This window comes from Uloborus diversus, unplaced genomic scaffold, assembly GCF_026930045.1.
Source record: "Uloborus diversus isolate 005 unplaced genomic scaffold, Udiv.v.3.1 scaffold_355, whole genome shotgun sequence".
Classification (NCBI taxonomy): domain Eukaryota; kingdom Metazoa; phylum Arthropoda; class Arachnida; order Araneae; family Uloboridae; genus Uloborus; species Uloborus diversus.
Window position 1 is genome coordinate 17,834 of NW_026558522.1, and position 144,179 is coordinate 162,012.

At 35.6% G+C, this 144,179-nt stretch overlaps 3 protein-coding genes across 3 annotated transcripts; 1 reads left to right on the forward strand and 2 right to left on the reverse strand.

The window, feature by feature from the left end:
• Window positions 1–5,381: 5,381 nt before the first annotated feature.
• On the reverse strand, window positions 5,382–42,927 carry LOC129233354 (serine palmitoyltransferase 2-like). The gene is made up of 12 exons (XM_054867394.1): window positions 42,907–42,927; window positions 39,052–39,111; window positions 36,958–37,128; window positions 29,152–29,306; window positions 27,408–27,553; window positions 23,889–24,107; window positions 21,907–22,012; window positions 18,629–18,848; window positions 16,575–16,701; window positions 15,590–15,725; window positions 7,588–7,717; window positions 5,382–5,468 (listed from the first exon to the last, which is right to left on the reverse strand). Exons 1-12 carry the CDS (start codon window positions 42,925–42,927, stop codon window positions 5,382–5,384), a joined length of 1,578 nt encoding a protein of 525 aa, XP_054723369.1.
• A 26,511-nt stretch (window positions 42,928–69,438) lies between these two features.
• LOC129233355 (CD151 antigen-like) lies at window positions 69,439–117,980 on the forward strand. The gene is made up of 8 exons (XM_054867395.1): window positions 69,439–69,458; window positions 97,505–97,576; window positions 104,478–104,669; window positions 105,685–105,759; window positions 108,827–108,922; window positions 112,011–112,181; window positions 115,239–115,322; window positions 117,829–117,980. Exons 2-8 carry the CDS (start codon window positions 97,514–97,516, stop codon window positions 117,874–117,876), a joined length of 729 nt encoding a protein of 242 aa, XP_054723370.1. The 5' UTR covers window positions 69,439–69,458; window positions 97,505–97,513; the 3' UTR covers window positions 117,877–117,980.
• Window positions 117,981–130,455: 12,475 nt separating this feature from the next.
• On the reverse strand, window positions 130,456–133,728 carry LOC129233357 (uncharacterized). The gene is made up of 2 exons (XM_054867396.1): window positions 133,628–133,728; window positions 130,456–130,765 (listed from the first exon to the last, which is right to left on the reverse strand). The coding sequence occupies exons 1-2, from the start codon at window positions 133,726–133,728 to the stop codon at window positions 130,456–130,458; spliced, it is 411 nt and encodes a 136-aa protein (XP_054723371.1).
• Between the last annotated feature and the right edge of the window lie 10,451 nt (window positions 133,729–144,179).

The following is a 144,179-nucleotide window of genomic DNA, read 5'->3' on the forward strand; positions in this document are numbered from 1 at the left end:
AATAGAAAAATTATATCCAATGAATACATATATAGATGGCAATGACATTTATTAATTGTTTATAAAAAAGATACAATAGAAAAATTTTATCCAATGAATGCTTATATAGATGGCAATGATATCTATCAATAGTTTATAAATAAGATACAATCGAAAAATTATATCCAATGAATACATACATAGATGGCAATGATATTTATCAATTGTTCATAAATAAGATACAATAGAAAAATTATATCCGATGAATACATATATAGATTGCAATGCTGTTTATCAATTGTTTATAAATAAGATACAATAGAAAAATTTTATCCAATGAATGCTTATATAGATGGCAATGATATTTATCAATTGTTTATAAATAAGATACAATAGAAAAATTATATCCAATGAATACATATATAGATGGCAATGACATTTATTAATTGTTTATAAAAAAGATACAATAGAAAAAGTATATCCAATGAATACATATATAGATGGCAATGATATTTATCAATTGTTTATGAATAAGATACAATAGAAAAATTATATCCAATGAATACATATATAGATGGCAATGACATTTATTAATTGTTTATAAAAAAGATACAATAGAAAAATTTTATCCAATGAATGCTTATATAGATGGCAATGATATCTATCAATTGTTTATAAATAAGATACAATAGAAAAATTATATCCAATGAATACATACATAGATGGCAATGATATTTATCAATTGTTCATAAATAAGATACAATAGAAAAATTATATCCGATGAATACATATATAGATGGCAATGCTGTTTATCAATTGTTTATAAATAAGATACAATAGAAAAATTTTATCCAATGAATGCTTATATAGCTGGCAATGCTGTTTATCAATTGTTTATAAATAAGATGCAATAGAAAAATTATATCCAATGAATGCATATATAGATGGCAATGATATTTATCAATTGTTTATAAATAAGATACAATAGAAAAATTATATCCAATGAATGCATGCATAGATGGCAATGATATCTATCAATTGTTCATAAATAAGATACAATAGAAAAATTATATCCAATGAATACATATATAGAAGGCAATGCTATTTATTAATTGCTTATAAGCCAAAAACGATTGAAAATTATATCCAGTGAGTACACGCACGATATTTACTCTTTGGCAATGATAATTCAATGACAATTTTAAATGGTTGGTAGTGATATTTATGAACTGGGGGGGGGACGGCAGTGATATTTTTCAGTTGTTTAGAAATAAGATATGATATCAAACTATACACAATAAATACGTAGATAAATGAGAATGATATTTATAAATTGATCACCCTCATAACAATCTGACTTGGGTTATACTAGGCAATTTAGGCACCAGTTTGATGAGAAAGTCCATTTGATGATGAAAGTTCATAATGGGTTCGATTTGTGTCTTGATACAAATAAAATACACAAGTAAATTCTATCCGAAGAATGCATATATAGATGACAACGATATTTTTGTCATCTGTTTCTAAATAAGATATAAATAAGATGCAGTATTTAAGTCTTACTAGTAAAGTCCTAAAGTATTACTTTTCCATTGGATACATATACAGGTAAGATAACACGTGTCTGCAAAAATCTGCTATTTGTGTTTTTTGAAGTTGTCATTCTCACTTGTTCCATTTTAATCTGCAAGACCTCTAATTTCGACCAAAACTCAAGGAAATATTCGAGTTAAAAGTTTTAAGGGACCATTCAGGAGATGAGATTGGAACTTATCGAACTTTCAGAGGAATGTCAGGCTGTCGAATTAAAAAAAAACTTAAGTATTTATATTTTTCATTGCTATTCCAAAATGAATGCAAATGTTATGCCATTATACACTACATTACCCCGACCAATTTGAAAAATCACACTCTATGCACACATATAATTTAAAACCATTTTTAACCGCTATATTTTCCCCCCAAAAGGTGTTACTGATGGCGAGTGTAAAGTGGTGTAAGTTACAATACACTGCGTTTCATAGCTCGATGAATATTGGTCGTACTAATGTCAAACGTGTTGTGTTGGAATGATTTTGCAATGGAGAAAATTTCTCTAAATATAAGTTAGGGGACCTAGGGTCTGTATGAAAAGTTAAATTTTGTATTTTTTGACTCATTTTTATTTTTGCTTCAAACTTTCAACATCTTAACTCTGCATCTGATTTTGAACATTTTTGCACTTGGAAGTATACATTGAAGACTAACGGTTGCGAAAATGAAGGTCTTGCAGGTAAAAACGGAACTCCCTGTATACATGGCAATGATATTTATTAGTTGTTTATAAATAAGATGCAACAGTAAATTATATCCAATGAATATATATATATATATATATATATATATATATATATATATATATATATATATATATATATATATATATATATATATATATATATATATATATATATATATATATATATATATATATATAGTAATTATATTAACCAATTGCTATATATATATATATATATATATATATAGTAATTATATTAACCAATTGCTCATCAGCAAAAATGCTAGCAAATTCTATCAGTGAATGCACACATATATTTATCAATTAACGGCAATTATATTTATGAGTTGTTTATAAATAAGATGAATACGCACATAAATGGCAACGGGGTCGTTTCCAAAATTTTAAAAGTATTTTTTTTTTCTGAAAGAGCAAGCTTAAAAACATAGGATCTGACCATTTTTTAAATAATTTATTTAAGTTTAGTATTTAAAAAAAATTTGCTTAAATCGATGCGCTTTCATTGTTTACGCTTCTCTCCGATGACGTGACAAATGATGAAACGCCGTTCAGTGTTGCCATTCACAGAGCAAAATATTTAATTCGCTTCTTTACTCACGTGTATTGGCAACGATAGGGTTGATAGCAAGCGTAGAGCGCAATATTTGATTCGTTTCTTGATTATCATAACGTGGCAAACGTGGTAGAAAGATGCGCCAAAGAGCATCATTTGTGATGTCATCAAGAACACGCCTTGTTTGAAAAATCGGACATTTTAAAAAATTAAACAATAACTGTTGGAGAATAAAAGTATTTTCTGGGTCCTTTTTTTTGCTTATTCTAACAATTTTAGTGACAAAAAGTAGTACTTTTGACTGAAGGAAGCAACCCTCTTATGTTTGTCAATTAATGATCCTCAATGTGAGGCAGTTTAGGCACCAGTTAGAAGAGAAGTCTCATAGGAGGATGAAAGTTCCACGGTGGTTTGAACTTGTTTCTTAAAACGAATAAGATACACTAGTAAGTTCTATCCCAAAGATGCATAGAGGGTGACTCAAAAGGAATAGTGGGGTTCCAAATGTGTTCATTTTTAAGGATAAAAAAACGAATTGTTTTTTATTATTCTCAAATCTGTTCGTTTTTGTCTTCGTCTTGACCCAAACGATAACTCACCAAAACTCAAACTCCCTATTTACTCTCTCTAGCGTGTACGCAGCTACAGTAGCATTTGCTGCAGTCATCCAATGTTTCATTTCTTCAAAATTAACAGGTGAGGGGCATAAACACAGTATCATTTACCTATCCTCACAGGAAAATATCACATAGTGTTAGGTCTGGTGACCTAGGAGGCCAATTGTAAAGCACTAAATCACTTCTCTCTTGAACGTCATTTTGACTAACTGAATAATAAACAACAAGACACATATAATAATACGCAGAGATGTTTAGTGGTAGTCAATTTGAACTTTACAGTAGCTTCTTTCATTTAAGCTCTACAGAGATCTTTAGGTCCAATTGGATGACCTTATAAAACATATCCACTCTTTTTGAATCACCCTGGTAAAGATATGGTATAAACCCAGTATCCTTTACATATCCTTACAGGAAAAACTCGTGTGGTATTAAATCTGGTGACCTAGGGGGGGCCCTAGAGGTAGCCAGTTGAGACTTGCTTTTATATTTAAGCTCCACCAAAGATCTTTTGGTCCAATATTCCCCAACTGATGACCTAATGAAATCTCTATATTCTTTTTGAATCACCCTGGTATAGACATGGCATAAACCCCTGTATTCTTTACGTGTCTTCTCAGGAAAAAATGCCGTGGTGTTAGGTCTGGTGACCTAGGTGACCAATCATCAAGCACTAAATCGCCTCTCCCATGATCGCCATTCCGTCAAACTGAATAATGAATATCGAGTGGGATACATACGATAATACGCAGAGATGTCTAGTGGTAGCCAATTGAAATTTACAGTAATTTCTTTCATTTAAGCTCCACAGAGAGCTTTACATCCAATATTCATCAATTGGTGGCCTAATGAAACTTATCTATTCTTTTGGAGTCACCCTGGCATAGAGATGGTATAAATCCAGTATCCTTTACATATCCTCACAGGAAAAACTCATATGGTGTTAGATCTGGTGACCTAGGAGGCCCTAGCGGAAGCAAAATGAGACTTTACAACATGCCTTTTCATTTAAGCTCCACCAGAGATCTTTATGTCCAATATTCCCCAAAATCACCTTGGTATAGACATGATATAAACCTAGTATCCTTTACATATCTTCTCAGGAAAAAATCCCATGGTGTTAGGTCTGGTAATCTAGGGGACCAATCATCAAGAACTAAATGTCCTCTACCTTCTTGATCACCATTTTGACTAACTGATTAATAAATGCTAAGTAGGATGCGTCCGATAATATGCAGAGACGTCTAGCGGTAGCGAGTCGAAACTTGACAGCTCGTTCTTTTTATTGAGCTCCTCTAAAGAGGACTAATATATCATAATTGGTGGTTTCATAAAACCCCGTCACACTTTTTGAATCACCCAGGTTATGGCAAAAATATGTTTCAAACCATCGTCCTCAAAATGAAACTGATTTGGGTATAGCTAGACTAGAGCCCCTATAGCTGGGGAGGCTACCTTTATTGGCAATCATTCGCCAAACAGGGAACGGGAGAGTCGGAGAGCGAAGGTGAACATTGGCGACATTTTGGAAACATTTGGCGTCGTTTCCAGGCTGCCAGTCACTTCGCGGGCTATTATTTATCCATTTTTTTTTCTTTCTGCATCTGCTGGAAATCTGAAGAGCTGAAATCCTTTTTTGGAGCTGTTTACACAATTAACAACCGAACAACCACATATTTGACTCCATTTAACACATGCTAATGAAATGTAAACATCAGCAGCAACGCTAACGCTACGAAGCACTGGATCAAGTTTGCTCCAAAATGGCAGATGCGTCAGCTCCTCCACTATGGGGGGCTTAAGCTAGACCATTGAGGCAGCAGTTTGATGAGAAGGATGAAATTGAAGATGAAAGTTTTTATGATTTTTTTCCAATGTCAGTGAGGAGAGAATTTCTTCCAGGAACCAGAAGCGAAGAGATTGAATTTTGTACTCAGTAGATTATTTCTTCCTGCGACTTGCGTTTCTTAGAGTAATCCACCATCATAAGGCGTCCAGCGCTTTCTACTGCACCAATGACCTGAAAAAAAAAAACGAGCTGATTGATGTGTGGCATCACCTGACTTCATTTTACCCCAATTTAATGTCATTTCCCTATTACTGGCAATTTTAGATTCAGTAGTTTACTCTATAAATATCACAAACAGTGGCCAAATTGAAATCAGATTTGAAAAAATCGCCAAATTTTTCGCCAAATTGGTGGCAAAACTTGGCGATCAAAATACCCCAAAAAGGTGCAAAAGACCCCTTTAGAAACACCCGAATGCAACCAAAAGGGGAGGTGCACAACTAAGACTCCACAAAGAGCCTACGCACCCAATTTAAACTTTCTAGGACATACCGTTTTTGAGTCATACATAACGCACATATGCACACACGTACATACAGACGTCACGAGAAAACGCGTTGTTATTAACTCAGGAAACGTCCAAATGGATATTTCACGTGTCTATACCTTCTTAGGCACTTATCCACGTGTGGTCGGGTCGAAAAAAAACTCAACATTCATTCGGGGTGAGTAAAATGGAAATTAAGGTCTATGTTTGAGTGAAAATTTTTTCGCGAATACAATACTTCCTTTTTTGTAAAAGGAAGTAAAAAACAAAGATACAGCTGAACTAGCTTAGTACAAAACCACCGCTAAAACGAACATTTTGTTCGTTAAATTTGGTTTTTCTATCTAAATACATTAAAAAATTTACGTATTATATACGTACATTAAAATGAAAGTCTCGACTAAAACGAACAATAATTTACTTGAAATGTTCGTGGTTGAATACTATAATTTTTTTAAAGAAATTATTCAAGAAGAAAATATTAAACTTTTTGCATAGAAAATAAAGCCCGAACATTCGTTTACCTGTGGAATTTCAATTTACTCGGAGATAGAAGCATTTCGTCGTTTTTTTATAGTATCACTCCTTCAAGGTTATTACGAATAATGGTTAATACGAACAAATTCGTGGATGTTTCATATTTCGTATTAACCGAGTTCAACTGTAGGGTAGACCAGGGCACGTTTACCCAGTGCCCTTTTTTCAAAACGAATTGTAACTGGAAGCCAACAGTCATAACAGGTTGATGCTTTTCCCTAGCAAATATTTTAACAAGTTTTTGAGCATCAGTCAAGCTTCGGTCTAGCATCCAGAAGGAATAATCGGCTTTCTACCAAGTTGAGAGAATTTTGTGTTGAAAGTTTTGAAACTTATTCTGATTAAGTAATACTTAGTTAGAAAAGAACTAATATATTTAAAAAAAAGCAGGATTTTATCCTTTTTTTGCGAATTGTATTTGTATGAACTGAAATGTTATTATTATTATTATTATTATTTTTTTTTTAACGTTAAAAATAAATCTAAACTTGATGAAAACCAACGATGCAAGTTTACTCGTTTACGTCGGAGCACCCTTACGCACGTTCTCTCACTTAAACGTGAGAGAACTTTATCTCACTTAAACGTGCCCCTGATACTGGTGTGCTAATTTTATTAATCCTAGAGGAGCTCCCTAATGGAGCATTTATATGATAAAATAAGGTGAAGTTTCGTGATGATTTCATTATTGTACTTCTGAAGTACATTTACACTAAAAAGAATAAAATAAAAGATTTTTAAACAAAATACTAAGCACTTTTCTTAATGCACTCAAAAGGACAAAACTTTTCTGGGTCAGAAGGGACAGTTAAAGATGCCTGTAGTTTTTAATTATTCCGAGAAAACGATACCACAAACGAAGAAAAAATGCGCCTCAGGTCATTTCTAACCAAACTTTCCCATTATGAAAAAAATGCATGTTTCCGCATTCAAATTTCTGATTTAAAGCATGATAATGATAAGAGTAATTCTCCCCACGACTTGAGCCTCACTTTTCTTCGTTTGTGGTGTCATTTTACTGGAATTTTTGAAAATTACAGGAATACTTAAACTGTCTTTTCTGACCCAGAAAAGTTCTTTGATCCTTTTGAGCGCATTGGAAAAAAGTGCTCTTTTTTTTTTTTTTTTTTTTTTTTTTTTTTTGGCAACAGTTAAAAATTGGAATTTCTCGGAGAATATGACAGAGTTACTCTAGAAGCAGTCATTGAAAAGAGATAGAAAGAACAGATTCGTCATCCTAGTTCGTATTATTTTCAGGGATCTCACCTTGTCCAACATATCCTTTGTGTGAGCCGCAGAGATGCAGAATCGCGCCCTGGCCGTGAGCAGAGGGGTCGCTGGAAACCCGACGCCTACGGCTGCCACATTCGCCTTCCAAAGCTGAGTCACGAACTCCCTTAAAACAGAGAAGCACAAGATAAAATAGACCCACTTAATTCATTTTGGCCGTGACAATCGCTGAAACTCATGGCAACAAAGGGGGCGCTACAGGGAACCCATGTTTCTATTTCGTTGCCATTGATTGGTTAATGCAGGGGTAGAGATCCTAAATTTCTTTTACTACAATTTAATATCATTTCCCCATTATTGTCAATTTTATTGTGATTCAATTGTTAACTCTCTAAAAATCACCAAGTGGCCAAATTGAAACCAAATTTAAAATTTAAAAAAAAAAAATCGCCAAATTTGTTTGTTGCAACAAAACATGGCGGCCAAAAGATTGGCGAAATATCGTCAAGTGTCTGACTAATAACACCACTTGAGTTTACATCGAAATGAACAATGATTTCCCCCCAAAAAAGTGCAAAGGACCCCCTCAGAAACATCCGAATGCAACCAAAAAAGAAGGTGCACAACGAGACCCCACTAAGAGTCCACGTACCAAATTTCAAATTTCTAGGACATTCCGTTCTTGAGTTATGCGACATACACATACGCACATACATGCGTACATACGGACGTCACGAGAAAACGCGTTGTAATTAACTCGGGGACCGTCAAAATGGATATTTCGGGTGTCTGTAGGCTCCTAGGCATATATCTACGTGTGGTCAGGTCGAAAAAAAAAACTCAACATTCATTCGGGGGTGAGCAAAATGGAAATGAAGGCCGACTTTTGGGTGAGAAATTTTTTGCGAATACAATACTTCCTTTTTTGTAAAAGGAAGTAAAAAAAAAAAATCAGTCTGTTCTTGAAATATTTCATGTCCTATATTCCGTGAGAAAGCTAAAAATTCACACTGCGCATCATTTCGAGGTGACAACATTTGGACTAAACATGGCGGACATCGCCGCACCATTGTCCAATCTCTCCGTATATAGAATCTCAATGCAGGGGTTCTCTTCAGCGCCTCTTGCGGTCAAAATAGGCGACATCCAACCAAAAAAAAATAAATAAACAAACTTTGAAACGTTGATATTGACTGGCAGATGCATGAGCAGCATTGTTTTAAAACTAAAATGTCGTAAATTGTCAAGGCCCGTTAAGTGTCAGCGCCATCTAGTGGGACCATGACTTTTCATGGTGTTTCGTACTGAGTGGGCAGAAAAGAAAATCACTTCTGTTATCTCAGCAATGGGTTGTTTCCGAAATTTTAAAAGTATTTTTTTTTTCTGAAAGAGCATGCTTAAAAACATAAAATATAGCATTAGCGCAAAGCTCATGTATATATATGTCACATATCACATATGTCACATATCATGTCCTGGCAAGCAAAGCGTAAACATTTAGGTCGCCAATGGAGTAGCACGCCAAAGTGCATCCTTTGGGACTCATGAAGACCACGCCTTATTTCGATAATCATATATTCGATAAGACCACGCCAAACTCGGACATTTTAAAAAAATAAATAAAAAATAACTGCTGGAAAAATAAAACCTTTTTTTTTTTTTTGGCTGTATGTTGCGTTTTTTTTTTTTTTTTTTCATTCTGTATATTTTATTTCGTTTAATTTCTATCTAATTTCAGTGACTGAAAGTAGTACTTTTGACTGAAGGAAATAACTCTATTTAATTAATTTTAATAAACCGTATTTTCGATTTAATTGTAGTATTCAAAGTTTCTATGCATAGATGGCTAATTTCTCTAATTCCAAGGTGACGTTTTCAAGCTCTAGACCTAACACTAGAGCCGCAATATCAGCTTAAGTTTAGCCATTTTGGATCAGATTTTTCATTGTTGCGCTGCTAGGGTTACCATATCAAAGTTTCAGATTTCGCCAAATTTAACGAAAATAATATTTTATTTAATAACAATTCACGTGCCGCTAATAATTGCTCACTGTGAACAATCGTCAAACGCGATAACTCGCCAGCAAAGACAGCCACTCAAACACGCGCTCCGATCCAAGAAGGCTAATCTTAAGCTGATGCGTCGGCTCGTATATATAGGGGCCTTACCCAATACTACACCTGCAAATTCTGTTCTTCTCTGCGTATCGTCCCTTCGTGAAAATGGGCCTTTCTGAAATAAGGCGGCGTCAAATTACTGCTACGTCCAGTGCCTGACTGTCAGGAGATGGTACTTGACCACGCCTGGTTTCAGAAGAGTCCATTTTCATGAAGGGGTGATATGCAGAAGAAAATTAAGGAGCGAAATTTGCAGGTGTGGTATTGAGTCTAGAGCTTGAACTTCAACTTGGAATGTAAAGTATTAGCCAACAAGCAACGAAAAAATTAAAAATTTAAAAACCCCCAGACTGAGTCGTAACTGTATAAGCAAGAGGGAAAATTAAAAATCCTTTTAAAAGCCTTATATTATTCAAAATCAATGTCATCAAGTATTTTATTTGCTATTAAATAGAAACTGGCAACAGATAAAAATTTTAAATCATTGCTTTTAATTGCCTTGTCGGCCAACAATGAATTCGGTTATCAATCGCGTGAATAAAGGCTCAGCCGTTATGAAAATCTGCTTTAAAAAACGTTATAATGCGAATTCTATGAAGCATGGAAGCTCCAAACACATTCTATCCGACGCGGAAATGTTTTTTTCTTTATTTTGGTATTAAGTTTAAAAATTTTTAACTATGTTTTCACGGCAAAAATCGCGAAAAACCTTTTAGAGGTTTTTTAATTAATATCTTCGTTAATGAATGTCATCCAAAGACGCAACCTAGCTAAGAACACTCTCGATCAACTCTCCTTTCGAACATTTTTCTTTTTTTTTCAAAATCGGTCCTCCGTTTAGGCGCTAAAGTGCCACAGACAGACACACAGATACACACAAACTTATAACCCCCTTCCTTTTGTGTGTCGGGGGTTAAAAACGTAAAACTTTTCAATTTTGCGCGGTTCAAGGTCTCATTGAACAGGACATAGGTAAAATCAAGTCCTTTACTTAGACTTTTTCAGCAAAAACTGATCAGAAACTGCAACGCCTCTTAAACTTAATTTCGAATTTTTTAATTATTTTTTCTTTTAATTAAAAACCTTTCAACTTCCCGCCTGCAAGAATAGATGCTTAATCCCTGCGGGCGTGTGGTTTTAGATTTTTGCCAATCTGTCTGTGTAACTAAAAATAAAAGTAATACTTGAGCCGATACTAACACTAATGCCAATAATACCCTAAATACTGAGTCTCTGCACAGTGCTAAGTTTTCTAATGAACATTTTGAAAGTATTTGAAAGTATAAGTATATTTCTTAAAAGATGTAATATTTCTTCTAATTTTACGTTAGCAGAAAAAAAACTAAACCAAACATTGTCCTTCTGCTTGGTTTATATGTAATAGCCAATGATCGAGTAACGCTCCTGACGTCACTAACAATGAAACTCTCGTCACGGCATGATTATTTGATAATATGTTCTGGTAATGTTTGATATGAAGGGACAATCTTTATTGTGACAAAGCCAAACTGGATCCGGTCACTTAGCTGCTTTATTGGTAACACTAGGGCCGTGGTAGCCTGAAAGGTAAGGCATCGGACTTGTGAGCGGAGGGTCTCGGGTTCGATCCTCGCTGATCGAAGATCCACCGTCTTCATTAATGGTGACTGGGCGACGTTAAATATGCTCATGGTCACAATGTCCTCCAAGTGAAACGATACCTCTGGGGGTGCTAGACCAGAAAGTTATTCGGCTCCTGGGCTGGTTCTAAATCATCGAACTGTCCGTAGATGATGCTGCCATCTATCGTGTTGTCTGAGCCAAATCGGACTTCCCACCTAGAAATAGGCGCTCAATTTAAACGGAAGGTGTAAACCCTCTACCTTAAAATCGAGTAGGCTCGGGTTCCCGAGTGGCATAAGTAACAACAACAACAACTGGTAAGACTTTGTCATTTCGGGGGAATGAAGAAACGGGCAACCATGAACGCTATCCCCTGGAATTGGGGTTAAAGTGTCAACTATCAAAATACAGTCGGACCTCCATACATCGAAGTAGCAAATTGTCGGAAAAAAATTCGATCTGTAGAAATTTTGAGTTTGACCTCGGATTGTATGTAATATGGCAGTCTGCCAAGTAAAGGCTATTCCATGTGAATGAATCTAGCGGGGAAGAAGGGAAAATAACGATGGGATTTTGGTGCACGCGTTTTATAATGTCACTAGTGCCTTTTTCATTTATTGCATTCTCTAAAATAAAATAAGGGGAAACAAAAATAGTCACCATGGAAACAAAAAGAAAAGAAAATATTTTCATTTTGTTCAGGAACGTAAAAGCAAAATGGTAAGCTCAAAACTTTGTTGTTCAATTCATTTTTGCCGTGAGAATATAGATCAAATATACTTAAGATTAAAAAAATGTTGCTGAGAGCAAATTTTCATTTTTATAAAACAAAGGCTAAATAATAGAGAGGCAAAAGTGAAAATATGTAACGAACCAACTAACACATCTATAAAATAATAGATAGGTTCATTTCCGCCTATAAACCGGATATTAGCCTTTCCATGTAATGGATGGTCAAACAGTATACAGAAACGATCTTATTATACCGTACAAATCTCCTAAAATACTAAAATTAAAGCTAATTTTCGTGTATGAAATCCAATTTCTAATTTATACGAGCATCGGATTAAATGAAAGTTGATAATTAAAAAATTAACAGAAATTACATTTTTGCGCCTTTACACATCTTCATTCTTCTTCAACTCAACTTGATCAGCAACATTTGGGGAGTTTCGTTTTGACAATGTAATCGAGAAAAAAGTTTTAAAAAAATTAAAAATTAATTTGAATTTTAACATTTTGCATTTAAATTATGTTTTTCGCAATCACGAATGTGTGTATGTAGGCGTGTGTGTTTGTGTGTGGGTGGTGTGTGTAGGTATGTGTGTTTGTGTTTGTGTGCTGGTATAAGGGTGTGGGTAGTTGTGTGTATGAATGTGTGTAGGGGGTATGTGTATGTGTGTGTAGGCATATGTGTTTGTGATAGTGTGCAGGCATGAATGTCTGGGTAGTTGTATGTGTGTGTGTATTTCTGTGTGTGTGTGTGTATGTGCAGGTGTCTGTATGTATTTGTGTGTGTATGTGGTTGTGTGTATGTGTGTGTGTATGTAGTTGTGTATGTGCGTGTGTGTAGGACATGGATGCAACCCGGAGACGGCTTTCGTTATAAGTGCAGCATTGTGAGGAACCGGTCGACGGTGATGGTGCGGAGGGTGGCGGTGGGAAAATAAAATGATAGCACGCCAAAAACAGTCAAGTGAGAACAATAAGCAATCGTGATTGCTCAAAAATCAATCTACTTAACTTGAATGATTTTTACTGAAGCTGAAAAGACTAGGAATGACAACCAACAGACAAAAGGGAGAAATTGAAAACGGATTTTACAGTGGTACTGGTTACAACTTAGATTTGAAATAAACTTGAGGGAAGTTAAGAACTCCGGAACGGAACAACGACCTATATACACACCTTTCAACCCCAGATTCCTTCTGAATTTCGCAGCAACTTTTAGTGAACATAATATTCTCCCTTAACCTTCATTTTTCAAGAAGCAAACAGTCTGAAGTGAAACAAAAAATTTACGGATGTCTCGAAAAAAATTTCGATATATAGAGATTTTTTCGATATATGGAAACAATTATTCTTTGTAATGAACATTTGTGATTTGTTGGGATTTCGATATATAGAAAATTTCGATGTGTGGAAGTTCGATATATTGAAGTTTGACTGTATCACCAAACGGGCAAATGCTTCGTTCAAATGGAGAAGCAATTTTCACCCGTCATGCCTTGACGGTGGACTTTCTAGTATCTTATGACTTATCATTAAATTCATTTCGTTTATTGCAAATGTCTCTTTGGTTGACCAAATTTGCTTATTTCTCAATGTAATATTTTTTATGGCTCACTTTAGTGGAATGGATACTGTTTCAGTAATTAACAACTAACCAATTAATAGAATTAAGATATTTTGAATTAAAAACCAAGGCTGATTAAATTTTCCTGAACAGTTTCATATTCAGTAAGTTACCGTCCATTAGTCAGGGCTAAGGCAGAAATATATGAAATACACTGCCAGCTCAGTCAATTCTAGCCGAAGACTGCAGTTTCGTGCTTTTTAGCACTCATCAGCCCGGCATAGGAAGTGATTGAGCTGGAGGTGGAAAACCTCTTAGGGAAGCCAAGAGTGCCAAACAAACTGGTAGCAGCTAATATGGAATTAGCACTGACCAGACGAGTGACCGAATCAATGGTTCGGTTCAACTCGAAGATTGAAGGCAAGACATGGTACTTTCAGTAAGTTAAAGTCCTATAATAGGGCGGTAACATATAACGAATTTCATATTATATTTTTCATTTTCATCAAATTGTGTTTTTATTGCCCTAAAAACTTTGCATTGATTACTTTAAGTGCTCATTTCTCAAAAGCGCTTGCGAAGGGGGAGGGGGATCATGGTGCAGACTGCGCGATTGAAAATTGTAGGGGGGCGGTGTTTTTACTTGGACTTTGGTCTCGTTTTGAGGGTATCCTTCTTGGGAGGGGGGGAGGGAGTGCTCCATAGCGTTTCAGGGTGCTCGCCATCCGCTCTGGGGGGCTGCGCACCTCCGTATTTCGCATTCGGAGATAATGGGATCGTTTCCGAAATTTTAAAAGTATTTGTTTCTGAAAGAGCATGCTTAAAAACATAGGATCTGACCATATTTTTAAATAATTTTTTTTTAGTTTAATATTTTTAAAAAATTACTTTAATCGGTGCGCTTTCGTTGTTTACGCTTCTGCTGATGACATCACAAATGAGGAAATGCCATTCACTGTTGCCATTCACAGAGCAAAATATTTAATTAGCATCTTTACTCACGTGTATTGGCAACGATAGGGTTGATAGCAAGCGTAGAGCTCAGTATTTGATTCGTTTCTTGATTATCATAACTTGGAAACGCGGTAGAAAGGTGCATCATTTGTGACGTCATATAGACCACGCCTTGTTTGAAAAATCGGACATTTTAAAAAATTAATTAAAAAATAGCTGTTGGGAAAATGAAAGTATTTTCTGGGTCCATGTATTTGTTTTTTCTTTTGTGCTTATTCTATCAGTTTCAGTAACTAAAAGTAGTACTTTTGACTGAAGGAAACAACCCCATTGAGATAGCTTTATGAAACTGCAAGATTTTAATGCGCAGTAGTTGCAGTGTTAGGTAAAACCATAAAATCACTCGCGAAGGTACAAATTAGCTTCTTCATATGAACGAAGCAACGGGGTCGTTTCCGAAATTTTATAAAAGAATTATTTTCTGAAACAATATACTTAAAAACATGGGATCATTCACTGATGCTATTTACAAAGATCTCAATATTTAATTCGCTTCTTGATTATTATAACGTGGAAACGCGGTAGACAGATGCGCCAAAGTACATCCTTTGTGACGCAATTATTAAGACCACGCTTTATTTGAAAAATCGCACCTTTTAAAAAATGAATTAAAAATGAAGCATTGGGAAAATGAAAGTAGCAGTACTTTGACAGAAGGAAACAACCCCATTGCCAGTTTGGTGATATTTTGAGAGTTGAAATTTTGACCCTAACTCAAGTAGATTACCCCCCCCCCACCAAAAAAAAAAAAAAAGTAGCGTTCATTATTGACCACTTTTTCGTTTCTTCGTTCTCCTAAAATTAGTCTAACTAGTAAAGCAGTCAAGTTACCGGATCCAGTTCAGCCATGTCAAAAAATAAAGCATTTCCCTGGATGTCAGACATTACTAAAAAATACTATCAAACTATCATGCCATGGCACGAGTTTTATTGCTGATGAATTCAAGAGTGTTACTCTATCAGTGAATTGGCCGTTATATGTATGAGGATGGTACATTAGATACCTACGGCACTTTGGACATGAAGTACAGCATGAGGGGAACGACCGGAGCGTCTTCGTTGCCGTAAATGAGGAACCCCTTCTGCTTCAGCTTCTTGCGGAAGTAATGCGTGTTCCGCCTAAGTTGCCGGATCCTCTTGGAACCTAAAGTGAAAGGAAAACAGAAAATGGAGCGAACTGAAAAAAAAAATTTGAATTTTGACATCTTGAATTCAAACTATGTTTTTCGCAATCATGTGTTTTTCTGCGTGTGTGCAGGCATGTGTGTGTGTGTGGGTATGTGCGTACGTGAGTGTGTGTGTGTGTAGGTGTGTTTGTGTCTGTGTGCAGACATGAGTGTTTGGGTGTATGTAAATGTGTGTGTAGGTGTGTAGGCATGCGTGTGTGTATGTGTGTGTGTGTGTGTGTGTAATATATGGACGCAACCTGGAGACGGTGTTCGCTAGAGAAGCAGTATCGTAAGGCCAATCGACGGTGGTGCTGGCAGAGGGAGGTGGGGGGGGGAGGAAACCGTCTCTAGGTTACATCCATGTCTTACACACACCCGCATACACACATGCGCCTACACACTCATGCCTGCGTACAGACACAAACACACACTCCTACACATACACACACTCATGCCTGCACACATACAAGCACACACACACACACACACGAACGCCTACACACACGCGCGTTCACACACAGCACTGCATACACAACACGCACACACATACACACGCACCCACACACACGTGCCTACACAAACGCACACACATGCGCCTACACAAACACTCACACATGCGCCTGCACAAACACACATGCGCATTCATACACACACACGCTCGTGGTTGCGAAAAACATAATTTGAATTCACGATGCCAAAAGTTCAAATTAATATAATTTTTTTCGTACAATATACCGTCATTATTTTCTGTTCTGTAAACACTCCATTTTGCAGTCATATTTTCCGTAAGATTTTCCTGAATTTTAACAGTGCAGTTGACCTACCTTCAGCAGTCCCGTCCTTCCCCATGAGTATTTTCATGGACGTAAGGATCTGTTGAGCCACGGGGGCCGACATGCCGTTCGCATACATGAAGCTGTGGCTGTTTCTGCGCAGGTGCTGAATCACTTTCTGAAAAAATTTTCAAAAAAAAAAAAAAAAAGTTTTCAGAAATTGGTGGAATTTTGAGAAAAAATGTATGAAATCATTATGATTTAGATCACATTTTCAAAACAGAAAATGTTATACAATGTAAGGTTTTCAATGAATCCTTTTCTTAATTCACGGCCTTACTGTACCTCAGAGAGAGCTCCTGGCCTCTGTTTGCATCCCTATTGGTTCCTTACTGGTTTATAATTTTCTCATTGGTGTTTGGCTAATCCGCTATTTTTATCTTTTAAGCTGCATGCTTATCTGCTCTTAGCTTCTGTCGGATGTCTCTTCATCCAAAAGCTCATGACTTTTGGCATAGAAAAAGGCGTTTCCTGTAACGCCGAAACACGTGTCTGCAGTAATCTGCGAATTTGTGCCTTTCTGACGTTTTTTATTTCTTACTCTTACTCTAAACTGGCAGCTTTTTGAAGGCAACACAGTACCTAGTTACAGTATTACGCAGCAACCAGGTTAGGTTTGCCTAAGGCCCCTATATAGGCGAGCCCACGCACCAGCTTAAGATCAGCCAATTTGGATCGGAGCGCTTTTTTGAATGGTTGTCTTTTCTGGCAAATTATCGCGTTTGGTGATTTCTCACTGCGAGCAATATCAACGGCAAGTGAACTGTTTAATAAATAAAGTATTATTTTTGGCAATTTGGCAAAACCCGAAACTTTGCTGCGGTAACCCGAGCTTCGGAACAATGAAAAATCCGATCCAAAATGGCTAAATTTAGGCTGATGCGTCGGCCTGTGTATATATAGCGGCTTTAGGTTTGCTCAACTATAGTCACGTTTCTATTTAATTTTCGTGAGAACGACAACAGTTGCTGCATAAAATTCGTTTTCTGAGAAAACTTTTGGAAAAAAAAAATACATCAATTTCATCAAGACCGCTTTCTTAAACCCTATCAGATGTAGGTAACTGCAAAAGAATTTAGGGGAAATGAAACTTGGATGCGACAACGAAGCCTCAGTTCTATTGCATTATCAAAGAAAATCTAAGTCTCTTTGATAATAAAAAAATAAATAAATAGAAACGAATATACATACAGATCAGGCACGTATCTTATGAGAGACTCTTGAAAATATTTTATGTGACATGCATCAAACGTTACCAAATTTGTTTGAAATGGCGAAAAATTTTAAATTTCCATCATTAAGGGGGTCGGGGACACAAAAATCGTCAAATTTTGCATTTTTTTTTAAAATCATATGAAGCAATTTTTGGGTTTTTCTGCTTAAAAGGAAGTTTGAATCTTGTCTCTACCTTAATTAGAACGAAAGATGTAATTATTTTTGTTGCATACATTTAACCAACATTATAACTTTAAAACTTTAAATGCGTTTTTCTCCATGATGCAATTTTTCTCGATTTTTTCAGATTTAAACTCTTGTAAGTCAAGAACTAATAAAGTAATGAAATTTGGAGCATATCTTTGTCAAGCAGTTTACTTTCATTTTTATTCGGCAAATTAAAAAAAAAAAAAAAAACGTTTACTTCAGAAAATATGATTTTTTTAAATAAAAGTATCTTCGAATTTTTCGAAATTTTTCTTCAAATAGTTTCTATTTTTTATTGACTCAATATTTTTTAAATCGCCGAATAAAAATTGAAACTTTAATACTTGGGCATAATTTTTTTGAAAAAATTTGAAAATTGACCAAGAATACTTTGAGTTTTAGTCATTTAAAGCAACTCCATTTAAAAAAAATGTAATTTGAATTTTGTTTTCATATTTATGTTATGATTTTGCTTATTAAATAGATGATGAATCATTGCAAAAAATTTAAAAACTCTAAACTGTTTAATAATTTTTATCAAATGTATCCTTATCTATATTTAATATCCCTACATAATTATTTATATTAAATTCCCTTAAAAAGTATGAGTTTTTACTCCCAACCTTGCAACCGGCGATGTAGCCCCCGTATCCTGCAAAGCTCTTGCTGAAGGTCCCCATGAGGAGGTCCACGTCTTTCGGGTCGCATCCGTAGTAGTCCGTCACGCCGCGCCCCCTAGGGCCGATGGCGCCTATGCAGTGCGCCTCGTCTATGTACAGGTAGCACTTGTATTTCTTCTTCAGGGCCAGCAACCCAGGGAGGTTCACTATGGTGCCTTCCATGCTGGAAAAGGAATCGGACCTTTAATACAACCACCTGTACGCAGGCGGGTCTGAATTTGAGTGTATTCCTTTCGATTTTGCCACTAGTGGTGCCCGCACGGCTTTGCCCGTAGCTGAAAATTAGAAGGTCATTTGGTTCGTTTGTATATTTACAAACTAGTGGTACCCGCACGGCTTTGATCGTAATAGAAAAATTAAAAGGTCTTTTGGTTCGCCTGTATATTTACAAATAATGTATGGTGAATTTTCTCGCCAGTTGACTTGTACCCATCTTACGGTTCCACGTTATGATAATTTCGTATCTCGCCAATTGGCTTGTGCCCATGTCACGGTTCCACGTTATGATAATTTCGTAATATACTCGTCCATCTTATGATAGTTTTGTTCTTAAAATTGGAATAGAAAAGGAACCACATCGAATTTTCGAAAAATCGCTTCGAGGTGCACACCCCCATGCTACGAACTAACTTTGTGCCCAGTTTCATGAAAATCGGCCGAACGGTCTAGGCACTATGCGCTCACAGAGGTTCAAACATCCAGACAGAAAGACTTTCAGCTTTATTATTAGTAAAGAAGATAATGGATAATGAATTTCTCGCCAATTCGCTATATTCATTTGCTTGCCCATGTTATGATAATTTTCTCGTCCGCGCTGTGATAATTTGCTAGTCCACGTCATGATAATTTATTTGTCCACGTTTTGATGATTTCATCGGTAAAATATTCTTAAAATTGGAATAGAAAACGAACACAATCAAATTTTCAAAAAATCGCTTCGATGTTCTTACCCCTATGTTACGAACTAATTCTGCGCCAAATTTCATGAAATTTGGCAGAGCGGTCTAGGCGCTAAGCGTCCAAGAGATATCCTGACAGATATCCAGAGAGACTTTCAGCTTTTTTATTAGGAAAGATTATCTCAGTTTTGATTGAATGTTTGTCATACACAGTTGCCTCGAAGTCTTAAGAGTCATAAGTATCGGCAGAAACACCATGCATGTCGTAACACAGCCGAATTCTGCGCCTCGTTCTGGCAGATGTCTAGAGAAGTTTCGAGGATTTGGGGATGCTTTTCAGAAAATATCTCCGAGAACTTGGCGCAGAATTCAGCTGTGTTACGACATGGATGGTGTTCTGCTGATGCTTATGACTCTTAACCCAAAAAAGTACCTTTTGTGCAATTATGCAGAGTTACCTAGAAGTTATATAATTATTGAAAAAATAATAAGATTATTTCTTTTTATCCATTTATACATGTATTAGGAATTATTTATATATTATTATATATAGTTGTCTTTAAGTCTTAACATTCATGAGCATCGGCAGAAGCACCATGCATGTCGTAACACAGCTGAATTCTGCTCCATGTTCTCGCAGATGTTTGGCGAAGTTTCGAGGATTTGGGGATGCTTTACAGAAAAACATCTGCTTGACCTTGGCGCAGAGTTAAGCTGAGTTACGACACGGATTGTGTTTATGCCGATGCTTATGATTCCTAAAACTTCAAGGGAACTGTGTATGAGGGGGTGGGGGTGGTACAACCAATTTCAGGCCTAAAATCTATCAAAATAAAGAAGAAAAAAAAATCGACTTTGGCAACCTCAGTACATATTAAAATAAACCCGAGTGCAAGCACGCAAGTAAAATTGAAAAGTATTTAATTTTTTTCTAGAAAACAAGGAACAACACGCAAAAAGAAACACAATCGCAAACTACTGAGGTTTGCTAGAATTAAAAGCAGAATCTAGAAAGAAAATTGTGCATTGTTTGAAAAGTCTGTATTATTAAATACAATTATAAGAATCTTATTTGTTAACAGACAGAAATTTGCATCAAATAAATATTTTAAATCATTGATCTTTTGTTCCTATTTGATCATGTGGTAACCATGAAATAGTTACCGATTGCGCAAAATTGAAGCTTAGAAATTCAAAATTTACAAAAAAAGGTTATAAATTCTAACTTGATACAACTTTCAATTTCTAAACCGATTTCATCGAACGCCAAGAAAATTGTTCTTTCTGTTGGTATCAATATTTTGAGTGTGTGTGCAAGTTATCACTACCAAAATTGCGAATGAACGCTTATTCGATTTTTAATCTATCCGCCAGTAGAAGCTCTAGAAACATTAGACTTACCTCTTGATCAAGTCCCATTTAGAACACGAAATGAATATCAAAATGGGTTCATAAATCGAGGAGCTACGATATCACGAACGCGCAACACGTGTACACACACACAGACCTGAAAAACGTATAACCCCTTCTTTTTAGTGTCGGGGGTTAAAAATACAGATCGATAAAATAAATATATCTTTAATGTGGAAGCTAAAACGGAAATAATATCAGTAATTATTTTTGCATCTCCATTCTTCCAAGTCGGATTATTTACTTGTTTTATTTTATTTTAATTATTTATTTTTGAGCAATCACGATTGCTTATTGTTCTCACTTGATGTCCTTTGATTTTATTTTCTCACCGCCACCCTATGCAGCATCACCGCCGACCGGCTCCTCACGATGCTGCTCCTCTAGCGAAAGTCGTCTCCAGGTTGCATCCATGTCCTACACCCACGCGCATACATACACAACTACACACGCACACATACACATACACCTACACATATACACCTACACACACATACGCATACATACAGACACCTACACACATACATACACACAACTACTCACACATTCATGCATACATTCAAACACCTACACACATACACACAACTACCCACACATTCATGCCTGCACACACATACCCCCCCCCCACACACATTCATACACACAACTATCCACACACTTATGCCAGACCACAGACACACATGGCCACACACAAACACACACGCCTACATACACACACTCGTGATTTCGAAAAACATAATTTGAATTCAAGATGTCAAAATTCAAATTATTTTTTTTTTATTTTTAATTTAAGTTTTAATTTTTTATTAAAATTATTTTTATTTATTAATTTATAGAGATTTATTAAAATTGCACCATGTACTTAAATAAATAAATCCATCCTCTTGAAAACGTACTGAATTGACTCCTTACCTGTATAATCCTTCTACTAAAAGAATAATCTTCTTCCATGGTCTATGTGTTTTCGGTTGCCCGTATACAATTGATGCTCTAATTTTTTTCTCCAAATCTTTCATGTCTGGGAAAAAGCCATAAAGTTATTAACAAATGTATCTAATACATTCCAATAATAGCCAGCTTTAATTGTATAACAATAGTCAACTGTACAGCCTTTAAAATAGGCGTATCAAGGATACGTTTTCTGCATCGTCTGCACGAAGACCGACCGAGAAAAAATAGCGCGACCGACTCTTGTTTCTATGCACTGCAGTTGAGGAGCCTCATGGAAATTTATATAGTTTTAGGACTTGAAATTTCAAAATGTACATGTTTTAAATCGTTTTATTAGTTATTTGAAGTTACAGTTTTGGATAAAATTTACCGCTAAAATTATAATAGAAGTTGTTTGCGTAATGCGGTCCTACGTGCCCCACAAGACTGACCAGCGTACCCCTCGCATGGGGCAGGTTGGTCCACTTTGCAAGGTTCCGTTGAAAAATCAATATAAAAAAAAGTTAATCTATGCGACATTTTCAAAAAAATCTGAGATGATGAGCAATGTTTAGTGAAACTTATTGAAGAAAATCAGACAGCTAACTAAATGTTTTGATGAGATAAAAAATGAAAAGTCAGGAAGTGGAACAGAGCCCAATCTCCACCTGTATCTTTCTCATATGAATAAACCCAAAATCTAAGGATTTCAAACACAATCCGACGAAACCAATGTCTGTATCGCTTAATTTCTACCTATACCTTTCTCATGAATAAACCCAAAAACCAAGGATTTCGAAAAAATCTGAAAAAACAGATGTCTGTATTGCCTAATCTCCACCTATACCCTTCTCATGAATAAACCGAAAACCAAAGGATTTCTCACAAAATCCGAAGAAACCAAGGTCTGTATTCCGCAATTTCCACCTATACCTTTGTCACGAATTAACCCAAAACCAGTGGTGTTCCAGTAGGGTTATACTACATACATGTCGTATACTCTCAAACATCCTTTAGACATATAGCGTGTACCCTGAAGCTTCAAAAAATTTCATATTATGACATATTATATATATGATCGCATACGCATATTGTGCATAACTGATTAGTGAGAGTATACCTTCAGAAAAATTGATGGGAACATCACTGCCCAAAACCTAAGGATATCGAAAAATATCCGAAGAAACAGATGTCTGTATTGCCCAATCTCAACCTATACCTTTCTCATGAATAAACCCAAAACCTAAGGATTTCGAAAAAAATCCGAAGAAACAAATGTCTGTATTGCCCAATCTCCACCTATACCTTTCTCATGAATTAATCGAAAACCCAAGGATTTCTCACAAAATCCGAAGAAACCAAGGTCTGTATTGCGCAATCTCCACCTATAACTTTTTCATGAATAAACTCAAACCCAAGGATTTCAAACAAAATCTGAAGAAACCAAGTTCTGTGTTGCAAACCAAAGACATTGGAGAAAACTCTAACCCTAGTAACGGACCAACGTGCTCCATCTCCAACTATACCTTTCTCATGAATAAACCCAAGACCTAAGATTTCAAACAAAATCCGAAGAAAGTCTGTATTGCCCAATCTCCATCTATACTTTTCTCATATATAAACCCAAAACCTAAGGATTTCAAACAAAATCCGAAGAAACCAATGTCTGTATTGTCCAAACTTCACCTATACCTTTCTTATGAATAAACCCAAAAACTAAGGATTTGACACAAAATTCGAAGAAAGTCTGTATTGCCCAATCTCCATCTATACTTTTCTCATATATAAACCCAAAATCTAAGGATTTCAAATGCAATCCAAAGAAACAGAGTTCTGTATTACAAACCAAAACTCTTGCGAGATAACTCTAACCCTGGTAACTACAACAGCTTATGATGTAAATTATTATGTAGTAAAAGAATATTTTTTGTTAAATTTCTCAAAATCGGAAGTTCTGAGCTCACCATTATGTTTGAAAACCGTGACTTTTGCTCCGGACAGCCGACAACCAAAGGCGATCGAGGCGTGGTTGAGTTTGTCGCTTAAGATCAGGCTTCCCTTGGAGATGATGGAGGGAATAGACGTTGTGTTGGTCGCGAAACCCATGCCCACGATGATGCTGTCTTCCACGCCCAGGAACTCGGCTGTGAGCTTCTCTAGCTCTTGGTGGATCTTCAGGGTACCTAGAGTCATGTGTGTTATGGAAACTTTTCTCTGTGCCAGGCAAAGATTGTACACACACACACACACATATATATATATATATATATATATATATATATATATATATATATACTGTCTGACCATCGATTAATTGGAAAGGCTAATATACGGTTTATAGGCGGAAATGGACGTGTCTATTAGTTTATAGGGGTGTTAGTTGGTTTGTTTCAGATGTGCACTTTTGCCTCTCTATTATTTGGCCTTAGTTTTGTAAAAATGAAAACTTGCTCACAGCAACATTTTTTTAATCTAAAGTACATTCAATCTAATTCTCACGGCAAAAATAGATTTATTTATTCACAACACAGTTTTGAGCTAACCATTTTGCTTTTACGTTCCTGAACGAAATGAAAATATTTTTTCTTGGTAACCATTTTTGTTTCCCCTTATTTTACTTTTGAGAATGATATAAATGAATAAGGCAGTAGTGACATTATGAAACGCGTGCATCAAAATCTCATCGTTATTTTCTCTTCTCCCCTGCTAGATTCCTTCAGATGGAATCGTCTTTACTTGCCAGATTACCGAATTACATACAATCCGTGGTCAAACAGTATATATCGGCGAAAAAAAAAAAAAAAACGAATGGGCGTATGAGTTATGACCAACACAGAAATCTCTTAAGTCGATTTTATAATATGACCAATGGGCGTATCTCTACAATAAATAGTAAAAAAGTTAGTCCCTTACACTGGTGTCGCTTCTCAAGCGATAAAATAAACTGGAAATCTTTAAATCGGTTTCCTGCAAAATGCTTAAAATTGTAGATACGTCCATTCGTCTTTTTAGCGACGATGTAACAGACTGTGTACAAAGTGTTCCAAAAAGGTGTCGGTTTTCAAAATGTAATTACGAGGGAACAGTGATAGACATTATATTCATTCTTGCGGTGTGAACTTGCGAAATCAGAATATTTTTTAAGATTCGATTTGAAAGTTTTATGCGGTAGAAAATTTTCACAATGGAGTGGTTTCCTTCAGTCAAAAGTACTACTTTTAGTCATTGAAATGGATAGAATGCGCAAAAAAAATTACATGGACCCAGAAAATACTTTTATTTTCCCAACAGTTTTTTTTAAATTAATTTTTTAAAATGTCCGATTTTTCAAACAAGGCGTGGCCTTGATGACGTCACAAATGATGCAATTTGTGGCGCATCTTTCTACTACGTTTTCACGTTATGATAATCAAGCAGCGAATTAAAATTGCGCTCTACGCTTGCTATCAACCTTATCGTTGCCAATACACGTGAGTAATGTTGCGAATTAAATATTTTGCTCTGTGAATGACAACATTGAATGGCATTTCATCATTTGTGATGTCACGACAAAAGTGTAGACAATGAAAGCGCAACGATTTAAGTATTTTTTTTTTTTTTAATATTAAACTTAAACAAATTATTTAAAAAATGGTCTGATCCTATGTTTTTAAGCATTCTTTTTCAGAAAAAAATACTTTTAAAAATTTGGAAACGACCCCATTGTTGGCTCTATGCATTTTCTGGCCGTCAAAGGATATTTAATAATTATGTGCACCGTCCGCTGCAGTCGCGTATCACAACTGAAGCACAAAATTAAGTGACATTCCAAAACATTTTTTTTTAAATATTTTTATTCATCATGGTAGATTTTCACCACGTCGTTCATCGGTGTAGAGTTTTTAGATACACAACATCCTTCAAACCCCATTTCTACGGAAATAAGAGCAAGCTTTTTACTTCCTTTTACAAAAGAGGAAGTATTGTATTCGCGAAAAAAATTTCACTCAAAAATCGACCTTAATTTCCATTTTGCTCACACCCGAATGAATGTTGAATTTTTTTTCCCACTCGACCACAAGTGGATAGAAAGTGCCTAAGAACGTATCGACACGCGGAATATCCATTTTGAAAATCCCCAAGTTAATTACAACGAGATTTCTCGTGACATCCGTGCGTATGTATCTCGCATAACTCAAAAACGGTATGTCCTAGAAAGTTGAAATTTGGTACGTTGACTCCTAGTGGGGTCTAGTTTTGCACCTTCCCTTTTGGTTGCATTCGTATTATCATAAGGGGGTCTTTTACGCCTTTTTGGGGGGAAATCATTGTTAATTTCAATGCTAACTCAAGTGGTGTTATAATTTGTCAAACACGGCGATATATCGCCAAGCTTTTGGCAGCCAAGTTTTGTCGCCAACTTGGCGAAAGATTTGGCGATTTTTTTTTTTTTCAATTTTTAAACCTGGTTTTAATTCGGCCAATGTTGGTGACATTTAAAGAGTGAACCACTGAATCACATTAAAATTGCCAATAATGGGGAAAGAAATCTGTGTAAAACGCTTTTTTGCTTCTGTTTGCAAGAAACCAGGGGTGAAAATATTTAGTGCTTCCTTCCTTACTCCAAGGCGCTATTATCATTTAATTGGCGTAAAAAGAAGTCATGTGATGCGCACATCAGCTGTTTTTTTTTTATCAATCACGATTGCTTATTGCTTTCATTTGACTGTTTTTGGCGTTCCTATGATTTTATTTTCCCGCCAGCACCCTCTGCAGCATCAGCGTCGACCGGCTCCTCACGATGCTGCTCCTCTAGCGAAAGCAGTCTCGAGGTTGCGTCCATATCCTATACATACACGCATACATACACATACACATATATACGTACACCTACACACACACGCATACATACATACAGACATTTATACACACGCATACATACAGACACTTACACATACACACGCATACATACACACACACATATATACATACATACACCTACACACACGCATACATACACACCTACACACACACACAAACACACACACATGCATACAGAAACACAAACACATACACACACCCACAGATCCCCCCACACACACAAACACACACGCATGCATACAGAAACACAAACACATACACACACCCACAGATACACCCCCCCCCCACACACACATACACACAACTACCCATACACTCATGCCTGGACACAAACACACATGCCTACATACACACACACACACACACACTCGTGATTGCGAAAAACATAATTTGAATTCAAGATGTCAAAATTCAATTTTTTTTTTTTAATTTTGAACCTGCATGTTAATCTAATTCTTCTTAGCAGGCGCTTTAAACCAAATAAGATTGCGAGGTAATTTTCGGGGGTTACTAAGCAGCAGTGAGTAGATGACAGAGCCCTTGAGTAAATAAAAAATAATAATTGGACAGTATTAGGTATTCTCAATTATGGACAAAAAATTATTGTAATTTAGAAAACTCACCGAGTTCGTGCCGCGTGCTGCATATTCCAACGCCATTTTCATTCAAGCATTTTGCAACGGCGTCGGCGCATTTTCCGTTGTTCTCTGCCATTCCCAGGTAGTTGAAAGACGCCAAATTAATGCATTCGCTTTCATTTCCTGTAAATCTGAAAATTGAGAAACGATTATACTCCGGGGAAAAGGTGTTTGATGAAAAAATAACAATTAGCCTTCTCTCAAATATTTGTTGCTCAAGAGTTACTTTTTGAAAGGGTGAAAAAGTAACTCTTAAGCCTTCGATGTGTAGTGGCTTCCTCCGAGGTCACATAGGTTTTTATTGCTTTATTTGCTAGCTGCGTTGCCCGGCTTTGCCCGGTCTACCGTGAAAATAAATGAGAGAGATGGAAAGAAACAATGTATTCAAGAAGCGTAAGCAGTAGAACAATGAAGGAAACAATGTATTCAAGAAGCGGAAACCCGAAAATAAAATGGTTAACATCTTGAATGGAGATGAAATTTTTCGAACTTGATATAAAAAGGTTCGTAACTTTTTTTTCCCCCTTTCGAGATAGAGGCTTAGCTTTTCGAACATAGGTCGAAAGAGATCTGCAGTAAAAAATGTCGCTTTTTCCAATGGTGTCGAAAACAAAACTGTGGAACACTTCCTTCACTTTTTATTGATAAATGTAATGAAGAAAGTAGTGTCTAAATTTCAGCTAAGCCGAAAAACATTCGAGCTAAACAAAAAAAAGCAAATATCTCCCACCGTAAGTAGGTTAGAGCATTGAAACAAATTGCGTAGCACGCGGAAAACTCTACTTTCCAAAGATGTACTCCAAAGATACATTCTAACTAACTTTAAAAGTGTGTCTGTCTGAAAATTTACTGTTGTCCCAAGCATAATGCAACAAACGGTATATTTCTATCTTTGCCCGTTTAGTTTTTACTGATCTTTCAAATGTATCAGTCATTTTTGGAACACCGTGTACATACGCTTAGTTTTTAATTACATAAGCTTTTCCTTTATTACAGGATTAAGTAATTTTGTTGAGGATTTACATGTGACAAGCGTTGCGAAAAAAACTAGCTGCCAAGACAAAGATTTAAAAAAAAAAAAAAGCAATGGGTCGTTTCCAAAATTTTAAAAGTATTCTTTTCTGAAAGAGCATGCTTAAAATCGTAGGATCTAACCATTTTTTAAATAATTTGTTTCAGTTTAATATTTAAAAAAAAATACTGAAATCTGTGCGCTTTCATTGTTTACGCTTCTGTCGTGTGACATCACACATGATGAAATGCCATTCGGTGTTGCTAATCATAGAGCAAAATATTTAATTCACATCTTTACTAACGTGTATTGGCAACGATAGGGTTGATAGCAAGCGTAGAGAGCAATTTTGATTCGCTTCTTGATTATCATACCGTGGAACCGTGGTAGAAAGATGCGCCAAAATGCATCATTTGTGACGTCATAAAGTCCACGCCTTGTTTTTAAAATCGAATATTTTAAAAAATCATTTAAAAAAACTGTTGGGAAAATGAAAGTATTTTCTAAGTTCACGTTATTTTTTTTACTCATTCTATCAATTTCAGTGACTAAAATTAGTATTTCTGACTGAAGGAAACCACCCCATGGGATGCAATATAAGTTTCTGAAATGTATTAGAACCGAGATAGTCCTTTGATTCCAGAACAGAATCCTTCAGTGAATCACGGGGAGAGAAAAAGATAAAACATAAAAACTGAGATGTAAAAGACGTCTTACTCAAAGGTATAGTTGAAGTCGTGGGATACTCTCTCTTTCACCACCACAGTAGCCCCGGGCGTGCTGCAGATGGTATTGTTGATCACGTGACATAACCTTCTGTATATATTGCGGGTGAAAAAGCTCTCGAAGCTCTGGTACAGCGGGACGTAACCCTGAAAAAATTAGAAAGTATTTGGTAAACGCTGCGGTCGAACTTTACTCCAGTTAAAAAACACTCCAGAGTCGACCAAACGAGAAAATAGTTGATTTTTTTTCTGTGAGTGGCAACAGCTTAGTAATACTTTTAGCATTGCTAGTTAGAATGATTGCTGGATTAATGTAAGTTGTACGAATGAAGTAAAACATAAATGTTCCCCTGTAAAGAGTTTAGAGTTGTTTTACATGTTAAACATGGTATTTTTTTTAAATGAATATCATATCTTATATAATTAAAAACTGAGCATATGTATCTATCTATGTCCAAGTTACTTCTCCCGAGCGCCAATGAACTGATCATCGAGCCAGGTATGAGTGGATTCGTCAATTTTCCTATCTTTATGTTTGGCTATTTAACATAATCCTCCGATAATGATTAGCGGAGATATGAATTAAAAAGTACATAAATTCATTGTGACACCTAGATTTCGACATGAAATCCCTATTTTTCGAAGGCTTTCCTCAATGAAAAAAAATGATTATTCAGTGCTTCATCTCAACTTTCCGTAACAATGCTTTTATTAAAATTTGTAGCGTGAAGAAAATCGTTGAGAAAGAAAATCTGTTGCCATTTTGTTTCCTCGAATTTGAACAAATAAAATTCTGTATTTTTGTTTTGAGATTTTTCTTGTAATCGGGGATTTAAAATGTTTCCTTGGTTATTTTTCCGCAATCTGCCGCAAAAGTTTACTGATTTTTTTTTCCAAGTCTAGTTGTTGAACACGCGTCACATGATATAACTTTCATTTGCGAGATAGACCGTGCAACGCAGGGTGACGCAAATAGTTTGATAATATTTTTTGGTAATGCTTAACCTGCTGGGAAATGCTTTACTGTAACGAGGCGGAACTGAATCCAGTGTCTTAACCGTTTTACTGGTAATAAAACTACAGTTTCAGGAGAATGAAGAAACGAAAAAAGGGTCAACAATTGAACGCTATTAACTGGTGATTAGGGTTAATCCACTGGAGTTAAGGATTAACATTTCAACTCTCAAACTATCACTAAACAGGCAATGACTTCGTTCTAATGTAGAAGCAATTTTTATCCGTCATATCTTGACGGGCGATTTTCTCGTCAACATAATAATTGCTATTATTCATTAGCTACAATTAAAAAGCGGAATCTTCCTACAACACTGTTGCTTATTGTACTTCCTAAGGGACCTCCTACGCATGTGTCTAACCCACTGCCCTGAACTTTCTAAATCGGACCCTCCACCAGGTTAATTCTTTTCTGAATCATAGGCTCTTACATCATCTCTCGACATATTCATCGAGGATTTTGAAAAACCACGCATACATAGAAAGGTATTTGAACAATTTAATAAATCATTTCCCAACACACCCCTGCCGCAGAAACCTAGAAAACGCGCGTATCAGTTTACGGAAGTTAAAAACTTATCTTAGTGGGTTATACAGAAGAAAAACTTATCATTGTAGGTTATCGTTTCGACTTCCGACTGGAAATCGAAATCTCATGGCAGCAAAGAGGGCTCTACAGGAAATCTCTGTTTTGATTGCTTTGCCTGTGATTGGTGGATGCAGGGGTTCCGCTCAGCACCTCTTGCGGTCAAAATGGGCGACGTCCAATCAAAAATAAACAATTTTTGAAACGTTATCATTGATTGGTGGATGCATGAGCTGCATGGGTTTAACCCAGAAAAGTCAGAAACTGACAAGACCCGTTAATCGCCAGCGCCATCTAGTGGGGCTATGCATAGAGTAAAGAAATTTACATAAAAAGATGGTAAAAAGATGAAGCCGGAATTATGGGATACAGCGGTGCAATTATGGGCGGGATAATGATAACAACCAAATGAAGTAGCTGACGGATTGGTTTACATTTTAATTCAAGTTGCAATGCAATTTCAAAAACATGCTTGATAAGCTTGCAACAATATATAAGTTCAAATTAACTACCAATTGAGATTCAGTAATGGAATGCTTTGAATCAAAATGTATCTCAAGATATTTGGAAAGAAGCTAAGGATCTTGGGATACAGCGGTGCAACTTCCGGATTCAATTTCTTAGTACAGCTGGGCCTCTCTATGTAATTACGTTACTCTATGGTGCATATGCACCTTGATGTTAGGTTAAAAGTGTGGCTGCGTTCATAGAGTAAAGAAATTACATAGAGATGCCCCGTTATACTAAGAAAGTGAAGCCGGAAGTTTCACCTCTGCATCCCAAGATCCTTTGCTTCTTGCTAAATATTTTGAGATATATTTTGATTCAAAACATCCCATTACTGAATCTTAATTGGTTGTTAATTCAAACTTATATATATTGTTGCAAGTTTATGAAGCACGTTTTCGAAATTGCGTTAAAACATGAATTGAAATGCAAACCAGTCCGCCAGCTACTTTATACGGTCGCTTTGCGAGATTGGTAAAAACAATTCTCGCGAAGCGATCATGTTATCATAACCTCGCTCATCATTGCACCGCTGTATCCCATAATTCCGGCTTCAATTTCATCTCCTTTTTACCATAGATGGGACCTCTCTAGGTATATTTCTTTACTCTATAGGCTGTATTGTCCAAACAAGTGTAGTGCAAGTTTTTAATTCAAATCTCACCAGATTCCGGTCGACGCCGCTGAATCGAGAGAAATGATATGGTCAGTTTTGATAAACGTCCAATAATTTTTTGAAACCAGAAAAATCGCCTAAGAACTTTTTTTTCATTCATATTTTAATTTTTAACGCATTGTAATGATAAATGAAGAAAAAAATATTCCCATAAATATTCCCACGGAGAACTTCAATTTTGTAAATTTTCAGAAAGGAAACCCCAGCCTTATAGCTTCGTCTTGTACATCAAAAGATCACGAACAGCTTCCCTAGGATGAAAAAGTGATAAACGCTTCCACAGTTTAACCACATTAACTATGATTGGAGCAAAGCTAACCTGGTAGCTTTGTGAAGACTATGCAGATCGTGATCACAGCATTACAACGCGGTTTGTCCCAGCTAAAGACATAATTATCTCTCGTTGGTCAATTTTGTTACACAACGAGCTGATTTGTGCATCACATGACTTCCTTTTACACCAATTTAATATTATTTCCCCATTATTGGAAAATTTAATGTGATTCAATAGTTAACTCTCTAAATATCACCAAAAGTGGCCAATTTGAAACCAGATTGAAAAAAAAAATTGCCAAATTTGTCGCCACGTTGGCGACAAAACGGCGACCTAAAGACTGGCGATGTATCGCCAAGCGTCCGCCATATTATAACACCACTTGAGTTAGCATCGAAATGAACAATGATTTCCACCCAAAAAGGTGTGAAACACCCCCTTTGGAACATCCGAATGCAACCAAAAAAAGAGGTGCACAACTAGACCCCACTAGGAGTCTACGTACCAAATATCAACTTTCTAGGACATACCGTTCTTGAGTTATGCGACATACATACGCACATACATACATAAGTACATACGAACGTCACGAGAAAACTCGTTGTAATTAACTCGGTGAATATCAAAATGGATATTTCGGGTGTCTATACGTTTATAGGCACTTATCCACTTGTGATCGGGTCGAAAAAAATCAACATTCATTCGGGAGTGAGCAAAATGAAAATTAAGGCCGAATTTGAGTGAAAATTTTTCGCGAATACAATACTTCCTTTTTGTAAAAGGAAGTAATAATGGGAATATCTTTCTTTCTAGATTAGATTACATCCTTTCTTATGATTACATCATCTAATAAACAACAGCCGCTACATTTGTAAATCGATGGCTATTCTACTCAGAAAGAATAATTTTTGACTTTGGAGAGATATAAATCGTTAGTTTGAAATCCGCTTTGTTTTTCTAATCTGATTACAGCTGTACATTCTGAAGAGGAACTTGAAGTTTTTTTCGACCTCGAATCGCAAGATTTTAATGTCTTCGTTCAAATCTTGTGGTGGCATTTAGTTGTGCCAAGTGGTATTCACTTCAGTTCCTACTCTGAAAAACGTTGATCAAAATTCTGGTTGTTCCAAAACGATTCACAACATGTCTCTAATTTTAATGTCTCTCCCAGCACTAAACTAGCTACGATAAACACACTTCTCAGTTAGGGGGACTTCGCGCAAAAATCCTCAATTTTTGCTTTTTTTTTTAATCATTCAAAAAAACTTCCTCATTTTTTTCTGCTTACAACGACGTTTGAATCTTGTTTCTATCTTTTAGTAAACTTTAACTGCGTTTTTCTCCATGATGCAATTTTTCCCGATTTTTAACTTCAAACTCTTATCAGTCGAAAACTGATAAAGTCATGAAATTTGGAGCAGATATTTTTCAAACAGTTTACTTTCATTTTTATTCGGAAAAATTGAAAAAAAAAATTACTGCAAAAAATGTGATTTTTTTTTTTGAAATTTTTTTTCAAATATTTTCTATTTTTAATTCAATTAACATTTTTTTAATCGCCGAATAAAAATTAAAGCTCAGATATCTGTGATATTGTTTTGAAAAAAAATTGAAAATTAACCATGAATATTTTGAGTTTTAACGATTTGAAGCAACCCTATTTTTTTAAGAAAATTAACTAAATTTAAACTGAAAAAATCTTTTTTTAATATTTATGTTATGATTTGTCTTATTAAATAGATTGTGAGATAGTGCAAACGATTTCAAAACTCTAAAGTGTTTAATAAAGCTTTTTTCAAAATGTTCCCCGCCTCCTCCTCCCTTATCGCAACAGTCAGTTAGCAATTGGGCTTTAGACCTGAACTCCAACCGGCTTGGAAACCAACAGACTTCATATCTTGTGCTAAAATCTTTTGGACTTCTTTTCTAGAAATAATGAAGATTTTTCACAAAAATTCACCAAGCTGCCCACTTAATCGAATTAAACCAATTTTGTCGCCAAGCATTTCGCATGGTTCATCTTGGTGAAAGAAATTCCGCATACAGTAGACCCTCGTATTTTACACGGTTTCGATTATACGCGGTATAAGATTTGACACCTTTATTTAATTTTACGCTGATGAGTTTCAGTTTTACGTGGATGCGGCCATGCAAACAGATAAAATTTTCCCCTCTTTAAAAATCCAAACTCCTAAAGATTGCTGATTACGATTAATCAACTGCATTTTGGCGTGCTGATCATCGAGCTTGAGCCACTGGAGACATTTTATGCGATTGGTTCCAGAGCTCTTTCCAGAAGTAGAGTTATTAAACTCACACAGTTCAGAACTCACTGGAAGAAGAGCTTTTAGGAGTGACAAAGGAGACCAGAACCAACGAGGATACCGACATCGGTGACGAACAACCACAAACGTTCACATTGAAAATGTTGAGCCATTCCCAGACAATAGAAATGATCTTTCTGATTTGTTAGTGAAGGAAGATTCTATCACGGAAATGACGCGAGTGATCATGGATGCGTTAATGCTCTGCAAAGAATTACAGAGAAAAATTCTTAATGACTGCCAAAAACTATCATAGCCAACTCTTCTTAATAAACAGAACACGAAAATAGTTTATGCTTTCTTTATACATGTTATGCATAGAAGTCGATATAAGTACACATTAAACTTATACAATTAGTCATCACTAGAATAAAGTATTTTGTTATCTACGGAACCTAACCCCTAGTTTAACACTGTTATTAGGTTTCCATTTACGCGGTTTCAATTTACTCGTTATTTCCGTGGAACGTAACCCCCGCGTAAAACGATGGTCTACTGTATGTTGTTTCTTTCCCAGCGCAGTGTTAAGGTAAGGAAAACAACCTGCCCTTGCTAGATTCGAAAATGACTCTAATGTTTTTGTAAAAATAGTTCACACGTTGGAAATTGAATATACTCCGCAAAAAATGTAGTGATTCTTTTCAAAAATATTTTCAAGCTTTGCGTTTGTGATAAAGATATAGGAGTGTGAAATTGGGGAAAACGAAAGACAATTAAATGTTTTAAAATACAGTAGAACGTAAGAAATACGGAACGCCAAATAACCAAAACGTCAAAAATCCTATGCGTTAGAAATCCGATGCGTCAGAAATCCGATACGTTAGAAATCAGATACGTCAGAAGTTCGATGAGTCAGAAATCCGTTACGTCAAAAATCCGAAAAGTCAAAAATCCGAAAAATCAAAAATCCAAAGATTCAAAAATCTAAAACGTCAAAAATACAAAACGTCAAATATCCGAAACATCAAAAACCCGAAGAGTCAAAAATCCGAAGAGTCAAAAATCTAAAACGTCAGAAATCTGAAACATCAAAAATCAGAAGCATCAAAAATCCAAAACTTCAAAAATCCGAAACATCAAAAATCTGAAGCGTCAAAAAATCCGAAACTTCAAAAGTCTGATAATCCAAATAAATCAAACCACAAAAAGATATTGGAATAAAAAATAACTGACCAAATATTTTTTGAAAAGGCATTAAACAACGTTGAAAGTTTCATTAGAGTGTAAACTCCGTTGTTTACTGCAAGTTTCATTAAATCCTCATATAAATAATAGCGGATGATCAAAAAACTCACGAGTTTCAACAACGAAACTCGTGCCACGGCATGATCATTTGATAATATGCTTTGGTAACGTTTAACGTGCAGGGAAAGGCTTTATTGTGACAAGGCTGAACTCGATCCGGTCACTTCACTGTTTTACTCGTAAGAGAGTCATTTCAGGGGGACGAAGAAACAAAAAAGTGGTCAATAATGGACGTTATCCCCTGGAATTTAGGGTTAATCCACTGGGGTCAGGGTTAAAATTTCAAATATTAAAATATCACCAAACAGGATATTGCTTCGTTCGAATCTAGAAGAGGAGAGTGCAATTTTCACCCGTCATACTTTGACGGGCGACTTTCTAGTTAAAAATAATTGGCCAAATATTTTTAGAAAAGGCATTAAACAACTTTAAAAGTTTCATTAAATTGTAAAGCGGTCCTCCAACTCCAGTGTTTACTGCAATCCCGCCAAGCAGACCACGTTACCGTTACCCCACCGGAAATTCGCCAAGCTTCTGAAACCGAGCGAAATATTTGTCTTTTCTGCTACAAGATATTTATATTTTTTTTTAACTCCTAAGGGAAAAAACTAAAAAGCATATAATCTACACGTGTTTCAGTAGTGTTATAGTGGGGTTGTTTCTTTCAGTCAAAAGTACTACTTTTAGACACTGAAATTGATAGAATAAGCAAAAAAAAACATGGAGCAAGAAAAAAAACTTTCATTTTCCCAACGCTTAGTTTTAATTCATGTTTTAATCTGCTCGATTTTGGAAATAAGGCGTGGTCTTTATGACGTCACAAATGATGTCCTTTGCTGCATCTGTCTACCGAGCTTCCACGTTTGATAATCAAGAAGCGAATTAAATAGTGCGCTCTACGCTTGCTATCAACCCTATCGTTGCCAACACACGTGAGTAAAGAAGCGAATGAAATGTTACGCTCTCTGAATGGCAACAGTGAATGGCATTTCATCATTTGTGATGTCATGTAGAGAAGCGTAAACAATGAAATTGTACCGTTTAAAATAATTGATAACTAATATTAAACTTAGTCAAATTATTTAAAAAGTGGTTAAATTCTAAATTATCAAACATGCTCTTTCAAGAAAAAACACTTTTGAAATTTCGTAAGCGACCACATTAGTTCTTACCTCTCTATTTCTCTCCCGAACAATGCAATTTTTTTCCAGTCCCAGTCTCCGCAAAAAGTCTCGCAAATGGCCAAATACCAGGAGGACAAAATACGAAAAGTAAACGGTCACCTTTATTAGGAAAGAGGAAGCTTCGTATTCTTCCCCTATTTCCTTTTGTGGTAGTGATTTCTGAAATAAATAAATAGGAATGAAATAAAGTCCTTTCATTATGGCTTCTATTTAGAAAATGGAGAAAGACAGAGTGTTTGTAAAGTCTTGTATTGATAAAAAAAAAAAAAAAACATTTACGACATACGATAAATAAACGGTCACCTTTATTAGGAAAGAGGAAGCATCGTATTCTTTCCTTATTTCTTTCTGTGGTTGTGTTTTCTGAAATAAATAAACGATTAAGAAATAAAGTCCTTTCATTATGGCTTCTATTAAGAACATCAAGAAAGACAGAGTGTTTGTCAAGTCTTGTACTGATAAAAAAAAAACATTTACGACATACAATAAATAAACGGTCACCTTTATTAGGAAAGAGGAAGCTTCGTATTCTTTCCTTATTTCATTTTGTGATTGTAGTTTCTAAAAAATAAAAAATAAATAAATTGCTATGAAATAAATGTCCTTTCATTATGGTTTCTATTTGAAAATCAAGCAATACAGAGTGTTTACAAAGTCTTGTACAGATAGAAAGACATTTATTACATACGATAAATAAACAGTCACCTTTATTGAGAAAGAAGAAGCTTCGTATTCTCCTCTTATTTCATTTTGTAGTTCTGGTTTCTAAAAAAAAAAACAATAAATAAACTTTCAGTTCTTTCATTATAGTTTCTATTTAGAAAATCAAGCAATGCAGGGAGTTAATAAAGCCCTACTGATAAAATGACAGAATTTTGTTTGAATACTAAGCGCAAAATAATTTTTCTGGGTCCAAAAAGGACGATTTTAGTATTCCAGTGGTTTCAATTCTAAGGAAAATGATACCACAAACGAAGTAAAGGGCGGATCAAATCATGTAGAGAATTTTTTACCATTATCTAGCTTTCAGTCTTAAATTTGAGTGTTGAAACATGCATTTTTCTTAATGGGAACTTTTGGTTTCAAATGACATGAACCGCACTTTTCTTCGTTTGTAGTGTCAATTTATTGGAACAATTGAAAACTAAATCCAAACTTAAACTGTTCTTTCTGACCCAGAAAAGTTATTTTGACCTTTTGGGTGCATTATGAAAAGTGCTTAGTACTTTTTGAAAATGTATGTTATTTTGTTCTTTTTAGTGTAAAGGTATTTTAGTCAGCAATAGAATAATGTTACCATCACAAAACTTCACCTTATTATTTCACTCTTATAGAAATAAAAACTATATACGTGTCTAAAACTTTAAGTACTTGGCACTAAATTAATTCTTGTTCCTCTCTAGAATTTATTTTTGTGCTAATTTAATTAGAACCATATAAACATTAAAGGTTTTTTCAAACTAATTTGTGGTTCACAACATGCAAGTTACTCGTGATAAAGATCCTAACATGTCTCTTTACTTAACCCCGTTATAGATAATTGGCATAGATGAGGATTTAAATCCTAAGAACGCAATGATATTGAATAAACTTCATGCTTGCTCGAGAGAAGCCTTGATTCAAAATTATCATTATGATGGTTATCAATATTACTGTTGAAAGGCAACGAATTTTCGTAACAATGGGTATTATATTCAAGCATTTAATGGGGAAATGACATCAAATTTAGTTTTCCATTCTAGCCGAAATCATAATTTCATTTTAGAATTTTAATTTTTGAGCGCTAGGTTGTACTTTAAGATTAAACAAATCATTTAGTGAAATCCTAAAGTCTCTAAGTGGTCTGGTGCAGAGATATAAGCAAAACCAGGCCTCAGATTTCTCCGTGACAATCAGGCCAAGTATAAAAAAAGTGCCTAAAAAGGAAAGATTTTAGCTGTTACTGATAAAGTACATCATTACCACATTAAGTGGTTCTATTCCTGAGATATAAGCAAAAGCAGGCCTCAGAATTTCCGTGTCAAACATGCCAAGTATAATAAAAGGGCTTAAAAAATAAAAACTACGAAATATACTCTGTACCTTTATTAGGAAAGAGGAAGCTTGGCATTCCTCTCTTACTTCATTTTGTGGATGTAGTTTCTACAAAATAAATAAGTTACAATAAAATAAAACTCCTTTCATTATGGTTTCATTTTTGAAAATACAGGGTGTTTATAGAGACTAAGAAAATTTATTTTTTACTAGTTTTACCCGCACGGCTTTGCCCGTAATAGAAAAATTAAAAGGTCTTTTGGTTCGCCTGTATATTTACAAATAATGTGTGGTGAATTTTCTCGCCAATTGGCGTGTACCCATGTTACGGCTCCACGTTATGATAATTTCGCATCTCGCCAATTGGCTTGTGCCCATGTTACGGTTCCACGTTATGATAATTTCGTAATTAACTCGTGCATCTTATGATATTTTTGTTCTTAAAATTGGAATAGGAAAAGAACCACATCGAATTTTCGAAAAATCGCTTCGAGGTGCACACCTCCATGCTACAAACTAACTTTGTGCCAAATTTCATGAAAATCGGTCGAACGGTCTAGGCGCTATGCGCGTCACAGACATCCTACAGACATCCTCCGGACAGAGAGATTTTCAGCTTTATTATTAGTAAAGAAAATAACTATTTAAGAGCTAACCTGTGCCTTGTCTAGTGGTCAGAGAAGTCTGACTGCGACAGGAAGGTCCGGGTTCGAATCCCGGCTCGGGCATGGACGTACTTTCTCTCTCCTGTCCTTGTCCTTTCTTTGTGTGAATGTGCTGTGAATGGTTGCCTGCCCTATAAACGGGTCCTTATGGCATGCTTGCACTGTGGAAGTGGGATTTCACACCAAATGACGGTACAGTTGGAAAAATGGAGCAGTGCACCCCGAATTGAATGCCTAGCTGGCTCACAACAACAACAACTACTTAAGATATAATCTCTTTTTACTTACTTTTACGAAGTAAAGGAAGTATTGTATTCTCGAAAAAAAATTTCACCTGAAAATCGGCCTTCATTTCCATTTTGCTCGCCCCCCGAATGAATGTTGAGTTTTTTTTTCAACTCAGCCACACGTGGATAATGCCTAGGAACTACAGACACCCGAAATATCCATTTTGACGATCCTCGAGTTAATTACAACGAGTTTTCTCGTGACGTCCGTATGTACGTATGTATGTGCGTATGTGTGTATGTGCGTATTTGCGTATGTATCTAGCATAACTCAAAAACGGTAGGTATATACGCACATATATATATAAGTACATAGGGCTGTCACGAGAAAACTCGTTGTAATTAACTCAGGAATCGCCAAGATGGACATTTCGGGCGTCTATACGTTCTTGGGTATATATGCACGTGTGGTCGGGTCGGAAAAAAAAACTCAAAATTCATTCGCGGGGAGCAAAATGGAAATTAAGACCAATTTTTGAGTGATTTTTTCTTCTTTTTTTTTTTTTTTTTTTTTGCGAATACGAAGTAAAAAGGAAAAGACGTTACATGGACATACTCGAGCGTGTCAGATGTTGATAGTTTTGGTATTCCAACTTCTCTGTGAGCCGAAAGCATGATAATCTGCCGATTTGCGTGGTGGCAATCTGGAGGGGAGGAAAATAGAAAAAAAAATTTTTTTCGAGCGCACCAGATATTCAAATAGGGTGATAAGTGAACCTTAAAAAGGTCACCATTCAAAAGACGTTTTGGAAATGACGCAAGCTCGTAGCGAATTTTTGAAAATGCTAAAACAAATTTATAAAACAAAGAGAAAAAAAGAAAATTAATTTGAATTGTGTCATCTTGAATTCAAATAATGTTTTTCGCAATCACGAGTGTGTGTATGTAGGCGTGTGTGTTTGTGTGGGGGGGGGTTGTGTTTGTGTGTAGGGGTTATGTGTATGTGTGTGTAGACATGTGTGTTTGTGTCTGTGTGCAGGCATGAATGTGTGGGTAGTTGTGTGTATGTTTTTGTGTGTGTATGTGTGGATGTCTGTTGTGTATGCGTGTGTGTATGTACCCTTGTATGTGTATGTGCATGTGTGTATGTGTTTGTGTGTTTGTGTTTGTGTGTTTGTGTTTGTGTGTTTGTGTTTGTGTGCGTGTAGTTGTGTATGTATGCGTGTGTGTGTAAGACATGGACGCAACCTGAAGACGGCTTTCGCAAGAGGAGCAGCATCGTGAGGAGTCGGTCGACGGTGATGGTGCGGAGGGTGGCGGGGGGGGGAAGTCAGAAGACGTCAAAAACATTCAAATGAGAACAATAAGCAATCGTGATTGCTCAAAAAAAAAGAAAAAAAAAACAACCGCGTTCGAGAATGTCAAGACAACTTTTTTTTGCAACTTTGTAACCTTCTCACATCCTTACGCCACGCTCAAACCGTCAGATTTTCCAATGGTGCACTTTTTAGTTTGTATTTCACCCACTTTATCGTAATCTGACGCGCTTCAACAAATCTAATGATCTTTTTTTTTTACTAATCTCACAGGCTGTCCTAGATACCTTCACCAACAAAAAAAAGGGGGTTGCATTTGGTGTAGGTACTCGACAGGATGTGACAGGTGTACGTTTATCTGACGCTTATTTCTAAAAAAATTGTATTTCTTAACTTGACTAATTGCAACATAATTTTGACATTTTAAGTTCTATATATATATATATATATATATATATATATATATATATATATATATATATATATATATATTACTAGCAGTACCCACACAGCGATACCTGTGCTAAAAATTTAAAGAAAATTCGTTGAATTAAAGAAAAACAAATTACATCAAAAGTACATTTCCAGTAGCTTTCAAATGTAAAAAACTCCATAATTCATCGCCAAGCGACTTTCTAATTAAAAAGAAAATCAATTCGCAACTCCAGAGCTCGAATACGCTACCTTGCGGTGGTTACCAATACTAAAGAAAAAGGTAAAACATTCCATTCCACGTGTTTTCTTTGGGGTAAATGACAGGCTTCAGACATTTTGTGGTCTAATGTAATTTCAGAAGAACAGGAAAGAAAGCTCCCCACAAACACGATGAAAAATGACTGTCATTCACTAAGCGTCAAAGCAAGTTATGAGTTACGGCATTTGTTTGTTTTACCTTTTTCATCCGCCATTGGACAGTGGCTGCTGCGCCCCCTATAGTTTATTGGAGTTGCGAATTAACATACGCACAATGAATTTAAAATAAAGTAACAACAGTAAAACATTCATAAGCAACAAAGGCAACTTCCTCCAAAATGTTTAAAAGGAAAGTAATTGAAAAATTGTCTGGAAAATGGACCTAGTGTTATAGTTGATAATTGGCTGGAAAGTGGACCTAGTGTTATAGCAATTTCTCGAAAGAGAAGCCTTGAAAATTGACTTAATTAGAACCGCTTATATCTCCTGTTCTAATCAATTGAGAAAAATGGAACAAACATCATCTTGTGTGGGAAGGAAAACCCTTTCCAACGATATATAATGTTTGGGGGTGGAGGGGTTTTTTACTCCTAATTAGCCGAAATTTAGCTTAGTTAGTTAATTAGTAAAAAACTACTTCGAAATTTAGAATTTCGGCTTCGAAGTGCACGGGTCCGGCGTACGTTCGAATTTCTGTGCCAAGTTTCAGGGCTGTAATTACTATAGGGTCTTCTGGCCATCGAGTACAAAAAAAAAAAAAAAACAACAAATGAACACCGTCACCTTTATATATATATATATATATATATATATATATATATATATATATATATATATATATATATATATATATATATATATATATATATATATATATATATACGCTAGTATAATATATATATATATATATTATACTAGTGTATTTGGGAAATACGCACGACCTTTGATGTAAAAACGCTGCACCCGCCGAAAGGTTAATCAGACAATTCAACAAAATCTTACCTTAATACCGTTCCTTAACATCGCGTGATATCCGCGTCCACTGATCTCTACCTTCCACCGATTTCTAAAATCACCATTAGAATACCCCAAAATGAATTTTTTCGGCAAAAATATGCTCCTCAAACAATTGCGAGTCCTTCTCCCCCCCCAGGAAGCAGTTGTTGCAAAACACGTTACATAACTGGTAAGAATCCATGTTTATCAGTCTTTCACAGTCTGAGAAGGAGAAAGTGCAAGGAACATGCCATATCTTATCGCTGCATTGTCTTCTTCCCCCCCCCCTCCTATCCACTTGTGATCTCTTTGGTGAACAATGAACCTTGTTTATGTGGAGGCAGTTTCCAATGTTTTGAAAAAAGTGGTTAAAAAACAAACTTGTCAAACGTAATCTGATGTGGACTTCTCTTTTTTTTTAAGTAAAGAGATAAGTAAATGAAAAAATGAATTCGTTTCCGACAAGAATCACAACCACGTTACGAAACGTGTATGCGGGGTGTTCCGTTTTCACCGCAACCGTTTTTCCTAGATGTATACTTCCAATTCTAAAAATGTTCAGAATCAGAAGAGTTAAGATATTGAAAGTTTGAAGCAAAAATAAAAATGAGTCAAAAAATACAAAATTCAACTTTTTATACGGGCCCTAGGTCCCCTAAATTATATTTAAGGAAATAATTTCCATTGAAAATTAATTCCAACACAAAAAGTTTGAAATGAGTACGACCCATATTCACAGAGATATGAAACACAGCATTTTGTGACATACACCACTTTTCACTCGCCGTCAATAACACCTTTTGGGGAAAAATATAGTGGTTAACAAGTGTTTCAAACTACATGTGTGCATAGGGTGTGATTTTTCAAATTATTCTAGGTTTTGTCGTGTGTTTTTGCGTATATCACGGCATAACATTTGCGTTTATTTTTGAATAGCAATGAAAAATATAAATACCTTGTTTTTCTTACTTTGATGACCTGTCATTCTTATGAAAGAGCGATAAGTTCCAATCTCATCTTCTGGTCCCTTAAAACTTTAAACTGGAATATCTCCTTGAGTTTTGGTCGCACAAATGTCAAGATTTTTGTGTTAGTAATAGTTTTCAATGGAGATTATTTCTCTAAATATTAGTTAGGGACCTAAGGCTCGTATAAAAAGGTTAATTTTTCTATTTTTTGACTCATTTTTATTTTAGCTTCAAACTTTCAAACTTTCAATATTTCAATTCTGCATCGGATTTTGAACATTTTTGCAATTGCAAGTATACTTCTAGTGCTAACGATTGCGAAAATAAAGGTCTTGCAGATTAAAACGGAACAACCTGTATATATATATATATATATATATATATATATATATATATATATATATATATATATATTACTGCTAGTATATATATATATATACTAGCAGTACCCGCAGAGCGATGCCCGTGCTAAAAATTAAATGGAATTCCTCTGAATAAAAAAAATTGACGCCCCCTCCCCCTCTGATGTGAAATGATCATTTTTCTTTGTATAAAATGCGTACAAACCTTTAAAAAAAAAAAAAAAAAACTATGAAAGATTTTTTGGATTTTAAAACTTTTCGCCAAATTATTAAATTAGATTTAGTTGCTTTAAAACTATATCTAGCCAATGAAGCAGTTTTAACTGCAATTTTAAATATTTCGCCAAATAAACAAAAAAAATGCATCAAATAGTATCTTTCAAATGGAAAAATTATTCCGCAACTTTATTGTTTATTGCCAAAATCGCCCAGCAACCACGCTATCATAATCCATTTGTCTAACGGGGAAAAATTATATACATCCTGTGAAACATTTAAAAATCATCGTCAGAAAAAAAAAGAAGAAAATGTCGTACATTTCACTCGGATGAAAACAAATTAAAAGTTTCTTTTCTTTCAAAATAAAGCGCCAAAACAATGAATTACATTTACGGTTGCTTTTATCTTCGGCGGTATTTTTGTCCTGACTAGAATCGACTACATATGGTAATACGTAGTCAAAATAATACTAGATAGGTGGCGCTAAAGGCAGAGTAAATATTTCCCCATTTCACTTTGCACCACGATCCCTTTCTATTTTTATGCTTTTATGTGCTTAATTTGTTTTAATCTTGCGAAATGTGACTTTTATATCATTAATTTTCACACAAAATTTGTTTAGTTTTCGATGCTCTACCTGTATGTTAATTTTCCCTGCTTAGTAATATTTAGCTTAATGGCTGCGTGCTTGGAACGAAATTCTTTTTTTAATTAATAAATTATTTTTCGTGCAGAATTCAGGAACAATTAACATAAACGAAATAAAAACATTCTCCCTAAAGATTAAAATTAGAATCAAACTTAAACTTCAGTTTGCAATTAATGACAAAAAACACGAAAACTGCTCAGAAGTAATTAATAAAACACTGAAAACTAAATTTTTACTAACTAATATTAACTAATTTCACTAAGTTTGACGAGAAGAACGTTTTCTTAACGAGTCTTATTAAACTTTCAGTTAAGGGCATCTAATAAACTGACAAAGTATTTGCCAAAATATTTAAAAAATGTAAGATTTTTTCAAAAGTCGAATGAGAATTCGATAACACTGATAACTGAAAATCGATATCGAAGATTTTAATTTAATAATATATATTCGAAACTTGAAGATAAGGAGATTTAAGTATTGGAAATTCTCGAGCGTTATATTATGCGAGTTTTAATTACATGGAAGTCGAAAAGCAAGCGACGAATATTTCAATAAGAAAGAACTTGAATAAAATTATTCTTAGCTTCCAAACACTTTCCACTGATTGACTCCGTAACTCTCCCAATGCGATTTCGTAAAAGTTTTTGAATTTTTATTTATTTATTTTTTAACACTTTCGTTAACCAATAATTTTGGATTTAAATACGAGAACATAAAAATTAAGAGTATGTATTTCTGTTTTTTAATTGTATTTATTTATGTATATATTGTGTATTTATTTATTTATGTATATAGTGTGTTTATTTATTTGTTTGTCTCTGTTTGTCTGTCTGTGTGATTGTCCGTCTGTTTGTTTGTGTGTCTGTTTGTATGTTCGTCTGTGTGTCTGCGAACGGAAGATAAACAAACCGGAGAGCAATGTAAGATGCGAACGAAGGTTTGTACACCAAACTCACTTGTACACCAAAAACCCTAGACATCAAACTGTATTTTTTTTTTTTTTTTTGTATTTGTGATGTGTGTTTGTGTTTATGTTCGTTTTTGTACTGTTTGTAAAATTAAATGTGTTTCGTCCACGATTCTTCCTTTTAATTGGGATAAATTCCCACACATATATGTACTTTTTTTTTAAATCCAAAGAAATATTACTCTTAAATGCAGTTAAGAAAAAAAAAATAAATATTTTTCTAATCGTAATAAAGGGGGCGAATCAAAGAATTTCTCTCCGTAAAAGCGTTTAAATAGCAATTTTTTTCTGTCTCTATATAAAAAAACAAAAAGGTTAAAAAAACTGCGAAAACGAAGACGTTTCTTCAATTCAAAGAGGTATTTCGTGCATCCATTAAATAGAGAACTTCTCCATTTCTTCTCCCAGATATCGAGGATTTGTTTATTGTTCGTTTTCCATTAAATTTAAAAACCAACGTAAATAAAGCACAAATTGACACAAAAATACATCATATGGTATCTCAAGGCTACAATGGAACCTCTTCGTCAGTGGAAAAAGATCAGCACATAACCAGAAAGTAGTGGGAGAACTGTTTTTCGCTGATTGGTTGGTTGCAAAGAGTTCTATAATAGGGCAGAGGAACGACTCGTACACTGCTTCCATTGGCCGCCATGACCAAGCACGGAGCCCGGTTTGAGAGAGATTAGAGTGGCAAGAACGGTAGTTTCGTTATGAAACGTAATGAAATTCAAGCGGCGATAAATGCTTTTTACTGCGTCAAATTGCTGATATTTTTCCTCAAATGCAATTTCAAATGGAAATAACGATGGAATCTGCTGGGAATTTTTGTCAAATAATTTGAGGTTAAACTGTATAAAAAATTTTAATGAATGATGTATGAAAACATAATGCACTGACAGAATGCAGTGATTTTCAACAGATAAATCGGGGAAATTTTTAATCAGTACTCAAGAACAACAAACAACTCTACATATTTTATTAAACGGATTACAAAATAGTGTTTAAATTGTAGGATCTTACTTCATAACAGGGTTAATAAAAATCAGGATTTTTAAATAAATATAAACTCGGATTTTTTTTTATTTAAATAGAATTTTTGAAATTTAAATTTATTTAAACATAGTATTTGATATTAACAAGTAAAAATGCCTAAGTTAGATGTTAAATTAGATAATTCTTTTCCTATATATGGTTAAAAATTCATAAAATATAAGTTTGAGTTGTTCAGAAATCAGTAAAAAATAATTACACATCAGAGCTTGATAAAAATCTTGCTACAATATAAAGTCCCATATCCATATGGGTGTATTTCCCAGAAATTTTTTAACAATCAAAATAAATAACACCTTTCTTTTTTCTAAGAAAAAAAGAAAGGAAATAATATGGAATTACATAAACTGAGAAAGAATAAAAATAACGTAGAACATTGAATTCTTTTCCTTTTTTTTTTTTTTTGGAAAAATAACACTTGAAATAAAATGCACGAAGAAAAAAAGGAAACCATATATGCTTCTTGTATTTTAAATATTTTAATAATATTAAAATCTGTTCGCGTCCGTCTGTCTGTCTGTCTGTCTGTCTGAAGATCGATCTTCTCGAGAACCACTGCGAATCGGGAGTCAAACGAGATACCGATCAATTCGAAATTTTCCAAAGAAAACAATAGGACCAATCTCATAATTGTACGACTTTAATTAGCGGAGATATTAATTAAAACGTTAATTAACATAGCGCTATTCAGGAATTTTTATTTCTTTCCTGTTGCCATTTTGCATATGGGTGAGCAAATAAAATTCTAATAATTGTGTCAAAAGAGATTTTTTTGGCTGCTGTCCAAATCTTAAAACAACGTTTCCATCTAGAATTTCATTTTTAATTAGTTTAAAATTGGTTGCTCTATTCGGACATTTATCGTCTGTCCTTTCTTATTTTTTCACATTCAACGTTCTTAACTCTTTTCAGCATATGAAAAATGTTTCTTTAGTAATGTTTATTGATTGAAGTGTAAGTTTATCATTCACCGGCCTCATATTTGGGTCCATTTAGGATGTGCGACTAATTATGTTTATTTTGTTGGACTTTTTCCCGTCACATGGGTGAGTTTTCGAATTGTAATAAATCCTTCCTGTTTCGATTTTTGCAATACAGTTTGTATCGTTAAAAGCACACGTTAAATTAAGATTATTTGGATTGCTTTAAGTGAAACAGAGTTGAACAAAAAAGATTGTTTTTAAGGATTTTAACTAAAGCTTAATTGGAATCTGATGGCTTGATATTAAATTAATGTTTATTGGTATTTAATAAGTCTTGGTGCTTTAGTTTCACGTAATCAACAAAAAAGTGTGTGTCATTTTATGTAAAAAGCTGATTGTAATTGTACATAAATATTTCAGATATATTCTATCAGATTTAATTCAGTTTAAAGTGAGCACATATTATAGTTGAGAATGCATATATTTTCATCTTTTGTGCTAATTGAAAATACTCATAACTTTTATTATTGATAAATATGATTAACGTTAAAGAGGTTTTTGCCAAAAATATGCTCTACTGGTGTTTTGCAAACCTTGCATTACGCGTAATTATTTACTCCTTAGCGCTTTAGAAACTGATGTCAGAATAATACAAAAACATCAATTGAACAGCTCTTTCATTTTTTAAGTAGCCCGTGCAACGCCGGGCACGCAGGCTAGTATTTTAATAAAACTCATCAAGGACTGAAAAGAAGACTGTTTTTTAAAATTCTTATCTTATAAAACTCATGCATATTTTTTTTTCAGTTTTGACTTACTGTAAGTTGAGGAGGATTGTATGTTTATTTTTTAGTGAATAAGTAAATAGTTTAACTAGGGTGGTTCAAAAATATTTGTAAAAAAAAGTTTCTCCTAGATAACAGTACACCCTACCGGTATATTACTAGGCTTGTGGATAGTAATATACCGGAAGAATTTTGACTTCTTATTTCAACTGAGAGAGGGTGCTCAATTCCCTCCCCCAAACATCGTAAATATGGGGAGAGGCGTTAAAAATTACATTGAACTGAAAAAACAATGCTCAATATTATAATATAGACAAGTAATATGCATATACATTGCAAAAAAAAATATTTACAAAAACACAGCTGGGGAAATTAAATGTTTCCAAATTTGTGACATTTTCCATGCTACGACTAATGTTAAATTGAGCACCCTCTTAAAATTTGAGTAAGAAACTAAAACTCTTACAGCATAAAACTATTAGTAAGTCTTAAAAAAATAAATAAATAAATGAATTAAAAAAAAAATAGAGTTGTCCTGGACTCTAGCTAAAAAAAGGATTTTTTTGAACCACTCTAATCTTAACTCTTAATAGGTACATATCCAATTTAATTTATTGTTTTTAATTTCATTGAAAGGTAATCTCGTTTCATATATATACATATATACTTTGCAAGTTCTTTCTCTTTTAATGTTAATTGCTACTATGATTTTTTTATATTTTTCATCGGTTTCAATTAAGTTTATTTAATAACAATATGAATTTTTTTTTTGTTTCTTTTAGTAAGATTGCTTATAATTAATACTTGTTTGTTCATTGTTTTTCTAATAAAAATGCTCTGAACTTCATGTCCATCAAACTCAGCCTTTTGTACTTTTAAAAATGTTATCTTTAAAAATCATGATTTTTGTGAATCAATGAATTATTTTTAAATCAGTTGATTTAAATCACTCAACCCTGCTTCATAAGAAAAAATAACATTTTATGCATCATTTTTTATTTACAATGTCACTTTTATTTTTAACAAAACAAAGTCTGTAAGATGATCCTCTAATTTTAATAACATGAAACAAATTTATTTGCACTATTTATTGCTTCTGTATGTTGTATCCAATAAGAACACTGTGTTGCTTTTGAATCAACTTCGGACATATTTATTAAATCACATCACCAATAAAAAGTTAATTGTACATATTTCACAAGCCATCATAGAGTTCGATAATAGTTTGAAATATATTTTTATCAAATGCAAAATTAGTCATTTTTGTAAACACTAACACAAGCATGAATAAAGTTTTTGTTTTTGTTTTAATTACTCATCTAAAAAATTTTAAACTTTGATTGAATGCGGCTGCTCTGTTTGTGCAACCATATGATGAAAAAGATTTCACCATTTTAAAAACATAAACAAAGGCGAAAAGCAGAATTAAAATCTTTTATTCGACTCGAACTCAATACAATGTTCTGTATTCTGCCACTCTAATTTATCCCCTTACTGGAACATGGAACTGTTGCCAGATTCAGTCTCTACCCTATTATAGAACTCTTTGGTTGGTTGTCGTCACTTGTCGTGAATTCCTCTTGGTTGACGTATTTGGTATAAATACTGGTGTCCACGTGGTGACGTTCAGTTCTCCCACGACGTTCTGGTTGTGTGCTGATTTGTTTTGTACTGATGAAGAAGCTCCATCGTAGCTTTGAAATAACTATATGCTGTATTTTTGTGTGAATTTGTGCCTTATTTACGTTGGTTTTTCAATTTAATCATAATTGTAATCAAGTTTATTTCTTTTCAATTCTATCATGTATCAAGGAAGCTAGGAAGAAGAGTAACTAAGCTAAGGGATCGTCCACAAATTATGTAACGCTTTAAGGTGGGAGGGGAGATGTAGAATTGCGACAGCTTGTGACACACACATTTTGGTTGAAACAAAAGCATTTTTGAAGTGAAACTTTTTATGCTAGGGCTTTGAAATTGTAATCAGCGAACTTTTATGTGTGACGTAGCTGTATTCAAATTGTTGCTAAAAAACGATGAAAAATAATAATTATTATGAAGTTAGTTTTGTTAATGAATTTAACAAATTAATTTCATGACTGAACCTACACAAGCATATATTTGTGAATTCTGTTCATTTTGAACTTTTCAAACAATGCATGTTTTTGAAGATTTCTTTGATTCAATTCAAGTCATCCGTTAAAAAGCGTAACCCACATTGCTTAAGTTCAGCCTTTAACTAGTTTGTCTGCTTTTGTTAGCAAAATGAACTTTGTAATTGCCAATAATTTTTATAGTAAATATTTGAAATCCATGATAAAAAATTTTAAAAAAAGTTTAAAATTCCATAAAGTAAGTAAAATATTTAAAAAATATATATGAAAAAATTCAATGGCACAAAGGAAAGACTATTCAACCATGGGGGACACTTTGTCTGTGAGAAATTAATAATATTTTCCGATAAATTAAGAAATGAAAAAAATTGTTTGCATGTGCACTCACCTTTCTCTTGCAATGTACTTGTGAACATGCCTAAGTCAGGCGCAGAAAGAACAAGAACGTGGCGTGAGAGAAAACGTGCGGGTGAAAACGTGCGGGGTGTTCAGAACGTATAAAATACATGAGATACAAGGTTTACTTCTGTGTGTGTCTTTGCGACATAGTATTTTTCCCAGTTTTATTGCTTATTCAATATTTATTTACGAAAATGTTAGTATATAAAATAATTTTTGAGTTGTGTAGTCGCAGAAAATGGAGCAAATGAAACAGTTAAAATAACTTACCTTTTTGAAAGTAAACAAACTGTGAAAAAAATTTTAATTCCATAACATACGGAAAGATTTACGTATTTTGTACCAAAACTTTCATTGAAATATTCAATTATGGTCTTAGTTATGTTTAAATGTTGATTACAAAAGTTATTTATTTTATGATACCGAAAGTTTTTTTGATGAATCGCAAGTTAACAAAAGGTTTACTTGCGATATATTTGATAAGCATATGATTATATGCTTATAAAATATTGAAAGTGACGTAGATAACTTTTGCATTTTCTATGGCTTCCAATGCAAATTTAATAAGATTACAACTAATCTATATTTATATAAATGAATGTTTGTCTGTATGTCATCCATGAACTCAAAAACTCCCCGGCAGATTTGGCTGAAACTTTTCACCGTTTGTTATTTTTGGTACTGGGAATGTTTATAGAGCAGTTCGAAAAAAATCCGATCGATAGTTCCTTTTTTATTCCAATTTAAGTCACAATCCATTGGATAAATACGAATGAAATGCAGAAATTAATTCGCGTGAAAGATCTCATTGATAAGAAGTTAGCATTTTTCTTGAGTTTGAACAAATAAATTCTTTCTTTATTGTTTTATGGCTTTTCATGCAACGGGGGGATTTAAAACTTTTTCTATTTGATATTTTTAGCGATGGATTGATCTTGCAAACTGCGTGAGTACAAAATTTGAGTATAGTCACGGCTTCACTTGATACCTGGACCGATTATTATGAAAATTACTATATATATATATATATATATATATATATATGTATTTTTCCACGGAGAAGGTGCATACTATGCTCATTGAAGCCACTCGCCACCAGGTGGCACTGCAGAGTAGCAACTTCTGCCCCGTTCAACCGATTGTCATGAAAATCAGTATAATGATTTATTTTATTGTTGGCGTAGCAACGCGCGTCGGGTACAGCTAGTTAATCATATAAAACATGAAGATAGCATCCAATTTCAATATTTGTAACAGTATGATGGAGCTATAAGTAACCTCTTTTTCAGTGCAACCAAAGCGATTAGCCATATATCTCGCATTGAAAAGAAATTTCTTTGAAACTCAAAAAAAAAAGTCTTTAATAGTTTTGCTAAATTGTGCACTTAATCATTCTTTTATCTGTAATCTCAGGTTGATATTGATATGCAAACTCTGTACGTAAGAATTTCTTAAACCGTCTTATACGTATATAAGATAAATCTATATTCCTTTTTTGGCACTCAGCCGTAAAAATCTGTGAAACTAATTTCTTACATCTTTTTAATCATATAAATCATATATATATATTAGGGTGGTTCAAAAAAAACTTTTTTTCAGCTAGAGTCCAGGACACCCCCTATTTTTTTACACTTACTAATAGTACCTATTATGCTGTAAAAGTTTTAGCTTCTTAATCACATTTTAAGACGGTGCTCAATTACTAATTCATTCAACATTAGCCGTAGCATAGAAAATGCAACAAATTTAAAAACATTTAATTTTCTCAGCAGTTTTTTTTTTTAGTTTCACTGTTAGTGATAGCAGTATATTATATACCTGCATTTATTATTAATTGTAATATCTGTCTTGAACAATATTAAAGTTTTTGCAACTACTCGGTATTGGCTGAGTATCTGATCAGAATTTCGCCGAGTTCTCGGCAAATTGGCCGAGTACCGAGTAGTTACCGAGTACTCGGTACGTCTCTACATAAAACTATATCAATATAGATATCAAAAATGAAAAAAAATGAAAATCGAAAAATCTGCAGTTACTGCCGTTTACCTGCCCACAGCAGTATTAGCGTGGTTCAAAAAAACTTTGTTTCAGCTAGAGTCCTGGACACCTACTATTTTTTTAGACTTACTAATAATATTATGTGCTGTAAAAGTTTTAGATTTTTACTCAAATTAAAAGAGGGCACTCAATGACCCCTTCATTTAACATGAGCCATAGCATAGAAAATGCCACAAGTTCAGAAACATTTTATTTCCCCAGCTGCTTTTCTGTAAATAATTATTTCATAATATATGTAGCGATGTTTTTTCAGTTCAACGAACTTTGCTAACCCCCCTCCCCATACGTTTGAAGTTTGGGGGAGGGGTTGAGCACCCTCTTTCATTTGAGATAGGAAGCTGACATTCTTCCAGTACATTACTATCCACAAGTCTAAAGATATGGAGGGGTGTCCTGTTATCTAGGAGAAACTTTTTTTTACATGCATTTTTGAACCACCCTACCGTATATGTTTCTCAAAGGTATTTTCTATGAGAATACCATAACTTTCTAAATACAACATCAAACCTTAGAAGTAAGGTACAACTAGGGGACTACCACTCGCCAACCGTCCGGAACTACTTTGCAGTTCCATGCGGATCCCTTCCAGATCCGAGCTCGCTGCGCTCTTTCACCGGAAACTACAATACTGAAGTCTAGTACAGCCAGGACCGGAGTCAGACTTGAGGGGGCCCTAAGCTATTTCAGGTATGGGGCCCCATTTGTGGTTTGGACACTGTTTCTCTTGGTGTTGTAAGAGGCAATTTTTTTTCCTTTTTACTATGTTTGTCTTTTTACCTCTGACAGTGGCGTAGCGAGAAAAAAATCCTTGAGGGGGGGATAATTTTTTCTGAAGATTATATATATATATATATATATATATATATATATACTTTAAACTCTTTATCAATTAACCAATAAAGGACATTATAAACGAACTTTATCAATACGGCCGTCGTAAGAAAGAAAATAGAAAGAAAGCCCTGTCTCCAAGAGAAAAAATGTTGCGCAAAACAGGAAGACATAAGCTTTTTACCGTCATAAAACCTATTATATTAAATAAAAATCTTTTAGCTCATAAACAGAACCCTTCAGGTTCGATTGAAAAATGATTTTTTGGGTGGGGGGGTTCTGACCCCCCCCCCCCATGGCTACGCCACTGACCTCTGATACACACAGCAATACTTTCACATTTTGTGATAGTTTTTTTTAATGTGTTCCCCACAATGTAATGTTTGGAGTGACTTGAAGAGGGGTAATGCTATCAAAAGAGTGTCCCACGATTCCCCTTTAAGTGGAGTGCAGAATATTCCCAATTGTCGGGGGTCCGGGCCCCGGAGGAAGTTTAGAGAAATAGATATAAAATTCTACATTTTGAAGCCGTAAAAGATGCAGCTGGAACTACAAAAATATCAGGACAGACACAGGCAAACAATTTTTTTTTCTTTTGAGTAATCACGATTGGTTATTGTTCTCATTTGACTGTTTTGTGATGTCCTTTGATTTAATTTTTCCGCCGCCATCCTCCGCAGCACCAGAGTCGAACGGCTCCTCACGATGCTGCTCCTACAGCGAAAGCCGTCTCCAGGTTGCATCCATGTCCTACACACACGCGCATACATACACAGGTACACGCCCACACAAACACATACACACATACACACACATACACATACACACACATACACCTACACACATACACACGCACACACACATACACATACACACACGCATACATACATACACACACGCATACATACATACATACACACACACACAACTACTCACACATTCATGCATACATACAGACACCTACACACACACAAAAACATACACACACCTACACACAACTACCCACACATTCATGCCTGCATACAGACACAAACACATATGCCTACACACACGCATACACCATCCCCCACACACACAAAAACACTCATACACACAACTACCCACATATTCATGCCTGCACACAGACACAAACACACATGCCTACACACACATACACGTGCCCCTACACACAACACACACGCCTACATACACACACTCGTGATTGCGAAAAACATAATTTGAATTCAAGATGTCAAAATTCATTTTTTTTGAGCAATCACGATTGCTTATTGCTTTCATTTGACTGTCCTTCGCGTTACGGTTCCTTTTTCAGCTTGGACCAGGGCTGCAGCACCACCGTCCACCGGCGGCGGCGCGGCTGCTCCTGAGCACTGTCCCCCGGAATCCACTTTTGCCGGGCGGTGGCGTCCATGTCCTACACACTCCCCTACGTGCGCACGCCTTTACACACATACACATGCCTATGTGCACACACGTAAGCCTACACACACAACTATACACACGTAACCACCCAGGAGGAGAGATATGCTTGGGGGGGGGAGCCATTTCTGGAAACAATAACTCTAACCAGTAGAGTCTTGTCGCAACTCGTGATTGCGAAAAACATAATTTGAATTCAAAGTTTCGGAATTCAAATTAGAATTAATTGGGGGAAGTAGGTCACAGATTTTACTTTTTTTTTTCAGTTATACTCTTTCGAAAATGAAGATAACACGCATTAAAAATTCTTTTTGCTTCGACAAATCGATGACAGCAGTTGACGGAGAGAAATAGCACGGGAAGAGAAAATCCAATTCACTGTTACTTGCTCACATTGACTTTGGGTAAAATTAGTTTAAAGTCATCCCTCCAGCCCACCATCAAATACAACAATGAATTAAATATGAAATGATCAGTAGTAAAAAATGCTTTCAAACAAATGGTTCACCGTTTTAGAAAATCTTTATCTCTATCTTTATCTTTTCTTTATTATTATTATTATTATTATTACTAATAATAAAGCTGAATGTCCTCTGTCCGGATCTCTGTCTGTCAGGATCTCTGTGACGCGCATAGCGCCTAGACCGTTCGGCCGATTTTCATGAAATTTGGCACAAAGTGAGTTTGTACCATGGGGGTGTGCACCTCGAAGCGATGTTTCGATAATTCGATGTGGTTCTTTTTCTATTCTAATTTTAAGAACAAAAATATCATAAGATGGACGAGTAAATTACGAAATTATCATAACATGGAACCGTAACATGGGTACAAGCCAATTGGCGAGAAAATTCACCATACATTATTTGTGAATATACAGGCGAACCAAAAGACCTTTTAATTTTCTATTACGGGCAAAGCCGGGCGGGTACCACTAGTTTAAATATAAAAGAAAAAAAGAAACTATAGATTTCTCCTGGCAACAACTTTGCATCAGTCGCAAGCGGGCAATCCCCCCCCCCCCTTCTTGGAAAAATTCGAATTGACGGGCCTGGTAACAATATAACTTACAGCAGGGAGAATGAAACACTATTGGGTCATTCCATTGTCAAGTGATCCAAAATTTGGGAAATTTTTTCCCTCACCCTTTTGTATTTCTTTGAAATTTGGCTCATCGATTGTACCTTTCGAGGTAATCAAAAGTCCAAATTTTTAGATTTTTATCTCTATTATTTTTTTATTTATGACACTTTGATTTTTCGAAAAACCCTCTTTTTTTCATGGATGTTTGAACATAAAATGGACGATAACTCAGCACCAAATATAGATAGAAAGATTTGGTAAAAAGCGTTTTAAAGTAATTAGTTGCTGTTTAATTGGATATGCAACATGACTAGTTTCAGAAAATTTTTAACTTTTGAAAAATGAAATTTAAATTTTAAATTTAAATTTCTCAGAAAAGTTATAATGAATTTTTTTAAAAAAATTCTCAAAAATTTGTGTGTATTTTATTTTCATTTGTGCAAAGTTTCAAGTTGTGATCTCAATGGGATCATATTTTTATGAATTTTTAAATAAAATTTGACTTATGAAATAATGACATTTTTCAGATTCTAACTGGTTAAATATGGGGTTTTCTTACTGGGGATGGTCTAGTAAGTAGTAATTGATCATGATTATGTTTGAAATGAGCTAACATGAATTTGTAGATTGGTAAGCTCCCCCCCCCCCCCACCACCATTTTTAATTTTTTTTTTCAAAACATTTCGAAAATTAAAATTAAATAAATAAATAAATAAAACAAAATAAATAGTAAACTTATTAAAAGTTGGTAAATAATCTTCTTTAAAGGAAGAAAAAGCCCCCTCCCCCCAGCACCACCACTTTTAATTTTTTTTTCCAAACTATTTTCAAAACGCAAAAAATAAATAAATTAATAAAATAAAACAAACTGAATAGAAAGCATATAAAAAGCTGGTAAATGTTCTTCTTTAAAGCAAGATGAAGTACATTCCCCCCCCCCCCACCCACACATACGATTAACACTATAATAGTATCACGCCTCACCTGACGCTCTTTTTTTCGGACCAAGTGTTTCTTTTTCAATCCGAACTTCACAAAATTTACTTGATTAATTCACTATTTGATAAGGAAAGTTATGATTCATTTCATCCCCTACCCCTGCGCCAACTTTCAATTTTGGAGGGAGGAAAGAAATAGTTTGCCCCAAGATCATAGCAAAATAGGAGTGTTCCCCCCCCCCCCCATTTTATTTCATTCTTTTCACACTAAACTAAAAATCAATCTAAATATCAGATCATATGTCTGTCCGCATAAAACTAAACGTCTTTCCACACATTTGAAGTGCAGCTGTTTTTTTTCTTTGCTTTAATGCTAGCTTTCTTTTAATTTCAGTTGTAAAAGAGAGCATATATGTATCTCCGCATAAAACTGTCTTTCTACAACATTTGGAGTGCGGCGGTCTTCTTTTCTTTAATGCTAGTTTTCTTTTTAGTTTCAGTTGTAAAGGAGAGCAATGCAGCGAGATCTATTTCTGCATATATTAAAAGCAGTTATAGATCAAACAAATTTTGCTAGTTTGAGCATAACCTTCCATGTTGTTAAGCTTCATTCCAGATTGCTCTTCCCCCTCCCTTTCCCCCTCCCCCTATCGTCCCACTTTTCGGAAGAAAAAAAAAGCTGCAAATGAGTGGTTCTATTTGTCTGTTAAAGTTTTTCTGACTTTTAGTTTTTATGACCCCCCCCCCCCCGTTTATAAGCCTTAGTCACTGCTGATGTTTAGCAGCGTGCATCCCAGTTTATTATGATTATAACTCTTACGTGCCAGCTTTTTTTTTTTTTTTAAATAGAGTTTTGAAAGAAAAAAAAAGATAAAAAGTGGTTGTGTGTCAGGGGGGGGGGTACCAATCTACAAATTCATGTCAGCTCATTTCAAGCATAGTCATGATCAATTACTACTTACTAGACCATCCTTAGTAAGAGAACCCTATATTTAACTAGTTAGAATCTGAAAAATGTCATTATTTCATAAGTCAAATTTTATTTAAAAATGCATAAAGATATGATCCCATTGAGATCCCAACTTGAAACTTTGCACAAATGAAGATAAAATACACACAAATTTTTGAGAATTTTTTTAAAAAATTCATTATACCTTTTCTGAGAAATTTAAATTTAAAATTTAAATTTCATTTTTTTTAAATTAAAAATTTTCTGAAATTAGTCATGTTGCATATCCAATTAAACAGCAACTAATGTACTTTAAAATGCTTTTTACCAAATCTTTTTATCTATGTTTGGTGCTGAGTTATCGTCCATTTTATGTTCAAACATCCATGAAAAAAAGAGGGATTTTCGAAAAATCAAAGTGTCAAAAATAAAAAAATAATAGAGATAAAAATCTAAAAATTTGGACTTTTGATTATCTCAAAGGGTACAATTGATGAGCCAAATTTCAAAGAAATACAAAAAGGTGAGGGAAAAAACTTTGGATACTTGATATGGAATGACTCTATTATGGAGTGGTTAGATTTGAATTACTATATTTGTTACAAAAATAGGCACTAGACGGCAGCACTACATTTTGCACCTGCTGAATTCTGTAAATTCTCACGAAAAAGAATTATATCAAAATGTCCAAGAATTTTTTTTAATTTTTCCGTACCTTTTAATGGTAAGGAATTTGATCTAATTATTTTATCTGAAAATATTCTTTTATTGAGAGTCGAAGTTAAGCGTTGAGAAAAGCGAATTAAAAATACTCAGTTTATTCAATTTAATTTAAATTAAATTGTATTATTTATAATTTTTAGGTGATGGAGAAAAAAGTTTTTTTCTGGAAAGTAAAACAAAATCAGCTGATAATTATTTTGAGACTCTATAAGCGTTTTATACTTTAAACGTACTTTTCTTAAGGTGAAAAAGTTATCTGAATATGACGGCTGAGGATATATGGAAGAAAATGAAGTGAAGTTAGATATTCATCAATAGATGGCAGCACTAGTAAAGCTTTGAAAGGAAAATGTTAGAACTTGGCGCACTTTGATAAATTTCAAATTGATAAAGTGTTTATTAAGGAAAAGTTACCACTCAGGGGAGCCCACAGGGGGGGGGGGGATTATGGCGCAAGTTGCGCCATCAAAATTGGGATTGTTTAAATTTGTTAAAATTATTTATTTGAATGTACTTATTGCTTTTTTTAATTTCATTTATTTTATTTTATTCTGTTTACATTTTATTTCATTTAATTATTTAGTTTTTGTATGTGTGTGTATGTCATTGGCGTAGCACAAAACTTTTCTATTAAAATGATAAAAAAATAATTATAATTAAAATAAAAAATAAATAAATAAATAAATACAAATATTTTTAAAAAATAAGCGAAAAAAGGGGGGGAGGAGACCTAAAAAAATTAAAATTAAAAATGGGGAAAGAGGGTTGAGAAAAACTTTGCGGGGGGAGGGGTAATTCGCGCCATTAAATTAGGGGGAGATGGGCACGCACCCCAGTTACCGGTAACATCCGGGTTGTGCCATCTAGAGCACCTATAACTGGAGAGGCCCACGCATCCGCCATTTTGGAGCAAGCGTACAACAGGGAAAGCTACCTTTATTGGCAATCCTTCGCCAAACAGGGAACGAGAGAGTCGGAGAGCGAAGGTGAACATTGGCGACATTTTGGAAACAGCTGGCGTCGTTTCCAGGCTGCCAGTCACTTCGCGTGCCATTATTTATCCATTTCTTTTTTTCTTTGTACAACTGCTGGAAATCTGAAGAGCCGAAATCCCTTTTTGGAGCTGTTTACACAATTAACAGTCGAACAACCACCCATTTGACTCAATGTAACACATGCTAAAGAAATGTAAACATCAGCAGCAATGCGAACGCTACGAAGCACTGGATCAAGTGTGCTCCAAAATTTCGGATGCGTCGTCTCCTCCACTATAAGGGACTTAGTGCCATCCAGAGACTCCAGTTTCGTCCAGACGCGGTTCAACTCGTAAATTGAAGGCAAAGTTGAACCGCTCCGTTGCGGCGAGCTCTCGCTTGTGTGCTAAATTTTAATTTAACTACCAGTTTGTTGACACTATGACATCTGCCTCCAGTTCGGTTATTCTAGACTGACGAGTCCATATAAAGACGAAACTGCCGTCTCCGGATGTAATAACCGGGCTGTTGGTTTGTTATATGTTTTCGATAGCATGATAGTTAATACAGAACCGTAGAAAGCTGTTCCGACCTTTATTTAGGTCTAGTAATTATAACAGCAGAGGAAGCATGAAGTGTATATTTTGGAGCGAAATACCAAACCACTCACTTCCCAAAATCAAGAAAAAAATTTTTTTTTAAATAAATGTAATTATTCGGTTCGCATTTATTCACAAATAATGTCCGAGCTTTTAGCTCGAAAAAAATACCCTACGAGCGCTAAGAAATTCTTTTAATTCTCATCAGTGGCGACTAAAAGAACCCTAAATTCAGTTTTTATATCTTTAGTAACGGCAAAACTAAAAATTGCATTAATAGGGCTTCAGTTTTCGAAAATTTCCGGAGGAGAGCTCTTCACCCACCCGAATTTCTCACTCCTTCCCCCTAACATCGCGGAAGAAAAGATAAATTTGAATTTTCATTTTAGAGTCTCATCGTCAAAAATCTTCCGGTGGAGCCCCTAAAACCCTTTCCCTTCCCCTGACGTTCCTAAACATCGCTTAGCAGTTTCGAAAAATGATACCCAAACACAGCTTAGCAGTTTCGAAAAATGCTCCCAAACATAGCTTAGCAATTTCGAAAAATTTCTGGGAGACTGCATCCACTTTCTACTTTTACCCTTAAAATCGCGTTTTTAAAAATCTTCAATATCACAAAGATGGGAACATCTCGAATCCTAGCAATTCTACTAACAAAGCCTTAGATGCGTTTTTAGGACATACTTTCGTAACGTTTCTGCGGGAGGGTCCCTGAACCTTTTCCTAACATTACTGCAAAAGATTGTCTGACGTTCCGCCTGCTAAGATAGCAATTAAAAAAAATCTTCGAGAGAATGCATCCACTTTCTCCTTTCAACCTTAAAATCGTGTTTTTAAAACTTCAACATCACAAAATTAGGAACAACGCGAATCCTAACAAGTCTCCTAACAAAGCCTCAGATGCGTTTTTAGGACATGAATTTAGTAACATTTCCGAGAGAGGGTCCCTTAACCACCACAATTTCCCTAACATTACTACAAAAGATTGTCTGGAGTTCCGCCTGCTAAGATTTCAATTTCGAAAAAATTTTGGAGGGAACCCCCTTATCGCCTCCCGTCCGTTTGACGTCTCTAAAGACAGCCCGGAAACTCAGCTTTTAAAACTTAGATTTCGAAAACCTTTTACGGGCGAATCCCCAAATCCTTCTTTCAATAAAGTTAGGCTCAAATTAATTGCAATTAAAAAATTAAAAATAACTCGGCAGCGAACCCTTTCTCCATCCGCTTTCCTCTATCATTACCAAACAGTAGGGCCCGATCAAGGCACAGTGGATCCCAGAGAGTTCATAAAGACTCCGAATATATATTTATATATATATATATATATATATATATATATATATATATATATATATATTTCTTACTTGAAAGCAAAATTTGCTCGTTTTGTGCAAGATACAATCTGACCTTGAAGCATTCTTACAGTTTTGTTATTCAAGTACAATCATGTAAAAACCACAGATAATAGAAAAATTAAAGAAAAAAGAAACAATATTTAGTTTAACAAATATTTTATTTGTATTCATTTAAAATCTAATAAGTTCAAGCTCTATTACATATAAAAACAATGAAATGGGGACAGGCCCGACGGAAGGTCTTATCAGCCTAGTCGGAAACTAAGGGCCGGGGGCTTGGGGGGAGGCGGTGACACTGACGCCAAAAAAGAAAGAAATAAAAAAGAAAGGAAGAAAGCAAAACGTTAAAAAAACTCCGACTAAGAGAAAACATAAAGATTAAGTAAAAATTACTCTTTTGGTATTTATTGTTGTGGCACTTAGAATAGAGTTAATTGTTTTCCAATAAGCAGTTTTTATTATTTTTCTGTTTTCCCCCTTTTTTCTCCCTTTAATTTTTTCTTTCTTTTTTTTTGGGGGGGGGGGGAGCAGGGGCCCGGTGACATAACTGACAAGGGGCCTGCCTTGAAACTCTACGGCCCTGAATGGGGGACCTAAACCTTGGGGGCCTATGCGTAAATCAGGTCCTGCCAATCAGACAGGGGTGCCCCAAGCTTAAACTTTCGAGAGGACGGAAATTCTCTATTTGCCGAACAGTGCTCCAAATTTTGCCGAATCGTCAGACAAAATTGCCGAATAAGGAAATTTTTAGAAGGTCAAAGCGACCTCCAGGTACCTCCCATCGGACTGCCTCTGCAAACAGAGACTAACGTTGCGCTTCAGTTACGAAAAATTTCCGGAGAGACCCCTGGAATCTTTCGCTTATCTTTACCGAAAATATCATATACTGTTAAAAACTCGGGGAACTTTTATGGTAAATATAACTGTAAGAAGGAGTGTCCACTGTACCGAAAAAAAAAATTACAGTGAATCGTACCGAAAAAAATAAACGATTGCAGAGCCAATTAGTACACCACGTGACTTACAGTGCGAAATACATAAACCGTATTTCCCCTCTCTCAATAAGTTTCAACTCGTATGGCGGGCAGCAAAGTCACATGCCAATCCGATATCAAACCTGCTGCGCGTATTTTACGTTCCTCAACTCTCGTTTATTCTACCGTAAAATTTTACTGTAAAATTGGATTTTACGGTAAAAGTTACTGGCAACATGGATGGATGCAGTACCTTTTACTGTAGAATTTCAGGATTTTTTTTTTCAACAGTGTAGGATGGGTCTCAATGCTTGTTGTGCCCCTGACTTCAGTTGATAATAAACTTGCAGTGCCTACATACATAGCTTCAGGAGCGGACTGGCCCGACGGCCTCCTGCCTATTCGCCCTCAAGACTGAACACCTTTTTTTAATTAATTTATTTATTATTATTTTTTTTGTGCACATTTTCTTTTTTTTATTTATTTATTTATTTTTTGAAAAATGTATCCTTTTTTTTCTGTTTTTTGGTGTGCAACTTCCTTATTTATTTATTTTTGAACTCACAAACCTGTGAGACTTCACTTCGCTTTTTCTTTTCTTTTCTTTAAACTTCTAACGTGTGTATCATTGTTTTTTCTTTTTCTTTCTTTTTTTTATTTGTTTTTTTTTTAATTATTTATTTATTTATTTATTTTAGCTTTCTGTACTTTTGCTTGCACTTTCTTTTTACATTCTGAACTTCTTTTTGCACCTTTTTCTTTGCGCCCTTTGTTGGCCAAAGTTAGCGCCCTCTTGCGGGACATAGTCCGCCCCGGCATAACATTAATTAATTAATTTTCTGGTGCATTCACCTCGAAACAAGGTCACTTCGGTGCTGTTTTTCTATTTTCAGGAAATCCCTCGCAAGCACCCGACCAACAGGTGAGACCTCCAAGGATGAGGGAATGGAGCTGTTTCGCCACTCGCTGGTTTGCAAGTTTGGGTACGTAATCGGAGCGTGACTTTAGTGACGTCACCTCACTCACTTTCGTTTCAAGACATCGAGTTAGAAAATGAAAAATGAGCAGGGGTGGACCATTCTAGGGTCTGATTACCGCACAGCAGGGGGTGCCCATTCCCCCCCCCCCCCCCCAAGTTCAATGGCGTGAATCCCCCTACCCCCCACTCTAAAAAATCTCAACTCTTTCCCTGCTTTTATTCTTTTAATTTTTTAGCTCTTTTTGTATTTTATTTACTTTTTTCAAAAAATAATCTTTTTTTCTTCATTTTTTAGGGTTTTTTTTTTCATTTACTTTTTTGAATTTTTTTTGTATTTATTTATTTTTAAACAATGACACACACACAAATTAAATAAATAAATACAAAAAAACATTATAATTTAAAACAAAAAATAATAAGATAAAAATAAATCAATTAATAAATTTAAGTAAATAAAATTTTAAAAAAAAACCTCCCGCCAAAAAAAATTTTTTATGGCGCAACTTGCGCCATAATCCTTCTTTGTGGGCACCCCTGCCGCGCAGCCCAATTAGACCAGGGTTTAAGGCCTTATCTTCCGAGCTTTTAAAATAATTTTTAAGATAATTATTAAAAATTGATGATTTATTAATTAGGAAAAAAAATATTTTGATACTTGATGAGCATTTCTCTTATTTAAATGGTTTTACATCAGAACAAAACCTTTATTTCTTGAGAATTTCATGCGAAAAAAACATAGCTACAAGGTCCCCCCCCCCCCCCCAAAAAAAAAAATAAGTTGACCCCTAGTTACGCGACTCAACAACGACGAATGGTTGGCACGTTTTGCTTGAAACAAGCGAAAGAAACCTGATTTCATCCAATGCTTTGCCTTAAAATCTACCACGTGACGAATGAAAGTCTGCATTCTCTCCATTTTTATCCCATTCTCGATGCTATAAAGGCCTTTTTATGACTCAAAAATCAAGCAATTTCCAGTGGAGGATCTCTCCCCTCCCGTCCCTTGTCTAATATCATCGAAAATAGCTTCAAAATTTGTTCTGAGAAAGGCGAGCTCCAGAATTTCCAACCCTTTCCCCCTAACATCACTCAAGATTACTTAAAATTGCATTTTTAGAGACTCAACTTCAACGTCGAAAAATTTCTGGGACAAATCCTCAATCCTTTTCTCTTCCCCCAACATTGCCAAACATAGCCTTTTTAACATAAACAATTATTTTAGGAATTCATTTGAGGCAGTCTACAAATGGTGTCAATCTTTGAGGGGGAGAGGGTTCACGAAATTGTGACAGTTTGTGACAAGGAGTAACAAGAAGTGTGACATCAAGTATTTTCTATAACAATATGCTTATGAAAATCAATGTGACCTGTGATAAAGGGGGAGGGAGGTAAAGTGAAGGGTGACACTAGGGAGGGGTTTCGTTGAAAAAAGTGTGATATCACACACACACACATATATAATATATCGTCAGACTGTCAACAGTACACAAAACACTAAAGCCTACCGGACAGTTCTCTCCGTTTATGAATAGGTAGAAAATGATGCAATTTTTAATGTAATGAATAATAATATCTGCACGCACATAATGAGGTCGTTTTCCAAAATTTTAAAAGTATTTTTTTTTTGAAAGAGCATGCTTAAAAACATAGGATCTGATCATTTTTCAAATAATTTATTGAAGTTTAATATTTAAAAAAGAAAATACTTAAATCTCTGAGCTTTCATTGTTTACACTTCTGTCGTGTGACATCACAAATGGTGAAATGTCATTCAATGTTGCCATTCACAGAACAAAATATTTAATTGACATCTTTAATCACGTGTATTGACAACGATAGGGTTGATAAACAAGCGTAGAGCGCAATTTTAATTCGCTGCTTGATTATCATAACGTAGAACCGTGGTAGAAAGATGCGAAAAAATGCATCATTTGTGACGTCAACAAGACCACGCCTTGTTTGAAAAATCGAACATTTTAAGAAATTAATTTAAAAAAAAACTGTTGGGAAAATGAAAGTATTTTCTGGGTCCATGTAATTTATTGTTCATTCTATTCATTTCAATGACTAAAAGTAGTACTTTTGACTGAAGGAAAGCACCCCAATGGAAGGATGTGTCTAGGACCAACGGTTGTAAAAATATAGGTCGTTCAAATTAAACTGCGAGGCTGCACTGTATTGGATGTATCGTGCATTAAGTTGAAGTATGATCGATAATTTTTTTCTTTGAACTGATGTGATTTAAAAAGCTTCGAAAATCGCGTGCACGCAATACAACTTCAGTTTCTAAATATACGAATTCCAATAAACAAAAACCACAGATATTTTGCATAGGAAAGCAATTTCGGGCCGTAGGAATGGTGCATTAATGCCCTATTGTCCTCAATCTTTTGCGTTATTGAAGGTGGACTGTATCATTAATTAGAGAAAAAGAATTTAAGGTTTTTATTTTGTGTTTTGACTTAGAATTATTATGAACTCTTTGTTGTGATAAACCTTTTAATAATTTTAAAAGTTTCATTTTGATTGTTTCTTCCTCCGTCCCAAATTAGTCGCTGCATTTGGGTAGAAAATTTTGTCCCTAATTAGTTTTTTTTTTTCATGTCAAAACTTTTTACCAAATTAGTTGTTGCATTTAGGTCTAAAGTTTTGTTCCGAATTAGTCGTTTCATCCCATGGTTTCATCTAGGTCGAAAATTTTATCCCAAATTCGACGTTACATTTAAATTGAAATTTTTATCCCAAATTCGTCGTCACATTTAAATTGAAATTTTTATCCCAAAATAGTCGCTACATTTAAGTAGCAAATTTTGTCTAAAATTAGTTGCGCAATTTAAGTCGAAAATTGTGTCCCCAATCAGTTGCCACCCTTTGATCGAAAATTTTTTTTCCAAATTATTCGCTTCATTTAGATCGACAATTTTGTCCCAAAATAGTCGTTACATTTCGCTTGAATTTTTTTTTAAATTAATTAATTTTATTTTTTTATTATTATTATTATTATTATTATTATTATTATTTTTTTTTTTTTTTATTGTTTAAAATTTGTCGCTGCATTTGTATCGAAAATTTTGTGCTAGATTAGTCGCTGCATTAAGGTCGAAAGTTTTGTCTCGCATTAGTCGCTGCATTTAGATCGAAAACTTTGTCCCAAATGAGTCGCTGCATTTTGGTCGAAAATTTTGTCCAGAAGTATTTGCTACATTTGAATAGTTTTGGGATAAAAATTGCAACTAAAGATTACATGAATTTTTGGAACATTTCCCAGAATGTGACACATTTATAGATATAGTAAGGCATCTATAAATATGTCACACTTTTTTCTTCGTCTTGTTTTGAACAATCCCTCCTTTTGTCACAAATCGTCACGCTTTACCACACTCCCACTCCCCCCCCCCCGCCCTTTGTCTCATTTGTCACCTCTATAACAAATTGCTATAAAACTGTATGATGTAACATTTTTTGTTACCCAATAGAAACACCGAAAGGACCACACTGGCCCCTTCGACAGGCCCTGTTAAGATATCGAGCGGCCCTAGGTCAAAAGCTTTTTGGGGGGCCCTTGTATTTAAACTTAGTAACTTTAGCCATTGGATGAAATAATTTTAGCCAAAGGCTGAACTATTTCAGCTATTTGGGGGCCCCTAAATATCAGGGACCCTACTCCACGGCCTTGTTGGTTAAGTCAGTAACCAGGCCCTTCCCTTCGGTGTTTCTAGCTCCCTACTCGGAGTTGCCTGACGAAGAAATCAACGAATTTCGCGCTACTTTCGTCAGCCGCGAGCTACAAAAAGACATTTGTGTAGACTTCCCTCAAAATCAGGGATGGGCAACACTGGCTCCCTCAGTCCTTCTAGTGCCAGGTCCGGCTCTAGTAGTTCTGCCGCCGCTCCATGTTGGCAATTGTCGCCCCCTCGTCTTAACACTATTGATATATTTTTTTTCAACCATCGAGCATACTCTATCGCATTGCAGCAATTTGAGCTTCAAAAAAAAAAAAAAACTAAGGAACAAATTTGATTTTTTTTTTTTTTTTGAGCAATCATATTGTTTATTGTTCTCATTTGAATGTTTTGATGTCCTATGACTTTATTTTCCCCCACCCCTCGCCTCCCTCTGCAGCACCACCGTCCCCTCCCGTCCTCCCGATACTGATCCTCTAGCGAGCAGCGTCTCCAGGTTGCGTCTATATCCTAAAAGCACGCATACATACACACACTCATGCCTGCACACAGACACAAGCACACACGCATACATACACACATCTATACACACATACCCACACACTCATGCCTGCACGCATACATACACACACCTATACACACATACCCACACACTCATGCCTGCACACAGACACAAACACACACGCATGCATACATATACCTATACACACACATACACACACACTCATGCCTGGACACAAACACACGAGCTTACATACACACACACACGAGCCTACATAAACACACACACACACACACACTCGTGATTGCGAAAAACATAATTTGAATTCAAAAAGTCAAAATTCAAATTAATTCATCTTTTTTTTTTTTTGCCTCTCTACATTTTGCCATCGTGAAATTTGCGCCCCTAAAATCTGCCGCCACAGGTGGTGGCGGTGGCACAGTCGCCTACCCCAGGAGGCCGGGACAGCCTTGTAGGGGTGCCTAAATGGGGGGGGGGGGAATCTCGGCGCAAGTAGCGCCATCAAAAATTTGTCATGGGGGGGAGTTAAAAAATTTTAAATTTATTTATTTAAATTTATTTATTAATTTATTTTTAATTTCTATTATTTATTTTATTTTTTTTCTCTGTTTACATTTTATTTCGTTTATTTATTTAGTTTGTGTGTGTGTGTGTCATTGGCGTAGCACAGAACTTTTCCAATAAAATAATAATAATTAAAAGCAAATAAATAAAAAAAATTTCAAGAAAAATAAATGAATAAAAAATACTTAAAAAAAATAATTAGAAAAAAGAGGGATAAAAATAAAAAAGGGAAAGATGATTGAGAAATTTTGGGGAGGAATTTGCGCCATTAAATTTTTGAGGGAAGGGCACCCCTGAACAGCCCGACGAAGAATCAACGCGTTTCGCGTCACTTTCGTCAGACGACGGCCCCGAAAGAGTTCGTATGTGGAAAGCGCGGGGTTGTGCGTGTGCACCGAAGAAGGACGGCCGACCCTGTTGTTGACAGCAACAGTTGGTTGCTACGCTTCCGAACGAACAGTGGACCGCACAATGTAAGTAGCTCTCTGATCTTTTCTTCCCCGCTAGTTCGAACGACGGACGGCAGCTGAACACCCCGCCGTCGTTCCTTCCGCAGACGATCCGAACTCTTTCGTGCGTTCCGTTTCAGAAATGTTGTTAGCTCCGCTTTTTTTGAGTGCCGTTGCTGTACAAATAAATTGACTAAAATTTCTCAAAATGTACTCCTTTAACCACTTACCGCCCAGAACCAATATTTTTGAGCAATCACGATTGCTTATTGTTTTTATTTGACTGTTTTGATGTGCTATCATTTTATTTTCCCGCCAGCACCATCGTCGACCGACTCCTCACGATGCTGCTCCTCTAGCGAAAACCGTCTCCAGGTTGCGTTCATATCCTACACACACGCGCATACACACACACATACACATACACATACACAAACACATACACACACGCATACATACAGACACCTACACATACACACACACATACCCCGCCCCCCACGCACACAAACACTCATACACACCACTACCCACACACTCATGCCTGCACACAGACACAAACACGCATGCCTACACACAGACACAAACACGCATGCCTACACACACATACCCCTACACACAAACACACATACCCCCCACACACAAACACACATACACCCCACACACAAAAACACACGCCTAAATACACACACTCGTGATTGTGAAAAACATAATTTGAATTCAAGATGTCAAAATTCAAATTATTATTACTTTTTTTTTTGGAGGGGAGGGCGGAAATTTCCAATTTGCCGAATGGAACTCCAAATTTCACCGAATGATGAGAATTTTGCCGATTGATGATAATTCTGCCGAACCGTCAGACAAAATGTGCCGAATACGAAAGTTTTTGGGAGGTCACGGTGGCCTCCCGTCGAAGCGCCCCTACTGAGACAGGCGAAAGTGACCGGCAAGTGCCCATGCCCGTGTCTCAGAAGGGCTGTTTTATGTCTCCTAACCAGGGGCGTGCACAGGAGGAGAGAAGGGACACCTGTTGAACCGGGCCCGAGCCTGAAGGGGGCCCAATATATTTGAAACTAGGGGTGAAATATAGAAGTAAACAATATGAAGGGGGGCCCGGAAAAGTCATTTGTGACGGGCCCCAAAATTTCTGTACACGTCCCTGCTCGCAACTCGCATTACTTTATTTCTAATGCCTGTTTGAGATTGATTCGTTCTAATAAAAATAGATTGGCTAGTTTTGTAACTAAACCTATTTACCACAGCCGCCGCCCCCCAAGTTCAATTCCGCAAATGCCCCCCACCCCCCAATTTTTCTTAACTCTCTATCCCCCTTTTTGTTTTGGTTCTTTTTTTATTTATTTATTTTTTAAAATAATTTTTAATTTATTTTCTTTTTAATATTTTTCATTTATTTATTCTTTTAAATATATTTTATTTATTTATTTTTTAAAATAATTTTTAATTTATTTTCTTTTTAATATTTTTTATTTATTTATTCTTTTAAATATATTTTATTTATTTATGTATTTAATTATTTTTAATTATTATTATTATTTTATTAGAAAATTTCCATGCTACGCCAATGACACACACACACACACAAAACTAAATACATGAAATAAAAAATAAACAGAATAAAATAAATACTAAATTAAATTAAAAATAAATAAATAAATAAATAAAAATCAATTTTAAAAATTCCCCCCCCCCCCCATTTTGATGGCGCAAATTGCGCCATAATCCCCCCTTGTGGGCACCCCTGTACCACAGATTTATCACAATACAGCATTTTTCTGGTGTATACCAAACCGTGTATGTTGACAATTAGCTATATGTTTGTCAGTAGTTCTTTGCTTTAAAGCAGTTTGCAGTGGAAAATACGATCTGTCCATTTTCATTGTTTAAATTTTAATGGAAGTAAAAAATCCATAAATTAACTTTCACTGAGTGTTTGTGTTAGTTGTTTAGAAAAAGGTATGTGATAATGAGTGATTTTTACGCTTCTGAATTTGCCCATTTGTCAGAAGTTTTAGCGATGGAAGCGAGGATCTCGTGAGTGATGGAGTCCTCCCCCTCCCCACCCCGCTCTCTAGCCACCCCTCCCTCTCTCATACCTGAAAGCGCAAAAATACCTTTTCGATACCTATACATTTATTTTCTGTCAAAAAAAAATCTCAATTATTTTTAACCAATTCTCCCCCCCCCCCGCCCAAAAATTGAACTTTGACATCTTGAATTCAAATTATGTTTTTCGCAATCACGAGTGTGTGTGTGAGTGTATGCAGGCGTGTGTGTTTGTGTGTGGGGGGAGGGTATATGTTTGTTTATGTGGGGGGTATATGTATATGTGTGTGTGTGGGTAGTTGTGTGTTTGTGCGTGGGGGGGGGTATGTGTATGTGGGGATAGTTATGTGTATGTGGTGGTGTGTGTGTATGTGTGTGTATGTGTAGGTGTCTGTATGCATGCGTGTGTGTATGCCTTTGTGTGTATAGGTGTATGTGTGTGTATGAGTGTGTGTTTGTGTGTGTAGGTGTAGGTTTGTGTGTGTGTGTGTGTAAGTGTAAGCAAGTAAGTGACGCAACCTGGAGACGGCTTTCGCTATAGGAGCAGCATCGTGAGGCGGCCGGTCGACGGTGGTGCTGCAGAGGGAGGCGGGGGGAAAATAAAATCATAGGACATCAAAACAGTCAAGTGACAACGATAAGCAATCGTGATTGCTCAAAAAAAAACTCGTGCTTTTAATGGTTTAACATCAGAATATTGCTTTGAAACTATTTTCGATTCATGAACTTATTCGACTTTGAGCCAAATAAAAAAATCTTCTCCGCACTAACCCTGGTTGTTGTTTCTCTCTCAATCTTGCATAGCTTTCCTGCCGATCTCGTACTTTCTATATAATTGTATCAATCAAGACAAAAATAAAACTTCTTTCTTTTGAAGTACACAATTTTTAAACTGTTTTTAATAAACTCCCTCCTCACAGAGAAGAAAATTATACTGAGAGATCAATTTAAGTACTATTTATACCGTAACTTTTCTGTTTATCATTTTCAAAACTGCTAATTGGTCAACTACAATAACAGTACAGTCGAGTCCCGACTTACGCGAGGGATGCGTTCCAAGACCCCTCGCGCAAGTCGAAATTTCGCGTTGTGGAAAAGAGTATGTGTTAAAACTTTTATAAACATAACCAATCATTTTAGACACTTGTAAACACCACCCTTAACTGTTAAAAACCATTTCTTTCATTTGTAACTTAAAAAAGTGAAGAGGATGATGATTTATGCTGCGTGATCAAACCGTTATTCTATTGGGTTGTTCGGAAAGTCATTTCGTTTTTTTTTGGGGAACATGAAAGACAGTTTTCGTATAATGAATAAATATTTTATTAAATTATATATTGGCCATTCTGGTCCAACACCTTTTGCCATCTTTCTGGCAGTAACATAATTCTCCTCTCATAAAAGTTTTGGTCCTTGCTGGCAAAAAACTGGTTCAGGTGGTTTTTGACATCTTCATTTGAGGTAAAGGTTTTGCCATCCAAAAAATTTTGCAGGGACCGGAACAAATAGTAGTCGGAACGCGCCAGATCTGGGGAATATGGTGGTTGTTGCAGTACGTCCCATTCAAGCTGTAAATTTTTTGGCGAGTGACCAAACCTGTGTGAGGCTCCGTAAGGACATGGGGCACCCACACATCGAGCTTCGAGGTTAAGCCCATGCCTTTCAAATGGCCATAAACAGTCGAATTCGACAAATTTAATCTCTCACCGATCTCTCGTGTGGTTATTCGCCGATTTGCATCAACTAATGCCTTTATCGCATCTTTGTCAGCTTCGACCGGCCTTCCAGACCGTGGTGCATCTTCGACATCAAAATTGCCGGATCGAAATTTTGCAAACCAGTTCTGGCACTGGCGTACTGTTAACACGCCTTCTCCATACACATCCGTCAATTTTTTTCTCGCTTGGACAGCATTTTTACCTTTTCTGAAGTAAAAAAGTAAAATATGACGAAAATGCTGCTTATTGCTCTCCATATTTAAAAGGGCACCAACCAAAAACTACTGCGTAGAATTAATAGAACTTTTTCACACACAAGCCTTGCAATATCAGCTCTCAAGATATATAATGGTTATGCGGCTTAAGTGTGAAGTTGGTTTCGAAAAAACGTAATTAAGTCCTCTGACGGGAAAAAACGAAATTACTTTCCGAACAACCCAATAATATACTTTTAAATACAGTTGCTTCACTAGTTATTTTATAACGTTTCCATCTATAGCAACACGCCCCCCCCCCTTTCCTTTATTCTTTAATTCACAATACAACAGCAGCTTCTATTTTCATAATTTTTTAATTTTACTAAGATACTACTCGGTGAACTTTTACGGATTTCCTTTTCTTGACTTTTTATTGTTTGTATGGAAAATTTATTCATACCTAATTGTCATGCTATCTTCGACGCAATTTTTAGTTGAGCTTCAGTTTTTCAAGAAGTTTTAGCTTTTCTTTAATTGTCAGAAGCTTTCTCTTTTTCTTTCTATCTTCTCAAACTTAAGATGAAACAGAGCTCTTAGGTGTCATTATATTTCATCAACTTTCACACTCAGAATGAAAGAAATTAATGGAAAAATGAAGAGTATGTAGTTATTTGTGTAAGCTATGTTCACTCTAGTACGGCGTGGGAACTTTCGCTCCCAGTGATGCTAAAGAAATAAAGGTTTATTCACAAAAAAAAAAAAAAAAGTTTATAACAAAGCCGATACTTACACAACACAATTCTCATCGGAAAATTTTCGCGTTGCGGGTGAGGAATTCTAAAATGTCTAAAATTCTTTACTGGTGAAAAAATCGCGTTATAGCCATTTCGCGTAAGTCGGATCACGTTGTAGCGGGAGTCGACTGTATTTACAAAAGAAAAACGAGTAAGAAATCTAGATTACGTGATCTTGGATTTTCTTACTCAATCTTGGGTTTTGTTTTCGTGACCTGCGAATACCCTCCGTTTGCCCGCTAAACTCGCTTCCGTATCACTCTCGAAGCTCTCGTGCCATTATCGTCCGACAATGCCACCTGTAGGAAGACTGCCGCACTATTGTAGGTCATCAAACGGCCGTTAAATCCGAGTGCAAATGGTGCGATTACGACAGTCTCTCGCATTTCGTACGCTCCATCGGATTCAAGGACAAAGAGTTGAAACAGAATGCACGGAAGAATTAATTCGGTCCATTATATTAACGACTAGCAGGCATACCCAGCGTTGCCTGGGTCAGTAATAATATTGAGAAACAATTTATACTTTCCTTTATTTATTTTTGGCTGTGCTCCGCGGTTCCACCTGCGTTAAATGGCAACAAATGTATTAAAAAACTATTTTAAGTACATCACCTTATGATATATATATATATATATATATATATATATATATATAGTAAAAAATTACACATCCTTATCCATCGATGTAGAAAATCGAAAACAAAATAACAAAAATAAAACAACACAAAACAATAAAAAAAATAATTAAACACATTTGACTTATAAAATAATTAAGTTGTAAATGAGCCGAGTAATAAATGCTGAACATCTTCCCTCCCGCAGCCGGGTTCGAACTTGAGACCCTAGGTTTGTTGGTTCAGCGCTTTACCGACTGAGCAATTCGGGAAACAACAATTTGAGCTATCCATGCAATAAAAAATGCATTATGATTATTATTGATTTAATTTGAATTTATTGATGCTAAACTCCTATGAGTCATAGCTTGATGTTATGTAGCCTATAGCCTTCGTCAATAAATGGACTATTCAACACATTTTTTTTTTTTTTTTTCAAATAGAACTAGTAGTTCCTGAGATTAGCGCGTTCAAACAAAAAAAAAAAAAAACTCTTCAACTTCATATTACTTTTAAAGACAGCAAACTTCTGTAAACCGAATTATGAAACAGAGAAAGAAATATAAGGCCAGTTGAGGCAAAGAAAATCAGAATTTCAATGTTTTAACTTTGGATCCTTTTTTTTTTTTTCTTTTGCATCAATTGAGACAGAACATTTGGTGGAATGTGTACAAAAATACGCTCATGGGCGTCCCGAACTTAAATTTTTAGGAGGGTGAAAATTCTCAATTTGCCGAATGGAATCCCAAATTTCGCCGAATAATGATAATTTTGCCAAATCCTCAAACAAGATTTGCCGAATAAGAAAACTTTTGGAAGGTCATAGTGACCTTGTAGTAACCTCCCATCGGGGCACCCCTGAGGGCTGCCAAATCCCCCTATGATCAAGGGTGCACCCCCCTAAATATCGCAAAGATCCCCCAAAAGCAAGAGTCCCCCCAAAAAAGAGAAAAATACCCTCAAAATAACCTCCCCCTTCAAACAAAAAAAATTCAATGGCGCCATGACCCCCCCCCCCAGGTGGGCCCCCCTGGTCTGGCTGTTTGCTAACAAACGAATCAAAAGGACAAAAAAAAAGAGAGAGAGAGATATAATAGTTGATAGATAAAATAAAGTAATCTTAATATATAAAAATGGAGTTTGGTAAATTTGTTCCCTAAGATCTCAGAAACTACCCGGCAGATTTGGCTGAAACTTTCACCGTTTATTCTTTTTGGTACTGGGGAGGTTTGTAGACCAGTTCGAAAAAGATCCGATTGTTAGTTCCTTTTTTATTCTAATTGTCCAAATTTTCGCATAAATGCCCCAATATGACGGTGAAAAAATACGTGCACATATTAAAATTATGTGTCCATCGAAAGCGCTTATTTTTCTGCTGAAGATGGTATCTGTTAGAAAGTTCTAAGCTGTATGAAAAACGAGATATGAGCTTTTTTTGTTCCATGTTCGAAGGCTCTCCTCAACCTAATTCATTATTTAGTGTATCATCTCAACTCTCAGTTGATAGCTAGAATTGTTGTACTGTTCAATATTTTTGCGTTTCGTGTGACTGTTCGAGGCTTTTCTCAAGTCAAATCTTAAAGTAACGTTTTTCACAAGATTGGCTGATAATAAATGGATTTGGCTGATTATTTTCCATTTAAATGGAACTTTAATGAAATTATTGTTATATTTTTATTATTTGTGCGATCAGACTCATGATCCAATCTACCAGTAGAAATCTTGCCAAACTCTTTGCAAAGATTTCAGTAGCTTATGCGAATACATTTGTGCAATTTTTTCAACTGCCGCTGTTAACAAAATATCGCCATTAAAAGAATCTTTAAAACTTTTTTCAAGATGTAAAATAATCCACCATAAACTAAATTAGGCAAATCCATTAAAGAGTACAAAAACATCCATAAATTTTTCTTTTTGCACATTTTCAAACAATCGCCAAATTTTACTACTCATTTTGGAAACATTTTGGGTGAAAATGTTTAGCTCCATGTTATGGTGACTAGAAGTATCTCAGGATTTGGCGACAATATCTTTTTGACGAAAATTAGTAACAGACCGTTTTACAATTTTTGTTAGCCGGCCGAAGACATGGATTTTAGCTGTATTAATGAAGATTTTTACTATTAATTTTAATGTAATGGAGCTTTTTAGATGAGCCGTTATCGTTATTTCAGAATGGTTGATGCTGATATTGATTTTGAGGGACTGACGTCGATATTCGAAGATGACGTTTCGAGAATTCATTGAAAAGGGAATTTTTTTGAAGCTATTATGCTAATTCTGTTGGAGTTAAAAAAGGGTGTCTTCCCAGTTTAGCCGACATTTCGTCCCCCCCCCCCCCCGTTTTCTTATTTAATCATACCTTTTGATATATTAAAATATTAAAGGCGGGAGGAAGTTTGAAATGTCGGCAAAACTGGGGATAAACCAAAATCAAAAACAGAATGTTGATGTTATTTTGAAAATTTTTCTTATTCCGAAGGGAGGGAGGGGGATGACTACTTTCCTTATTCAGATATATATTTTTAGAGGGACTGTTGACGATATTTAAAAACTAAAACCCTCATTCTAACTCAAATCTGAACGTTTTTTCCACTTCATAAGTATTCAGGTTTTGAACGTTTTATGTGTTTAAAAGTATAGTAGCTTAGTCTTATTTAAAAATACTTGACACCCGTATTGTTTTTCATAATATGCAGCAATATTGAAAATTATTTTAATGCTGCCCGGATTGGTATAAATTCAACGCTGAATAGGACACTCAAATTGATATCAACCTTGCCAAAAATGTAATTATTTTCATGCACGTTCTGTTGTTGATATTTTCAAAATTTATGGAACTCGCTTCTTCGCAATAGCTTATGCGAATACATTTGTGCAGTTTTTTCAACTGTCGCTGTTTTTGAAGCCAATGTTTCTCAGATTGCACCATGTAAACAAAATATCGCCATAAAAAGAATCTTTAAAACTTTTTTCAAGATGTAAAATAATCCACCATAAACTAAATTAGGCAAATCCATTAAAGAGCACAAAAACTTCCATAAATTTTTCTTTTTTGCACATTTTCAAACAATCGCCAAATTTTACTACTCATTTTGGAAAAATTTTGGATGAAAATGTTTAGCTCCATGTTATGGTGACTAGAAGTATCTCAGGATTTGGCGACAATATCTTTTTGACGAAAATTTGTAACAGACCGTTTTACAATTTTTGTTAGCCGGCTGAAGACATGGATTTCAGCTGTATTAATGAAGATTTTTACTATTAATTTTAATGTAATGGAATGATAATAATATAATAATAATATAATGATAATCTATATTATATATATAAATGAATGTTGGTAAATTTGTTCCCTAAGATCTCAGAAACTACCCGGTAGATTTGACTGAAACTTTCACCGTTTGTTCTGTTTGGTACTGAGGAGGTTTGTAAACCAGTTCGAAAAAAATCCGATTGATAGTTCCTTTTTTATTCTAATTTGTCCAAATTTTCGCATAAATGCCCCAATATGACGGTGAAAAAATACGTGCACATATTAAAATTATGTGTCCATCGAAAGCGCTTATTTTTCTGCTGAAGATGGCATCTGTTACAAAGTTCTAAGTTGTATAAAAAACGAGTTATTAGCTTTTTTTGTTCCATGTTCGAAAGCTTTCCTCAACCCAATTCATTATTTAGTGTATCATTTCAACTCCCAGTTCATAGTTAGAATTGTTGAATTTTAATGTGTTTCGTCTGACATTAAAATTCAACAATTCTAATAAAAGTAAAATTGACATTTGACTTTTCTCAAGTCAAATCTTAAAGTAACGTTTTTTCTTTTTTCCCCAAGATTGGCTGAAAATAACTAGATTGGTTGATTATTTTCCATTTAAACGGAACTTTAGTGTAATTAATGTTTTTTTTAAATTATTTGTGCTGATCGGATTTTTTAATCATTATCCAATCTAACAGCAGAAACCTCGCCAAAATTTATGCAGAAAGATTTCAGTAGCGAATGCATTTGGCAGTTTTTTCAACTGTCGCGGTTTTTGAAGTCAAAGACTACGTAATAATGTTTGTCAGCTTTCACCATGTAAACAAAATATCGTCAATCAAAGAATATTTAAAAACATTTTTTACTGTAAAATAATCCAGCAACTAAATTATGTAAATCCATAAACAGCACAAAAATTTCCATTAATGTGACTTTGTGCATAAATTCAAACCATCGCCAAATTTTACTACTTATTTTGGAAACATTTCGGTTGAAATTGTTTAGCGCCATTTTATGGTGACCAAAAGTATCTTAGCATATGGCGACAATATCTCTTTAACAAAAATTAGGGGGATATTTCGATAATTGGGAATCTGGCGCGGTCGTCTCATTTTTGGCGTAAATAATTTTATTTTGGTAACCCTGCTGATTTATAGTAACCCTATGTGAATAGATATTTCCGATTTCTTTTTTTGATTTGCAAAGAAAAATACCTCTCGCGCAGGCGCTGGAGCCAAAAATTAACGCTAATGAAGAAAGTTAGCCAGATTCCCAATTATCGAAATATCCCCAAAATTAGTAACATACCGTTTTACAAAGTAAGGAGGGGGAGCATTATCCAAGGTATCCCAAAACGATTCTCGCAAATTCAGCAACATTTTAAATCTCACCAAGAATCCACAATAATTGAAATTTTCCAAAATAACTAAAGCAAGTTTAAGGGGATCAGGAGCGCGTGGCTACATTTTTTTTAAACAGTTCGTTCTTCAATAGACATACAGAGAAGGTAAGACTCTATGTAAAAAAAATAAGTATTAACCGATAAATCTTTTTAAACATGTGAAGTTTAATTTCATATTTCGGAAATTCTTCAAATTTGTATATGCTTAAATTTTGTGTTTTCGTTTCTAAATGAATACTATTTTGCTCTTTTTACTTATTGCTACTTTAGTTTTATGAGTAAAGAAGAATCTAGATTTTAAATCACGTCAAAAAGGTGTGTTTTAAGTTCTTTCACTTAAAACAGAAAACAAATGCAAGTAACGATTGTTTCTCATAATTATTGCTAACCCAGGCAACGCCGGGTATTTTTTGCTAGTAGATTATAAAAATGAAAAATAAATATAGATGATAAAAACCGATATTATAAATAATAAATATATATCTTAAAAACAATAGATAATAGTGTAATAATTAATTGTTGGCAGAAATTATTTACATTGATAAAATTCAAGAGTGTCGGACCCCATGAGTCGGAGAATGACCCATTATTATTTTGCTATTTGCTCAATTGATTGGCACGGGTGTGACGTGTTAACGCTTATATTTGCACTCGATTCCCGCAATTTTAAACATTGATTTTTAATTTTCATATTATTCCAGTATAAGAAACCTTAATGTATCATAATATGAAGTATCAACTAACTAAAAAAAAATTAATTTGAATTTTGACATCTTGAATTCAAATTATGTTTTTTCGCAATCACGAGTGCGTGTATGTAAGCGTGTGTGTTTGTGTGTAGGGGGTATGTGTATGTGTGTAGGCATGTGTGTTTGTGTCTGTGTGCAGACATGAATGTGTGCGTAGTTGTGTGTATGTGTATGTGTCTGTATGTATGGGTGTGTGTATGTGTGTAGGTTTATGTGTTTGTGTATGTGTATGTGTTTGTGCGTGTGTGTGCGTGCGTGTGCGTAGTTGTGTATGTATGCGCGTATGTGTAGGAAATGGATGCAACCTGGAGACGGCTTCCGATATAGGATCAGCATCGTGAGGAGCCCGTCGACGGTGATGGTGCGGAGGGTGGCGGTGGGAAAATAAAATGATAGGATGCCGAAAACAGTCAAATGAAAGCAATAAGCAATCGTGATTGCTCAAAAAGGAAATAAAAAATTGTATTTAAAAATAATGATTTGTTCGTGTCGCGGGTGTGACTGCACTATCACGCCCGCAACACACACAAATCATTACTTTGAAATGCAAGAAATTTTTTTAGAAAGTTGATACAGTCGGACCCCGATTTTAGGAATTCATCGGGACCGAAACTTTTATACGTTAAATCGGGGTTATTCGTAATATCCGGGTGTGATTTTTTTTTTTTTTTAAACTGCACTTACATTATCTAAAACCCCTCATAAGCAACTGCGCAAAAATAGTCGGGGAAAAAGAAAAAATTCGCTAAATCGCAAAATTCGTTAAATAGAGGTTCTTTAAATTTGGGTTCGACTACTTCACATCATTATGATAATAGTTCCTCATATTTGAATAGATCAAAAAAGCCAAAACTTAATAGTCCGTGAATAAAATGTTATTATATGCGAAAAAATAAATCCGTGTAAACGGATTGAGTAATTTGTGTTAATACCGTAAAACTTCGTTTAAATGGCCCCTGTTAATCCGGCCCCAGTTTATCTGAATCTCTGATTAATCCGGACCAATTTTGTAAGTTTTAAAAAATGTTCCAATAAATAATACATAATTTTATACTGTGACTAAAATTCCTGGAATAAGGTCTGAATATACGCGAAAAAGGTCACACCAGTGTCAACAGATTGCACGTATTAAAACTTTGAAACCCACTTTTTTGAGCAATCTCGATTGCTTATTGTTCTCATTTGACCATCTTTGATGTCCGATATCTTTTTCAGCTTGTACCAGGGGCCTCTCCAGCACCACCGCCCACCGTTCTCTGCGGGCGGGGCTCCTCCGGTCCAGAGCGCTTTTCCTAGGTGGCGCCCATGTCCTACACACACGCTCATGTTTTTCCACACAATACACACACTCCTACGTGCATACACACACACACACACACACACACAACTATACACCGCCCAGGCAGAGGCTGTTTCTAGGAATATTAACTCCACTAAGTAGGGTCCTGTCGCAGTTCGTGATTGCGAAACACATAATTTCAATTCAAAATTTCAGAATTCAAAATTTTTTTGTATTGAACTCAGTTATCGCCAAAGGTAAAATTCCTAAAGTCAGTGGCGCAGCAAAGGGAGGGCGAGAAACACCCCCCCCCCCCAGAGGTATTGATTTTAACATAAATGCAAATTTTAATACAGTAGTTTGCATATGAAAGGGTTGTTTTGATCAAAAACAAATTTTTTCTGAAGGTATTTTTGATTAAAAAAAGAAATCCTTTTCAGAAGATATTTTTGATTTAAAAACCCTTCCAGAAGTTATTTCTGGTTGCGCTAGTACCTAAAGATTTTTAGAAAATAAAGTCTCGTTGAAACGAATTAGATTTGTTATTGTTTAAAGAGTTTGTCAGGTGTGTGTGTGTTTCCCCATCCCCACTGTTCCTTTTCCCTGCACCACCCAGTGTGAGTGACCGCTGTCCATTTTTTTGAACTCAAAACATTATTTGCACCCGTTTGTTTGTCCCCCCCCCCATCCCAAGGCCCGCTTGGCCACGACAGTCCTTGACCAGGGGATGGAGGAAGGATTTCTCCCCACGTGACGCAACTACCTGTTGGTCCTCGCTCTCCTATTGGTCGACCGGAGGGGTGATTGAACTCTCCGAGTTCTTGTTCGTTTTGCATCGATTTGCTTAAAGGCGGGAATGGTAAAGGCTCAAAAGAAGTATGGATTTTCTTTAGAAAGAACTTCTTTTGGTTGATTACTGTGTTATGATGCTTTTATCTAAAACCATCTATAACGGTAACTCGTTTTTCGAGAGAGGAAAAATTGAAACGTGGTTCGGTTCTTATTAGTGATGGGTATGTTCGTGATCTTTTGATAATCGAGGTCTCTGGAATCGAGTACTTCTGATAATCAAGATTTTTCGAAATCGAGAACTCGAGCGATTGATAATCGAGATCTTTTAAAATCGAGAACTCGGAAAGTGTTCGAGTTCTTGAGATGTTATAATCGAGAACTCGAGACGTAATAATCGAGAACTCGAGATGTGATAATCGAGAACTCGAGATGTGATAATCAAGAACTCTGGAATCGAATACTTCTGATAATCGAGATTTTTAAAATCGAGAACTAGAGCGATTGATAATCGAGATCTTTTAAAATCGAGAACTCGGAAAGTGTTCGAGTTCTTGAGATGTTATAATCGAGAACTCGAGATGTGATAATCGAGAACTCAAGATGTGATAATCGAGATCTCTGGAATCGAATACTTCTCATAATCGAGATTTTTAAAATCGAGAACTCGAGCGATTGATAATCGAGATCTTTTGAAATCGAGAACTCGAGCGATTGATAATCGAGATCTTTTGAAATCGAGAACTCGGAAAGCGATAATCGAGTTCTTGAGATGTGATAATCGAGAACTCGAGATGTGACAATCGAGAACTCGAGATGGGATGATCGAGAACTCGAGATCAAAAACCGAGAACTCGAGATAAACGTGTTCTCGAATGATCTTGACTAATCGAGTGATTCGATTACGAGAATCTCGATGTATCGGACAGGATCCGCAAAACTTTGCGGCAACTTTTAAATTTTAGAACTGAATTGGGACTACTTCCAGGTTACGGAAGGTCATCCTTATTTGGTAAATTTTGTAAAAGAAGCGGTCGAAACCTTTGTACAATGATATGAGCGAAAATATGATAACGTGTATGTATGTACAAATAAAAGCATTTAAAACGAGTTTAAAAACTCTGCAAACAGTTGTTTCGGGATTATAAAATCAACCCCTTCTTCAGTGCATAAAAAGAATGATTGCAGAGTTTTTAAACTCTTTTTAAATGCTTTTTTTTGTTACATAATATACACATTTTTTACATTTACATTGTCATATTTTTACTCGTATATATGTATCTAAAAAAAAAACTTTCCCTCCATAAGCTTGGTGTTTTAATTCTTACTTACGAAAATTTTCCGGTACTATATTGTGATTTTGTGTACTTTATACATCCCCCTCCCCCAGGTCTAAGTTTAATTTCCACTCGCTGTTCACAGACCACAAGAAAATTTCTCTATGGCCACTGGTGGTCCGTGGGCCACAGGTTGATAATCACTGTGTTACAGTATCCTCAGGGATGGTTAAAACCCATAGTGACGTCATGCGATAGAGCCCGCGATAGCACTCCTCCCCTAAACACTTGTCAAGCGGTTCCTTGACGTTCGTTGTAACGAGTTTTCACTTTGTAACGAAATTCCCGTTTGAAGGAACTAAAGTTTTCGGAAACCTCTTATCACCCATCAGTTTTAAGTTAAGAAAACTTCTATGTTTTCTCTTCACTCCTAATTATATTTCAGTTGATATTTTCGAGCAATCAATTTTGCTTCGAGATTTCACTTTGCCGTATCTTACCATTTACCTATTGTCGTTGTGATTGGTAGATAACGAGACACTGCTTTATACGGATGCTACAGTTGCCAAATCGATTAACTATTCAGTAGACCCTTGTTTTACGCGGGGGTTACGTTCCATGAACATGCCGCGTAAATTGAGACCTAATACTAGTATTCAGTAAGTTACCGCCCTATAGCCAGGGCTAAGGCAGAGAAATACACCGCCAGCTCAGTCAATTCCAGCAGAGGACTGCAGTTTCGTGCTGAGTGCTAATAAGCACGAAACTGCAGTCCTCGGCTGGAATTGACTGAGCTGCCGGTGTACTCTATAATACTAGTGTCAAAATACTGGTTTGGTTCCGTAGGTAACAAAATACTTCACTCTAGTGATGACTAATTGTATAATAAGTTTAATGTGCACTTTTTATGCACAACATGTATGACGAAAACATAAATTAATTTCGTGTTCCGTTTATAAAGAGGAGCTGACTGTGATAGTCTTTTGGCAGTCATTAAGAATTTTTCTCCGTCATTTTTTGCAGAGCATTAACGTATCCATGATCACTTGCGTCATTTCCATGATAGAATCTTTCTTCACTAACAAATCAGAAAGATCATTTCTATTGTCTAGGAATGGCTCAACATTTTCAACGTGAACGTTTTTGGTTGTGCATCACTGACTTCGGTATTCTCGTTGGTTTAAGTCTCTTTTGCCCCTCCTAAAAGCTTTTCTTCCAGTGAGTTCTGAACTGTGTGAGATTAATATCTTTAATTCTGGAAAGAACTTTGGAACCCATCGCATAAAAAGTCTTCAGTGGCCCCCAAGCTCGTTGATTAGCACACCAAAATGCAGTTGATAACGCTTGCTCTTCAATCTTTAAGAGTTTGGATTTTCAAAGATGGGAAAATTTTACCTGTTTGCATTGCTGCATCCGCGTAAAATAAAATAAAGGTGTCAACTCTTAAACCGCGTATAACCAAAACCGCGTAAAATAAACCCGCGTAAAACGAGGGTCTACTGTACTTTAAAAAAAAAAATCCTCACATCTGCTTTAATAGTGCTTAATCATTGCTTAGCATGTGAATTTATATTATAGTTTTGGCTCAGTACATTTCTGATCCTGCGATGGCAGAAAATTTTACACGAGGTTCAATCTACTCCTATGGATAACAGCATCTTCTTCATCACTTTTCCATACTTTTTGTTTTATGGAGTTAATCGATTTGATAAATGAGGCATCCATATGACAAACGGGGCTTAGGGTCGATAGATGTGTCGTTGTTACTCATTGGCGGCAAGTTACTCGATCATTGCTTCCCCCCCCCCCTGCGAATGATACATGTTTTCGCATCTTATTGACCGTTTTAAAATTTAATCTTTTTCCCTCGCTGACAATAATGGGGTAGTTTCCAAAATTTAAAAGTATTTTTTTCTGAAAGAAAATGCTTAAAAACATAGGATCTAACCATTTTTAAAAAATAATTTGTTTAAGTTTAATATTTTTAGAAAATTACTTAAATCGGTGCGCTTTTATTGTTTACATTTCTTGCCGATGACATCACAAATGATGAAATGCCATTCTGTGTTGCCATTACAGAGCAAAATATTTAATCCGCATTTTTACTCACGTGTATTGGCAACGATAGGGATGATAGCAAGTGTAGAGCGCAATTTTAATTCAATTCTTGATTATTATAACGTTTAAACGCGGTAGAAAGATGCACCAAAGAGCATCATTTGTGACGTCATCAAGACCACGCCTTGTTTGCAAAATCGAACATTTTAAAAACTTAATTAAAAAATAACTTGGGGAAAATGAAGGAATTTTCTGGGTCCACGTTATTTTTCTTGCTTATTCTATCAATTTCAAAGACTAAAAGAATACTTTTAACTGAAGGAAACAACCCCATTGTTTTCGCATCTCATTTAATGTTTTATTATTTATTCATTTATACTTTTTCTATTTTAAGCAGACGATAAATATTTTCACATCGAAATGAATTTTGATGCTATTTGTTTTGTTGCTCATTTTCCTCTTTTTATTTTTTCTCACCAACGATAAAACTATTTCCACACAGAATTGGTTTTTATCTTTTTGTATATTTTCTTTTTTTTCCCCCGCAGACGGTAAATGTTTTCGCGTCTTATTGATTTTTTTAATGAGTTTAATTAATATCCTTTAGGCCATAAAAGTATTTATTAATTTATTACTTTTTCTTTCTGTTTTAATCGATGGGGGTTAACCCCCCCCCCCCCAAAAAAAAAAAAAAATATTTTATCGAAAGTCCCGAGATTCACCTCAACCAATTTGCATAAAATACTTGCCCGCCAATTTACGGCAGATATCCCCATTCAACCCCTTGCGCCATTCCCACACTTGTCCAAGGTGCTTGAGAACTGCCGCCCGTGACCCGCTTTCTCCCCTACCTCGACCCCATTTCCCGCGCTCTCCTCTCGCTGCTCTTTAAACTCTCGGAGAAAACGTGATGCATCGGATTAAAAGTTCCATCACACCCCATGTCAACCCCTGCTTCTTCAAGGAATCCCGCTCCGGAAGGGGGCAAATCCTCCCATTTCTCGCACGGGTATTATAAGGTGAGTACTTTCCGTTATGCGTAAAGTACCGTGAAATCCCGTTACAACGAATAAAAATGCAACGAAACATTCGTTTTAACGAAATAAATGTTTAATCCGCATTTAATTTGCATTACATTGCTAGAAGTCCATTATCACGAAATTACCGTTTGAACGAACTAAATTTTTCGGTTTCTTAACGTTCGTTGTAACGGGGTTTCACTTTGTAACGAAATTCCCGTTTGAACGAACAAAATTTTGCAATTTCTTGACGTTCGTTGTAACGGGGTTTGACTTTGTAACGAAATTCCTGTTTGAACGAACGAAATTTTGCGGTTTCTTGACGTTCGTTGTAACGGGGTTTGACTTTGTAACGAAACTCCCGTTTGAACGAACGAAATTTTGCGGTTTCTTGACGTTTGTTGTAACAGGGCTTCATTTTGCAACGAAATTCCCGTTTGAACGAACAAACTTTTGCGGTTCCTTGACGTTCGTTATAACGCGTTTTCACTTTGTAACGAAATTCCCGTTTGAAAGAACGAAATTTGAAGCCCCTTTGAAGTTTGTTATCACAAGATTTCACTGAAAAGAGGGATCAGACAATCTGATTTCTTTCAATAATTTTAGATCGATTTCATATCTGATGATACGGCATTAATTGATGGATCATGGATCAAAAGATCTGATACCTCAAAATTATTCCTTTTTTGTGTCATGCATGATTGTCCGAATTTTATCTAAATGTTGGTAGACGGCAAAGCGATAACTCGAAGTTTATAACTGGAATATTTCTTTATCGCGAAGTTTTCATCTGGTCCCGAACTCTTGAGACTGTTGTGAAAACTTCCGATAACTCGAACTACCAATAATCGAATGTTTTAGCCAGTTTTTGGTTCTTCGAGTTATCGAGGGTTTTAATGATGCAGTCATTGTTCAGGTTCAGGTACCCATTGGCCAAAATAATTATTTTGATATCATGCAATCATTGTTTAAGTTCCCATTTGCCAACGTAAATATTTTAAAGTGATGCAATCACTGTTGAGGCTCAGATACCCATTGATCAACATAAATGTTTTAAGATAATACAACCATTTATCATGTTCAGGTACCCATTAGCTACCGTAAATATTTTTAAATGATAAACTCATTGTTCAGGGTCAGATAACCATTGGCCAACGTTATTTTTAAATTATAATATACCCACTGACCAACATAAATATTTTAAGATGATGCAATCATTGTTAAGGTTCATGTTTCCATCGGTCAACGTAAATGCAATAAATGTTTTAGAATGATACAATCATCGATCTGGTTCAGGCACCCATTGGCCAACGTGAATATTTTTAAACGAAACAATCATTGTTTAGGCTCAGATACCCATTGGCCATTGTAAATATATTTTTTAAATGATGCAATCAGTGTTTAGGTTTAGGTACCCGTTGGCCAATGTAAATATTTTAAAATGATACAATCATTGTTCAGGTTACCATAGTCCAACGTAAATATTTTAAGCTGGCGCAATCATTGTTCAGGTTCAGGTTCCCATTGGTCAACGTAAATATTTTAAAATGATACAATCATTGTTCAGGATCAAGTACCCATTGGATAAAACGCAAATACTTTAAGATGATGCAATCATTGTTCAGGTTTAAGTACCCAACTTAAGTTAGGTTAAGTAAGCCGACGTAAATAGATTTTAAAATGATACAATCATTGTTCAGGTTCAGGTACCCATTGACCAACGTGAATATTCTTAAATGATACAATTATTGCACAGGGTCAGGTAACCATTGGCCAAATTTATTTTTAAATTATAATGTACCCATTGACTAACATAAATATTTTAAGCTGATGCAATCACTGCTCAGGTTGTTCAGGTACCCATTGGTCAACGTAAATATTTTAAGATGTTACAATCATTGTTCCGATTCAAGAACCCATTGGCCAACGTAAATATATTTCACAATGATACAATCATTGTTCAGATTCAGGTACCCATTGACCAACGTAAACATTTTTAAATATTACAATCATTGTTCAGATTCAAGTACCCATTGGCAAGCGTAAATATTTTAAGATGATAAAATCATTCATAAGTACAAACAGCCCCGCAGAGCTCCATCCTCATAGAACAATGCTCATTGGCTATTAACTATCACAATCATCGGACACGCATGGTTGTCACGTCAGAGAGCCTTTGTTCTTTTCATCCCCAATCAATGTTCGAAAGAAACAACACACGCGAACCTTTTCTGCGGAACGCAAAGCAAAATGCCTCTTTTTTGTCCGGTGTCACTTTTTGCACTCCCCCCTCCCCCCCCCCGCTGATAGAGACGCGTCGCCATGGTTACCATGTTATTAATTCCGAGGGGCCACTCATAGTCTCGCGTGTGTGTTTCCGAACCACCGAGTTATGAGGGATTTTCGAACGGCTCCCGATTCCCGCGCTGATTTGTTCTAAATGGTGATCGTCTGCAAAGAGCCGCTGGGGGATTTCTGTAGATTTTCTGGAGCTTTTCCGTTGAGATTGGTTAGGATTCTTGTTCCACTGTTTTGACGAATTTTATTCTGTGAGTATACTACGTTACACATTACCATTATTGTAATTTAAAAAAATTAGTTGAACCCGCTTAATAGAATAGCCATTTTGCCACGAAAAAACATTCTAATAAGCGGAGTATTGCATTAACCGGAATCAAAATAACACATTACATTGGTTTGGTACTTTGAAAATGTATTATATTAGGCAGGATATTCTTTTAACCGATATTCTAATAAGCGGGCTCGACTATATAAACTTTCCTGGAAAATAAGGAGCAGCTAATGCGTCAAATGTGGTCGTTTCCGAAATTTTAAAAGTATTTTTCCCCAGAGAGCATGCTTAAAAACATAGGATTTAACCATTTTTTAAAGAATTTGACAAAGTTTACTACTCAAAAAAAAAAAAAAAATACATATATATATATATAATATAAACCGGAGCGCAGACTCAATTTTATTTTTTCCGCTTCTGCGCATGACATCACAAATGATGAACTGCCATTCACTGTTGCCATTAGCGCAGAGTGCAATATTTAATTCGCTGCATTGCTCACATGTGCTGGCAACGATGTGGTTGATAGCAAGCGTAGAGCGCAATATTTAATTCGCTACTGAATTATAATAACCTGTAAACGCAGTAGACAGCAAGCGTCAACATTCAGTGCACCAGTGAAACGCGCCAAAGTACATTATTTGTGACGTCATAAAGACCGCGCCTTGTTTGAATCCCTTGTTGAATCGGACCTTTTTAAAAGATAATTAAAAAATGGGAGGAAATAAAAGTATTTTCTGGGTCCTTTTTTTTTTCCCCCTGCTCATTCTATCACTTTCAGTGACTAAAAGAAGTATTTCTAACTGAAGGAAACAACCCCATTCTTGCCAGTAATGCATTTAGCTTAAAAAGGAAAATTGCCCGCTAAAAAGTCAGTAACCTTTCTGAAATAATTCTAGAATCTTTCTGAAGAATTCTAAAACCTTCCCGATGGAAACTAATCATGTTTCTCGAATAAATCAATAACTTTCAGTTAAAACTTATAGCGTAAGCTATTGTGTCGAGCTATTAGGGTAACGACACCAGTAACAGACAAGGGTCTAGTAACAGACAGTCGCCAGTTTGGTTTTTAATAATAAGAACTTCAGGCGGTAAAACGGATGCTGCTGCGATCCATGTATACGGTCCAACCATCTAGTGTTATCGGAGTTCTTTTTAAGAGCCAGTTGGTATTTACAAGGCAGAGGGGGAAGGTTATGGACAGACACCAATGTGGACTACTGGTGTTTCATGTTCATTTGAGTTTAATAAGATTTTAGATCTAAAAATAAAGATCTTTTGCACATTTTGAAGAAGGGGAATTCTGTCCATTACTCATTCTATCTGTTGTTGGATAGCATCAGAATTATTCAATAAATTATCGCCCATTAGCCAGGGCTAAAGCAGAATTACATGAAATACACCGCCAGCTCACTCATTTCCAGCCGAGGACTGCAGTTTCGTGCTGTATATGACTTGAATATACCATGCCTTGCCTTCAATCTTAGAGTTGAACCGAACCATTGCTTCGGTCACTCGTCTGGTCTGCGCTAATTCCATATTAGCTACATGTTTGTTTGGCACTCTTGGCTTCCTTAAGAGGTTTTCCACCTCCAGCTCAGTCACTTTTCCTATACCTGTCTGATTAGTGCTAATAAGCACGAAACTGCAGTCATCGGCTGGAAATGACTGAGCTGGCGGTGTATTTCATGTAATTATCAGAATTGTTGGTTTCCGTTACTGGGAGTGGCACCTTTTTTCGAAATGGAGCAAATAAAAATAGAATGAACTCATTCAAAGAATCCAGAAGCAGCTAAGTGCTAGATGAGATGTCGTTGCATGAGAGAAAAATAGTTCAAAAAGTCTAAATACATTTAAAGGGTCAGAAAGTGGAGTTAATATGGGAGCGATATCTTAAGCATGTTTGTTACTTGTGCCGCTACATTACTTGATTATCGCAATATGTGTGTTTATATTAGTACTTTGGCTCTTTTTTAATTTACCAGGAACGTTCTTGAAGCAAATATGACCGAAGCTATGGAGGAATTGAAAGCAAATACCAAACAGACCATTTACTTGCAATTCCTGCAGAACTACAATACTCAGGGACTGACATTTCGCCTTTGTTTGGGGCTCAATCCATCTGAGAGGGTCATAATTTTACTGAAGGCGAAATACCTAATAGGGTAGCTGAATATATTTTCACACTAGTAACTAAAATTTATTTTATGTTTTAAATTACCGTGTGAAATCTGCATTGATGAAACTTGTAGCAATTCAGAAAAGATTTTTCCCAACAAGTAACTAAAATTAAAAATTCAAAAAAAAAAAAAAAAAAACCGACTGAGTCGCAACTGTAGAATCAAGAGGGAAAATTGAAAATCCTTTTAAAACCTGATATTATTAAAAATCATTGTCAAGTATTTTATTTGCTACTAAATTGAGACTGGCAACAGATAAAAAAATTTGAAGTCATTGTATTTAATGAGATTGTTTCCTTCAGTCAAAAGTACTACTTTTAGTCATTGAAATTGATAGAACGAGTAAAAAAAAATAACATGGACCCAGAAAATACTTTCATTTTCCCAACAGTTATCTTTTAATTAATTTTTTAAAATGTCCGAATTTGAAAAAGGCGTGGTCTTGATGACGTCACAAATGATGCAATTCGTGGTGCATCTTTCTACCACGTTTCCACGTTATGATAATCAAGAAGCGAATTAAATATTGCGCTCTACACTTGCTATCAACCCTATCGTTGCCAATATACGTGAGTAAAGATGCGAATTAAATATTTTTCTCCGTGAATGGCAACAGTGAATGGCATTTCATTATGTGTGATGTCACACGACAGAAATGTAAACAATAAAAGCGCACCGAATTAAGTAATTTTTAAAAAATATTAAACTTGAACAAATTATTTTAAAAATGATCAGATCCTATATTTTTAAGCATGCTCTTTCAGAAAAAAATACTTTTCAAAATTTTGGAAACGACCCCATTGCCTTGTCGGCCTACAATGAATTAGAAGATCAATCGCGTGAATAAAGGCTTAGTCGTTATTAAAATCTGTTTTTTAAAAACGTTATAATTCGAGTTCTATGCAACATGGAAGTTCCAAAACACATTCTATCAGACGCAGAAAAAAACTCTCTCTATTTTGGTATTAAATTTTAAATTTTTTAAACATGTTTTCACTGCAAAAATCGCGAAAATCCTTTTAGAGATTTTTAATTAATATCTTCTTTAATGAATGTCATCCGAAGACGCAACCTAGCTAAGAACAATCTCGATCAACTCTCCTTTCGAACATTTTTTTTTTTTTTTTTTTTTCAAAATCGGTCCATCCGTTTAGGCGCTAGAGTGCCACAAACAGATACACATACACATACACACAGACACGTCAAACTTATAACCCCCTTCCTTAGTGTGTCGGGGACGGAGGGGGGGGGTAAAAATACTTGTTTTTCACAGGAAACGGTGAAATGCCAGAACGTTGCCCGAAAGTAACCAGTGATGTTTCGGATTTTTTTTCCGTGAATAAAGTATTTTGTTTCATTCATCGAAAAATATAAACTGTACAAAAGATTTTTTCCCGGGGTTAATTTATTTTTTAAGCTGAATTTAAAGGAATCCGTAAGTCAGTCAGTTACTGTTACTGACATGGTAACTGACAGAATATAATATAGATTGAATATACAGAGTGTTCCATTTTAACTGCAAGACCTCTATTTTCGCAACCGCTAGTCCTAGATGCATACTTCTAATCAGTGGCGTAGCGAGAGAAAATCCTTGCGGGGGGGGGGGGTAATTTTTTCTAAAGTTTAAAGTAAAGCTATGAGCCTCGAGTTTATACACACACACACACACACACACACACATATATATATAGGATATATATATATATATAGGATAGGGGGTTTCTTACCTCCCTATCCCCCCCTATGGCTACGCCACTGCTTTTAATCACAAAAACGTTCAAAATCAGATGCAGGGTTAAGATATTGAAAGTTTGAAGCAAAAATAAAAATGAGTCATAAAATACAAAATTTAACTTTTTATACGGTCCTTAGGTCCCCTAACCTATATTCAGGGAAATAAACTCCATTGAAAAATAATTCCAACACAAAAAGTTTAGCATTATGCATTTATGACCAATATTCACCGAGATATGAAACGCAGCGTTTTGTGACTTACACCACTTAACACTCACCGTCAATAACACCTTGTGGGGGGGATATATAGCAGTTAACAAGGGTTTAAAATTATATGTGTGCATAGAAAGTGGTTTTTCAAATTATTCGAGGTTTTGTAGTGTGTTTTTCGCGTAACATGACATAACATTTGCATTCATTTTTGAATAGCAATGAAACATATAAATACTTCGTTTTTTTTTTTTTTTTTCCTCCGACAACCTGTCATTTGCCCAACAGTTATTTTTTAATTAATTTTTTTAAATGTCCTATTTTTCAAACAGGGAATGGTTTTTATTACGTCATAAATGATGAACTTAGGCGCGTATTCCATTGGCGCACTGGACGCTTACTCTTGCTCTCTACTGCGATTCCACGTTATGATAATCAAGAAGTAAATTTAAAATTGCGCTCTACGCTTGTTATCAACCATATCGTTGCCATACATGTGAGTAAAGAAGCGAATTTAATATCATTCTCTGCCCAGATGGCAACAGCGAATGGCAGTTTATTATTTGTGATGTCATGCGCAGAAGCGTAGAAAATGAAACTGAGTCTGCGCACTGACTTATATAATTTTTTAAAAATAGTAACTTTTGTCAAATTGTTTAAAAAGGGGTCAAATCCAATGTTTTTAAGCATGCTCTTTCAGAAAAACATACTTTCAAAATTTAGAAAATGACCCCATTGAAAGTATGCATCTAGGACTAACGGTTACGAAAATAGAGGTCTTCTAGGTAAAAATGGAACACCCTGTATATCCCTATACTATCAAAACCTGTATGCTACTGTCGTTGTGTGCGTCTGTAAATGCGACTGGAAATGTCTACTTGGTGAATACTGGCACCGTTGGATGGCAGGACATCCAGGGAGAGCCATTCCGCCCCATCTCACTTCTCTAAACCTTAAGGTGCCGGACATCCAGCTCTAAGGATGTCCCGAGGCCATCCTCACCCCTGAATGTCCTCAGGACATCCATTGGTAAACGCAGTAAATCATCAATTGTCACCCGTCGTAGGTGGTATTGAGCCATCGCAGGTAGCGAACTGGTGTTAGTGAGCGAAACGAGCAGGTGACGGAGCTTCCTAGTCGGCAATTAAAATGACTACCCTCGCAGACTTAACTTTTTCAAAAGTAACGCAAACGATACTTTGAAGCAGTATCTGCAAATTCATAAAACGAAGGATTAGATAATTTTATCTTTACACAGCAATGGTAGTCAACTATATTTTTAACTAGCGGTACCCGCACGGCTTTGCCCGTAGTGGAAAATTAAAAGATCTTTTGGTTCGCCTGTGTATTTACAAATAATGGATGATGAATTCCTCGTCAATTTCCTATGTTCATTTGCTCGTCCATGTTATGATAATTTGATCGGTAAAATGTTCTTAAAATTGGAGAAGAAAAAGAACAAAACCAAATTTTCGAAAAATCGCTTCGAGGTGCTGACCCCCATGCTACGAACTCATTTTGTGCCAGAGTTCATGAAAATCGACCGAACGTAACAGGCTTCCAGAGATCCAGACTTTCAGCTTTATTATTAATTAAAGAATATAAATTCTCAATGCTCCGTTTTCTGGGTTTTTGTATTTAGTGTATACTCGCAAGCTGGAAAAGTTTTTAAAAAATCAAACTTTTCACAATTTTGCCGAGTTCCGACTTTTCAACTTCTTAGAAGTAAAAAGGGCTCAGAATTGATTGAGGCAACACGCTTGATGGGATAACACCAATTCCTTTTTCGTGGTGTTACGGAGTTTCGTGCAAAAATTAAATCACAACAAATATTTCGTCTCCATGTATCCTAACAACGAAACTACATACTGAATCAATGCAATTCACCATACGATGGCCTTGGACTTTATCGCACATGAAATGGTGACAAAGAATGACTTTTCCACGAGCAAACTTTGGCTCTATTTTTAACCAAATGAAGTTTAAGTAAAAATAGGGAAAATACTTTTGATTGGCTAAAATATCTCGAGTCTAGATATTTTATAGTGAAATGAGTTCCAAATATGAAGTTTTATGCTGCCGTGCTAAGCACAAAAGCCGTATCTACACTTTTTTTTTTTATCAGAGTTGAGTTACGGTCGCCAGGTGTTTCTTTGTCACATATTTCACCTAAATGCAATATTTAAATGGTCATTTGTCAATGGGAAATATTTTTTAAAAACTATTAAAAAATTGCATCTGGATCAAATACATGGAGGAGCGAAACTTGAAACGGTAATTTCTCATTTTGAACTCATCTGCAGATTCGACTTTTGCGCTTGGCATGGCAGTATAGTGACTCATTTTCATACTCAGCCAATGTACTAATAGACTTATACACTATACATTTTTTTCTTGGGGTAAAACAACGGTTATCTCTTCTCATTTTCCATCATTCTTTACTATACATACTAGGAGGTTCCGCCTCCTGCTCGCTTCGCTCACCAACCCCAGAAGTCGAGCTAGAAAAAAGTACTTAACCAATCACGTTCCAACTTCTATGCGCTTCAAACAATTTTAGTTTGACTAAGAGTGTGTAGATCCAATTTGGTTGTTTTTTTTCCGAAACTTTAAAAATATTTTTTCTGAAAGAGCATGTTTAAAGACATAAGCTTTAATCATTTTTTAAATAATTTCACAAAGTTTAATATTTTTTAACAATTATTTTAATCGGTACGCAGATTGAAATTCATTTTTTACGCCTCTGCACGTGACATCACAAGTGATGAAATGCCACGCACTGCTGCCATTAGCGCAGAGCGCTAATTATCATTTCCTGGCAATGCGGTTCACCGCAAAACGTGAACATTTAGCGCGCAAAAGTGCATCACTTGTGACGTCATAAAGACCACGCTTTATATCCAAAATCTGACATTTAAAAAATAAATAAAAAGTAACTTTTTTCGGGCTCCATGTTTTTTTTTTTTTGCTTATTTTATTCTATTATTATTATTTTTATTGCTTGTATTAATTTCAGTGACTTAAGGAAACAACACTATTGTAATATCGTGCTTGTTGCCCGGGTGAATGATTACAAACTTGGTTTGAAATAGCAAAAGAAGAAACTTTACAAATGATGGAACATACCCTAACTGTAAACGACGCAGCAAAAAAATTTGACTGGTATCCACAATAAAGACTGTAGACTGTAAACTACGCAACAAAATTTTAATTCAAGCACAAACAAAATGAATAAATAAATAGGGGTCCAAGTTTTAACAACAGCTATAAATTTAGTGGTGTTATTGTGGAGACCTTTCTTTTTGAAAACCACTAACAATTTTCGCCAATTTAATTTGTGCATTTATTACAGATACATTCAATTGATTTTTTTTTTTTTTTGAGCAATCACGATTGCTTATTGTTTTCACTTGACTGTTTTTGGCGTCTTTTGATTTTTCCCATCGACACACTCTGCAGCATCACCGTCGACCGGCTCCTCACGATGCTGCTCCTATAGCGAAAGCCGTCTCCAGGTTGCATCTATGTCCTACACACACGCGCACACATACGCAACTACACACACACACATGCACATACACACATACATCTACACTCACATACAAACACATACACACACGCATACATACACACACAAAAACATACACACACACATACACACAACTACCCACACGTTCATGCCTGCACACTGACGCAAACACATATGCCTACACACACATACACATACCTCGTCCCCACGCACACACATTCATACACACAACTACCCACACACTTATGCCTGCACACAGACACAAACACACATGCCTACACACACATACACATAACCCCTACACACAAACACACACACACGCCTACATACACACACTCGTGATTGCGAAAAACATAATTTGAATTCAAGATGTCAAAATTCATTTTTTTTTTTTAATTCTTATCCTTTGCTATAAATTTTATTTTCGAGCAAAAAAACAGCCGTTTCCTTAAAAAAAATTCACGAATTCAATGCACTTTTATCATTCTTATGCTTAGTCATGCATCTTTCTTACATCTTATTTTGCAGCAAAAGACAGTCGCTTCTCTTTTAAAAATTCGTGAATTCAATGCACTTTTATCAATCTTTCACAACTCTATAGTAGTAAAATGTGTGTCTCTATTTCAGCTGACGAGAATGGTGGAAGGATTCGCCAAAGTCATCAAGTATGCCCTCTTCCTCGCCAACGTCATCATTTTGGTAAGTCCAATTTTTTTTTTTTTTTTTTTTTCATTTTTGTCCACCTCAGTTCTCTTCTCCTTTGCTCCGTCCTAGAGTTTTAAGTCACCATCGTCGAAATTCAAGTCGTGTCTTGAGATGACAGTTCTTGACTTTGCATTGTTAAAGATCTCTCTCTCTCTCTCTCTTTACCTCAATTGCTAGAGGCTCTAACCATCTTTATTAACGACTAGCTGTATTACCTGGCGTTGCACAGTCAACTTCGAGAAAAGGAACGCATGTTCAACAATCAATCTCAAGTAAAAGGGGGGAAAAAAGGGAAATTTCCCGTTAACAAGTAAAAAAGTGCAGTTTATGCAAAAAATTTAAATTTAGACCTCTTTGGATTTTTTTAAATTTTCCAAAATTCGGTTAAGCCTTGGTTTCCTAGGAGCGAACACGCCGATCGTCAGCGTCGCTCCTCGCCGAGCCGAAAACTTGATTCTTCTGCGCATGCGCACCCGGGCTGAATCGACGTCGTGAATGGACACGCCGGAATCCACTTGACTTTGATTTCAACGTCACGGCGAAGAGAGACGTCGAAGATCGGCGATTCGCTTTTAGAAAACCAGGGCTTTAGGTGTAAGCTTCCTCTCTGGCAAAACATTTGGCAAAGATCCAACGTAAACTGGATTGGCATAAAGAAAACCCCGGGGGTATGTTAATTAATCAAGAGCAACCAGTAACATGCACAGAATATCAACTACAGAAGTTCCACCCCTTAGTCAATCGTCATGACACATCTTTGAATTCCGCAGTCATAAAAAAAAAAAGTTTGAATTTTTGACCTATTGAATTCAAATTATGTTTTTCGCAATCACGAGTATTTGTGTGTGTGTATGTAGGCTTGTGTGTTTATGTGTGTGGGGGGTGTATGTGTGTTTGTGTGTAGGGAGTATGTGTATGTGTGTGTAGACATGTGTGTTTGTGTCTGTGTGCAGGCATGAGTGTGTGGGTAGTTTTGTGTATGAGTGTTTGTGTGCGTGGGGGCATATGTGTTTGTGTTTGTGTGTGTGTGTGTATGTGTGTGTATGTGTTTGTGTGTATATGTGTCTGCGTGCGTGTGTAGGTGTCTGCATGTATGCGTGTGTGTATGTGTAGGTGTCTGTATGTATACGTTTTTGTATGTGTGCGTGTGTGTGTAGGACATGGATGCAACTTGGAGACGGCTTTCGCTATAGGAGCAGCATCGTGAGGAGCCGGTCGACGGTGGTGCTGCAGAGTGTGCTGGCGGGAAAATAAAATGATAGTACATCAAAACAGTCAAATGAAAGCAATAAGCAATCGTAATTGCTCAAAAAGAAAAAAAAAACCGCAAAACTCGAAGTCTACTTGGAAAAACGAATAATATAACATAAGTCGACTTCAAATTAGTGAATTACCAACATTTTAATGCACAAAACAATTTTTGTGCATTAAAACGTTAATAATTCATTCATTTAAATTTCAAGCACAAAAATATTTGCTCGTTATATAAGTCGACATATTCTTTTGCTATCCCTAACTATTAGTAAGGAAAAAATAGACTAGTTTGTCGGCGAATAAATAACCTTTGAAAACAAAGGCAATAGGTCATTCAGGCGTCGTGCTGCTGTGTGCTTAATACAAACCTCGTCAAAGCATCATTACGAAAATGAAATATTTTATGCATGGCGTTCTTGATCGACATATGCACATCATAAGGAAAGTTCGATCGCCAGAACGAAAGACGAATTCGGATGTATTGTATTCTGTTCACAAGTTTGGTGTCATTATTGCTGGAAATGAGGTCAACTTTATTTATATTCGTCTAAAAATAAGTGAAGAAGATTTGATGACGTTCAGTGTGCAGTAGAAACTGGAAAGTCTGGATATAGAAGGAACGAGTTTAATTAATTGCTTTATTCAACGGATTGTTAAACCACACTGATCCTCATATATATAATAGCGGATGATCGAGTAACGCGTCTGACGTGATCAACAATGAAACTCGCACCACGGCATGATCTTTGATAATATTTTTTGGTAATGTTCGTCATGGCAGGGAAATGCTTTATTTCGACGAGGCTGAACTCGATCCGGTCACTTCACTGTTTTACTGGTAAAACCGTCATTTCAGGGTAATGAAGAAACGGTCAACAATGAACGCCACCTACTGGAGTTCAGGGTTCATCCACTGGAGTGAGGGTTACAACTTCAACTATGAAACTATCACCAAACAGGAAATGGCTTCGTTCAAATGTGGAAGCAATTTTCACCGGTCATAGCTTGACGGCAGAATTGCTAGTAAGTTAATAGTGACTGAAAAACTTTCTAAGGTTCCATTTCCAGTCAGCACCTCTGGGAGTTCAATGTCAGGGGTTGTTCTGCTCCTGATCTGGATTTAAAATATCGGTATTTTGATAGAACTTGCTTCTATTCTGAATTGGGTAGTAATATACGTATGCAATTCAGCGTATGCGTTCTACAAATGGTTTTTGACTCAACAGCACTATTAATAATATACGGTGGTATATACGTATATGCCACTGAATAGATAATGCTTACCGGTTTGAGGCAGAGAGGGGCGGCTTCCGTTTACAGAACACCACTGAGCTTGAAGTCTGATTTAGCTCAGACAACACACGATAGATGGAAGCACTATTTATCAACATGTCGTTAATTTTGATCTGATCCAGAAGCCGAAAAACTCCTGCTTCAGCACCTTCAGACGCGTTGAGTTACGTGGAGGACTTGATAACCACATCTTATTTGACGTGCCTCAGTCATCATCAGCGAACAAGGAGGATCTTCGATTGGTTGGCATCGGCTCCGAAACACTCCAGTTACGAGCCGACTACCGTGTATAATATATTAACAGTGGTCAGAGGAGTCTGACTGCGATGGAGAGGTTCCGGGTTCGAATTCTGGCTGTACACCGATATACTTTCTCTCTCCGGCCCTTGTTGTTTCTTTGTATGAACGTGTTGTTATGCTGTGAATGGCTGCCTACCCTATAGACGGGTTCTTATGGCATGTGTGCACTGTGGGTGTCGGACTTCCCATCAAATGACGGCACGGTCGAAAAAATGAAGCAGCGCACCACAAATTGCCAGCTTAGCTGGTACACGACAAAAACCTATATTTGAAGTAAAATTATAGTTACTTCCTGAGAATAAAAATCTAAGCATCAAATTGCAATTTGTCATGAATTTTAAAATATCTGCCAAATATTCAGTAAGTTACCGCCCTTTAGCCAGGGCTAAAGCAGAAATACATGAAATACACCCAGTGGCGTAGCTAAGGGGGGGGGGCGGAGGGGGCGGTCCGCCCCGGGCGGCACTTTTCTAGGGGCGGCAAATTGACCCTTTTGATATGGAAAAAATAAATGTATTTTCCAGATAAGGAAATTATGGTTTTAATCTGTTACTGCAGGCCAAAATAATCTTAAAGCACTCAAAAGGACAAAATAACTTTTCTGGGGCATAAGTATTCCTATAGTTTTCAATAATTCCAAGAAAGTGACACCACAAACGAAGAAATGTGCGGCTAAAGTCATTTCAAACCAAACTTTCCCAGAAAAATATGCGTGTTTCAACACTCAAATTTATGAATGAAAGCTTGATAATAATAAGAAATTCTCCACCTGACTTGAGCCACACCTTTCTTCGTTTGTGGTGGCATTTTATTGGAAGAATTGAAAACTAAAGGAATACTTAAATATTCCATTCTAACCCAGAAAAGTTATTTTGTCTCTTTGTGTCTCTCATTATGAAAAGTGCATAGTAGTTTTTAAAAAATCTGCTACTTAGATTATTGTAGAGGTTAACTTCAGGAAGACGAAAACAATGAACTTTTCAAATTTTTGTTATAAGAAAAAGCCATAACAGGGTTTAAAGAGAGCTTCGTGAAAGCCTACTCGTAAAACAAAAACTTTTTTTTTTCAATTCAGAAAAATGATGACAAGAGTAAGAAAAAGAGGGAGAGGTGTAAAATGTTACACTAAACTATTTATTGCTTATCACACTTTATATGTTTTAGAGTTTGTTTTAATTTCCTACTCTTCACAAGAAATCTCTTCTTCAAACGAAGTACAAGGAATTTCCGTTTTCTCGCTTTTGAGAGTAGATAATCTATATCCGACAATTTCGGATATGGAAGGTAAGCGAATTTCATTTTTTAACGTTTGGTTTGAACCCTTTACTTATACATAGTCCAGAGTGCGTTTTAAAGAATTCGGTTTCAAATAATTCCGGTTGAAAACCTCTCCCACCCCATCTCTGTAGTCTAACCGTACAAAAACGTTTTTAGGCGGTAGAGCGCTTTAATATCTCACCCCTTTTCCTCATACCTCCAAAGATTGCTTAGAAATGCGTTTTTAGACCTCAATGTTGAAAACATTCTGGACAGAGTCCATTCCCCTGCCGTTTCCTCTAACGTAGCAAACACAGTCAAAAAATATATATTTAGGCCTTTAATTCTGAAAACTTTCCTGGAGAAAATCCCACTTTCACTTCTAAGGCCTCAACATCTAGCCTAAAATTACGTTTTTAAGGCTTCGATACTTCAATATCAATTGGTGAAAACAGCATTTGAACATTCAGTGTATTTGATCCTCTAACGTGATCAAATATAGCCCAAAATACGTTTTTAGGACTTTAACTTTGAAAAAAATTTTCGAGCGAGATATCTTAATCTCCTTTCCCCTTTCACCTAACGCCTCCAAAAATTAAAACTGCGCTTTGAAAACTTCAATTTTGAAATATTTCCTAGGGAAAAACGCTTTACCCCTTTTCCCAAAGGTAGCCCAAAATTTTCTTTCTTAGAAATTTGCGTGAGTAGGAGAGCTCGCTAACCCTTCCTTCTGGCAGAAAAAATGATTTTGAGAGAGAAACACCTCCCTCTGTCCTCTCTCCTTCCTAACACTATAAAACAAAGCCCAAAGTCGGACGTCAATTACGGAAATTTTTCAGGAGAGAACCGCCTGGCTTCACAGCATTTTTTAAGCCATTAGGGAACTCCTCAACGACGTCACCAAAGACAGCCTAGAATTGCGTTTTTGAGACTTCGGTGCCGAAAAACTTATAAAGAAAGAACCCAAACCTTCCCTTTCAACCAAGGCACCAAAGATACCCAAAAATTGCTTTCAATTTTTAAAACATTTCAGTAAGAAACCTCAGCACCCCTCTCTCCCCTCATGCCTACAACTGCATTAGAATACGCGTACCGCATTGAGTATCCGACCATTCCCGATTTCTTTGACTTCTCCTAAGTAGCCTAAGATGCATTTTAAAATTTCGTAAAATTTCCTTTCGTTGCCCCTTGATTCCCTAACGTCAACAAAGAAACACTAAAAGAGACTAATTCTGAAAAAAATCGTGCAGTTTTTGGCTTAAATTTAGCAATTTTCTCCAAGTGCGGGCCCTTATCCGCCTTGTTTTTTTTTTCTTTTGAAAAAATATAGAGAATAATTAAGCCTTATTTTTTCTTCAATTAAATTTCTAGTTTTAATTTAAGTACCTTTGACAGTTTTATGTATTAGCTATTTTACAACCAAAGGGCGTCAAAATGAGGAACCGCCCCGGGAGGCAAACACTGTAGCTACGCCACTGAATACACCGCCAGCTCAGTCAATTCCAGCCGAGGACTGCAGTTTCGTTCTTATGATATGAGAACTTGTAAATTTTTGAGACTGAAACAGATTTGATGTGCATCAGTTACCATAAGCGAACACGGAGGATTTTCTACCTGCAGTTATCGAGCTCACGATCCCCCAGTTAAGATTTCTATACTTTACTAGCATTTCCACATATAGAGCAAAGCACTATTGAATCACGGATATTTATAACTAATTCTTCTATTACACCAACTGCATTCCACGTGGATGGATTCAAACTAACAGTACCTACGCTCACTGGCCAATGAATTAGAAACCGTTCAGAGAAACTTCTTGCCTTACTCGTACTGCGTAAGGGTCTCTAGGGCGTATTATGATGTGGAACATGTTCGGCTGGCATGGAACTGTCCCTGGTGTTCCTCAAGGGTAAAGAAACAACCATGCGGTACCTACATATAGTGGCAGATCAAGTGCATCCTGCAATGTGGCATTTTGATTCTGATGTCGAAGGATACTTCATGGACGACAATGCAACTATACAACGTGCAAGAAGTGTTCTTCCCTGGCCACCGCATAGATCCCCCCCCCCCCATAGAAAATGTGTGGGATATGGTGGAAAAGAAGCGTCCGACAGCACTCTCCTCTTCCATCCAATCTACGAGATCTAAAAAAGGCTGCATAGCCGATGCATAGTATTCTCTGGATATAAATGCACTCTAAAAGCTAGTAGAGTCAATCAAGGACGCCCATATAGGGGGGCAAGGGGGAGCCATGCCCCCCTTTCTTAGAAATGAGAACTTCCTTGCTTTTAGCACTTCTTTCTTTGCAAAAATGTATAAAAATTTCTTTTCCAGCCATTGATGGATAAGTTATTAAAAATGTCAAATTTTAATATCTCTAATTTGTGCTGAAATCAGTTTCCATGGGGAAAATATTCTGCTAAACCACGGGGAAAGTTTTTTGAGCCCCCCCCCCCTTAAAATTTTGCATTTGGGCGCTCTTGGTGTCAATGCCTAAACGAATCATAGCAGATATCAGTGCAAAAGGCGGTCCAATAAAATATTCTTCTTGGAATTTTAATTCATCGGCCGGTGAGTGTATTTGTCAGTCGCTGCAATGAAACGTCACGGCTTGATACCTTTCCCTGATGTTAGGATAGTTAAAATACGCTTCCGGGTGTTTAAGTTGGATTTCTTACGCATTGAAATGGTTACTAACATACCTGTGACATGATGAAATTGAATGAAGTAAAGAATCTTTTGTTCTCCATTTGGCAAATTATTATTGATATTTAATTCCCTTCCGCAGGTGGGCGGCGTGTCGGTGTTCGCCGTGGGGGTGTGGACGCTGGCCGACCGGTCCTTCATGGAACGTCTCCTAGGCAACGACCTCTACGTGACCTCTGCCGCCATCCTGATCGCGACCGGGGTCGTGGTCACCGTCATATCCTTTCTGGGATGCTTTGGCGCCATTAAAGAGGTCAAATGCATGCTCCTCACGGTGAGTAACCCTCAGCTGATAGAACTTAAACTACACCAAAGAGGTCAAATGCATGCTCCTCACGGAGAGTAACTCTCAGCTGATAGAACTTAAACTTCACCAAAGAGGTCAAATGCATGCTCCTCACGGTGAGTAACTAGCAGCTGATAGAACTTAAACTTCACCAACTTCACCAAAGAGCTCAAATGCATGCTTCTCACGGTGAGTAACTCTCAGCTGATAGAACTTAAACTTTACCAAAGAGGTCAAATGCATGCTCTTCACAGTTAGTAACTCTCAGCTGATAGAACTTAAACTTCACCAAAGAGGTCAAATGCATGCTCCTCACGGTGAGTAACCCTCTGCTGATAGAGCTTAAACTTCACCAAAGAGGTCAAATGCATGCTCCTCACGGTGAATAACTCTCAGCTGATAGAACTTGAACTTCACCAACTTTGCCTCTAAACCAGATTACACCTCCAATTGTATAACTGTTTACAATTGGAGACTATATTGTCGTGTTGTCGTAGCAACAATAACATGTATAAAACTGCAAGTAGGGTAACGGTTCCAATAATAGACAACGGTCCAGTAACCGACAGTCGTAAGTTTGGATTTAAATAATAAGGATTTTAGGCGGGTAAAACGGATGTTAATGTGGCCCATGAATACGTGCAGCCATCTAGGTTTATCTGAGTGAATTTTATGAGTCAGTTGGTATTTATATATATACAACGCAGTGGTGGTAGGTAACGAATGGCTACCACGAGGTCTGCCACTGTTTCATGTTCATTTGAATTTAATGAGGTTTTAGATCCAAAAATAAAGAATTTTTGCAAGAGAAAAGGGGATTTCTGTCCATGACTCATCCTTTCCTCAGAGTAAAAGGGTCAGAAAATCGAATTAACCTGAGCATGTCTGTTGCTGGCACCGTTGCCCTATTTTATTTTCTTTTTTTTCGACTTGAAACAAATCTTTTAAAAAGTACTATGTGAATGTTATTCCGTGTCCTTACATCATCTGATTCCTTCTTCAGTTCTTCATCATCCTCTTCATGATGTTCATCGTCGTACTCATCGGTGGAATTCTGGGATACGTATTCCGAAGTGAGGTAAGTGTTTCGTGAACAAGTTTCATCTCGGTTTCACTTGTTGAAACATTTCGCTCATTTGTGTGGAATAATGCACTTATAGTTTGACGAAAGGATAAAAAAAAAATGTTAAGCAAAGGAATTGCATTTCCAAGCTTATAAAAAGCAAATAAATAGTATGCGCAAATGCTTTTTTTTTTTTTTTTTTTTTTTTTTGAGCAATCACGATTGCTTATTGCTTTTATTTGACTGTTTTGATGTCCTATGATTTTATTTTCCCCCCGCCTCCCTCTGTAGCATCACCGTCGACTGGCCTCACGATGCTGCTCCTATAGCGAAAGCCGTCTCCAGGTTGCATCCATATCCTACACACACGCGCATACACACACACAAACACACACACACATTCACTTACACACAAGCACATACACACACGCATGCATACAGACACCTACACATACACACATATACACACATAAACACATACACACAAGTACCCACACATTCATGCCTGCACACAGAAAAAAAACATATGCCTATACATACACATACCCCTCCCCACACACACATTCATACACACAACTACCCACACACTTATGCCTACACACAGACACAAATACACATGCCTACACACACATACACATGCCCCCTACACACAAACACACATATCCCCTCTCACACACACAAACACGCACGTTTTTAAAACAATGATGCTACACACCTCAGAATTCGTGTAACATTACACCCATTAATACTGGTAACCTAACACATTTTTTTATAGTTTGAGTTTTTAAAACAATGATGCTACACACCTCAGAATTCGTGTAACATTACACACATTAATACTGGTAACCTAACACATTTTTTTATAGTTTGAGTTTTTAAAACAATGATGCTACACACCTCAGAATTCGTGTAACATTACACCCATTAATACTGGTAACCTAACACATTTTTTACAGTGCCGCTGTGGGCTATATTTTTTATGGCGACGGCATTTCTATGAGATGATACGTAGAATAAATAGCGTATACTCATGCGTATAATCCTATTAAATGATATTTGAGGTGCAAGTGGCAAAATTAAAAATTTGGAGATAACCAGTACAAACGGTAGGTGAACCCCTCCTCTGTCTTGGGGCAAGAGATAGTACTAGTAGCCCTGGTAGGTGCTGCTGTACAGCATGATTTAGAAAAAAAATAATTTGAATTTTGACATCTTGAATTCAAACTATGTTTTTCGCAGTCACGAGTGTGTGTATGTAGGCGTGTGTTTTTGTGTGTGGGGGTATGTGTGTTCGTGTGTAGAGGGTATGTGTATGTGTGTGTAGGCATGTGTGTTTGTGTCTGTATGCTGGCATAAGTGTGTAGGTAGTTGCGTGTATAAATGTGCGTGTGGGGGGTATGTATATGTGTGTGTAGGCATATGTGTGTGTGTCTGTGTGCAGGCATGAATGTGTGGGTAGTTGTGTATGTATGTTTTTTTGTGTGTGTATGTGTAGGTGTCTGTATGTATGCGTGTGTGTATATGTTTGTGCAGTTAAGTGAGAACAATAAATAATCGTGATTGCTCAAAAAAAAAAAAAAAATGAAAACCTACTTAGGATAAATCTTTAAACGCGTTTTACTCGAAACTTGAAAATGTCCACTTGCATCCCTTTGCTTCTCACTGCCTCATTTGATCTCGGATCAAGTCTCCTTGAGTTGAAAGGATCAAGTACCCCCAAATATACTTTTCAAACATATTTCAAAATTGCAGCACAATAAATCGAAAATTGGTAAATCTCTCGCTTTATAATTGTTAATGCCACACCATAAAAACAATCTTTGTATTGCTTTGCTTCTTCAAGAAAGCTAGCTACCTCTTTGATCGACAATCCAAAAAAAAAATCTGGCATCTGACAGTGGCACGTAACCTCAAAGACATGTGAAAACGGAACATCTGACACTTGGGGATGTAAACCTATCAGACCGCTCTCAACGACTGAGCGAACAGATCACCATTTTGGAATGCTATGCATTGAAGCTATGCGTAATAAAAATAAAATAAATCAGCTTTTCCAACAAGACAACCAAAACGTGAAATATATGTTTATTTTTCGCCGAAAGCGGTAAAAACAACCTTTACAATGATGCTGCTTATGAAGTTTGATAAAGTATTGATATAATTTTGGCGTTATCACAAAAAAAGAAAAAAAAAAACTTTGAGGAATAATATACAGTAGACGCCGCTTATTGTGATAACTTTGGCACAAATATAGTTTGATAAAAATAACCGATTGATAACAATAACCGCAAAGAATTCAGGACACACAAAATGATGATTTTTTTTTTCAATTAAGAGGCATTAACTTTTACAACTGCAAATTAAAATTACCGTGACTCAATTGAACGCAGTTTTAAATTTTAATAAGTAAATTAGCAGAATGGAAACTCTTTTCTCCATCGATTAAACCGTCCGTCCGATGATTCAACTTCACCATCTTTTCCAGCATGGTTTCGCTTGTTGTTTAAATTTCTTCTTTAAGCTTCATTTTGGGCCGTGGTAGCCCGATCGGTAGAGTGTCGGATTCGGGGCCGGAGGATCCTGGGTTCGAACCTCGATGGTCGAAGATCCACCGTCGTCATTAAAGGGGACTGGGCGACGTTAAATATGCTCGTGCTCTCAATGTCCTCCAAGTGAAACGATACCTCTGGGGGTGCTGGCACCAGGTAGCTATTAGCTCCTGAACTAGTTTTAAATTCTCATAAACTGTTCGATCCGGTGATGGTGCTGCCATCTATCGGTATATAAAATAATGGAGGCAAGGCACTTAGTATGCAGTCCTCGACATAAATACAGTTGTAGTCAGTTGTGACTCTGAATGGGAATAGAAAGCTTCATTTTGTTTCCAGTATCGTCACTATCTTTAGTAACTTACAAATTCAAGATGATCGCTCGCAAGAATCATGCTAATTATACGAGTGTTCCGGGATTTCGTGATTCCGATAAAATTAAGCGAATGATAACATTAACCCTGATCATAATTACCTACTGTATATGATTAGTGAAGTGCATATGATTAGTGTCCTTTTGCCGATTTTTCCAGGTTGAGAAGCAGATGCACCAGGAAATGCTGATGTCAGTTCCACTTTACAAGAATGACACGACGGTCACAGACGCTTGGGATGCTCTGCAGCCCTACGTGAGTTTGTCTAAAGCGCACACAATGTGTGCGTGTGTGAATGTATAACTGATCGTTCGAATCATTATCTTCGGAAAAATTAAATTTTCGAAGCAACGTTCACAAATCATGACCTCCCTCAGCCAACTTTACGATTGGAAAAACCCCGCCATGATAAACACTCGGAAAAATCATGTTAGTATGCCTGAGAGAATTAGCAAATTTCGCTTTTTAAAATTGCTGCCTGTTAAATTTTTCCTTTGTACTATTTTTTTATATTGATGTAACGTTTCATGTTCCCGGATTTTCAAATATCCATTTTATCTGATTTGAAATGTTACAAATGTAATTAATTTTCTCTTATTTGGAGTGCTAATTTTATATTCCAAAGTGTATGTCTTACCGCGTTAAAAATCTTATATCATTAAAAACTGAGCGTACGTATCTATGTATGTATGAACCTATGCCCGAGTTACTTCTCCCGATTGCCAGTGAACTGACCGTCGAACCAGGTATCGATGGATCCGCCATTTTCTCGTCTTTATGTTTGACTATTTAACATAATCCTCCGATAATAATTAGCGGAGATATCAATTAAAAACTTGAGGCTTTTCCTGTAATCGCAAGATTTAAAATGTTTCCTTTTTTATTATTTTTCCGCAATCTACTGCCAATTTTACTGATATTTTTTGTTTTCAAGCCTGAGTGTTGAACACGGGTCACTTGGCATAACTTTTATCTTCGAGGTGGACCGTGCAAAGCCGGGCGATGCAGCTCGTATTCACTAAAAATTCACTCTTTTACATTGTTACAGGTCCTTTGTGGTATCTTAAATGTTCCCCGATCATGCTTAGTAGGAAACGATCATTTGGAGGTTTTAATACTCTGAGTACTGAACTGGAGGTCTCTGCAAATCTGATCTCGCGAGAATGTTTTTCTCGGTGACGTCAGTGGTTCTGACGTCACTACGATAACGATGATGGAAATTGAACAAGTTCGACACACCGCGCATATAAATACTCATTGTACAATTGAAAACGTTCAAATTCTGAACTCGGAAGTTTTGGAAGGATTTTCAGATTTTGTGAGCATATTGGAATTGTTAACTGAACTACATTTGTCACTGAAGTAATCCTTCATGAGTGTTAAATATGTACAACCAGGAAGAAACTCGTATATTGTTTTTCAATAGAAGTTACTGTCATGACAAAAACTTACAGGGTGCACTGAGCTACAATTTTCAAAAGGATAACCGAAAGATAATTTATTCTGGTTATTTACTTATTTGCCTTCTGAACCCTTTAACAGAAATGATGCTCAACCTACGGCCCGCGGGCCATATTCGGCCAGTAGAGCTGATCCATGTGGTTCGCTGTTATGTTCATTGTTAAGAACCAAAAACTAGGTTCTGGCTCATTCCAAAAACTAATCATTTCCGTTTCATATTTGGAATGATTGTTGCAAATTTTTGGAGCAAGAAATTTGTAAAAAAAATATCGATGGAAACTTTGTATTAATAAAATGAACCTGTAGTAATGATAACAACTTCCTTGTGTTGTAAGTTTTTACCTATCCCGTGTTTTTCTATGTTATTTAGAGAAGAGAAAAAACTTTGTTCAAATTTAGTATATTTTGTGGCCCACGAGATTTATTTTAATACCAAGTGCTTCCCTTGAGTAAAAGAAGGTTGGGCAGCACTGACTTGACAGTTTTGTTTTCCGTGGTCCTATTAAATTTAAAAAAATAAGCATTTTTGAGAATGATTTTAGACTCAAACTGACTGTATAAATTTTTGCAGTCAAAAATGTTGCAAGTATTGTAGGGTAGACCGGGACACGTTTACGCGGATTTTGTTTAAGTAATTTTCTAAATTTAATGTTTTATTTTAGGAAAATTTAGGCATTGCGGTTCTATGAAACAGTCAGTGGAGTCAACGTTGGTATATTCAGTTGTTACTTTGTGTTCAGTTGTTACTACTTTGTGTTTTCAACCGTTAAAAAAATTATTTTTGAGCCCAATTCGGTTGCCTAAACTTGCCCGGGACACGGGGCACGTTTACACATTTATTTTGACACTTAACGTGGTTCTCTTGGCATTTTGAACCTAATGTCTTACCATCGTTAAAATAAAGCAAGTTCATTACTGACTGAATAGTGCATAAAATAAAAACTGAACGGGCATGAAGACAGCACTGCATGATTGCAAGCTATAAGATACGAATTTGTAACTCAATTAAAAAATTAAATTGTGATTTTCAAAACTAAATGACTTGAAAATATTTAAAAATTTTGAGACGGTTCACAGCGAAAAAAGCGTCAGGACACGTTTAGAAAAAAGACACAGTGAGAACGTGCATAAAAGTGCTCCAGAGGTCAACGCGTTAACTGGTCCCTTCACCAAGTTTGGATTTATTTTTAACGTGCAAGAAAATTTATTAACATTTCAGATCAAACAAATACAATTCTCAAAAAAGGAAAAAACTCTGTTAATTTCTACAGATTTGTTCTTTCTGAACTAAGTATTATTTATTCAAAACAAGCTTCAAAACGTTCAGCTCAAAATTTACTCGACTTGGTAGGAAACAGATTATTCTTTCTGCATGCTAGTCCGAAGCTCGACTGATACTCAAAAACTTGTAAGAATATTTGCTAGGGAGCAGCATCATTCTGTTACGACTGTTGGCTCTCCAGTTATAATTCGTTTCGAAAAAAGGGCACTGCATAAACGTGCATCGGTCTACCCTATATACTGATTGACAAGGTTTTAATTAAGGCCCCAAATCAAACAAAAATAGACACCAAAGCACCCAAATAGTGTTTGGGCAAAACTCTTAAGTGTGGTCAAATTTTTACATTTTATATACTTTATTATTTCGATCTTTATATGTTTAAATTAAGTATTTCAACAAAACTTTCCGTAGGATCACACTAAAAGGCAACAAGTTTACTGTTTGAAATTATTTGAAAAATAACTTGGAATTTTCTGCATATACTGCTTTTGAAAAAGTCTTATTACCTTGAGGTAACCCTGCTTTTTCATGCACTCCAACGTTTAAAATTCATCGTTATGAAGACAAAGCTCCTGCTCATACCGCTGTTGTTCATTTCAGTTCAAGTGCTGCGGAATCGCCGTCAACTACGACCAGAGCCAGGAGGTGTGGAAGCGGAATTCCAACTTCCAGAGCAGCGACAAGCGGGTGCCGGAGTCCTGCTGCCGGAGAAGAGACCAGGCCTCAGTCCGGCAGTGCCAGGGAGACCCCGGAAACTACGCATATGACAAGGTCAGTGGAAGCCCTGAACTACTTTTTTCTAAAATATAATTGTTTATTATAGTATTGCATACCATATCAGTTTCAATTCTTTCATATCTAAGAGCAATAATACAAGCAATTTTAGAATCATTCGTGGATTTTTTTTTTTTTTTTTTGAATTTCTAATGACAAATAGCATGGTTAACAGAATAACATATGCACAGTTATAAATTTTTGAAAAATTATGAAATAATCTAGTAGTTTCATTCCTAATCACAAAATCGTCGGGGAATTGGAGGGGGGGGGGGGGTACCTTCTGAAAAGTGGGGATTGTTTGTTAAACAATCTTAAACTTCAGTTTTTCTCTCAATATTTTCAAGACAAAACTATCAACATATTGTATTTTTAATGCAGAACTTAAAAACATATCTTGTATCAAACTTGATCGCTTTTATCTTCGGATAAAATTTGACAGGACTTACCTACCCTTCGCGTTCGTTCACCTCAAGTCAATTTCTCTGACGAACAAAGTGTACCGATAAGTACCAACAGAGAAATTGATGAAATTAAATATGACACCAAAGTCCCCCTGCTGGAACCATTCGGGTTGATTCTTCTGTTCTTGCCCTTTTCCAGCTCATCACAAATATAAATACTTATTCAAAATAGGTTACTGATTTTATTTTTACAGTGTGCGAAAAATGCAATATATATTTTATTTATTAAAACATTGAACTCTATTACATGATTATTCCATTTCATATATACGAGAATCCCCCCCCCCCACCAAAAGAGTGATGGTGCACCCATAAAATGCTATAAAGCGCCTCCCCCCCTTAAAAAAGCAACCCCCTGAAAATGTCAATGGCACAGTCTGCGTGGTGAACGCCCCTTGTCTTCTCCCCATATGTACATTGTATATTAATAACATAGTTTTTTAAAAATGATCACTTTTAAAACAATGATATGAAATAATATTACTTTTTATTTTGGCATGTAAATGCAGCTGTTCCATTTTTGCCATTGACTCATTCCTCCTGACTGTCCTACATTAAACTAGTATGCATGCAGTAGGTACTGTCCTGAAGAAGACAAATTATAGGGACTTGTTTCTTAATTTAGCCGAGGTAAAAAACCCCTATTTTTAATTTTAGGTTTAAGCTCTTGTTTATTGCATATAGTTTAGCATATGGTGCGTTTGGCCCAATGTAATGCATATATTAGAGCTTAAACACTCTCTATTTAGTAAGTAGTTTAATATCTTTTGGTCTTTTTACCATATTTATCGAATCTTTCACGCCTGATGAGCTCCGAATTCAACCTTTCAACTTTATTCTAATAATTGCTACTTTTAATTTTCTTTTTCTCATTGCTATTCATTGCTTGTGTATTTCATATATATACAAAAATATATTATTGAGAAATAATTCTTGTTTGTTATATTTGCAGCTTCTTTCCCTTAAGGGCAGGTACATTGCAACTAAAATAAATCGTACTAATGAAGCTATGCTGAGATAAATAATATTTCATGTATAATATAAATTATAAAGCAAAGTATCATATACATTATAAATCAAAGTATCATATAAATTATAAGTCAAATACTTTAATATGGTGTAAAAATACAAAATTATTTATTTTATTAAGTCTTTTTTTTTTTTTTTTTTTTTGCTTTTGATAAAATTAGGCTCGTAAAACGAAAAAAAATGAAGACACTTTTAAATACATATATGAATCTATTTTTTAAAGAAATTAATACACATTTAAATAATTTAAAGCATTTCGCTAATGCAAATATTTAAAGAGATATCGTCATTTAGATAATACTGAAGCACTATGTTCCTAATTACAAGATATAGTTTTTTTTTTACTTCATACAATCTAGCTACACTGTTTACAAGAGAATGAAAACATGCAACCTTAAAGACGAACTATCAAACCTGACAATTTGCATATTATAACATTTAATTCATAATGCTTGATACATAAATGTTCAGCCAAATATTAACTGAGATTGACACATAAAAACAAAGTACAGAGTAACACTTATTTAAAGTTTTTTATGATCTTCAATTCATAAATTTTACAGAAAAAAACTAGACACACTTGCACTTTAAATATGTGTTCTATGCAATGTGAAATATTTTCAAATTGCAATAGTTCACAACGAAAAAATGATACTGAGGAAAATAGTTTTTTTTAACGAGATTTATATGAACTAAATCACTTTGAAGTAATAGAGTTGCAAAGCGACTTACCTATTCGTCGGTGGTGGTCTTTTGCAGGCTTTGGTCACCAAAAAGGTGATTTTTATGACAGAATAAAATTCTGCCTACAAAAATTACCCATTTGGTAGAAAGAAGAAAAGTATCCATGAAAAAAGTAAATTACCTACACAAGTTATGCGACGCAACGAATTTACATGGCGTCCTCTCGGCAGTTATTTGGTTTTTAATTTCAGTTTGTGTATTCCTTCCGCGAGCATGCTTCGAGAAGTTGCACTTCGTACTTAAAAATAAGTGACATAGCTTCAAATTCAATCTCATGACGATACATTAGCAAGAAAGTATAAGACTTTAAAATTATCTTCAGTGAATTCATGCGAGGAACAAAACTTCTACTAATCCCCTTGATGAGTGTTACTTCGCACTTGTTTCAGCACTTGAGTCAGCACTTGTTTTCATTGCGTGCTTTCACGAGTTTCAGTTTGGATTTGCTGCTGGACTATAAAATTAAATATATAGTTAATAAAGTAAATAAAGCGCACGGTGTTTTTTCGTGATCTTTGTTTTTGTTAGTTCATATTTTGGAAATTCTTCAAATTTTTATATGCTTCAATTCGTGCTTTTGTTTCTAAATGAATACTCGTTCGTTCTTTATACTTATTGCTGTTTTACTTTTATGGGTAAGGAAGAAGCTCGATTGTTAATCACGCGGTGTGTTTTGAGTTCTTTCAGTTGAAACAGCAAACGAAAGAAAATAGCGATTGTTTCTCACAATTATTACTGACCCAGTCAACGCAGGGTATTTTTGCCAGTAACAGAATAAAATGGAAGCAAACGGTAACTTTTTCTGTTCTTTCTTCAGGACTGCTACATGGAGATGAAGGACTTTGTGAAGAACCACGCCCTCATCCTTGGCGGCATCGGCATCGGAATCGCCTGCCTCCTGGTAAGTGTCGATTCTCCAAACGCTGTGCCGTTGCTTCTGCAAGATATTTGAAGAGTCTTCCAAAAATGACTGATACATTTGAAAAACCAATAAAAACTAAACAGATAGCGATAGAAATATACCGTTTGTTGCATTATGCTTGGGACAACAGTAAACTTTTAGGCAGACAAACTTTCAAAATTAGTTACAATGTTCCTCAACAGATGACGCTGCAAGTATCTTAAAAGGTATAAAAGAAAACGGAGTATGTAAGATGGCCAAAAGGACCAGTATATTTGAAAAATCAATAAAACCTAAACGTGCAGCGACAGAAATACACTGTTTACTTGCTATATGCTTGGAAAAACAGTAAATTTTCAGATATACACACCTGCAGCCACCTCTAAATACCTGCAGCGCCATCTGTTGAGGAACATTGTAACTAGTTTTGAAAGACTGTCTGTCTGAAAATTAAATTTGTTGCTGTCCCAAGCATAACGCAACAATTTTCTAGCGCTGTCCATTTAGTTTTTATTGATTTTTCGAATGTCACTTTGGAACACCCTGTATTTGAACTATACGAAGCAGTGCGAGTAAACCTGCCATGACTATGATTTCCGAGTTCGCCCTTGTTGCTCGCATAGCCTCATGTAGCCCTACTTTCCTGAATTAATATTCAGTAGGGTAACGGCACCAGTCACAGGTAAGCTTAAGACATCGCTCTCAGGTTAACTCAATTTTCTGAGCCTATTAATGTATTTAGACTTTTGGAATTATTGTTCTCTCTTGCAACTACATCTCATCTAAGGTTTGGCTGCTTCTGGATCCTCTGAGTGAGCTCATTCTATTTTTTCTTGCTCATTTCAAAAAAAAAAAAAGGTCGGACCCCCAGTAACAGACACCGAAAATCTGATGATACCCAGGACCAGACAGTCTAAAAGGATCAGTAACAGAGAGGATAATGAAAGGATGATAAAAAAGACAGAATTTCCTTTCTCTCTTCGAAATTTGCAAAAGTTCCCTTTTTTTTTAGAACTGATTAAATTCAAATGAACATGAAACACCGGTAGGCCACGTTGGTGGCTGTTCATCACCTTCCACCACTGTCTTGTAACTACCAACTGGCTCATGAAATTCACTCTGATAACACTAGATGTCTGCGCCGTAGTCATGGGAAACAGCAACATCCGTTTTACCCGCCTAAAAGGCTTATCATTTAAATCCAATCTTATGACTGTGGATCAGTTTATGTCGGTACTACGAAGCGCAGCATCAAGACACGCCTTTCTGAGCATGTTCGTCATTGCCGTTTAGGAAACTATGATAAGTCAGCCGTAGCCTAACACAGCCAACAAGAAGGAGTCCACAACATCAAATTTAAAGACACAGAAATCTTGGCTACAACATCTCATTACTTTGCCCGTCTTCATCGCGAAGCTATAGAAATTTTCAAACACCCCTTTAATTTCAACAGAAAAGAGGAGAATTTCAATTTACCAAAAACATGGCACCCTGCCCTTAGCTCCGCTCGCCACAACAGCCTAAAACATACTATGGTCCCATCCAATCAGAAACCTTATTCCACAGCGGCTTGAGAACGCCTCCCAATCAGGTGCCAGGATCACCCAGCGGCTTGAATCTCATCCAATCAGGAACCTTATTCCACCAGCGGCTTGAGAACGCCTCCCAATCAAAATCAGCAGCGCAGCAGCAGTTTGCTTAAATACAAGAGCCACCGAAGCCAGGAATCAGTCTCACCAAACTCAAACCACTGATGATGGCTGCAGCAAAGCAAGCCGAAACGTCTGGAATTTCTACTCCAATTAGACCACGGACAATAAACCCGGAAATGTTATCTCCCCATATTGAAGCCGGCCGTGAAAGCCTTAAACAGTATTTAATCTTATGACTGCCTGTTACTGGTGGCCTTACCCTACGTACTTTCCTGCAAAAGCAGATTTAACAAATTGTCCAATAAAATGTCAGATTGGTATGTAGCACTAATAAACCTAATATGCCCACATCTAATTAATCAAACAATTAAATATTGCTTAGTCCGACTTTTTCATATGCGATTTGACATTCCAATAAGATCGGCCAAGTTTTTTTCATTTGCAACTTGATAGTTCAGTAAGAAAGAGACTGCAAGTTAGTTCATTTTGTCTAAGTCTAACAAATAAAATCAGTTAATACTTTTATCTGCATCCACTTTAACAGTAGATTTAGATCAACAGGTTTTGCCAACTACCACACTTTGTCTGTGTACCATTTGATAATTCATTTAATCTAACAGATCGTATACCAGAACATTTCATTTGTCTACATACAATTTAATTTATTGATTTCACATTGTCAAAACGAGCAAGGAAAAAGCTGAAAAATTAAGCTGTCCAATGATCACAAATAGAACTATTATTTTGATTATTTATAAATGTTTCGTTTTTTTACTCAACAACGTGAGACATTTATTTCTTGATGCAACATACAAAATGCTTCTGCTCTGTGAAAATGTGATTCTCTGTTCCAGATCGTCGGTATGATGCTGTCCTGTGCTCTTTTCCTCATGATCAACTGATGGAGTTCCGTTCTTAATCATCTTTCGTCATGATTCCACCCAACCGAATGCCATTTCTCGGGACATACTACATCCCCGTGTTGCTGGTTCGAAAAGACTTGCACATCTTCCCATCAGGCTACTTGTGACGTCATCATTACGTCATCCGAGATCAAGATGGATATGTTGACGCAAAAAAACTTCGACACGTAGGACGTGCTTGTGTCTTCAGGTAGCCCGAAAAAGATATAATCTAATTCTTCTGTGCATTCGCCATTTTCGTTTTCCTTGAAGCCCAATTCTGAGATGCGGTATTGAAAGCGTTTCCTGGTAGATCATCAGCGTGTTTTAAAACACCCATGGGTCTCTGAGATGTAGTAAAAGTCCTGTGAGGGACATGAAAATCTCTTCGGTCAAAACTGATTGACCTAAAAATGCATTGCCGCAACCTTGTAATACTTATCGGAATTTCTAATTCCAAGTCTCAAAACGGTATCGTTTCAGAGGAATCCTTTTGAGATTTCAAAGTCCATATCTTCTGGTTCTAACTGGTTGAACTTCAGAATTTCTTTGCCTAAACATTGTTACCTCACAGTCCTGTTGAGATTTCAAAGTCCTAAACCTCAAAACATTGTTATTTTAGAGTCCGGTTGAGATTTAAATGTACCCAAATCTCAAAACAGTGTTACATTAGAGTACTGTTGAGATTTCAAAGTCCCGGGTTTCACAACATTACCACCTCTGAGTCCTGTTGAGATTTCAAAGTCAATATCTCCTGGTACTAACTGGTTGAACTTCAGAATTTCTTTGCCTAAACATTGTTACCTCACAGTCCTGTTGAGATTTTAAAGTCCTAAATCTCAAAACATTGTTATTTTAGAGTCCGGTTGATATTTAAATGTACCCAAATCTCAAAACAGTGTTACATTAGAGTACTGTTGAGATTTCAAAGTCCCGGGTTTCACAACATTGCCAACTCTGAGTCCTGTTGAGATTTCAAAGTCCTAAATCTCAAAACATTGTTATTTTAGAGTCCGGTTGAGATTTAAAAGTCCCAAATCTCAAAACAGTGTAACATTAGAGTACAGATGAGAATTCAAAGTCCCAGGTTTCAGAACATTGCCAACTCTGAGTCCTGTTGAGATTTCAAAGTCCTAAACCTCTAAAAAAGGTGTTGCCTCGGATCAATGTTAAGATTTCACAGTTTAGACAAATCTGTCTAAACTGTGTCACGGTTTATCCGTACTTCAGGCCTATTATATCCCAGAGACCCATGGTTAATACGCGTAAAGTGAGAGGTAATTGCATCATAAGCATTATATCATCAGCTTATCTCTTTTGTGAAACAGCTTGATCTATCTTTAAAATACAAATTTATGAAACTTGTACACTTTGACAGTGTACCAAAAGAACGTGTTTTCTTGATTTTCTGCGTTTTTATTCATTCCAATCTCAGTGTGTCCAGTCGTAGTAAAAACTACGGACAAAAACTAGTTTCAGGAAAGTTACGACTTTTAAAATTCTTAATATATGTTTAATCGATCGCATTTGCTATGAAACCACATATAAATGAATGACAAAATGAACTCGATTAAACTTGCACGAAGCCTTATTTTCAACTCAGAAAACATTTTGTTTTTTCTTATTAAACAACCTTTTCAATGAATTTTGAGTAGTTTCTGGAAAGTCAAAACCTTTTATGAATTAAAAAGTGGTTTCTTGTCACCTTGAAATACGTAAGTAGGACATTTTTAAAAAGTATGCTTTAATACTGTTGGTTTTTATTGCTCTTGTACAGTGGTAAACTTCTTCGTTTTAAAGAGAAAAATATCAGGGATTTATAAAGCTGCATTTACACTTGGCAAAGTCATAAAACCTTCAGTGCTAGGAAAACATTTATCGTGCCAAATTATTTCTCAGAGTTTATTGGAAAATTGAACTTGGCTTCTCAAAGATTCTTGTTCCGACCTTGTCGCCAAGGTAGTTTTTTAGTCGCACGGACCACCTGGCGCCCGCAATTTGTAGGACCCTGAGTATACGCAAGTTGAGTTCATGAAATCAAAAAATACCTATTGCAAATGCCTGCAATCTGTGTAGGAATGAAATTGGCATTGTTTCGCTCAGTTGGCACATTCGGCATCTTGTAGCGTACCGTATTGGCGCCTCCAAAGCCCTCTATGTGCATTTGTACAAATTTTTCAGTAAGATGAATAACGGAATAATTTTCTTTAATTCCAATTTAATGCAATGAATTAACTTTAAAATTATTTTCCTAATTTTTTCACCTAATATTATTTCTTCCCATAACGAGTTCGGTACTTTTCCGTGCGTCATTGGCGCACTTCTTATTCTTGGCGACTTTAATTTAATTATCGCCATTTGCAAGCTAAAAATTTCGTACATTCAACAACTTTAATTTCTAAATTCTAGGGTTGCCATTCACTTGTGGGTAACGCCAGTCGCTTTCAGCAATTTTTCTATTGTCGCCAAGATAGAAATTAAACACTTGATTTTTTTGTTTTTTGTAATCGCTTAAAGGGTTTTGAATTTTTTGGCAGAAGAATCAATTTGCTGATAGCAGATTTCCGTGAGCAATTTGAAGTGTAAAAATATTCTTGAATCAATCCAAAGGGGGACAAGGAGTTTGCTGTTCACAGTTGGTTTAAAAAGTGCAACGACGACTAAAAATATAAAAAAAAAAACATTTTATCCTTTCTGTATTATTTGAAGTCCAGATCAAATTGCAATTAGATCTCTGAGTTTGTGGTCTCTTCGAAGTGACTATAAAAAGTAGTTGCTTTCAAAGTCCAGGTCATAGTGTTTTATTTATTTCTGTGTAAAATTGTTTTTGTAAGTGTCGTGTTTCTTTGTTTTTGTATTGAACGCTGTTGAATAAAATCCATCCATCTGTGCGTCATTCAGTCTCTCTCTGGTAACCCGTAATCTCTTGGTTTTCATTTTATACCATTGTTCTTACCAGGGAATCACACGCATTGTGTTACAATGAAAATATTGCACAACAATGAATGATTTCACTGCTGTGCAACATTTTCATTGTTACACAATTTGTGTGAACACCACTAAAAACACCACTGAAATTTTTGTTACGCAAACGATGAATGATTTCATTGTTGTGTAACATTTTCATTGTTTCACAATTCGTGAGATTCCCGGGTAAAAACAGTGAAATCTTTGTTACCGAGCAATCCCTTGTTTTGTAACATGTTCATTGATACGCAATGCGTGTGATTCTTTGGTAAAAACAATGAAATGTTTGTTGCTCAGCAATGAATGATTTTATTGTTGTGCAACAAACATGTCATTGTTCTTAGCAGATGAATAGTTTTAATTGTAGCATAACAAACAATGAAAAACTAAGTAAGTATTAATCGGAAGAGCATAGTAAACAATTTTTTGGATGCCTAAATTAATTGGCCTCGCCTCTCCGTTATTGAGATAAGAGGCCTAATAGTCTGTCGAAAGTTTAAAAAATCTGAAAAGTTTAAAAAAGTGAAAGTACCACGAGACTTTACCGGCTGCATGCCATCTGCACAGGACGGGAAAGAGATATTCCATTTTTCACGGAAACTTGCTTCATTTGGCGACTTTTCTAAAAATACGGGAAGACTTTAAGACTTTCTACTTCAATAACGGGGACACGAGGGCAAATAATTCATGCGTCCAGAAACATGTTTTATTACGCTCTTTCAATTGCAATTTACTTCGTTTTTTTTTTTTTCATCTTAATAACGCTGTCGTATGGCTCTCTAGTTAAAGTTAACGCTGTCATTCGACTAAGTTTTTTTAATTGAACGTACGTTACTATTATGTTGTTCTGATTAAAAGAACAAAGTGTTGATGATGGAAAAATCTTGAAATTTTTTTAGTATCATTTTATAATACTACGCAATGTAAACTGAGAGTTACGTCTAATCACCTAAACAAGACCGAACTACAAAAAAAAAAAAAGTTTAAAAAAAAGTACGTTATAGCATACAGAAAAATTAAATTCAGCTACCAGTGTAAATGTAATCATAGCTACTATGAGAGGTTTACTACTTCCAGCTATCTTATGTCTATTTCAGACTGTTAATCGCAGATAAGGATGAAACTGTAATCTCTGTATGCCATAAAGAGATATTTTGAGTTTGCTTATCAGATAAATAGTTTATGTACCCAGAGTAATTCAAAAGAGAGCATAACACCCTTTATTTATCTACTCTCATGCATCCGTAACTTTGTAAGAAAACAAAAGACAACTGACTAAATCAAAAAAAAAAAATTTAATGGAAAATATTTATACAAATATTTACAAAGCGAAGCAATGACACTGCTTCAAGAATTGTATATTTACATCTCACACAAACTGCATTCGTACGAATGACAAATTCAGAATGGGGTACCATAATCCAAGCCGATCCTTCAGCCATTTTGTTTCACACTTTGCTTTAATGGTCAGTAATTGCGTTGTATCACTATACTGTAGCGCTAAGTAAATTTTTAACTGTAGCATCTCTTAATATTGCTTTTCCCCACATCTTATTTAAATGTTACTACGATTTTTAAGGTCGAGCTTCTTCCCCTGTCGTTTTCGACCAGCCACGTGGATAAAAACGCATCCGATTCACCAACCAGATATCAAGTTCGTCACGTGATTGAGTCGAAAACGTCAGCGAAGTTAATTCAAGGCGTTCTAGATTCGGGCTGAAGGTTTAGCTTACGTTTACTATAAATTGTATCATTAGTTATACATTCTAAATATATTTTGCAGTTACATGCATTTTGTACTTCAAAGTGTCTTCTTTGGGTTACTATAAATATTACAGCGTCAATTATGTGTCGTAGAAATAACCTTGATAGTACTTTAGTTCAATGTCTCTATTTAAGGTTACTATGAATTTTTTAGTGTTAATTATATATTGTTTAATTTCGTGGCAACTATAAATATTGAAGTCTCAATGTAGCAATTTCGTTTATCTTTACTAATAATAAAGCTGAATGTCCCTCTGTCTGTCAGGATCTCTGTGACGCGCACTGCGCCTAGACCGTTCCGCCGATTTTCATGAAATTTGGCACAAAGTTAGTTTGTAGCATGGGGGGGGGGGGGGTGCAACTTGAAGCGATTTTTCGAAAATTCGATGTGGTTCTTTTTCTATTCCAATTTTAAGAACAAAACTATCATAAGATGGACGAGTAAATTACGAAATTATCATAACGAGGAATCGTAACATGGGCACAAGCCAATTGGCGAGGTACGAAATTATCATAACGTGGAACCGTAACGTGGGTACAAGCCAATTGGCGAGAAAATTCACCATTATTCGTAAATATACAGGCGAACCAAAAGACCTTTTAATTTTTCTTTAGGGCAAAGCCGTGCGGGTACCACTAGTATATTATAATTCGATGTCTCTTATTAAGGTTACATACATTTTGCACCTCACAAATGTCTCCTTAGAGTTACTATAAATATTGCATCATCAGTTTTACACTAGCTATTGCATCTTTTTTTTTATTATAATTCAATATCTCTTTCTATAGCTACGTACTTTTTGAACCTCGAAGTGTCTTCTTGGTGTGACTATAAGTATTGCAACGTCAATTATGTGTCGTAGATATAGCCTCTAATAGTATTTTAGATCGTCTCTATTTAAGGTTGCTATAAATTTTGAAGCGTTAATTATATATTATCTAACTTATATGCTAAGTTATTGAAGTATCAATGTAGCTATAGTATCCATTAAATTTTATAGCTTAACGGGGTGGATCTTTTTAGCTTCATTATAAATAGTGTCGCTCAATATACTTTTGTGGGGTTACTACAAATATTACAACGCACAATCACTTTTCTTTTAAACATGCTCATATTAACATTCTTATTTGAAACTAGTGGTACCCGCGCGGTTTTGCCTGTAGTAGAAATTTAAAAAGGTCATTTGGTTCGCCTGTGTATTTACAAATAATGGATGATGAATTTCTCGCCACCATGCTATGTTAATTTGCTCGTCCATGTTATGGTGATTTGCTCGGTAAAATGTTCTTAAAATTGGAATAAAAAAAGAACAAAATTGAATTTTTGAAAAATCGCTTCGAGACGCTCACCCCTATACTACGAACTAATTTTGTGCCAGATTTTATGAAAACCGGCCAACAGTCTAAAGGCCAATTCACATGGCGACCGAACCGTCCGTCCGTTCCGATATTTTTGCTGCCAAACTGGTTTTCGGAATCCGTTGCCATGACAGCACGCCGAATTTCTCGGCTCCCGTCACGTTCTGGCGATGCTGGATTTTGACGGCCGTCCGATTCGGGGAGCGAATGTGATAGCCAATCAAAGGAGAGACGCCGTTTTTACTTTTGCGGGAATATTTCTCGTTTTGTTTACTGCTAGTTTCGTACAAAATTTGTGGTTATTTTTCAAAAGACAGTTGATGTTTTTCAAAATGAGAATGCCTAGAAGTTATATGAGGGTTATTGCTCAATTATCTTTATTTTGCGTGGAATGCTAATTAGATATAATTACGTGAAAATTTAGTTTTGCAATTTGTTTTTTCGTTAAAAAATAATTCCACAGCTCATAGTAACTTGCAAAACCAGCTTCTAACGCTAAACATTGGCAGTGGGACCATTAACGAAACCCATTATTATTATTATTATTTTTAAATTAATCAGTAGAAGTTTTTGAATCTTTGTTTGAATAGTCATTGTTTCGAAATGTGATGAAGCAAATCATATTTTAACCAAGAAAAAAAAATCATACAAGTTAAATCTTTTATGGTTACGCGTTAAAATGTTGTCAGATCCTAATGATATTAAACTGTCTTAAACATTTGCTGGACTTTTCAAACTTTTGAATAAATAGGCTTTGCCACGAACTTATTCATGAATATAATATGTGCTATTTTGTCAGAAATATCCTGACATTTTCAAAAATTGTCACTTTTTTGGATTTCTGGATAAATATAATAATCGAATTCTTTTGTAGCTTTTGTCATTTTAAGAGTATGCTTTAGCTCACTTCCCGGTAAAAATTTAGTTACGCAACATATTTAAGAATCCAACAACAAATCGAAGAAGTCAAAGTTTTTTATCGATCACCCTGAATCGTAAAAAGAGGAAATTTGTACCCAAATTTATCTCAATATAAATATTTTTAAGAACACTGTTTGTAAATTTAAGAAATAAATAGTAATTCAAGTGAAAATCCGTGTTAAAATATAGAGAAAACTCCTTTATTTAAAGAACAATGTTTATATATTTAAGGGGGGTTTTTTTTTGCTATTTTTAACAACATTTTTTCAGTTCTTAAGAGCATTTTTATAGATTTTTTAGGCCATCAAAGTCCGGACCTAATCATATAACGCTCAGTTATTACTAAACGATTGAAATATTAGACCAAAAATTTTTTTAAATGTTTAAAGAGACGAAGAGTGCTCTAGCTTGAACTTATATTAAATATCAACACCTATTGTAGTAGCATCGAATCGAAGTTTCATCTGTTGCATGCCTAGATTAATTTCAAACTAAATAGATTTTTTTATGTATAGTTGTCATTAAATTTTTACTTTTTTGCGAAAACTTCAACCAGCAAGTTTTTTCAAAATATTTGAACATTTAATCTTTTTCTCATATATTCTATTGAAGATCAGGGGGGGGGGGAGGGAGGAGTGGAATGTAGTACAGATGCTTTTTTTATGTACAATTCTCATTCAATTTTTACTTTTTTGCTAAAACTTCAACCAACAAGTTTTTCAGAAAAAAAGAAGTATAATAATAATAATAATAATAATAATAATAATAATATTTCTCTCTTAAATTCTATTAAATATAAGAGGGTGGGGGAGGTGTGTAGACACGTTTTTGACAGAGATGTTGTAGACAGAAATTTGATAAATTTTCTGTTACACTACTTGCTTACCCTTATCATTCGGCCATTTTAATTTCTACTGCCCCAAATTCTTTTAAACGTTCAGAGTGATCCTACTAACCGCTTGCTTGACGTTCGTGACAAACAATAATGTATTTTTAAAAGGCTTATTGCAATCACAGCAACATCGCTTATAACTTCTTGTTAATTTTATTTTGATTAGGAGAGCGACAAAAGAACGGCATTAGATCCGCGCTCTTCACCCCTAGCGGGTGAACACCTTCACGTGGCTATCGGACGGAGCTAGTATGAATGTTGCAATATTTTCACACCTATCCGTCACGTCCGATAAATCGGAACGGGCGGACGGATCGGTCGCCATGTGAATCGGCCTTAAGGCGCTATGCGCGTAGCAGACACAGATCCAGACATACAGACTTTCAGCTTTATTATTAGTAAAGATAAAGATTAATAAATGGTTTTAAAAGTTTTTATTTAGTAGATAATATTTATTTAGGTCTTTTAAGGAGTATTTATCGCAACTATTGGAATACTCTAGCGCCAACTGAAATGGTGCTGCAGTCTCAAAACCGTGCGCGTTGTATACTTTTTGGAAACTAAAACGGCCGGTTAGATCGACCGATAAGTAACCATTGTGCGGAAAATAAATGTGAGGGAACAGCGCTATAACGCACAAATAGACAAAATAAGTTTCATACACGTTATTCAACGCCACATGAAACTTCTTTATCATTACAGAGAATTTTTAACTTTTTAATACACAAGTAGTGAAAAATATCGTCTGCTTTCAGAAAGTAATATTTTACCAGTGGCCAACTGAGGTGCTGAACTCTCAAAACCGTGCGCATTGTATACTTTTTGGAAACTAAAATGGCCGGTTATATCGACTGATTAGTAACCATTGTGCGGAAAACAAATGTGAGTCAACAACGTTATAGCACACAAATATAGCAAAATAAGTTTCATACACGTTATTCTACGCTACAAAAGAAACTTCTTTGTCATTACAGAGAATGTTTAACTTTGGAATACAAGTTGTGAAAAATATCGTATGCGTTCAAACTGCAATATTGTTAAAAAAGAAAGAAATAAAACCCAGTAATAAAAGAACGAAATATTATTGAATTGCCATATTTTTTTTAATTTATCGTCTGCTTATATTTATTTTTATAATATTTTATAAAAAATCTTTTGGTAATTAGCTAGAGTTGTTATTATTTTTTAGAATATAAGAGAGAGAGAGAGTGATTTCAAAGAGCTAGTGGTGAAGGGTTTTATTCTTTTTTAAAGTCATATTTAATATCTAACAAAATAAGTTTGATACACGTTATTCAATGCTACAAAAAAATTCTTTATCATTACAGAGAATTTTTAACCTTGGAATACAAGTGGTGAAAAATATCTTCTGCGTTCAAAATGCAATATTGTTAAAAAATAAAATAAATAAAACCTAGTAATAAGAAAACTAAATGTTTTTCAATTGCTATATTTTTTTAATTTAACGTCTGCTTATATTTATTTTTATGATATTCTATAAACGTGTTTTGGCAACTAGCTAGAGTTATTATTTTTAAGAATATTAGAGAGAGCGATTTCAAGGAGCTAGTGGTGAATGATTTTATTCTTTTTTTAAGGTCATATTTAATGTACTACTGTGATGAGTTTTTCGAAACACTTGTAGGAAATTTATTTCGCAGTTTGCGAGTGTTATAACGTTGTGTCCTTACGTTGAAATCAGCCTGTTTTATTAAATCGCTAAAAAACCAAGCATTAATTACACCAGCTCAATGGTTTCCCCAAATCTAATAATAACGGAACCATAACCTTATAGCTGCAGTTCCCCAACCTTTTTGCACGAATATCAACAAGCGAAAAAAGGAAGTTTAGTTGCTGTCAAGTAATGTGTAATAAATTAAAGTTTCCTCAAAAATTGCAGCATTTGATATTCCTTTAGCTGTTCTAAAGTTCAATTCTAGTCATAACAAAAGTGCTCATCATTTACCTTTTAACATTTTTTTTCCAAGTAAAATCTTACATAGCTAAACAAGCAAACAACATTGATCAATGGAAAGAATTTTTCTGTCATGCTTCAAAGAAAAACAATATACAATAGGAATTGTAACTAATTGTATAAATAACTTAAATATGTGTATACTTAAGAAAACCTCATATAAATATGTAGTCAATTTATACAAAATCAGTACCTATGTAAGAAATCCATTTCTGGGCAAATAAATAAAATTCGCATTGAAATCTCATATTGTTTTATGTACACAAACGCTGAATTGCCAGTGTTGTTTCCATGCTAAAGTTTTAAAGCTTTTGGAGAAAAGAAGAATTTTCGCCATTTGGAATACAGAAAGTGAAAGTAACTTTCAAAAGTATCATTTATTTAAAGGTAAGAAACCGAAGCAAGATCTTTATATGCCTAATTTCAATTTTTGCTGTTCACAATGGTAAAGATAATAGAAGTCATATTCCTTTTTTTTATAACTTTGGAAACTTATTTCCCCTCGTAGAAAAAATATAAAGTTATTTATAACATTATTACTAATTTGCGGTAGCAGTGCAGTAGAGACATTCATTTCAATAAATGAATTTACTGTCTGACCATGGATTGTATGTAATTCGGCAATGTGCCAAGTAAAGACGATTCCATGTGAATGAATCTAGCAGGGGAGAAGGGAAAATAACGATGAGATTTTGATGCACGCGTTTTATAATGTCACTAGTGCCTTATTCATTTATTGCATTTTCTAAAATAAGAGAAAACAAAAATAGTTACCATGTAAACAACAAAAAGAAAAGAAACTATATTTTCATTTCGTTCAGGAACGTAAAAGCAAATCAAAACTTTGTTGTAAATAAATGAATCAATTAGTTTTTGCCGTGAGAATACAGATCGAATGTACTTTAGATTTAAAAAATGTTGCTGTGAGTAAATTTTCAATTTTACAAAACTAAGGCTAAATAATAGAGAGGCAAAAGTGCACATCTGAAACAAACCAACTAACATCCCTATTAACTAATGGATGTGTTCATTTCCTCCTATAAACCGGACATTAGCCTTTCCATGTAATCGATGGTCAAACAGTACTAAGTAATCTCTACATAGTATAAAATGAAGTGTCCAAAAAGCGTCTGTTTGTTTGAACTCGCAAAACTCGAGAACTACCCGGCCGGATTTCGCTGAAATTTTCACAATTTGTTCCTTTAAGTCCTGAGAAGGTTTGCAGACCAGTTCGAAAAAAATTCGATGAATAGTTCTTTTTTTATTCCAATTTAGGCCCAATTTTCACATAAATTCCCGAATATGGGGGTAAAAAATTACTCGCAATTAGTAATATTACATATCGTTGGAAAGGGTAGAATTTTCCGCGTTCTACGCAATTTGTTCCAACGCTCTAACTTAATTGCGGCGGGAGTTATTTACGTTTTTAGCTCGAATTTGTTTAGGCTCAGCTGAAATTTAGGCAATACTTTCTTCATTAAATCCATGGATAAAAAGTGAAGGAATTGTCCTACAGTTTTTGTTTTGACACCATTGAAAAGAGCTACCTTTTTTACTTCAGATCTAACTCGACCTATGGTCGGAAGTTTAATTCTCTATCTCCATTAGAAAAAAAGTTACAAGCGAATTAAATGAAGTTCAAAAATCTGTTTTCTATTCAAGTTTTTAACCATTTTATTTTGCGTTTCCACGGTAACGCTTTTTGAATCCATTGTTTCTATCTTTCTCATTTTCAACTCTGAAACTTATTTTATTTTGTGTTTCCATAGTTACGCTTTTTAAATCCATCTTTCTCATTTTATTTTAATTTCTTAAAAGTATTTTAATATCAGTCGTCATTGTTTGGAGTTGAAATTTTGCATGATGATTTTTTTTTTCTTTTATTTATGCCTGATTGTTGAATATACGTCACTCGACACAATTTTTGTTTTCAAAATAGACCGGGCAAAGCCGGGCAACGCAGCTAGTTCAAATATAATGTTGTTCTCAAGCGAGTGACGTCTGTTTTCAACTTTATGCCAGCAACTTTGCGGACAAGCATGTGACGTCGCCAATCTCATACTCAACGGGGAACGCAATACTACAAGTTTGAAAATGACGTCACAATTTTCTGTCTCTAATTCAGGGACAGCAAAAGTGGATTCAAAAAGGATCATGCATGTGGCGTCACATTTTTCGACCTCAAATTCAAACGACCTTGAAGGCAACGTTTATTTTGTGCGTCACGTTCACAATCTTAAACGTGTTTCATCAACTTGGAAATGTCACGTTCATGATCATGACTCTCAACTTAGAGATTTTTCTCTTATTTTCTTCCTTTGACGACATTCAAAATCTCAAAGGCTATAAACCTTTAAATCTGATGTGCAAGCCAACTTGGTACTGTCTGACCACGTTTGCCGTGGAATTAGCCGCGGACGATTCTATTTGAATGAGTGGGAAGAGGAATAACTAGACGCGTGTGCTTCGTTCATTTCAATGCGCCCGTGCTAACTAATAGATACATCCGTTTCCGCCTGAAAATTGGATGTTCACCTTTCCATGGGTGGTCAAAGAGTACATAGTGTCGAAACAAGTTTCGTTTAGCAATTATTTCTGCTTATAACAACAAATTTAACGACTGAAACTTGGCGAGATTTCGAATGTCGCCAAATTAAAATTCCGCCTAAACTTGAGCATGAAAACAGAAGACAAACTATCCCTATCTGCAGTGCTTTTCCTCGTAGTGCTTGGCGCTGTGTCCTGCACCAATGTCGATGGCGATTCCTGAGCCCTTGTGCACGGGCGCCACCTTGAGGCCGATCTTGCCCAACTGCCCCAAGCCCAGGGCGGACACGCCAAGCCCCGCCCCCGCCACTTTACCCAGGGCCCTCAGGAGCTTCAGCTGAGTCAGACCAATCACGCCAAGCTTGGCGATGGTTCCAAAGTCGATGGGGATGGTGATGTCCACGTTGGCGGCCTTCTTCGGCGGTGGGTGGTAGTCGTGATGGTGGTGATGATAGTCGTGATGCCTGGAAAAAATATGAATACAATTAGTTTAGCTTATCGTTTCTTGGGAATATTTCAGAGTAGTTCCAAAAATATTAACTACAAAATACGAAAAAAATATCATATTCTTTGAAGTTTCAGAATGTTCACTCTGTGAGAAGCTTAGTGCGACACTCCTATATGATTAACATACAATGCTTAATGTGATGGCATTAGGATTTAAAAATCCTCATATATATATACATATATATATATATACATATATACACATATACATATATAATAACCATTGATCAAGTAACGCGCGAGTTTCAACAATAAAACTTGTGCCACGGCATGATCATTTGATAAAGTGTTTAGGTAATGTTTAACATGCAGGGAAAGGCTTTATTGTGACATGGCTGAACTCGATCTGGTCACTTGACTGTTTTACTGGTAAGACTCATTTCAGGGGAACGAAAAAACGGTCAACAATGAACGATAACTACTGGAATTCGGGGAATTGTTTAAATATAAAGCCCATTGTTACAAATTTCGTTGCCTTGCAACAGTAACGTTAAAAACAATCATAATGAAAATTTTGAATCAAGACTTCTCTGAAGCAAGCCTGAAATTAGCAAGCATAAATACTAGAGAGGAACAAGGTTTTTAGTGCCAACTGCTTAAAGTTTTAGACGCGTATATAGGTTTTTTTCCCTTTTACCGAGCATTTATATGAAAAACCAAGGGGAAGAGTTTCGTGAGGGTGAAACTATTCCATTCCTGAATTACATTTACACTAAAAAGAATAAAATAACAGATATTTTTTTAAAAATACTAAGCACTTTTCATAATGCGCTCAAATGGACAAAATAACTTTTATGGGTCAGGGAGGACAATTTAAGCATTCCTGTAGTTTTCAATTATTCCAAGAAAATGACACCATAAACGAAGAAAAGTGCGGTTCTAGTCATTTCAAACCAAACTTTCCCAATAAGAAAATATGCATGTTTCAACGCTTGAAGTCATGATTGAAAGCTAGATAATGATAATAAATTCCCTTCATGACTTGAGCTACTTTTCTTCGTTTATGGTGTCATTTTCTTGCAATTTTCGAAAACTACAGTTATGCTTAAACTGTCCTTTCTGACCCAGAAAGGTTATTTTGTCCTTTTGAGTGCGTTATGAAAAGTGCTTAGTATTTTTTTTTAAAATCTGTTTATAATCTTGCAAACATTCGTCAATTATGGCTTAAAAAAGTGCTTTGCCCCAGAAATGTTGTATAGTTGCCTCGGATATTTTATATCACTGTCCCAAATATATTCATCTCTGCATAGTATGAAATGAAGTCTCCAAAAAGCGTCTGTGTGTTTAAACTAGAGAACTACCCGGCCGATTTCGCTGAAATTTTCACACTTTGTTCCTATAAGTCCTGAAAAAGTTTGCAGACTTGTTGGAAAAGAAATCGATGAATAGTTTTTTTAGCCTACTTTCCCAGTAAAAGTCAGAGAAAGACGAAAAAAGCATGAAAGAAGGCTTAATGCACCTTGAAAATATTACAAAAAACAAAAAAGAATCAAAGATAAAAAAGATAATTAAATAAATATCGAAAAATTAAAAATTGGAAAGTAGGGTATTGAGATGGGGAAAAATGTCTGTCGGTCTTTTAATATTATGTATCGTCGGAAAGAGTAGAATTTCCCGCGTTCTACGCAATTTGTTTCAATGCTCTAACCTACTTACGGCGGATGTTATTTGCTTTTTTAGCTCGAATTTACTTAGGCTTAGCTGAAACGTAGGTACTACTTCCTTCATTAAATCTATCAATAAAAAGTGAAGGAATTGTCCCACAGTTTTCTTTTTGACACCATTAGTAAAAGCGACATGTTTTACTCCAGATCAATTTCGACCTATGGTCGAAAAACTAAGCTTCTACCTCGAAAGGAAAAAAGTTACAAACCTTTTAAAATCAAGTTCAAAAAATCTCATGTCCATTCAAATTGTTAACCACTTTCTTTCGCATTTTAGTTCCTTAAACTTATTTTATTTTGTGTTTCCATGGTTACGCTTTTTAAATCCACCTTCTCGATTTAATGTCTTAAAAGTATTTTAATATCAGACGTTATTGTTTGAAGGGAAATTTTGCATGATGTTTTTTTTTAATTTATTTTTTAAGCCTGATTGTTGAATATACGGCACTTGACGCAATTTTTATTTTCAAGGTAGACCGGGCAAAGCCAGGCAATGCAGCTAGTTGCTTATAAATACCAACTGCATCGATTTCAGTGGTAACTCAAAGGCGCAGTTTTTTCAATATATTGTGCAATATATCAAAAAGAATTTTCATCATTCAAAATGTTGATATTTATTTATTTATTTTACTTTCAAATTTTGTGTATAAAATTTGAAACTGAATAGAGCAGAGTGAGCAGTGAGCATTTCGAAGGCTTATTGATTTAATCGTGAAAAACCAGTGACGTGCAGTCCGCAGCAAAATTTTTCCCTGCCTTCCTAGAAGCGAAATCACCGAGTTTTGACGTCGCTGCTCGGCGTGAGACTGAAATCAAAGTCAAGTGATTCCGGGGTGCCACTCACAACGCCGATTTTGCTCAGGCGCGCATGCGCAGAAGAATCAAGTTTTCCTCTCGGCGAGAAGCGATGCCGAAGGTCGGCGATTCCCCCCTAGGAAACCACTGCTTTAGCCGACGTAAAATCGGTATAAACGATTAGGGATGCTCTTGACGTTGGTTTCATACCAGAAACGACGAAGACTAATTACGTTTAGTCGAGCAAACTCGCAATCCAAACTGCGTACTTATGTGTTTCGAATATTTAAAAAAAAAAATTCTCTCAATCCAAGCATCGTAAACTTCAGGATGAAAAACATCCGAGCAAAATCAACTTACTTGGGCTCGTACTCCTCATATTCTCCGTGGTACTTGTCACAGTGGGCCAGCAGGACGAAGAAGGAAAGCAGGTAAACCACCAACAGGTGTGAGGACTTCATTTTCAATCCTTTTTGACTTGTCAAGAAGTTTCAAAGGATTTTTAATGAATTCATCTAGTTGTGGGGATGCCTTTTTTCCGTTCCAAAACAGGAACAGTAAGTCGGTATTTGCACAGGAACTCTGTGAAACAGACAAATGAACACGCTGAGAAAAATGAAATTTTCTAAAATGAGTACATTTCATGCCTTCAAATTTTCTTGAAACCTTTTGTTTCAAATATGAGTACCCATGTTTTCAAATAATGTGCTGAATTATTTCATATTCAAAAATGAGTACATAATACTCAGTTTTGAAATTATTACACATTGAAAAATGAGCAAAAAACCTAAAAAAATGAGCACAAATGTTGATTTGAGTATTTGATGAGTATTTTCGGTATGTTACCGCCTTATAGCCAGGACTAAGGCAGAAAACCGAACCATTGCTTCGGTCACTCGTCTGGTCAGCGCTAATTCTATATTCGCTATCAGTTTGGCACTTTTTGCATCCTTAAGAGGTTTTCCACCTCCAGCTCAGTCACTTCCTGTGCCGAGTTGATGAGTGCTAATAAGCACAAAACTGCAGTCCTCGGCTGGAATGACTGAGCTGGCGGTGTATTTTGTGTATTTGATAAGTATCTGTACGTTTCAAATTTGAATACCACGTAGTCAGAGCCATTTTGACTCTTGATATGTTCAAATTTGAGTACTTTTTCCTCATTTTTGAAATTGTTGTTTTTAGAGTACAGTGTAGGAATAGAAATAGTAAGTATTTTGAGCAAACAAACAGTTTACAAAAGTAAATGGAAACGACATTAAAAAACTGCAGTTATTTTTGAAATTAAACAACTGAGGAGTGAAGACTAGGGTCATGGTTTTACACGTTAACTTGGTCATGTTTGAATAGGTTTGCTGGTTATCTCGAACTGACCAGGCACAAACCGGAAGCGTTCTAGAGACAAACCAATGACGTCATCAACCGTCCCGTGAAGAAAGACCTAGTTATCCGGTAGGCCTATTCGAACATGACCCAGGAAACATGGAAAATACATTCAGAGAAACAATCGATAAATATCGCCTTATGCGGGTTCCCAATTTGAACCAACATATCACTGCAAATTTCTCTTCCAGCAAATACTGAATTATCGAACTTTCTGTCGAGAAAATTGAAAAGTATGATATAGAGTTCAATGATTTATGAGAATAAATCAGTTAGTACCGTGTTAGAATCTTGATTGTGTCCAACACTTTTTTTAAAAATTTCCTATAACTGGCAAGGAGTTCTTAATTTCGATTGGTTAAGACTGAAAATGTTAAAATCTACCAAAAAATTGTTAATTTGGATTGGTTCAGATTAAAAATGTTGCAATTTCTTAGTTAAAATTTACTAACTAAAAAACTGTTATGTTAAAAAATGCTAGGTGCTCTATGTGTTATTCCCCCCCCCCCCCTTTGTGTTAAAAATCTTTCTATGTTTAATCGGAGGCAAAGTCGTTGTCCTCTACGGATGTCAAGCTGCATAGCATCTGGTATAAATAAAAAATTAATAGAAAATAATTATTAAACAAAAACAAAAAAACCGACTGCGTAAAAACCAAAAAATCTAAAAAGAAAAAACATAAGCCCAGTTATTTAGAATCTTATTAAGTACTACTGAATAATTACACCATTGAAATAGTTTTACAATCGATACACACACATAAGACAAATCATTAATTCAAAAGCAGAAAAGAAGGATCAACAGTTGGGGCCCATTCCTTTTTGACCAATCAAGGAACCCCGTAAAATTTTAATGGGCCCCCTGACTGTTGATCCGTCTATTATGTTTTTTAATTTATGATTTGTCTTATGTGTGTATCGGTAATAAAACTATTTCAATTCAGTAGTACTTAAAAACATTCTAAACTACTGGGGGTTTTTTTTCTTTTCTTTTTTTTTACGCAGTCGGGTTTTTTGTTTTGATTTAAATAATTATTCTTTATTTTACACTTTTAGTTCATTTTCATTGACTTAGTTATTATGATTATAAGACGGTAAATTTCGCAACCTTGTCATTTCATTGAGAGAGTTTGTCTGTATCGTGAGGATTATTAAGTAACTTGCGGTGGTCTAAACTACTGATTATTAGTCCCTCTAGGAACCTAACTCGACTTAAAATGACCTGTAGTGAAAATGCGCGAATTGAAGTCAACCACAGCTATATAAACAGCCTGTATAAACTCATTATGACGCGAGCTCGCAAACGTCGTCTGTCAAATCTTTCTCGCAAAGCTAAAAAATGCCCGTCATGAAAGTAAACGTAGCGAAACTCCAACTGAATGACGATAAAAACAAATGCAACATGTCAGATTTGAAAATCGAATTATTAGACTTAGTGAACAAAAAATTCAGGCAGTGAAAAACGTAACCTGCATTTGCCGCACGCTGTGTCGCACGCAGGTAGCGTGCGACACTATCCCGAACTGACAATATGGCACCTGGTCGTTGATATGGTAAATATTTTGATTACTGTCTAGTGACACTCCCAAGGTTAAAACAAATCGATTGACGTAAGAATCATCAAAATCGGCCAAGTCGCTTATCTTCTACAACGCCACCTAGGAACAAATCATACATACATAGACACATAGACCCTCCTCTGCGTCAGCACGCGTAGTCGTGTAAAAACATGCTCAAAGTTCCAAACAATTGGGAAGTTTTCGATTTTTCAATTTTATTTTTATATGATAGAGTAACATGTATGAACATCATAGGTGAAAAAAATTTTGCGATACGATAAGTAGTTTTTTTTAAATTAATTTTTAAAGTTCAAGCGATTATGGCGTCAAATGGCACAGGAAATGACGTCATGCGCTCTTCCCCCGCGGGAGAAGCCGAAGGACGTGCCCGTTTCTGAAACATTAAACCTCTCATCCTCTCGGAAATATTCGAATACCATTATTAATGTTACTTGAGGAAGATTATTACATTGTGCTTTAACGAATCCGGCCCCCATAGTGTGTTCAAAAGGATTATTGAATTTCTAAAAAATAAAAATATCAGCGGGCTCAAAATGTCCCTAGCGAAAACAAGGGATCTTCGGCGGAAGGCTGCCAATTAGTGCCCTTTGACGTAAGCTCGTGACGTTTCAGAAAAGCGCACTTTTGCGCGTGGATTTTTAAAAATTCATTAAAAATCAATCTCGGTGTTTTAAAATTTGACGATGGTGAATTTTTTAAGGGTCTATTAACAATATCAATAGTCAAAATATGAACATTTAATAGGTTGCAACTTCCCTATTGTGTATGCGTCATGGATTTCTGCGAAATGTCTTCTTTAATTTGAAGATACCAACAGAAAATCGGCATAATTGCTAGCGATGGGCATAATCGAGATCTTTTGATAATCGAGATCTCGGGAATCGAGTACTTCTGATAGTCGAGTGATTAATAATCGAGATTTTTTGAAATCGAGAACTCGAGTGATTGATAATCGAGATCTTTTGAAATCGAGAACGCGAGCAGTTCATCGCTCGAGAACTCGGAAAGTGATAATCGAGTTCTTGAGATGTTATAATCGAGAACTCGTGATAATCGAGTTCTCGAATGATCTTGAACAATTGAGTGATTCGATTATGAGAACTCGATTATGTCCATTTCATTAATAATTGCTTCATTATTCAAACTTCAAACCGCGCCAACCCTATCATTGCTTTAGAGGAAAATGCAAGATCTCTGAACTTCAGTAAACATAGTAAACAACAACTTGTGTTCGAAACGTTCCATCGGTGATCGACCGCAAAGAGCGAAATCCTCTTCCTTTCAAAACAACTTTCTCTTGCCGAAGCAGTTCCAATCACCCACTCGTCCAGCACAGACCTACTTAAACTCTTCATTAGGTGAGAACAGTTAGTAATCCAACGTTGTGAAGCACAAAAATTGCAAAATTATTGCAGACACGTGTTTCGGTGTTATAAGGAACACCTTTTTCAATGCTAAGAAGTGTGAGCTTCTGGATGAAAAGTCATCCGAGAAAAGCAACATGGTGGAACAGGAGATAGTATAAATATCAAAAAATAGAAATTAAACAACAACAAAAAAAAGATAAAATGACACCTGGAGGTATAATTTTCTCGGATGACTTTTCATCCAGAAGCTCACACTTCTTAGCATTGAAAAAGGTGTTACTTGTAACACCGAAACACGTGTCTGCAATAATTTTGCAATTTTTGTGCTTCACAACGTTGGATTACTAACTGTCCTAATTTTCAGCACAAAGGTATTTATTCGTTATCTTCATTAGGTGGTTCAAAAATACATGTAAAAAAAAACAGTTTCTCCTAGATAACAGGACACCCCTCCATATTTTTAGACTTGTGGATAGTAATGTACTGGAAGAATGTTAGCTTACTATTTCAACGGAAAGAGGGTGCTCAACCCTCCACCCCCAAACTTCATCAGTATGGGAAGGGGGGTTAAAAAATACATTGAATTGAAAAAACAAAAATGCATATTATAATAAACACGAGTAATATGAATATACATTGCAATAAAATAATTATTTACGAAAAAACAGTTGGGGAAATGAAATGTTTCAAAATTTGTGGCATTTTCTATGCTACGGCTTATGTTAAATGAAGGGGTCATGGAGCACCCTCTTAAAATGTGAGTAAGAAGCTAAAATTTTACAACATGATACTATTAGTAAATCTTGAAAAAAAAATAGAGGGTGCCCTAGACTCTAGCTGAAAAAAAGCTTTTCGTCCATCCCATCTCTATAGCCGAAGAACGTCGAACTTAACCCCTTCTTTCGGAATTATGAAATGGTTGAACAATTTATTTTTTATTCGGTAGACAGAATGCTATGGCAAAGAGTCTTTCATCAACAAAACTAGTTACTAAAAAAAATAAAAAACAAATAAATAACCACAGAAAAAATTTTGCTGCAGATTGCAGAAAAATAACCAAGAAAGAAACATTTTAAATCTCTCGACTGCAGGAAAAATCTCAAAACAGAAACCAGATTTTTTTTTTTTTTTTTTTTTTGTTCATATTCGAGAAGAAAAATGGCAACAGCTCTTTCTTCTTAATGATTTTCTTTACGATACTCATTTTAATATAAGCATTGTTACTGAAAGTGGAGATGAAGCACTGAATAATCATTTGAATGGAGGAAAGCCTTCGAAAAATGGGGATTTTATGTCGAAATCTAAGTGTCCTAATTAATAGTTTTTAATGGATACATATATATATATCTCCGTCCATTATTATCGGAGGAATATGTTAAATAGCCAAACATAAAGACGGGAAAATGACGACTCTATCTATACCTGGTTTGATGGTCAGTTTATTGGCGTTCGGGAGAAGTAAACTTGAACATACGTACAAAAGCTCAGTTTTTAATTATATAGGATTCTAAGCTTGCTGGTGATAAATTAAAAGAGTATGATATAAACCTTAACGCCTTCAGTTGGAATCATGAAATAGTTGAACAACTTATTTTTTATTCGGTAGATCGAGTGCTATGTCAAAAAGTATCTTACAAACAAAATTCCAAAATTTGCTGGTGACTAATTAAGAGTTACGATGTGATTAATTATGAAACAGTGGAACAACTTATTTTTTGTTCATCAGTCTAGAATAGTCAATCACCTAGCTGGAAGCAGATGTCATCTCATTGGAACGGAGAGTTAGGTAAGCCCTAATGGGGACACTTCACGGGGGGGGGGTCACTGTGACCTTCCAAAAATTTACTTATTTGGCAAACTTTGTCTGACGAAACGGCAAAAATATCATCGTGCGACAAACTTTGGGGTTCCATTCGGCAAAATTATCATCATTCGGCAAAGTTTGCAGTTCTATTCGGCAAAATTATCATCAGTCAGCGAAGTTTGGCGTTCTGTTCTGCAAATTATCATCTGTCGGCAAAGTTTGGAGTTCTATTCGGTAAAATTATCATCATTCGGCAAAGTTTGGAGTTCTATTCGGTAAAATTATCATCATTCGGCAAAGTTTGGCGTTCTGTTCGGCAAGATTATCATCAGTCCGCAAAGTTTGGCGTTCTATTCGGCAAATTATCATCTGTCGGCAAAGTTTGGCGTTTTGTTCGGCAAAATTATCATCATTCAGCAAAGTTTGGCGTTCTGTTCGGCAAATTATCTTCTGCCGGCAAAGTTTGAAGTTCTATTCGGCAAAATTATCATCATTCGGCAAAGTTTGGCGTTCTGTTGGACAAAATTATCATCAGTCAGCAATGTGTGGCTTTCTATTCGGCAAAATTATAATTTGTCGGCGAAGTTTGGAGTTCCATCGGCAAAATTATCAACAGTCGGCAAAGTTTGGAGTTCCATTCGGCAAAATTATCATCAGTCTGCAAAGATTGGAGTTCCATTCGACAAACTTATCATCAGTCGGAAAAGTTTGGAGTTCCATTCGTCACAATTATCATCAGTCGGCAAATTTTTGAATTTCACATTCTGCAATTGAGAATCTAATCCCTCCCAGAAATTTAAGTTCGGAGCACCCCTGGTTGCTCGTTGATCCTCGTTAGGATTCAAATAGTAAAACTCTTAAACCTTGATTATCTCAAATCTTTAGTTTATGGATCCACTTTAGCTCTGAAAGCTTCAAACATATGCATGTATTATATTTATTTTAATTTTTAGATTTTCTTCACTATATTTATTTACTAGCTGCGTCACTCGGCTTCTAGTCCAGGATCTGAAGGGGGTTGAGCATGCATGGAAAGGCTGACGCAATATTATTTCTGATTATTGTTACAGGCACGATGGTGATTATGAAACCACATGTCGTCGCCCCCCTGGGTGGTCGACAACCCCGGGGGAGGGGGGAAAGCAGTGGGGGAGCCGTTTTCTAAAACACTCATAACTCGCGAACTATTTGAGATAAAACATTGAAAAAAGTGGCAATCGACGCAACAAAACAAGGGCTTCATAAAAGCTAAATATGATTATGAACCTATCTTTGTTGGTTTCTGAGTAAAATTCCATTTTTCGAAAACAAGCAAAATTTTTGAACAAAATGCGCAAAACAAACTTTTTTTGACCAAAATAAATTCCAAATCAAAATTGTTTGATTTTTTTTTCAAATAAAGTTTAAAATATCGTTATTCAGTTTGTTAAAATCATTTAAGTACTGCTAACGCGTTGAAAAACAAAATGACAGTAGCAAGCTCGAACACGATTTGCATTATAGTTCAGGATCTGAAGGGGTATTTTGAGCATGCATGGAAGACCTGACGCAAAATTATTTCTGATTAATGTCACAGGCACTATAGTGATTATGAAACCACATGTCTTCGCCCCCCTGGATGGTCGACAACCCCGGGGTAGGGGGGAAAGCAGTGGGGGAAGCCGTTTGCTAAAACACTCATAACTCGCGAACTATTTGAAATAAAACACTGAAAAAAGTGGCAAAAGATGCACAGAACAAGAGCTTGAAAAACCTAAACATGTTTATGGTCCTATCTTTGTTGGTTTTTAGTTAAAATTCCTTTTTTAGCAGCCATGCAAAAATTTTGAATAAAATACGAAAAGCTTTTTTTTGAAAGATAAGTTCTTTTTTTTAAATTATTTAACCGTTTAGGGAATCAATAAAACGTGAAACTTCATTATTCAGTTTGTTTAAAACTACTTAATTATTACCAACGTGAGCGTTAAAAAGCGAAATAGAAAATGCAAGCACTTGCCTAAGTTAGCACATTGAATAAAACGGCAGTATGCTAAGGAGAAAAAAATAGCCTTATTATCCTTATGACGAACTATTCATTCTTCAGTTTACAAACTTATTTTAATTGCAAAGTATTCAACTATGGCTTTAATTTTGTTATATACTGCTTTAAATTTGAGAGGAACTAGGGAACCAGGCCCAGAGTAGTTTTAATTCAAATATAATTTTAATTTATTTCTATTAATTTATGTTTTCAATTTGCAAAAAAGAATATTGCGGGTATTGTTTTGCGGATATTGCTTTTTATAATTTACTCAACAAAGAACAATGATACTAGAAATAATATGTACTAAATAAATATAAAAAATGAGAAGCTTGAGCTTTTATGAAAACGAATATAAATATAAAATTATACACTAGAGTTCTAAAAAAACTAATTAAATAAAATTAGTAAAATAATGCGTATTAAAAAATAATTGTAGAACATCAATATGCATACATAAAGCACTAATATATCAGAAATTCTGAAAGCTGGATCATACTCTTTTTTGTTGACTTGTAATTGTTCTATTGAATCGTTCTCTTCCGAGTATTTTGTAGCTTATGGGTTTTTGTTTTAGCCTTAAAAGCACAGTATTTACAGCAAAATGAATTATTAATTAAAAAATTACAAGATTATTTACAGTTCTTGCCTGCGCAGGGTGGAATTAAACTCTCTGGTAACATTGGCTGCATCATAAGGTGTGGGGCTTTATTGTTTTATTTTCATTCAAGTGAAACCCAAACTTGGTTACATCTAAAGGCACTGCTAAGGTACATGGGAATTGATTCAATAGTAGAGTTGAGCAATACTTCTTAGCACATGTTGGGAAGAATTGCAGGAGCATGGTAAAGAGCTGATATTATATTTATTTCTGATGGAAATGACAAGAAATTATTGTGTGTGTGTGTGTGTGTGTGTGTGTGTGTAATGTATTTTTCGGAACTTCTGGTTTTCAAGTTATGAAAATGACAGTGAGATGTACAGATCGTGTTTAAGGTCCACTCTTGTAGTTTGACTATTGGAGAGAAAATTTTATTATATTTTATTTGGAAACATGCAAAATCTTTGCTACATTTGAAAGTAGTGTTTGGGACATTATGAACCAGAGTCATTCCATCGATAACTTGAACTTTGTTCTTAAAATAGGGTGCTTCTTCCAGAGTTTAGCTGCAAGAAGTATCATTTTCAATTACATTCACGAAATCGGACCTCGCGCTTTGCTTCAGTGAACCATTCTAATGAACCTAACCTAGCATTGGGCTTATTGTATGGGAGTGATTTAGATGTACTAACATCACTTTTGAGCTAACGTTTCCCAGGTTAAATGTTTTTTGGTTTATTTTTGCTGTTTTGCAGTCGCTATTGAAGACATTGCCATTGCAGGACTTCTCTGGATAAGAGACTATTCACATTTTCTTTAACGTTCCACTGAAATTTTGATGCTGCTTATGTGGCAATAGCCTCGCTCACTATGTTTCATAACTCAGGTGTAAAATCTGCAAAAGGGTTATCCTGATCATTTATCCTTTCCGTAATTACTTCGTACTTGCAAACTTGAATGTTTTAATTTTTAAAAAAGTGCCGTTGTGACCCATACTAAGCAGCTATAATGCGGTAAAGGTTAAATAATTACTTAACTGGGACATTGTTTTGATAATATTACGAAATAAAACCGCAAAAACAGGAGAGCCACAAAATTTACTTTGGTTTACGTCGAGTCTTCAAGGTACATCCCGCAAACTTGTTTTTTTTTTCCTTTTGTGAATTACCTCAAATGTTTTTTGAGCTTGCTTTTATTTCACTTTTCAATGCTTTGATAATATTTAAGTAATTTTAAACTAACTGGATAATGATATTTCAGATTTTATTGGTTCCTTAAACAGTTAAATAATTTTGATAGTTTGAAAAAAAAATGCGATTTTATTCAAATTTTTTGCTTGTTTGCGAAAAATAGAATTTTACTCAGAAATTAACAAAGATATGATCATAGTCATATTTAGCTTTTATAAAGCCCCTGTTTTGTTGCGTCGATTGCCACTTTTTTCAGTTTTTTATTTCAAATAGTTCGCGAGTTATGAGTGTTTTAGCAAACGACTCCCCACCACTGCTTTCCCCCTCCTCCGGGGTTGTCGATCATCCAGGGGGGGGGGGGCGAAGACATGTGGTTTCATAATCACTATAGTGCATGTGACATTAATCAGAACTAAGTTTGCATCAGGTCTTCCATGCATACTCAAAATACCCCTTCAGATCCTGAACTATAATGCAAATCGTGTTCGAGCTTGCTACTGTCATTTTGTTTTTCAACGCGTTAACAGTACTTAAATGATTTTAACAATCTGAATAATGATATTTTAAACTTTATTTGAAAAAAAAATCAAAAAATTTTGATTTGGAATTTATTTTGGTCAAAAAAAGTTTGTTTTGCGCATTTTATTCAAAAATTTTGCTTGTTTGCGAAAAATGGAATTTTACTCAGAAACCAACAAAGATAGGTCCATAGTCATATTTAGCTTTTATAAAGCCCTTGTTTTGTTGCGTCGATTGCCACTTTTTTCAATGTTTTATCTCAAATAGTTCGCGAGTTATGAGTGTTTTAGAAAACGGCTCCCCCATTGCTTTCCCCCCTCCCCCGGGGTTGTCGACCACCCAGGGAGGCGACGACATGTGGTTTCATAATCACCATCGTGCCTGTAACAATAATCAGAAATAATATTGCGTCAGCCTTTCCATGTATGCTCAACCCCCTTCAGATCCCGGTC

Coding starts and splice junctions, on each gene's coding strand:
- LOC129233354 (XM_054867394.1), bottom strand. CDS start 42,927: ATGTTAAGGAACGGTATTAAG. Junction 22,013..23,888: donor CACGGTTTTCAAACATAATG/GTGAGCTCAGAA, acceptor GCTTTTTCCCAG/ACATGAAAGATTTGGAGAAA. Junction 18,849..21,906: donor TTAGTAGAAGGATTATACAG/GTAAGGAGTCAA, acceptor TTCCTTTTCCAG/CATGGAAGGCACCATAGTGA.
- LOC129233355 (XM_054867395.1), top strand. CDS start 97,514: ATGGTGGAAGGATTCGCCAAAGTCATCAAGTATGCCCTCTTCCTCGCC. Junction 97,577..104,477: donor TCGCCAACGTCATCATTTTG/GTAAGTCCAATT, acceptor TCCCTTCCGCAG/GTGGGCGGCGTGTCGGTGTT. Junction 104,670..105,684: donor TCAAATGCATGCTCCTCACG/GTGAGTAACCCT, acceptor TTCCTTCTTCAG/TTCTTCATCATCCTCTTCAT.
- LOC129233357 (XM_054867396.1), bottom strand. CDS start 133,728: ATGAAGTCCTCACACCTGTTGGTGGTTTACCTGCTTTCCTTCTTCGTC. Junction 130,766..133,627: donor TATGAGGAGTACGAGCCCAA/GTAAGTTGATTT, acceptor TATTTTTTCCAG/GCATCACGACTATCATCACC.